The sequence below is a fragment of the Schistocerca nitens genome, chromosome 2 (genome assembly GCF_023898315.1).
Source record: "Schistocerca nitens isolate TAMUIC-IGC-003100 chromosome 2, iqSchNite1.1, whole genome shotgun sequence".
NCBI lineage: Eukaryota > Metazoa > Arthropoda > Insecta > Orthoptera > Acrididae > Schistocerca > Schistocerca nitens.
Genome location: NC_064615.1, coordinates 431,017,906 through 431,162,084, shown reverse-complemented (window position 1 = coordinate 431,162,084; position 144,179 = coordinate 431,017,906). Strand labels below are relative to the sequence as shown.

At 43.8% G+C, this 144,179-nt stretch overlaps 1 protein-coding gene across 2 annotated transcripts; it reads right to left on the bottom strand.

The window, feature by feature from the left end:
* Nucleotides 1-43,802: 43,802 nt before the first annotated feature.
* LOC126234434 (uncharacterized) lies at nucleotides 43,803-130,595 on the bottom strand. 2 transcript variants are annotated; one of them, XM_049943130.1, is made up of 6 exons: nucleotides 130,524-130,595; nucleotides 119,205-119,344; nucleotides 105,286-105,316; nucleotides 87,685-87,924; nucleotides 67,398-67,772; nucleotides 43,803-44,116 (listed from the first exon to the last, which is right to left on the bottom strand). In XM_049943130.1, the coding sequence occupies exons 2-6, from the start codon at nucleotides 119,334-119,336 to the stop codon at nucleotides 43,953-43,955; spliced, it is 942 nt and encodes a 313-aa protein (XP_049799087.1). In that variant the 5' UTR covers nucleotides 119,337-119,344; nucleotides 130,524-130,595; the 3' UTR covers nucleotides 43,803-43,952. The 2 variants fall into 2 exon arrangements, with proteins under 2 accessions (XP_049799087.1, XP_049799086.1); XM_049943129.1 differs by having other exon boundaries at nucleotides 130,415-130,539.
* Nucleotides 130,596-144,179: the final 13,584 nt, after the last annotated feature.

The window sequence follows — 144,179 nt, the reverse complement described above, 5'->3', positions numbered from 1 at the left end:
AAATGGCGGCTCTTGTGCTCGAACACCAGGCGTATCAAAACCGAGGCGATATGAATAAGGGAGAATCAGTCACGGATGATTTCCATAATTTTGCCCTACATTGTGAACAGGAGAAACGTAAATGCCCACGGTTTCCGAGACTGCTCACACCTACGCGAAACGTTCGCCAGACCTACAGTAGGCTGTAGTGGAAATGTTTCAGTTGTTTCAGGCAAAGCCAGATGATTTCATTCGCCACCTGATCACCGTGGACGAAGGCTGGATGTATCACTATGACGAAGGAGCAAACCAGGTTGTGAAAACTTCTGGATTAGGCACTGCCTAAAAAGACTGCCTTGCTCGTAAAGGACCATCCCTCACAGGAGCATACTACCGAAATCTTCTGACGAAGATTCAAGAAGTTGTCGAGACGTAGCGTCATGAGAAGATGTCCAAGGGGTTGATTTTTGCTGCACGACGACTTCCCAGCTCAAACTACAGACATTTCCAGAATAATAACGAGATAATTTTCTATACGGGAGGTTTCCGATGAGTCAAAATGATGACTTCTACAATCGAGGCCTCTTCCGAGGCATGAAACATTGGGAAAAAATGTCACATTGAGGGAGGTCATATGTAGATAAGGAATAACGCTGTCACTGAGGTTCTTGTCCGCAGTTTGATTTTCTCGAGGTAATAACAAAACATTCGATTGCTTTAATTATACGGGCTGTTGTGTTGACTGGTGTTATTCAGAGTGACCCTGCTGATGTGAGATAATTCATCGCTACCCTCCAAAATAGTGAACAACTAGGACGTTATCTTTGAAAGGAAACAAAAGTCATAGTTAACTCAATCGGTTACATTAAAATAGTTCATACGTCGTTAGACATACATTGACAAATCGAAACTAATACCTTGACTAGTTTGGTTGAGGGATTTGGCGCCTGATTCTAGTTAATTCATATGAATATAAAATATTTATATTCGCATATTCGTACCACGATTGACGAAACTTTAGTATTAAAAGGCAGGCAGCATTAGAGAAGGGAGTACGTTTGCATCTGTAACCGGAGTTAAAATTGTGAAATCACCGAGCAAGTCTTCAGTATGAAGCTTAAAATCATTGAAACTCTCTAAAAATGAGATGTTTCTCCATATGGTTCGTCTCACAGTCGCAGCTGGATCTCATAATGATAATCGGCAGATGGAGGCTGAATTGGCTGCAAAATCAGTCATTGGTGTCATTCCAAGAACATGCAACAGTAAGTTCACATCAGCCGGAAAATTTCAGTGACCCTCACTCATTTGTTCACAGAGACGCCTGGCTGCAGAGACGCTCGGCTGATTATGTGTGAAGGAGAAGTGTGGTGGAGATGGATTCTGGCGAAGAAGAAGACTGGCGGAAAGTGACTTAGTACCGTCTCCTTCCTAAAAGGAAGGGTCGTGCACACATGTTTCTCGTCCGTCACATAATTTCTATTGGATAAAGTATGGATATTCCGACCGCCGAACAGGGCCGAATAGTAAAAAGAAATTGTTCCCCTTCCCTGACTTTTATTTGAGGCAGTTAACCAGTAACATGCTCCCTAACATTTGGTGCTGAAAAACTGTGTGCTCCTCTCTTTCTGTCTCTGTCTATGGCCAGTGAGGCTGGACTTCGGTAAAATAGTCGAGTTTCTCTCTCTAACTTCTAAATTATTTATGTTCGCCGGTCCATCGAAGAGATCTCCCAGCCAGCTAACGTTACCTGCTGTACACCAGCTGACTTGCAGTCCAGCTCGACATGCTTACATAATGATCTCTCTTTTGTGTTAACAGTGCAGTTCTATATGAAAATGTAATCTATGTTAGTTAAGTTCTGGTAATCACTGGTAATGATACACATCTGATTTATCACTGAGGTCCAACTATTCTTATTTGATTGCATGTTTGTTTCAACACTGCCTCTTCCATATGTTCAAGATGGTAAGCAGACAGTATGTGATAGCATATGATATTAGTTATCTTTTGGAGATAGGCACAAATATTTTGCGGAGTTAGCGCCATCTTTTGTAATGAACGTACAAAATACAAAGAAAACGTAAAGATGGTGTCTTAATAACATATTTCTACCCTTTTACTCCAACTTTCACACACTTCTACTTGAGTCCACTTCTTTATTTTTCTATACCTGTCATATTCTGTATTTTACGTAACCAATGCGACAGAAAACACCAACAGCAAACATACAGATAAGTCACTTTTATATGTAATTATAACAAAAATGTCAGAGGTATGTAACTGAACAATACAGCTCTATATCTACATCTATATCTGTGACCTGAATATCACTCTGAATTGCATAATAGAAAGTACTTCCCATCTTACTACGAATTACGGCAACTTCCCTTTACATTCACACAAATAAATACCCCACTCATACGGTTATAGTTGGTGGGGACTTCAACCTTCTCTCGATATGTTGGCAAAAATACTTGTTCAAAACCGGTGGTAGGCAGAAAACGTCTTCCGAGACTGTCCTAAATGCTTTCTCCGAAAATTATTTCGAGCAGTTAGTCCACGAACCCACGCGAATTGTAAATGGTTGCGAAAACACACTTGACCTCTTAGCCACAAACAATCCAGAGCTAATAGAGAGCATCATGACTGATACAGGGTTTAGCGATCACAAGGTCGTTGTAGCTAGGCTCAATACCGTTTCTTACAAATCCACCAGAAACAAACGCAAAATAATTTTATTTAAAAAAGCGGATCAAGTGTCACTAGAAGCCTTCCTAAGAGACAATCTTCATTCCTTCCATGCAAATGTAGACGAGATGTGGCTCACATTCAAAGATATAGTAGCAACAGCAATTGAGAGATTCATACCTCATAAATTGGTAAGATATGGAACTGATCCCCCGTGGTACACAAAACAGGTCCGAACGCTGTTGCCGAGGCTACGGAAAAAGCATGCGAAGTTCAGAAGAAATCGAAATCCTGAAGATTGGCTAAAATTTACAGACGCGCGAAATATGGCACGGACTTCAATGCGAGATGCCTTTAATAGGTTCCACAATGAAACATTGTCTCGAAATTTGGTAGAAAATCCGAAGAAATTCTGGTCGTATGTAAAGTACACAAGCGGCAAGACGCAGTCAATACCTTCGCTGCGCAGTGCCGATGGTACTGTTACCGACGACTGTGCCGCTAAAGCGGAGTTATTGAACGAAGTTTTCCGAAATTCCTTCACCAGGGAAGACGAATGGAATATTCCAGAATTTGAAACACGAACAGCTGCTAGCATGAGTTTCTTAGAAGTAGATACCTTAGGGGTTGCGAAGCAACTCAAATCGCTTGATACGGGAAAGTCTTCAGGTCCAGATTGTATACCGATTAGGTTCCTTTCAGATTACGCTGATACAATAGCTCCCTACTTAGCAATCATATGCAACCGCTCGCTCACCGATAGACCTGTACCTACAGATTGAAAAATTGCGCAGGTCGCACAAGTGTTTAAGAAGGGTAGTAGGAGTAATCCATCGAACTACAGACCTATATAATTGACGTCGGTTTGCAGTAGAGTTTTGGAGCACATACTGTATTCAAACATTATGAATCAACTCGAAGGGAACGATCTATTGATGCGTAATCAGCATGGTTTCAGAAAACATCGTTCTTGTGCAACGCAGCTAGCTCTTTATTCGCACGAAGTAATGGCCGCTATAGACAGGGGCTCTCAAGTTGATTCCGTATTTCTAGATTTCCGGAAAGCTTTTGACACTGTTCCTCACAAGCGACTTCTAATCAAGCTGCGGGCCTAGGGGGTATCGTCTCAGTTGTGCGACTGGATTCGTGATTTCCTGTCAGGAAGGTCGCAGTTCGTAGTAATAGACGGCAAATCATCGAGTAAAACTGAAGTGATATCAGGTGTTCCCCAGGGAAGCGTCCTGGGACCTCTGCTGTTCCTGGTCTATATAAATGACCTGGGTGACAATCTGAACAGTTCTCTTAGGTTGTTCGCAGATGATGCTGTAATTTACCGTCTAGTAAGGCCATCCGAAGACCAGTATCAGTTGCAAAGCGATTTAGAAAAGATTGCTGTATGGTGTGGCAGGTGGCAGTTGACGCTAAATAACGAAACGTGTGAGGTGATCCACATGAGTTCCAAAAGAAATCCGTTGGAATTCGATTACTCGATAAGTAGTACAATTCTCAAGGCTGTCAATTCAACTAAGTACCTGGATGTTAAAATTGCGAACAACTTCAGTTGGAAAGACCACATAGATAATATTTTGGGGAAGGCGAGCCAAAGGTTGCGTTTCATTGGCAGGACACTTAGAAGATGCAACAAGTCCACTAAAGAGACAGTTTACACTACACTCGTTCGTCCTCTGTTAGAATATTGCTGCGCGGTGTGGGCTTCTTACCAGGTGGGATTGACGGAGGACATCGAGAGGGTGCAAAAAAGGGCAGCTCGTGTTGTATTATCACGTAATAGGGGAGAGAGTGTGGCAGATATGATACGCGAATTGGGATGGAAGTCATTAAAGCAAAGACGTTTTTCGTCGCGGCGAGATCTATTTACGAAATTTCAGTCACCAACTTTCTCTTCCGAATGCGAAAATATTTTGTTGAGCCCAACCCAGGAATGATCATCAAAATAAAATAAGAGAAATCAGAGCTCGAACAGAAAGGTTTAGGTGTTCGTTTTTCCCGCGCGCTGTTCGGGAGTGTAATGGTAGAGAGATAGTATGATTGTGGTTCGATGAACCCTCTGCCAAGCACTTAAATGTGAATTGCAGAGTAGTCATGTAGATGTAGATGTAGAAGTGTGGGGCAATAATAATTGCCTAATTGTCTCTGTGAGTGACGTGATTAGCCTAATCTTTTCTTAGGTTCGCGCACTGGAGCTATATGTAGAGGATTTTAGTATTTTTCTAGATTTTTCTTTTAATACTGGCTCTTTGTAAGTAGGTTTTTGCGACATATTTGTCGTCTGTCATGAATCTTATGTCATTCCATGTTGTTCATCATCCCCGAGACTCTCTCCAGTGGGTCAGAAAAACCTGTTACCATTTGCGCTGCCTCTTTTCTATACTGCCAATGTTCCCTGTCAGTCCCACTTGGTGTGGGTGGCACACACTTGAGTATTATTTACGCAATGTGTGTGTAACAAATATGATTTTCTCAACTGTAGTTCAGTACCTTACACCGGTCTTCGTGATATGGAGTAAAATGGACCGATATGTGAATTATTTATTTTAGGATCATATACATTAGATTCTGGAAACGTATAATGACATTTGTTTATCAAACTATGCGTGGTAAGACTGTACTGATTTCTTCAAATCATGATAGAACCCCAGTCTGGCTCGAACGATGTACCTTTTAATATTGAAATATTACTAGGGAAATCTCAAATTTCAGCTGAAGACAAGTATGTTGGGTAATTAGTGACCTCAAATTTCACACTTTGTGGAATATTTCATGTTATATTCACTACAGAAAGAAAACCGGATTTGTGAGTCGAATCGCATATTCAAATTATCTTCTTGCTGCTGAAATATTTGTTGTTGCTCTGGTTGTGGTTTAAACCCTAATGTTTTCTTATTACATTGATGCACCGTTTCCTGGGTTGCGATTATCAATCGGGAAAAACGTAAACCTCATAGAAACACATCGTTATCCGTCTCTTCTCCGTCTGGTTTTCTCAGAAGCAGGTAGAGCAATCAAGTTGATATTTACATCAAATGTTAAGATACATGGTCCCTTGGCAGTTTAAAAAATTTAGGCCTCTAAATCAATGCGATCAAAACATACGGCCGTTTATGTCACATATTTTGACACTTGAAAACTCATTTTTCGAAACCTGTAGGGTACTTCCCGTTGACCGAGCATCGTCAAATTCGGAAAGCAGCAAGATTTCACAGTACAAGTAAAGCAATAAAATCCGATCGTTGTTAATATGTAATTATATCGCTTAAGAAAATACTTTTTTGCCTTTTTTGTCCGTCTGCCCGTCCGTTCTTCCATTCTCAGGAAGGTATATAGTTATCAAGTTGATACTTCTGTCAATTACGGAAGTCTTGGTCCCTTACGTCGTAAAAAAAAAATTAAGCTTTCACGTCAAGAGAACGTCCAAGAAACTCATCAGAGGACATCATATCAGTAACTGGAAAATTGCTCGATAACAGTGGCAACAAGGAAACTATCAGTAAGTATGCTGTGGTTAGCAGCGAACAAATCCAGTATCCTTTCACAGGTGACGCGAATGCATCACCAGATACTGTCTGCCGCAATGTTTGGTGTTTGAATGGAGTAGTGCCTGTCATTGAATACGCTCATGGAACATCCGCAGCAATGTGAATCCCTACATCGAAGCAATGAAGTCACTAAAATGCAGATTTAAGTTTATTTGTACAATCCTGGACCATGAGAGGTACAGCAAAGAGCAATTCAGAATTTTCTGTTAGCCGTTGTTTGTGCCATTTTACTTAAATTATCTCGTAATCGGATTTTTTTCTTACCATTAGACCAAGTGCAAGCGATCTTCAGAGGATTTTATGTCTGGACAGCTGTTCACTGGAGAATTTTCTGCTACAAAGGTATTTGTCCGGTTATCCTGTTGTGTTACCCCTACTTCTGCCGCGTGCCTTTCATTGCCGGGATCCGTTTTACAGTTTTAGTTTCAACTTTTCTGATAGCATAGCTTTTCACAACATGTCTGGTTAATCTGACTCCCTTCTTTCAATGTTCGCATTACATTTTAGCGTGCATTGGTTCATACCAGAACAAGTTGAGTTTCCTTATTTGTTCTTAGGTTTCATGTTCCTTCATTAGTGTATTGTGAAGCTAAAATTTCCTTGGTTACTTTTTCTTCTGTCTAGGATTTCTTAATTGTCTCTCTTTCTGATTCATATAACTTTTTCCTCCATAAAACTACACTCCTGGAAATTGAAATAAGAACACCGTGAATTCATTATCCCAGGAAGGGGAAACTTTATTGACACATTCCTGGGGTCAGATACATCACATGATCACACTGACAGAACCACAGGCACATAGACACAGGCAACAGAGCATGCACAATGTCGGCACTAGTACAGTGTATATCCACCTTTCGCAGCAATGCAGGCTGCTATTCTCCCATGGAGACGATCGTAGAGATGCTGGATGTAGTCCTGTGGAACGGCTTGCCATGCCATTTCCACCTGGCGCCTCAGTTGGACCAGCGTTCGTGCTGGACGTGCAGACCGCGTGAGACGACGCTTCATCCAGTCCCAAACATGCTCAATGGGGGACAGAACCGGAGATCTTGCTGGCCAGGGTAGTTGACTTACACCTTCTAGAGCACGTTGCGTGGCACGGGATACATGCGGACGTGCATTGTCCTGTTGGAACAGCAAGTTCCCTTGCCGGTCTAGGAATGGTAGAACGATGGGTTCGATGACGGTTTGGATGTACCGTGCACTATTCAGTGTCCCCTCGACGATCACCAGTGGTGTACGGCCAGTGTAGGAGATCGCTCCCCACACCATGATGCCGGGTGTTGGCCCTGTGTGCCTCGGTCGTATGCAGTCCTGATTGTGGCGCTCACCTGCACGGCGCCAAACACGCATACGACCATCATTGGCACCAAGGCAGAAGCGACTCTCATCGCTGAAGACGACACGTCTCCATTCGTCCCTTCATTCACGTCTGTCGCGACACCACTGGAGGTGGGCTGCACGATGTTGGGGCGTGAGCGGAAGACGGCCTAACGGTGTGCGGGACCGTAGCCCAGCTTCATGGAGACGGTTGCGAATGGTCCTCGCCGATACCCCAGGAGCAACAGTGTCCCTAATTTGCTGGGAAGTGGCGGTGCGGTCCCCTACGGCACTGCGTAGGATCCTACGGTCTTGGCGTGCATCCGTGCGTCGCTGCGGTCCGGTCCCAGGTCGACGGGCACGTGCACCTTCCGCCCACCACTGGCGACAACATCGATGTACTGTGGAGACCTCACGCCCCACGTGTTGAGCAATTCGGCGGTACGTCCACCCGGCCTCCCGCATGCCCACTATACACCCTCGCTCAAAGTCCGTCAACTGCACATACGGTTTACGTCGACGCTGTCGCGGCATGCTACCAGTGTTAAAGACTGCGATGGAGCTCCGTATGCCACGGCAAACTGGCTGACACTGACGGCGGCGGTGCACAAATGCTGCGCAGCTAGCGCCATTCGACGGCCATCACCGCGGTTCCTGGTGTGTCCGCTGTGCCGTGCGTGTGATCATTGCTTGTACAGCTCTCTCTCAGTGTCCGGAGCAAGTATGGTGGGTCTGACACACCGGTGTCAATGTGTTCTTTTTTCCATTTCCAGGAGTGTATATTCTGGTTTGATGACATTCTGGTGGTAGTGTTTTCAGTTGTGTACATTTTGACAATAGGATCTACATTTGTTTTAAAGTTAACTGCTTTACCGATGAAACGGTACGTTAAGTATTTGCACTATAAAGCACAGCAGTAACATCCGTTTCCAACGCAGAAGTACAAGTGTTTGCCGGCATTCTCTTAAAGGCTTTCTGTACATGTTGCTTAACACAACGCCATGAAATTATGTCTACTGAAACGGAAGTTATTGAATATAAATACGAGCCCTATGCTGAACTGCATGTTCATCATAAGTAAAAAAAATGGCTCTGAGCACTGTGGGACTTAACATCTATGGTCATCAGTCCCCTAGAACTTATAACTACTTAAACCTAACTAACCTAAGGACATCACACAACACCCAGTCATCACGAGGCAGAGAAAATCTCTGACCCCGCCGGGAATCGAACCCGGGAACCCGGGCGTGGGAAGCGAGAACGCTACCGCACAACCACGAGCTTTGGACTCATCACAAGTACCATCGAGAAATTGAAAAGGATATTTGGAGAATATAACTTATTATTGAAACACAACTGTGCAGTTAATAACACAATAACCTACATGTATCTGAAACATGAAATTTCGTGCTAGTAAATACTTAGAACGGACCTCTTGAGTGCGAGTTCGCGAAGGCTCGTATTACCTACCATGCAATCACAATATTAGCTGCTAATGGCGGGACTGGAAGTATCTCATGGTGAACACGGAATGATGCTGCGGGTTGCAATTGAACTTCTTAGTCGACAGTGCTAACGGCGTTGATACAAAATAAATTTTTATGCATTATATGAAACTTCGTGGCAGATTAAAACTGTGCCGAACCTAGACTCGAACTCGGAAACTTTGCCTTTCGCGTTCTAGTTCTCTACCATTTGAACTACCCAAGCACGACTCACGACTCCTCCTCACAGTTTCAATTCTGCCAGTACCTCGTCTCCTACCTTCCGAACTTCACAGAAGCTCCCCTGCGAACCTTTCTTCCAGGAGTGTTAGCTCTACAAGGTTCTCAGGAGAGCTTCTGTAAAGTTTGGAAGGTAGGAGACGAGGTACTGGCAGAACTGAAGCTGTGAGGACGGGTCGTGAGTCGTGCTTGGGTAGCTCAGATGGTAGTGCACTTACCAGCAATAGGCAAAATTCCCAAGTTCGAGTCTCGGTCCGGCACACAGTTTTAATCTGCCAGGAAGTTTCATATCAGCGCACACTCCATTGCAGAGTGATAATCTCGTTCTGGATTGCATTATATCTTCAACAACAGTTGCCGAAGTTGACATATCATCAGAAAGGAACCCAAGAAACTTCGCAGAGTGAGAAAGAAGACAGCAGAAAATCTCTAAGCACGTCCACTTTACCTAAATGACATATTCCAGGATGCTGGATTGAAAGAGGAGAAGCAGAAGATGAACGTCATCACCGCTGGCCTGCCAGGTCTCCAGACCTCACGCCCTGTGACTTTTATCTGTGTGGTTACGAAAAAGACCGCCATTTTATGCCCGCCCCCCCTCCCCCCCCCCATTCCTGACGCTCTTGAAAGCCTGGTGAAGCCGTGAATTCAGTAATAAGACACCAGCTGCTTCGTGTGTGCCAGGTAATTAGATACCGTTTTGATATTTGTCGTATAACACATAATGCTCACATTGAATGCATAAAAATTTTTCTCCGTCTATCTTTAATAGTTTGGAAACAATAAACGTTTGAAATCTGTTCCTTCTTTTTGAATAGCCCTGTATTAGCATTTCTGCAAGATGAGTCAGTGGAATTTGTGGTGGCGTATACGCTAGACTGTGCGGACGTTGTACATGAAGAGTACGATGATGACGATACATATTCAACAAATGAAAGCGATAATGAAACAGGAGTCTAGCCATGCAGTTCATCCTGCTTCTAGACGGGTGGCTACACATCCCGCTCCAATGAAACTTAGTAAAGGACAGTCGTTGTCCAAGGGGCAGGTACTAAACATAATTACCTTAATGAAAGAACATCCGCAGTATAGTAAAAAAATAATAATAATGAACTGTGTAGCGGATAAGAAAAGCTATGGATATTCAAGGGAGGACAAGGCGTACTTGTTACAAAACCGGTGTTTGCACGTTTGAAGGGTGCTCGATACAATTTTCAGAATGAGCATGGAAGTTACCTTCTACGTCATGAACATCAAATTGCGCGTGACATAGATTACAGTGATTTCAAGGGAAGCAATGGATAGTTGCACAACTTCAATCGGTACGACCGAATTGGGAGACATAAGATATCGAAATTTTAAACAAATCGTCAACTTGAGGATGCATAGCAAGCTGCGGAATCGGCTAGAAAGTTTGTAGATGAGATAAACCAAATTTATTCCATAGATCAGTAAGAAATTTGTTGTCAACTCCGACTAATGCAGATACGAAGAGGAACCCTGGCAATCACAGGTTCCAAGAGAGTTGTATCAACATCAACTAACATCAGTGCCTGAACACATTCTTATACAGTTACCGCGCCTGTTAATTTGAATGGTAAATTGTGCTGCGAGAAGTTGGAGGTACTCTGCCCCCTACGATTCTTTCATTTGTGCTTCATCTTGCAAAGGCACTAAGAAATATTTACATCACAACAAGCATGAGTGGTAAAAATTAACGCAGGAAAACTACGACTATGGCATCAGCACAGCCTTTTGCCAATAGCTGGTCAAAATAGATGGTTTTGGTTGATTCCTGGTCTGCGTATAAAAATCATACTCCTTTAGAGCAAACTGCATCTCCTGTAAAGTGCGTCATTGCATTTCCTACCACCGGGAAAATGAACAAATTGATCCTCTGGATGTTTCTGTTTTCCATACCTTTTCTTTTTTTTTTTTTTTTGGTCATCAGTCTACTGACTGGTTTGATGCGGCCCGCAACGAATTCCTTTCCTGTGCTAACCTCTTCATCTCAGAGTAGCACTTGCAACCTACGTCCTCAATTATTTGTTTGACGTATTCCAATCTCTGTCTTCCTCTACAGTTTTTGCCCTCTACCGCTCCCTCTAGTACCATGGAAGTCATTCCCTCATGTCTCAGCAGATGTCCTATCATCCTGTCCCGTCTCCTTATCAGTGTTTTCCACATATTCCTTTCCTCTTCGATTCTGCGTAGAACCTCCTCATTCCTTACCTTATCAGTCCACCTAATTTTCAACATTCGTCTGTAGCACCACATCTCAAATGCTTCGATTCTCTTCTGTTCCGGTTTTCCCAGAGTCCATGTTTCACTACCATACAATGCTGTACTCCAGACGTACATCCTCAGAAATTTCTTCCTCAAATTAAGGCCGGTATTTGATATTAGTAGTCTTCTCTTGGCCAGAAATGCCTTTTTTGCCATAGCGAATCTGCTTTTGATGTCCTCCTTGCTCCGTCCGTCATTGGTTATTTTACTGCCTAGGTAGCAGAATTACTTAACTACATTGACTTCGTGACCATCAATCCTGATGTTAAGTTTCTCGCTGTTCTCATTTCTACTACTTCTCATTACCTTCGTCTTTCTCCGATTTACTCTCAAACCATACTGTGTACTCATTAGACTGTTCATTCCGTTCAGCAGATCATTTAATTCTTCTTCACTTTCACTCAGGATAGCAATGTCATCAGCGAATCGTATCATTGATATCCTTTCACCTTGTATTTTAATTCCACTCCTGAACCTTTCTTTTATTTCCATCACTGCTTTCTCGATGTACAGATTGAAGAGTAGGGGCGAAAGGCTACAGCCTTGTCTTACACCCTTCTTAATACGAGCACTTCGTTCTTGATCGTCCACTCTTATTATTCCCTCTTGGTTGTTGTACATATTGTATTTGACCCGTCTCTAGCTATAGCTTACCCCTACTTTTTTCAGAATCCCGAACAGCTTGCACCATTGTATATTGTCGAACGTTTTTTCCAGGTCGACAAATCCTATGAAAGTGTCTTTATTTTTCTTTAGCCTTTCTTCCGTTATTAGCCGTAACGTCAGAATTGCCTCTCTCGTCCCTTTACTTTTCCTAAAGCCAAACTGATCGTCACCTAGCGCATTCTCAATTTTCTTTTTCCATTCTTCTGTATATTATTCTTGTAAGCAGCTTCGATGCATGAGCTGCTAAGCTGATTGTGCGATAATTATCGCACTTATCAGCTCTTGCCGTCTTCGGAATTGTGTGGATGATGCTTTTCCGAAAGTCAGATGGTATATCGCCAGACTCATATTTTCCACACACCAACGTGAATAGTCGATTTGTTGCGACTTCCCCCAATGATTTTAGAAATTCTGATGGAATGTTATCTATCCCTTCTGCCTTATTTGACCGTAATACTAATACTGGATCCCCTATATCTTCTAAATCGACTCCTGTTTCTTCTTCTATCACATCAGACAAATCATCACCCTCATAGAGGCTTTCAATGTATTCTTTCCGCCGGCCGAAGTGGCCGTGCGGTTAAAGGCGCTGCAGTCTGGAACCGCAAGACCGCTACGGTCGCAGGTTCGAATCCTGCCTCGGGAATGGATGTTTGTGATGTCCGTAGGTTAGTTAGGTTTAACTAGTTCTAAGTTCTAGGGGACTAATGACCTCAGCAGTTGGGTCCCATAGTGCTCAGAGCCATTTGAATTTTTTTTGTATTCTTTCCACCTATCTGCTCTCTCCTCTGCATTTAACAGAGGAATTCCCGTTGCACTCTTAATGTTACCACCGTTGCTTTTAATGTCACCAAAGGTTGTTTTGACTTTCCTGTGTGCTGAGTCTGTCCTTCCGACAATCATATCTTTTCGATGTCTTCACATTTTTCCTGCAGCCATTTCGTCTTAGCTTCCCTGCACTTCCTATTTATTTCATTCCTCAGCGACTTGTATTTCTGTATTCCTGATTTTCCCGGAACATGTTTGTACTTCCTCCTTTACATCAATCAACTGAAGTATTTCTTCTGTTACCCATGGTTTCTTCGCAGCTACCTTCTTTGTACCTATGTTTTCCTTCCCAACTTCTGTGATGGCCCGTTTTAGAGATGTCCATTCCTCTTCAACTGTACTGCCTACTGCGCTATTCCTTATTGCTGTATCTATAGCGTTAGAGAACTTCAAACGTATCTCGTCATTCCTTAGTACTTCCGTATCCCACTTTTTTGCATATTGATTCTTCCTGACTAATGTCTTGAACTTCAGCCTACTCTTCATCACTACTATATTGTGATCTGAGTCTATATCTGCTCCTGGATACGCTTTACAGTCCAGTATCTGATTTCGGAATCTCTGTCTGACCATGATGTAATCTACACTCCTGGAAATGGAAAAAAGAACACATTGACACCGGTGTGTCAGACCCACCATACTTGCTCCGGACACTGCGAGAGGGCTGTACAAGCAATGATCACACGCACGGCACAGCGGACACACCAGGACCCGCGGTGTTGGCCGTCGAATGGCGCTAGCTGCGCAGCATTTGTGCACCGCCGCCGTCAGTGTCAGCCAGTTTGCCGTGGCATACGGAGCTCCATCGCAGTCTTTAACACTGGTAGCATGCCGCGACAGCGTGGACGTGAACCGTATGTGCAGTTGACGGACTTTGAGCGAGGGCGTATAGTGGGCATGCGGGAGGCCGGGTGGACGTACCGCCGAATTGCTCCACACGTGGGGCGTGAGTTCTCCACAGTACATCGATGTTGTCGCCAGTGGTGGGCGGAAGGTGCACGTGCCCGTCGACCTGGGACCGGACCGCAGCGACGCACGGATGCACGCCAAGACCGTAGGATCCTACGCAGTGCCGTAGGGGACCGCACCGCCACTTCCCAGCAAATTAGGGACGCTGTTGCTCCTGGGGTATCGGCGAGGACCATTCGCAACCGTCTCCATGAAGCTGGGCTACGGTCCCGCACACCGTTAGGCCGTCTTCCGCTCACGCCCCAACATCGTGCAGCCCGCCTCCAGTGGTGTCGCGACAGGCGTGAATGGAGGGACGAATGGAGACGTGTCGTCTTCAGCGATGAGAGTCGCTTCTGCCTTGGTGCCAATGATGGTCGTATGCGTGTTTGGCGCCGTGCAGGTGAGCGCCACAATCAGGACTGCATACGACCGAGGCACACAGGGCCAACACCCGGCATCATGGTGTGGGGAGCGATCTCCTACACTGGCCGTACACCACTGGTGATCGTATAGGGGACACTGAATAGTGCACGGTACATCCAAACCGTCATCGAACCCATCGTTCTACCATTCCTAGACCGGCAAGGGCACATGCTGTTCCAACAGGACAATGCACGTCCGCATGTATCCTGTGCCACCCAACGTGCTCTAGAAGGTGTAAGTCAACTACCCTCGCCAGCAAGATCTCCGGATCTGTCCCCCATTGAGCATGTTTGGGACTGGATGAAGCGTCGTCTCACGCGGTTTGCACGTCCAGCACGAACGCTGGTCCAACTGAGGCGCCAGGTGGAATGGCATGGCAAGCCGTTCCACAGGACTACATCCAGCATCTCTACGATCGTCTCCATGGGAGAATAGCAGCCTGCATTGCTGCGAAAGGTGGATATACACTGTACTAGTGCCGACATTGTGCATGCTCTGTTGCCTGTGTCTATGTGCCTGTGGTTCTGTCAGTGTGATCATGTGATGTATCTGACCACAGGAATGTGTCAATAAAGTTTCCCCTTCCTGGGACAATGAATTCACGGTGTTCTTATTTGAATTTCCAGGAGTGTAATTGAAATCTGCCCGTATCTCCCGGCCTTTTCCAAGTATACCTCCTCCTCTTGTGATTCTTGAACAGGGTATTCGCTATTAGTAGCTGAAACTTGTTACAGAACTCAATTAGTCCTTCTCGTCTCTCATTCCATGTCCCAAGCCCATATCCTCCTGTAACCTTTTCTTCTACTCCTTCCCCTACAACTGCATTCCAGTCGCCCATGACTATTAGATTTTCGTCCCCCTTTACATACTGCATTACCCTTTCAATATCCTCATACACTTTCTCTGTGTGTTCATCTTCAGCTAGCGACGTCGGCGTGTATACCTGAACTATTGTTGTAGGCGTTGGTCTGCTGTCGATTCTGATTAGAACAACCCGGTCACTGAACTGTTCACAGCAACACACCCTCTGCCCTACCTTCCTATGCATAACGAATCCTACACCTGTTATACCATTTTCTGCTGCTGTTGATATTACCCGATACTCATCTGACCAGAACTCCTTGTCTTCCTTCCACTTCACTTCACTGACCCCTACTATATCTAGATTGAGCCTTTGCATTTCCCTTTTCAGATTTTCTAGTTTCCCTACCACGTTCAAGCTTCTGACATTCCACGCCCCGACTCGTAGAACGTTATCCTTTCGTTGATTATTCATTCCTTTTCTCATGGTAACCTCCCCCTTGGCAGTCCCCTCCCGGAGATCCGAATGGGGGACTGTTCTGGAATCTTTTGCCCATGGAGAGATCATCATGACACTTCTTCAATTACAGGCCACATGGCCTGTGGATACACAGCGGAATTTTAAATCAGAAACTTGCTTATATACATTTGTGAATAGGCTTAATTCTTGTAACGTCTTTTTTTATTTTCGGTAATTTAATTGATATATTCTAGCTAAAGTATTATTTTTGCCATGAGTGAGAAGTGCCTGACTTGCCGTAGAATTGTTAGTTCCGGGGTTTGGTGTGATGGATGTAGTAGTTTTTTTCACTGGGGGGATTGCAGTGGCGTGGGTGCTGGGAAAGTGGATCAGGCTCATCAGTGGTTATGCAGGATTTGCAGCAGAGATAGGAAGATAGTGGAACAGGAGGGGAAAATTGCTGCCCTTCAGGCTGAGCTAGATCAGGCTAGGGAAGATCTGGACAGGTTAAGGAGGGAGAAGGGCAAAGAGAGGTGGGAAGTGGCAACAGGTAGCAGAAGGAACAGGCCTAGAACTAAGTCCTACAGTTTTGTGGTGAATGTCAAAAATAAGTTTGACCTGTTGCTTCAGTTAGAAACTGATGACCCTCAAGCAGAGGTAGGTGTAGAGAGGACACAACAAACTTTCAATAGGAAATTGAAAAAGAATGTAGGAAAGTCATCGAAAAGGAAGAAAGTTTTGTTGTTAGGCAGTTCTCATGCCAGAGGTGTAGGCCAACTTCTGCAGGAGGAATTAGGACCAGAATACCAGGTCACAAATTTTTTCAAACCAAGTGCTAGTCTGGATCAGGTGACAGAGGATTTAGGTTCACTCTGTAAAGGATTTACCAGGGATGACACCGTGGTTATTGTGGGAGGGCCAGGGAACAGCATCGACAGAGATCCTGGGTACAGTATAGAGTGTGACCTGGTAAAGATTGCGTCGGCATCGAGACACACCAATGTTGAATTTGTATCTGTCCTGAGACGCCATGACCGGCCTCATTTGAACTCTTCTGTTGGGAGAGTTAATTTGGAGTTGGAACGGCTGCTTGGGTCGGGTGCGGGGGCTCATATTGGTGTGGTTCCTGTTGATTATCTCAGTAGGTGGGACTATACCAGGCACGGCCTACATCTCAACAGGAAAGGGAAGGGGAAACTGGCTGGGATAATAGCAGGAAATTTAAGGGGGGGAGGCACTGCCATGAATGGTAAAATACCAGTGGTTACAGGTGTTGGAGCAGCACCTTTTTTAGGATAGGTAAGACAGAAAGATGTCAAGTTCTACGAGAGGTCAGGATTGAAACAAATCTTCAGTTTAGGAAAGAAATTAAACAGCACAATTCTAGCACATTGGGTCACCAATCACAGCTATCAATTATAAATTTTCACCAATCACCAGAAATTTTATCTCCACCAAGTTGTATCTCAGTCCTAGGTAATTGCATTGATGAATTAAAGTCACCCAACCCAGTTGACATAATCTGCCTCTCTGAACACCGTGTGACCACTGGTATAGGAACTAGGCCTAAGCACAATGAGAAACTCAGACAGGAGAGTACTGCAAATGTTAGAATAAGGAAAGGTTCTCATAAAAGTATAATTAAAAATAATGTAAGTATATTTCATCAAAATATTGGGAGTTTAAAGAATCAAGTAGATGAGCTTCTGGTTTGTTTAGAAGATTTAGAAGCTGAGAATGAAATTGATATACTATGCTTGTCTGAGCATCACATTGTTACTGATATGGATAAGGTAAATGTAAGTGGATATAAGCTCTCTGCACATGTAATGAGAGAAAATATGGAGAAAGGAGGAGTTGCCATATATGTCAAAAGTTATCATTGTGCAAAAAGTATAGAAACAAAAAAGTTTTGTGCAGAGAAACATATAGAAGCATGTGCCTGTGAGCTTAAATTAAATAAAGGCACATTTATAATTGTAACTGTATATAGGTCCCCATCAGGAAATTTTCATCTATTTCTGAAAAATTTGGACTCCTTGTTGTGCTATCTGTCAGACAGGGGGAAGCAAATTATTATTTGTGGGGACTTCAATGTAGATTCTCTGAAAGAGGGTAATAGGAAAAATGACCTTGAAGTATTACTCGGTTCTTTCAATTTGAAACCCGTTATTGATTTTCCCACTCGGGTGGTAAAGGATAGCAACTCACTGATAGATAACTTCTTTATAGACCAAGATAAGTTTAACCAGATAAATGCTCAGCCTGTTGAGAATGGTCTTTCTGATCATGGTGCACAGCTAGTTACAATATATGACATAGCTCCATTCAGCAATACTAAACAGTCCTCCAAAGTAGTACGTCCAGTCAACGATTTAACAATTGCAAATTTCAGGGAAAGCCTACAGCAGTTAGACTGGGATGAGGTGTACCGTGAACCTGATGCCAATTTAAAATATAATTTATTTCATGACATTTTTGTAAATGCATTTGAAAACTGCTTCCCCAAGAAAATAGTTAAATATACTCGTAAGAAACCTTGTAACAAACCATGGCTTACTAAGGGTATAAAAATATCTTGTAACCGGAAAAGGGAAATGTATCTGACAGCAAGAAAGAGTAGTGACCCAGAAACTATCAAAAATTATAAAAACTACTGTGTTATATTAAGAAAAGTTATTAAAAAATCCAGGAGTATGTGTATCATGTCTGAAATCAGCAACTCTGATAATAAAATTAAAACAATTTGGAATATTATTAAAAGAGAAACAGGTCAACCAAGAGCAGAGGAAGACAGTATTACCATCAAATTGAATGAAAACTTTACGAACAAAAAGTCAGAAGTTGAAAATATTTTTAATAATCATTTTCTAAATGTTGTGGATATAGTAGGATCCAGGTGTTCATTAGAAGATGCTAGGCTGTTAATGGAAGAGGCCATACCTATGCAATTTGATACAATTGAAATCTCACCCACTTCTCCCTCTGAAATTAGGAAAATAATAAACTTGCTTAAAAGCAAAAACTCACATGGAATTGATGGCATTTCCTGCAAAATACTAAAAGCTTGTTCTCAACAGATAAGTAAGATTCTCAGCCACCTGTGTAATAGCTCTCTGGAACAGGGCATTTTCCCTGATAGACTGAAATATGCTATAGTTATACCTTTGCATAAAAAGGGGGATAGATCTGATGTCAACAATTACCGTCCAATCTCCCTTCTAACAGCTTTATCCAAAATTTTTGAGAAAGTAATGTATTCAAGAGTAGCTTCACATATATGTAAAAATGAAGTACTAACAAAATGTCAGTTTGGTTTCCAGAAAGGTTTTTCAACAGAAATTGCGATATATGCTTTCACCAGTCAAATTTTGAATGATCTGAATAACCGAACACCACCCATTGGGATTTTTTGTGATCTCTCAAAGGCTTTTGATTGTGTAAATCATGAAATTCTGCTAGACAAGCTCAAGTATTGTGGCATGAGTGGGACAGTGCACAAATGGTTTAATTCGTACCTAACTGGATGAGTGCAGAAAGTTGAAATAAGTAGTTCTCGTAACATGCAAAGATCAGCACATTCCTCAAACTGGGGAACTATCAAGAATGGGGTTCCACAAGGGTCAGTCTTGGGTCCTTTGTTGTTCTTATTATATATTAATGACTTGCCATTCTATATTCATGAAGAGGCAAAGTTAGTTCTCTTTGCTGATGATACAAGTATAGTAATCACACCTGACAAACAAGAATTAACTGATGAAATTGTCAATACTGTCTTTCAGAAAATTACTAAGTGGTTTCTTGTAAACGGACTCTCACTGAATTTTGATAAGACACAGTACATACAGTTCCGTACATTGAATGGTATGACGCCATTAATAAATATAGACCTTAATCAGAAGCATATAGCTGAGGTAGAATATTGCAAATTTTTAGGTGTGTCCATTGATGAGAGATTAAATTGGAAGAAACACATTGATGATCTGCTGAAACGTTTGAGTTCAGCTACTTATGCAATAAGGGTCATTGCAAATTTTGGTGATAAACATCTTAGTAAATTAGCTTACTACGCCTATTTTCACTCATTGCTTTCATATGGCATCATATTTTGGGGTAATTCATCACTGAGGAATAAAGTATTTATTGCACAAAAGCGTGTAATCAGAATAATAGCTGGAGTCCACCCAAGATCATCCTGCAGACATTTATTTAAGGATCTAGGGATATTCACAGTAGCTTCTCAGTATATATACTCTCATGAAATTTGTTATTAACAACCAAACCCAATTCAAAAGTAATAGCAGTGTGCATAACTACAATACTAGGAGAAAGGATGATCTTCACTATTCGAGATTAAATATAACTTTGGCACAGAAAGGGGTGAATTATACTGGCACTAAAGTCTTTGGTCACTTACCAAATAGTATCAAAAGTCTGACAGATAACCAACAAGTATTTAAGAAGAAATTAAAAGAATTTCTGAATGACAACTCCTTCTACTCCATAGAGGAATTTTTAGATATAAATTAAGAGAAAAAAATTAAAAATAAAGAAAAACAAAAAAAACACAATAAAATAAAGTTGTTATATTAACTTAAGTATGTTGTTAAATTAACCTAATTATGTCATGTATTGGAAAATTCGACTCGTTCCACATCATTACGAAATATCGTATTCATGATCCATGGAACTAGTATTAATCTAGTCTAATCTAATCTCTACACCTTACGTGTCTTTAATGCAGTGGTTTCCATTGCCTTCTGCATCCTCATGTCGTTGATCATTGCTGATTCTTCCGCCTTAAGGGGCAATTTCCCACCCCTAGGACAAGAGAGTGCCCTGAACCTCTATCCGCTCCTCCGCCCTCTTTGACAATGCCGTTGGCAGAATGAGGCTGACTTCTTATGCCGAAAGTCTTCGGCTGCCAATGCTGATTATTTATCAAAATTTAGGCAGTGGCGGGGATCGAACCCGGGACCGAAGACGTTTTGATTATGAATCAAAGACGCTACCCCTAGACCACGGGTCCATACCTATAAAACACACTATTGTATTATCTGCAGCTACCCATTAGGGATAACCAGTTTCACGATAAACTCCACGACAGACAGTATCGCATTCTATCAGTTCTCGTCACCCCGTTATACACTGCATGGTTTGTAGCTCCAAGAAGTTCGCCTTCGATCGCGATGGTAGTAGTAGTAGTAACTTTATTCATCCGTAGATTTCTTTTTACAAGGATATAGGACATGTAAAAGTATTCACAAGTTTAGACCAATTTAAAATAAACTAATTCGTATACACCTACATTTACAGACTTCTAGTTAGAGACAACCATTACATTTACTCCTGGTATACGATACCTTTTTTTACAAATAACTTATTAAATAATGTAATGCCACACTGTTCGCTCATATCTCACTATCAGTCACTGCACACACTATACACATATTGTTTCATAACACTTCACTCAATATACACGCAAACACGCACACACTTGTGACCTCTGGGCCATTTTCTGTACCGCAACTTCCCCTTTGCTACCGTGAAAAAAATTGAGTCAGCATCCCTCTCTAAACAGTGAGATGTTGAGCTCAGCAGGACGAAGAGGTGTTAATATTGTGCTGCTCGTAGCTTGGGGGTAAGTTTTCTCGGTAAGGAAAAAAGAAGGGAAAAAAAAACATGATGTGAAAGTGTTATGTGGAATGTTGGATATTTTTGATCGTTATTATTATTTATTTGCGTTACTTCTTTTTTACCAAACCCCTACTCTCTTTTATCTAAGTAATCCTTCATTGTATAAAATGTACTGCGTAACAGGTATCCTTTTTGCTGCCTTTTTAATTAACTGTATTTTTGCCATTTCTTTAATCTCTTTAGGTAATTTATTGTACAGTTTTATTCCATGGTAGAAAATTGCTGTTTTGAGATTTATGTTTATTTTTTCTTGGTAGATGTTAGTCGAAACTAGCTGTTGTTCTATGGTTATGGACAGAGCTGTTTGTGCAGTAATTACCAATGTTATTTTTTGTGTGTACAACTGACTGATAAATGTATTCACACATTGCAGTAAAAATCCTCAGTGGTTTGCACAGGTCTGTGTGCCTATTCCTTCAAATGATGTACTTTCATACAAGCGAGTTGTATCACGAAAATATCTAGATAAGAAAATTATTTAACCACCAATAGGGCATTTGCCGTTGTTTTATAACATCAAATAGCACCAATAACGACGCGTTTTCGAGAAGTTCTTGGTGTGCTGATGCTTAAAAATATCATATATTCACAGGGTGTACGTAATAACATAAATCATACCAAATACGCGTAGTTGGCTCTGAGCACTATGGGACTTAACATTTTAGGTCATCAGTCCCCTAGAACTTAGAACTACTTAAACCTAACTAACCTAATGACATCACACACATCCATGCCCGAGGCAGGATTCGAACCTGCGACCGTAGCAGTCCCGCGGTTCCGGACTGCAGCGCCTAGAACCGCACGGCCAACGCGGCCGGCTACGCGTAGTCTTCAAATGAGAAGGAGAAACACAATTTGAACTCTCACTAATTCTGCTGGTGACGTTGGTTCAACCTTTCGTAGCACGTTGCCGAAATTTCTAAGAAATTGTTTAGAATTTCACGAGAGGCAATGTCTCCTGAAAGTGAAATAACTGGAAATGACGTCATAAAACTCGTGCAGCTCCACATTAGCGTTAGCTAACTCGTTCCGTATGAGGACGGCTGTAGGAAAGCACGATGTTTCCCGGTCGATGTTACAGTCTAGTGAAGGAGCGCTATAAGGTGTTTCCTATATTATCTACAGTTTATGTTGTTGTAAGACATTAAGTTGTGGAAATTCTTGCTACAATCATCTACTTCAAAAAATATTTGTCGGAATAATATTATTTTGAACAGATATGCTAAAGCGGAAAATATCACCGTAGCCTTATAAGGCTAAGCCCTTTTTTTCTTTTCTGTTGCTTCTTTGACCTTATTCAAGAAATCCTATGTTGTTCTCTGGGCAAGATCAGCGTCGCGTAAACTCCGCCGGTATTCCGCACAAATGCACAGAACCGCAAGCGAAAAAATTGATACCCCGGAAACCGGTTAGGCACAGGACAATGATCCCTGGCAGCAGGATGTGGCTGACGAGTCTCTGTCGAAATCCGACTTACGTCATGCTTAACGTCTCTCTCTACCACATACCATCTTCCGCCACATCTTCCTCTTTTCCGGCCTGTGCGGCCACAGCTGTGCGTCTGTGTGTGTGTGTGTGTGTACGTGTGTGTGTGAACTTCTTTATTGTGGTTCTGCCATCTTAACATATTAAGACTAACCAGAATTTTCCAGTTGCGGAACATTCAGTTTTGTACCGTTCGAGGGCTTGTGATAGAATTCGACATTTTGAAACCGTTATTAGTTTTGTAATTAATATAACAAAGTTTAGACAATGGTTGCTGCTGAAATTAACACTTTTATCAAGACTGAACTTGGCCTCTTATTAATCAAGTAATAAAAACAAAACTTCCTGGCAGATTAAAACTGTGTGTCGGACCGAGACTCGAACTCGGGACCTTTGCCCTTCGCGGGCAAATGATCTACCATCAGAGCTACCCAAGCACGACTCACGCCCTCTCCTCACAGCTGTACTTCTGGCAATAACTCGTCTCCTATCTTCCAAAACTTTACAGAAGCTCTCCTGCAAACCTTGCAGAACTAGCGCTCCTGAAAGAAAGGATAATTACGAGACATGACTTAACCACAGCAGAGGACGGGGCGTGAGTCTCGATCCGGCACACAGTTTTAATCTGCCAGCAAGTTCCATATCAGCGAGCACTGCGCTGCAGAGTGAAAATCTCAATCTGGAATAAGAAAAAAACACACTTTTTCTGCAACGAAGTTATTTCCTTAGATCGTCTAGGAATTCACACAAAACAAAGCAATAGTCCTTAAATATGAATCCCAGCAGTTCCGGTGGAATATGAGCAACGTTTTCGTTCATACTAGCCTTCGGATCAGGTAGAGAATCGACGTTTACCTGTAAACACGTTTTTCAGATATCCTCAGAGTCGCAAGGCACATGTATTCAGATCGGATAATCTCGCAGGTCCATCTGGAAAATCTCTGGAGATATCTCGTTCGTGTTGGGTTGCATTAAGCAGGTCTTTCACTGGGTGAGCGACATGAGGTGTTGTTCCATCTCGCATGAAAACAGTGGTTTCTTACAAAGAGGGAATCGAGTGTTGTGTAAGATGGGCTCGATAACGTGTAGGCGTCATGGTACACTTGACAAGTCCTCTGGGTGCATTCTCTTCAAAGAAGAATGGACCGAGAATAAAGATGGTTGAGAGTTCACACTACACAAACATATACGGCAAGTGCAATGGCTCTTAACGCGCAGCATGCGGTTTAACAGAACCCCAAATTCGGCAGTTTTGTATATTCACAGAAACTGGCAATGTAAAATGTGCTTCATTGCTCCATAGAATATTGCCCGTACCCATGGAATCAACTTCGATCTGTGCCAGAAATCGAAAACCAAATTTAGAACGTTGCTGCGGATCATGAGGTTTCAGTTGGTGCACCGTCTGGATCTTGTACAAGCACCAGTGTAAAATAGCCCGTAATACTTTCCGTATCGTTGACCATTGGATAGATAATTCTCGAGGTACATAATGTACGAGCACAGGCACTGCCTGGAGCTCACGCTGCATGGTTAGTTACAACAACAGCTACCTCATGAATAACTTGCACTGGGATACGTTGCCCTCCTCTTGCTGCTGCCACAGCGACCTCGCTTTTGTCTCCGAATTTCATTATCATCGTCTTTAAACCTGTTAAAAGCATCGGACCCCTCCTCAGATCTTCTAGTCCACTCCATACAGCACTGTTGCCGTTCACATAAAACAGTTTCACGAACAGTTTGCGGTCAGTTTTCTCAGTAGACTCGTCACTCACGTTATCGATTGTCCAATGACAGTGTGAATGTGTACAGCGCCAGATTTGCATCAGGTGGCCACAACTGGAACTAATTTGCTTTCCGGCGTAAATCGATATCGCACCAATGTATTAGAATGTCTATTTAATTTCGCTGCCATACGGTATTTACAGCCCTGACTGGACCGCCGTGAGCATCTGCGCTTTAATTATAGCCACGCGGTATCATCGCAGTCGGAGAAGACTTTAAGAATGAAAGGGTGCAAGTGGTCCGCAAAAAAAATTACGTAGTTCACAGCAGTCATGGTGTCTTGGATTGGTACCAGAGGTCCCATGGAAGGCCTGAAGAATCACACTGCTCTCACCGACCTGTGTCCGTGACGTTGTAGATATTTCGAGCAACTGTTCGCCTGGATGATGGCATTAAGCGATGTAAACTTAAAATGACTGACAACTCTTACAGTTGATGATTATGTTTTTATAAAACAATTAAGAGTGTAATTAAATTTATGTACTGAGCTGCTGTCTCATTAATTTCACATTCGCTTAGCTGTACTCAAACATATTTAGTATTACAGTGCTTATTATGTTCAATGGAATTGCTATAAAAATACAGTCTTTTGCTCCAGTCAAGCTAATTGACACCCATTTAGCCGTACATTGCTCGACGACGTCCTGCTGCTACACTCTGTCCAACTTTTACATAACTAACGCACCACCACAAAAGCTCACGCACTTAACTTACACAGAACGTAAAATAAACCCTAAGGACTTGCAAGGTAGCTAACGTTATTTTACCGTCAGTTTTGGGATGAATGCAATACACGTTAAGCAAGATTTTGTATTGCGATAGATTCTATTAATTAGTATTATATAAAGTTTTAACCACAAAAAGCTTACACTACTACGTAGCCTTCTACATAATATTGGCGGATAGCACGTAACTTGCATGTACATGTACAATTGATTGCTGTGAAGGTATACATTCAGTTATGAATGAAATAGCTTCTTGTCTACTCTGCAACACGTGGACGTATTTAATATTGAAAAAGTGTTCTGTGTTCCAAAGTCTCACTAGTCAGGTAGTTGTCTTGCTTTATTTAATTACTTCGAGATTTTAAAACTTTTTGATTACTTACAGGATGAGTTTATTCGACGACAATACACTGTTTATCGTTACTATTTTTCACCAGCTTCTAGAGATATGTTTTCAAAGATGTCCTACCACGTAATGTAGACGCTCGTGTGTCACAGACAGTCGTCTGTCATTGGCACATACTTCAGCAACTCTATGGACGGCTCTGACGTAGTTGGTCTTAATGGCTGCGATACATGGCGCAGCCTTCACTTTTATTGAGCCAAATTAACTTAAAAATAATTTCTCTTCATAATACTGCTACGAAATTCAAATTGACGAACGTAAAATGTTTTTAATAACCCATGAAATATTTATGGATGGGGTTCGATCCTACCTTTAGACAAAATTCAGATATATTCTTCACAATGCATACACGTCACCTGAGCTTTCATTATGAAGGGATGTGCATGTTTATTTAGCTTCATTTTCAAACACAAACATGTACTCTACCTTTACGAAATTGTTTTAATTTATTTGTATTGTGTACTGGGGTATTGTGTATTGAAAAAAATGGTTCAAATGGCTCTGAGCACTATGGGACTTAACATCTATGGTCATCAGTCCCCTAACTAACCTAAGGACATCACGCAACACCCAGTCATCACGAGGTAGAGAAAATCCCTGACCCCGCCGGGAATCGAACCGGGGAACCCAGAAGTGTATTGTCTATTGAGCCGGGGACCTAGACACGACGGAGAGGCTTTGTCCCCGCCGTAGCCCTCAGGGGTTCAGAAACCCACAACATGCTACAGCAGTCCACTCACCCCACCGCCGCCCCACGCCGAAACCAGGGTTATAGTGCGGTTCGGCTTCCAATGGAGCGCCCCCCCCCCTCCCTTCCCGCACACACGCGCTGGGAACGTCTCATACCAGACGAGGGTAACCCCAAATTTTTGCATGGTAGAGGAATTATGTTGTACCCGTACGTGGAGATAGTGTTTGAGCAGCAATCGCCGACATAGTGTAACTGAGGCGGAGTAAGGGGAACCATCCGCATTCGCCGAGACAGATGGAAAACCGCCTTAAAAAGCATCCACAGGTTGGACGGCAACCCGGACCAACTTATTTGTAGGATGTTGTATGTATGTTGTATGTTAACTGGGGACCTAGAAACGACGGAGAGGCTCCGTCCCCGCCGCGGACGCAGTGGTCCACAACACCACGACGACTACCACAGGAACGTCTCACACCAGACGAGTGTAACCCCTATGTTTGCGAGGTAGAGTAATGGTAGTGAACTCTTATGTGGAGAACTTGTTTGCGCAGCAATCGCCGACATAGTGTAGCTGAGGCGGAATAAGGGGAACCGCATTCGCCGAGGCAGATGGAAAACCGCCTAAAAACCATCCACAAACTGGTCGGCTCACCGGACCTCGACACAAGTCCGCCGGGCGGATTCGTTCTGGGGACCAGGCGTTCCTTCCCGGTCCGAAAAACCGTGCCTTACACCGCTCAGCTAAAAGAGCGGGCGATTTGTAGGGTACCAAAGTTTCGCGTAAAAGCTAATTCGTCCCTCCGTGACACGGTCTACGCCCCTTTTTACACTTCGTACACCTCACCATACTGCACTGACCAATAATATTAATCGTGGGTGCATTTGTTGCTCCAATCTTATTTCTCTCCTTCCGCCCTTACGTCTGCAATCACTGTGCAAACAATTACTGACCTTCTTCACACTTGAAGTAGTTGCTATCCACCAGTAACAACTCTTAATCTCTTTTGTGCACCCTTCTCTCTTACTGATTTCCTTCTGTAACAATTTTTATTCATTCTTCCATTGCCCAGTCCCCTTCTCATGTTTACTGATGCATCCCGTCTCTTTCGCAAAAATTAAAAAGTAATTTGAAAAAAAAAAAAAATCTTAGAAGAGAATCGAAGCGATTGAGATGTGGTGCTACAGATGCGGTGAATACTGAAGTTGAGCTGATACGATGAGAAATGAGGAGGTTCTCAGCAGAAGCGGATCGGAAAGAAACTTATGGAAAACACTGACAACATGGACAAGATGACAAGACTGTAAAGGCATCAAGTAGTAACTTCTATGGAACTAAAGGAAACCGTAGAAGGTAAAAACTGTTGAGGAAGACAGAGATGACAAAACGTCAAGCAAACAATTGAGGTCGTGTCTTGCAAGTGCCACTCTAACATGAAAAGTTTGGCTCAGGAGAGGAATTCTCAGCGTGCAACATGAAATCAGTCAGATCACTGACAACTCTAAAAAATTACATACACCCATCATTCAATGAACTTGAAAAGAAAAATGACAGATAGCAAGACGTTGGAAATAACGCATTAAGCAATAACATGCGCAGACTTCTTCCGTGAATACCAGCTGATTCAGCACGAGAAGTGACAGTGAGTGGGTGACACACAACAACCCCAACCCAATACATCATGGAAGGAAGTAACAGAAGAGAAACAAGAGATGCGTTCAGTCAACAACCGGCTATCACTCCCTTTCACTCCGTGAAGCGTCATAACAAACGTTAGAAGCAAAACAAGAGGCAAGTATCCGTTACAGGCAGCACCGAGCGTTGGCAAGTCGAAATCATGTACGGGATCGTTTGTCGAAGTAAGAACAAAGCACAACAGGATTTTTTTGTCTCCCACAATCAAGCGAAACCGACTTCCGAGAAGGCAGACAAGAAACACAGAAATATACGATATGACATTGTCAGAGTAGGGGCGGAATATGAGCTTTCCGACGACTTCGGTAAGGTACGAAAGCGCCGTGTTAATGAATAAGGTAAAAATACCTCCAAGATGAGAAACTGGGGAACGTATTGCGAAAATTGACAAAGAATTCACTTTCTTATAGCTTAAAAAGAATTTACACGTAACCTCTAGCAATGAAACAGCTATTCGTGACTTACGACAGATCCAAAGAGATAATTCAGTGATGTAGGTGTAGTCTTACAACGATACACATTAATAAAATACAATCAGAATTGAAGTTAGTAGTACACAAACAATTACTGTAGGACTCTAGTACCGATATTGCGAAGTTACGACGACGGAGCGCGTGATACCAGCGTACGATGAAATTGTTAATGTCTAACCCTACAAGAAAAGAAAACTAACAGCGTGGGGGGCAGCGTGGAGGGTAAAAATCGTAGAGGGAGACCAAGAGATGAATACACTAAGCAGATTCTGAAGGATGTAGGGCCGGCCGAAGTAGCCGTGCGGTTAAAGGCGCTGCAGTCTGGAACCGCAAGACCGCTACGGTCGCAGGTTCGAATCCTGCCTCGGGCATGGATGTTTGTGATGTCCTTAGGTTAGTTAGGTTTCACTAGTTCTAAGTTCTAGGGGACTAATGACCTCAGCAGTTGAGTCCCATAGTGCTCAGAGCCATTTGAACCAACCAAGGATGTAGGTTGCAGTAGGTACTGGGGGATGAAGAAGCTAATACAGGATAGAGTAGCATGGAGAGCTGCATCAAACCAGTCTCAGGACTGAAGACCACAACAACAACAACAGCAGTTTTAAGAAGAGAAGGAACTCCTGTGAGTAAAATGAAAAAGTTTTAATCTGGAAAGGCAACAGAAATAAACATCTAAGGTTTATTAATTTGTATTTTCAATAGGGAATTGTAACAGGTTAGACAGAGCAACGTTTTATGTAGAATAAATTATTTATTTATTGTGTAGAAACTCAACTAGCCTTACAATTGTTGGTGATTTCGATTGTATTCTAAGTCGCAAGAATCAGATAACAATCCGCTTCTGTTGTATAGCTTCATAAGTTTATAAGCGTCCCAAACCGGTCGTGGCTGAACCAAAAAAACTATTTACAACTCAAGTGGTTTATTATCTGATACTACCACGAAGCTCACTTGCGAAAGTCCTTTTAAGACAATCTCACGCCAAATCATAAGGATAAGAAACCAAATTCTTCCGGTCAGTGGAACTGAAACATCTATCTAATGACTTAAAGATGCATGGAAAATTCAACATCCTTCCTCTGCTGGGTACATGTTTCTAACGCCCAAACCCTGCTGCAACCTTGACAGAACTGATATTCGCCATAATGTGGAAAGATCTCTACCACAAGCAGAAGTATTACAGTATATTTTAGTGATCATTATAGCTTTCTTTCAGCAGATTAACTGCACAAAACACTAGTATTTGTTTTTAAGTGGAATTTAAATGTTTCTCTGTTGGAACAAAGAAACAGAAGACGAACTAACTCAAGCATGGTCATTGTGCCTGCGATCGGTGGATAAGCACACTGCAGTGCTAGACTAGTGGATTAAGTATGTCAGGTTCTCATTAGCTACAGCGTCCAAAGAAGACGATGGAATTTTTTGACAAAATGCTAAGAGACCTACAAGAATAGGCAAAAGTACCCATCGTAACGTAACAACAAAGAAACCAAAGCGTTATTTCTCGCTATTAAGAGGCAGCAAACCGAAGACCTCAAAATCAAGTCAAAAACAGTCACTGTTAGAAAGGTGAAACAACCTCTTTAAAACAATGTACACCTCCTTATTCCTCTAAACATGCAACGAACGGAAGAGCTTCAGTCTGCGAAATCCAAGAACAGATGCTACAATACTGTTCTCCCCAAGAATAAAGGCAAATAATGTAAATAACTTCCGTTCCTAAACACCCATAAACTCCGATAGTAAATTTGTATGTAGAATTAGAAAAAGATACTTTCGCCGTCATCACCGAACTACACTGCACAACAAAGTTAAATATTCACTTTTTCGAAACACTGTATTTGTTTCCCATTGCGACGCACAAGTCTGAAATTTGGCCCTGTGGTGTCACCTCGGGCTCGTCGACGCTTCAAACAACAAGGCATCAACACTTGCGAAATAAAAAGGCCAGAGTTCAGAAGGTCATTTTAGCTGTAACGTGGGGTAATGGTGTCCCATTGGCACCAAATTTCACCACAGTTCTGCTCAAAGGGACAGGAGATTTGTCACACTTTGGGAAGATCAAAACACCCCGTATTACCCAAATTTAACCCTTCTTTTGATGCTTCTGTAACGGAGGTCAGAACCGCGACGCCCAGGGTTGCAACCACGCGGTTTTCTTATGAGTGGCCGAGGAAGACATTTCAGACACACCGCCGCTCAGGATCTGCACCATATGGCCTCAGAGTGGCCTAAAGGGCGTCAATGAAAACGCCCCTTTCCTTCGGACGTAGATTCCCACACACTTTCTGGTTGACAACGACAGTTTGCGGTGCAATGAACAAGGGGACGTTCTTGACAGTCTTGGTACTGCTGATATCTTCCTAAGGCTTAAACCCTTCTCTTTTTACCTAGTGAGTTAACAAACCCACTGAACGTGATCTCACCCCTTTGGAGTGCAGTACAAGATGGAACCACTAGAAACCGTTCAAAACCATTCGCCGAAATCTGAACGTGATCCAAAGCAGCAAAGGGTCTTACACTTTCTCAGTGCTCTTGTTTCACGCCCTCCTGCGGTGTGATCACGGAGGGGTGAGGCATCGACATTTGTGCGAATAAAGTGGCAAAGGTTCCTTCTAAACCACTCCAGTTCGGCAATCACCACGGTTTGCAGCCGTCTCATTTAGCGAGAATTTTCAAAATGTGCGTTTACAAAGAAAGTCGTCGAATTAAAGCTAGGCGCCTGCACGAAGGCAACTGCTACTGGGGGTGTAATTTCTTATCAGTTCACAGATTTCAGGGGCTTTATAAACCGAAGAAAGAGACTGAATTTGTATGTGGTTACTTGGAAGGTAAACCTGCTATGTGAATGCACGTGTTAGCTTGGAATTTCAAGTTTCGTTATTTGTCTGAGGCAGCTCAAGACAGAGTAAAATATGGAGTCTTGCGGTGTAAAATCTTACTTAATTGTGTTCAACCAAGTGTGCTGTTTTGTTTGAAAATATAATCCTGAAAATCGTAGAGTCTAAACAGTCCTGCTGAGTTAATGCGAAATTTGTTTAATGTAAGTTCCTAGTCGCGATCGGTCTTCTTATATGGGGACTGTAAACATCATTTTGAAGGTTTTTAGAGTCTCTTCCAAAAGTTGGAGTGTAATCGTAATAGAATGGGACAATGTCTAATAGCAGACCACAGGGAAACAGCTATTATGACCGAGGACCGCTTGATTAACATACATACAGATATGGTACCCTCAAAAAAAAATAAATAAATAAAAATGATAGTTATGATTTCACGAGTAGCTGGAGAAGTTGTAATAGTCTGAAGTTCCGAGGGAACAGTGAAATCAGTTACTAGGAAGTTAGTCATTCAGGTCTGCAAATCATTGGAGTGTGATCAGCTGATATGTGAAATACTGTACATGCAAAGAGCTTCCAGCCAAGATAACGGCATTCGCCGTCAGTATCTGGTACAGGTGCTGCAGGGGGGACAGACGAGAGTTCTGAACAACTGAAAACGTTAGGTTTCGAAAAGTCAGGAAATTGTTACTTAATGAGAAACAGCAAAGTGTAAAGTCTCAAACGAGTCCAGTGCTAAGAATAGATATGAATAGAGTTGCATTGTCGTGTTTTGTGCATACAGGTAGCGAGGAGTCTGTTGAGAGAGTCAGTGTTTCAGAGTTGGAAAGGGGTACGTTGATGGCTATTCTTCCTTTAAATGGACCAAGGTAAAAGGGGCAATTTCCTGAAAAAGTGTTGAAACGGGAAGGCAAGTAGGTATTGAATTTCTGTATAATGGTTTTACGTTTTATGTGAGTTTTGCGAGTGTGTTGAGTTTCGCTATTGATGTGATTTTGAACGTAACTTTTTTATCAACGAACCAATTAGTGTTGGAAATGGTTGGCTGTGATGTGCGTTTGGAGAACAGTGAGTCCACGTTCAAGTTGACCATGATGAATGTGCTGTTAACAAAAACGGTTCTAATTATTGTCTAAAGTTTCCCACCAGGTCTGTCTATTGGGCCCAAGCCTGTCGGAAGTGAGAGTTGTGCCCCAGCAATTCTAATGCTAGACTACAAAAGAAAAGTATATACTTTGCAACAGATATGGTATCGGGTTGACTGCGTCGAGGAGGCAGATGAAGTAACAATAGGAGAGTTTTTTAGTGTTCTGAGAGGTAATTATTATTTTTTCAGTGCATCCTGGGACAATCCGAGGTTATTCTTAAAGGTTTCACGTCAAAGAGCACGGTAAGTTCTTTGTCAACTCATCCCATAACATTTATTAATAAAATGAGAGTAGAGGCAGAGATTGAGAAGATTTGCCGCAGGCTATCATTGAGCCCATTGTCAATTCCTCTAATAATCCACTGTTCCAAAGAAAGGTGATGGTATTGCGTTGAAGCTATATTCGTGACAGATAAACGCGTTAATTTATGCTATGTTATAGTGACAGACCATAGCTCCTGGATGAGCTTTTGAAAAAATTTTATGGATTCAGAATTCTGTCCTCAATTTATTTAAGTGCAAGCTATTGGAAAATTGAGTTACATTCCTAGTTGTGGAAATATGCAGCATTTTTGTGTTATGGTTCTTGTTATCAGTTCTACAAGTTTCCTTTCAGACAGACTGCTTTCATAACAGGTTTTTACAGTGTTTTGCCTGATGATCTAAACAAGAGACAAATTACTACGTTGATGATATGTTGATTTCTAAGATAGTTGAGGAAAGCATAATGAGATACGGGACAAATTTGGGGGAAGGGGGTGTTTGAAGATGTAGGTGTGACAGTGAATCTAGAAAAATCATAGCTTGGTAGGAAATACGTCAGATGTCTTGACCATATTGTGACTATATCAGGGGTTCAACCTGATCCATATTAGCCTGGGGCGATTCATGTTATTCTTACTCTTACTACTGTTAACAGTTCACGAACTTGAACATGTCGAATACACCACACCTGGGTGAATTGATGGGGAACTAGAGTGCACAGGCATAAAATGGGTCTCAAATTGTGAAACAGTCTCTTCATGAGGCTCTTCTCCTGTCATATCCTGAGTTAAGTAAGATTTTTTGGGATGGACAGCTCTAAAACTGGTCTTGGAGCAGACATCTTCGAGAAATCTGATGTAAATAGTATTCTGATTCATCAAAAAATTGACTTATTTTAACCGAATACTCACATGGTGTGGATGTAACTATTCTGTTTTTCAGCTGGAAGCTTTGGCTGTCATGTGGGATATTGTCAGTGTTTCTTATTAGTTTGGTCAGGTAGCCAATATACAGACTACCGACCTTTACAATTCTTTATGAATGCAAGATTAACGCACAGGAGTTTAGCCAAATGAGTGGTATGTTTACAAGAATGTAATTTCACTACTGTTTGTATTCCTGATTAAGATAATGTCATTTCTGGCACTCTTTCAGGATCACCTCTAGGGCTGTATAATGGGACTGAGGATGATCATAATGAGAATAATCTCAATGTATTGTGCTTAAAAGGTTTTGCTTTTGGCGGTTTTATCACGTGTTTGCTTGCAGATATTGGCAAGGAACAGGTAAGGACCGACATGGAAGGACATGAAGTTGAAGTGGAAAGACTATACTAATGTTGCAGTTACATAGTATTATGTAATCAAAAATGGGATGGAGGTCAGGAGAAGAACTGTCTATAGCCCACACTGGGTTTCTGAGGAATTGATTAACAAACTGATCTGACATACTCACTTCAGTGATGTGCACTGCTGAGCAAAGAAGTGTTACACAAGCTTTGAGACATCTGTTAATTCTTTAGCAGAAGGAAAATAATTTACAACGTCTTGGCTCCATGCAAAACTGTTCAGAAAGTGGAACCACAGATGGTTTCTCGTCTTACTTCATTACTTCCTCTCATTTGTCCAAAATTAAGTGAACTTTCTGCAGAACATTTATTCTTTCCACTCTCAAGCATCACTCAAAGTTTTTCTATGTCTCTGTGGCATCAAAACTGATGTCTGTGTCCCTCATGCTACTGAGGAGAGTCACCAATGAATCTGTTACGCTCACTTCCATTAAAGGTTTATGCCACAGCTGATCATGACGAAAATATTATCATTTGACACTGAGCCACAGTTTAACTCCAAATTTTGGGAGCGTGCACTGAAGTGCTGAAGAATTTATTGCTATCGTTTTCATTGATCTCGGGATTTATACACTCCTGGAAATTGAAATAAGAACACCGTGAATTCATTGTCCCAGGAAGGGGAAACTTTATTGACACATTCCTGGGGTCAGATACATCACATGATTACACTGACAGAACCACAGGCACATAGACACAGGCAACAGAGCATGCACAATGTCGGCACTAGTACAGTGTATATCCACCTTTCGCAGCAATGCAGGCTGCTATTCTCCCATGGAGACGATCGTAGATATGCTGGATGTAGTCCTGTGGAACGGCTTGCCATGCCATTTCCACCTGGCGCCTCAGTTGGACCAGCGTTCGTGCTGGACGTGCAGACCGCGTGAGACGACGCTTCATCCAGTCCCAAACATGCTCAATGGGGGACAGATCCGGAGATCTTGCTGGCCAGGGTAGTTGACTTACACCTTCTAGAGCACGTTGGGTGGCACGGGATACATGCGGACGTGCATTGTCCTGTTGGAAAAGCAAGTTCCCTTGCCGGTCTAGGAATGGTAGAACGATGGGTTCGATGACGGTTTGGATGTACCGTGCACTATTCAGTGTCCCCTCGACGATCACCAGTGGTGTACGGCCAGTGTAGGAGATCGCTCCCCACACCATGATGCCGGGTGTTGGCCCTGTGTGCCTCGGTCGTATGCAGTCCTGATTGTGGCGCTCACCTGCACGGCGCCAAACACGCATACGACCATCATTGGCACCAAGGCAGAAGCGACTCTCATCGCTGAAGACGACACGTCTCCATTCGTCCCTCCATTCACGCCTGTCGCGACACCACTGGAGGCGGGCTGCACGATGTTGGGGCGTGAGCGGAAGACGGCCTAACGGTGTGCGGGACCGTAGCCCAGCTTCATGGAGACGGTTGCGAATGGTCCTCGCCGATACCCCAGGAGCAACAGTGTCCCTAATTTGCTGGGAAGTGGCGGTGCGGTCCCCTACGGCACTGCGTAGGATCCTACGGTCTTGGCGTGCATCCGTGCGTCGCTGCGGTCCGGTCCCAGGTCGACGGGCACGTGCACCTTCCGCCGACCACGATGGAGACCTCACGCCCCACGTGTGGAGCAATTCGGCGGTACGTCCACCCGGCCTCCCGCATGCCCACTATACGCCCTCGCTCAAAGTCCGTCAACTGCACATACGGTTCACGTCCACGCTGTCGCGGCATGCTACCAGTGTTAAAGACTGCGATGGAGCTCCGTATGCCACGGCAAACTGGCTGACACTGACGGCGGCGATGCACAAATGCTGCGCAGCTAGCGCCATTCGACGGCCAACACCGCGGTTCCTGGTGTGTCCGCTGTGCCGTGCGTGTGATCATTGCTTGTACAGCCCTCTCGCAGTGTCCGGAGCAAGTATGGTGGATCTGACACACCGGTGTCAATGTGTTCTTTTTTCCATTTCCAGGAGTGTATATTCAACAGTCCGAACAAATCATAAACGATATTATGAATGACTCTGTAACGGACAGTCAAACGAAAAGAAGATAGATGGAAAAAAGTAAGGAAAATATTTATAATTACAAAATGGTCACCATATCTGTTAGTACATACAGCTACCGTGAGACTGGTGAATGTCTTCATGGAGAAACGTACCCTTCAGTAGTCGAAACAAACTTGGCAATATATGGGTCTACATGTTGCCAAGGTTGTTTCAAGTACGGTGCAGAAGTTTTGCTGGGAAGCCCTTACACATCCTCCATAAAGTCCAAATCTCTCATCATGGGATTTCCTTATTTTTCGACCCATGAGGAAAGCCTTTGATAGCCGTCACTGTGCTGCAGCTGAAGTGACGCATGCCTAGATACAATCATGATTCTGTAGGCAACCACCATGAGGGCACTGACAATCTTGCCTTACGGAATGATGAATGTATTAACAGTTATGGTAACCACTTCAGAAATAATACTTACTTTCTGTCTATCTGTCTCGTTTTCACTTGGCTGCTCTTCTACTTCGCTACTATCTGGTCTTGAGAAATCGGGTTCCTCAAGACAAAGACATGTAGACTGCTCCATAGCCTGCTTTATCCACACTGGGGCATATTAACGTGGTAAAGTTAGCTCCGGTAATGTTTTTAAGACGGCTTCGCTGAGAAGCGAAGTCGTCAAGGTTATTCACCATGGGATAACAAGTATTGGTGAAGTTGCACAAGTTACCAGGCGAACACAACTCCTTAATTCAAAAGTTCTTTTTCGTCTACGTGGACCATTCAGAGTGAAGCAAGAGGTGCATCAGAGTCCCATCAAAATAGAGACCCTTAGAAGAAAGAGATATCGTAAAAATTATTTCATGCAATGTAATATCTTAAGTGGAAACGGTAACCTGTGTCATGAATTTACTGGAAATGTTGTTGTAATTAAATATGGATATGTGTGTAATTATGTTTCCTCTGCTATGTATTACGACTGCAAGTTGTTTATGACTTTGAGTACTTATATGACTATGTACATTATGTTTGTGGTAGGTGAGTCAATTGTGCCAGCACAAGGGCTTAATGGATGATATGAATTAGTTGACATCATTAGGAGGATGTTAATGAGTATTTCAGAAGCCATCTCTTGGTAACGTGTCAGCAATAATTTCAAATTAATAAGGGGAGAGGATTAGATGTCATTCTATTTCTAATTCAGTTCATGATATTTCTGTGTTTATGTATTAGATTCTTTTTAGTTGTACAGTACGATCCAAATGTGTTACCTCTGCTATATAATCCTTTGATTATAAAAGCATTGTGATTGAAGAGATGGGTGGAGAATTGTGTCACGTAAGTGTTGTTTAGCCTTTTGTGATGCAGGAGAGGAGTGTGTGGTGTGGCAGACTGTTTCAACTAATGAGTAATGTAAACAAAACGTAATGCAATGTTTTGCACTGAACGATTTTTTGCTTCGACAAAAATAAGGCTTAATACACATGTTGTTGCAGTGGTATGTATACGTCTGCATGGTGTTATTTTGATTACATTTTATTTAATTATGCTCTTTTGTAATCTATATGTTCCTACAGGCTGTAATGACCCTGTGTGCAGGAAATCGACCACAGAATGAGGAGTATATAGAAAGCGGAATGGTGATGTAGACATACTGTAGTGTTGTCAGTAATTAATTATGAGATGAATGGTGGTTATACATAGTAGCAAACTGAAGACTAATATAGTAATGAGTGCTAAAATTCGTGATCTTCGGGTGCAAGAGAAAAGACTGGTCTCGTAAATATTCATAAATCACTACTGGTAACGTAAAGCCTTTAAGAACAAACACATTTTGTTGTTCAAATGGCTCTGAGCGCTATGGGAACCAACATCCGAGGTCACCAGTCCCCTAGAACTTAGAACTACTTAAATCTAACTAATCTACGGACATCACACACATCCATGCCCGAGGCAGGATTAGAACCTGCGACCGTAGCAGTCGTACGGTTCCAGAACCGCTCGGCTACTGCGGCCGGCCACATTTTGTTAAACATGGAGCCATGTCATGCGCTGACGACTTATACTAGACTTTTGACTAACGTCCTTGGAAGCCATTATTTTGTAGGAAATGTTTGTTACTGAATTGCGATTGAGAGTTACTCTCACTTCATCTAGAGACGAAAATTTATCTTACAAGTCTTACATTCTACCATATTGATGTATACTCGCCTTGCAGTATAATTACTTAGTAATTCGTGTCATAGACGTCTGTCATTGGTACTGAAACATCTTTAATTACAGGAAGAAATATCTCTACTCAAGCTTGAGCAAGTCTCCAGCTCTTAGACGCCACTCAGATCCCGTGAGAGCGATCTGTGGATGGCATTCTCGTGCCACGTGCCGGCTGTTGTGACATTCGAAGAATGCGTGATACTTACTCCAATGAATGCAGGTGTAAACTGTGTGCTGGTTTGTGCAAATGTACTGCTTGGCGCACAGAAAGTGATAAGAAGGAGAATGCTGTGTGTGATAATATAATAGAAAAGTATTACATGATTACACTATGCTACAGTGTCTTGAGTTGTCCTGCATGCTACCGATAAACCTAGCATTTGGAGGAGTCAACTACACATTGCCACCGAACGCTAAAGGCTACGCTTACTTCTAGTTTTACCTTTTTGGTGCAAGTAAATATGTTTTATGTTACTAAGAATAGTTGTGGATGAATTTTCGGAAGGTGCTGTGACATTTATGTGTGTGCTTCTAGTAGTGTATGTTTTATGTGTAATGTTATAATTGTGAATGCAGTGTAACATTTGGACTGCAGTTCCTGTGAAATGTTCTATGCTGCAACTTTGTAATTACAATGTGACTACGCAGCATTCCAAAAATGGAGTGGCACTTATCATGTAAATGTGAAATTTTTCACAGTGAAACGATACTGAACTATCTAAGTACAGTCCTCTGAATGTAATTGTATTAGCTTGAACGTTGTTGCTAATAATTAATACTCTTACTGCGCCATTGAAAACTGTTAGTTCAGCTTCAACATATGAATTAAGGGTTCAAACTAAAAGAAGCTAAATAGGCAAATCTATTTGGCAAACTATACCGAAATGTCTGTTATCATTTAGTTTGTTATCCTTCACTTACCTCTCCTTCTGCAGCTACAGGTTGTGTAAACATCAGTCGCCTCTAAATGTTAAGTAGTCACATTACTGTAATAATTATATTAAAGACAAAAATAAATTTCCCTGCGCTTTTTGCGAAGTATTTGTGACAATACGTGTAGCAAACAGCGAAGAATAATTATCATGTGATTCTAGATACAGTACAGTTGTATAACATACCTGTAGTAGTTGCAAAAAGCTACGTAGCAGTATCTCAATAACAGAGGACATTTATTTATGTGTATTACCATCAGTGGCAAGAATACTAGGTTGTCGTCGTTATTTTTCGTTAATCAGTCGCTAATGTTTCAAGATTTTCGTGTTGGTGAAAAGCACTTAAGTCATTAGTGTTAAGCGATCAGTTCTTCTAGATTAATTAGCAACCTGCGGCTAACTTATTCTACGGATAAGTGAATGAAATAATTTTATAGCGCTGTGTCATTCAATACCGTCTTTAACGTTATTACTTTAGTAATATTAGACGGATATCTTTAATACTTGTAAGTATATGTATGAGATTCAAAGTCTCTGATGTTACTCGTAGTATTGCGATTTCACCTATGATGTCGGCGGAAACACATTTCTCAAGTTACGAATTTCTGCACTATAGTGCATAAAATAAGGACTGAATGGACAGAGGGCGTGACGTTTAATATTAAAAATTACGGAAGTGATAAACCAATAATTTGACCCCGCCACCACGTTTCTTTATGGCTTCATACATTAGTGAAGAGTGACAGTTTATTCATGAAATGATAATAAATGCAAAATGTACTAAGTTCAAAGATGGTTCGGTTATATTCATTTGCTGGAGCAATATTACTAATGTGGCGGCAATTAGACAGGGCTATTTTTTTATGGACATGAAAACTGTGGTGTCACCGCCAGACACCACACTTGCTAGGTGGTAGCTTTAAATCGGCCGCGGTCCATTAGTACATGTCGGACCCGCGTGTCGCCCCTGTCAGTGATCGCAGACCGAGCGCCACCACACGGCAGGTCTCGAGAGACTTACTAGCACTCGCCCCAGTTGTACGGACGACTTAGCTAGCGATGCACACTGACGAAGCCTCGCTCATTTGCAGAGCAGATAGTTAGAATAGCCTTCAGCTTAGTCAATGGCTACGACCTAGCAAGGCGCCATTAGCATTACATTGCATGTATCTACAGAGTCTCACTTGTATCGTCAAGAGCGATGTACCGCAAGGATGGATTAAAGTTAAATATTCCAGCAGCTACGTACTTTTCTTTATAGCATTCATTACGTATCCTGTTTCAGACCTCACGCCAGCCTGCGTGTGTTAACGAGTGCATTCGGCCTCCTCAACCAAGTAGTGTGCGTAGTGTTGGCTAACTGCTAATACTACAAAAACCGTAGTAATAAGCAACAAACAGCAGTTGTCAGGTGATACCCATCTTTAGAGTAAATCCCGCTGCTTTAATCATCAGCAAGCGGAAAACCAGTCATGGTAACATTAATCTTGCTATCTTAATACCGGAATGCAGAAAAATATGAAATTTGTAATCATTTACGAAATTCAGAGGTAAATATTACAATGACAACACACAAGAAATCTTTTCGTGTAATCTATTACTCTCGACATATTTCACACGCACGCTAAATAACAATACAATGCGCGTTCTAGACTTCCCATTAGGCCGCTCTTTGAGGGACTGACTCCCTCTTTGGCTAAACCGCAATTCGAAAAATTAGATATGTATGGTTCAAATGGTTCAAATGGCTCTGAGCACTATGGGACTCAACTGATGTGGTTATCAGTCCCCTAGAACTTAGAACTACTTAAACCTAACTAACCTAAGGACATCACACACATCCATGCCCGAGGCAGGATTCGAACCTGCGACCGTAGCAGTCGCACGGTTCCGGACTGCGCGCCTAGAACCGCGAGACCACCGCGGCCGGCTTAGATATGTATACTGTACTGTATATTCTACAAAACTGCCTGCGCAGCACTTTTCGAAGGCCTCTTTCGAAGGCTTTGAAGCCTACCGGCGCGTCGTGTTAGTTAGTTTCATATCCCACGGATCATTTTGCACGATAAAACGTCGTGATTTCGAACGAGTTGGTTCAAATGGCTCTGAGCACTATGGGATTTAACATCTGAGGTCATCAGTCCCCTAGAACTTAGAACTACTTAAACCTAACTAACCTAAGGACATCACACACATCCATGCCCGAGGCAGGATTCGAACTTGGGCCCGTAGTGGTCGCGCGGTTCCAGACTGTAGCGCCTAGAACCGCTCGGACACTCCGGCCGGCCATACGAGTTGGTTCATATTGTAAATTAATTTGTACAATTATTTGTGCTCTAAACATCACCGTATTTTTTTCCCGAAATGAAAAGAAGATGTACAGATTGAGTTAGCAATTCCTACCCACCACCCTTTACACGCTAAAAACATAGAAATTCGTCTACGGAATAGAAGGAGTTCTCTAGGAAAAAATTTTTTCAATTTATTTTCAAATTTTACCTTACTTTCTATTACATATTTTATATCACTGGGTAAGTGGTCAAAATTTTTTGTTGCAGCATTGTGCACCCCTTTCTGTGCTAAAGAGAAAATTTATGTTGAATAATGAATGTCATTTTTTCTTCAAGTATTGTGATTATGTACCTCCTTGTTCCTTTTGAACTGTAATGGATTATTTACAAAAACTTTAATGAGGGAAAAAATATTGTGTGAAGCAGTAGTCAGAATGCCCAACTCCTTAAGCAGATGTCTACAATATGATCGCGGATGAGCACCACATATTATTCGTACTCGACGTTTTTGGGCAACGAAGACCATCTTTCTTGAATATGAGTTATCCCAGAACATTAATACATATGATATTACTCAATAAAAAATAAGCAAAATATGTCAACTTACTGATTTCTCTCTCCCCAAAGTTTACCATGATCCTAAGTGCAAATGTGGCCGAACTAAGTTGATTTAGGAGTTCCAAAATGTGTTTTTTCCTATTTAAACTCTCATCAATATGGACACCTAAGAATTTTGAAGTTTCCACCCTACGTATTGAGTGACTGTAGGAGGATACAAGATGACTTGGACAGGATTTGTGATTGGTGTGAAGAATGGCAGCTAACTCTAAATATAGATAAAAGTAAATGAATGTAGATGAATAGGAAAAAATTATCTCGTAATGTTTGAATACACCATTAGTAGTGTAGCGCTTGACACAGTCACGTCGATTAAATATTTGGGTGTAACATTGCAGAGCGATATGAAGTGGGGCAAGCATGTAATGGCAGTTGTGGGGAAGGCGGATAGTCGTCTTCGGTTCATTGGTAGAATTTTGGGAATATGTGGTTCATCTGTAAAGGAGACGGCTTATAAAACACTAATACGACCTATTCTTGAGTACTGTTCGAGCGTTTGGGATCCCTATCAGGTCGGATTGAGGGAGGACATAGAAGCACTTCAGAGGCGGGCTGCTAGATTTGTTACTGGTAGGTTTGATCATCACGCGAGTGTTACGGAAATGCTTCAGGAACTCGGGTGTGAGTCTCTAGAGGAAAGGAGGCGTTCTTTTCGTGAATCGCTACTGAGGAAATTTAGAGAACCAGCATTTGAGGCTGACTGCAGTACAACTTATATTTCGCGGAAAGACCACGAAGATAAGATAAGAGAGATTAGGACTCGTACAGAGGCATATAGGCTGTCATTTTTCCCTCGTTCTGTTTGGAAGTGGAACAGGGAGGGAAGATGCTAGTTGTGGTACGAGGTACCCTCCGCCACGCACCGTATGGTGGATTGCGGAGTATGTATGTATATGTAGATGTAGAATCCATTCGCATATGAAGCTACAGTTGGGACTTTTAGGAAGCAAAATTTGGTGCTACTTCATCCACTAAAGTAAGTACTTAGCGCCTATAGATGAGAAGAGACACAGACCAGAAAAAAAATAATTCTAATACGAATATGTTGGTGCAAATTTTAGGGTTTAGAAATAATCTGTTCCAGGGCAACCACGGTCGACCGACGCAGCCAATATGGTCCATGTCAGTACGTTATACATACAAACACATCTTACCATAGTCTTAAGTATGTGACCTTAATACCAGCCAATAAATAAAATACAAAATAATAAACGGAAAACTTCCGTCATTTCCATAACCAGTATTTATTTACTGTCAAGCACCGACGAAAAATTCATGTATTGACTTAAATGGATCCAAGATTTTAAATTCCACAATATTTGTCTTGAAAGACTACATTTGCTATTGTACATATTCAGCGAACTTTCTTCTGAACACAGAGCCTTAAGTCTGTAACACACGGCAGTATTGTCAATAGACGCCATATTCTGATTAAATGTGACCGACACAGCAAGACGTTATCTGATGTCCACTATCTCAGTTTAAGGTTAGTATTTTAAAACTCAGAAACTAAGATAATAAAGACGTAATAAGGTGTATTCTTCTCTACACTGAACATTTCATTCTCACAAATATTTCTGTCGCGTTACATAGATCAACGACGTGGTCCACTGCGTTATACGGCAAATGTGCCTGCACAGAGCTACGATCTACCTTGGGACATACGGATCACTCGGGCAGTATTTCACAAACGAAGAGCAGCTTCAGATCGCAGCGAACGTCGCTGTAGCCTTTCACAGACAGAGCCAAGCAGTTCTCTTCTGCGCCACCGTCGTCGTTATTCGGCTGATCCGGCGCCCACAGCTGGAACTCCATGTCACTTAGGTGCCTTCCTGTAAACAGAGCGCAAGATTCATAGTCTGGGTCACGTTTAACATGGTAATATGAATTGTGCACTTTACTGATGAAATTTTATAGCTTCTCGGAGAGTTGAAGTCGATGGAAGGCATAAACCATCATCTGAAATCATGCTAAATGCTTTCTCCGAAAATTATGGTTCAAAATGGTTCAAATGGCTCTTAGCACTATGGGACTTAACATCTATGGTCTTCAGTCCCCTAGAACTTAGAACTACTTAAACCTAACTAACCTAGGGACATCACACAACACCCAGTCATCACGAGGCAGAGAAAATCCCTAACCCCGCTGGGAACCGAACCCGGGAACCCGGGCGCGAGAAGCGAGAACGCTACCGCACGACCACGAGCTGCGGACTCCGAAAATTATTTTGAACAATTAATTCAGGAGCCCACTAGAAGCGTGTATCGTTGCGAAAAGGTGCTTACCCTCTGAGCAATAAATAATCTTGAGCAAATAGGGACCACCATGACTGCCGGCCGTGGTGACCGAGCGGTTCTAGGCGCTACAGCCTGGAACCGCGCGACCGCTACGGTCACAGGTTCGAATCCTGCCTCGGGCATGGATGTGTGTTATGTCCTTAGGTTAGTTAGGTTTCAGTAATTCTACGTTCTAGGGGACTGATGACCTCAGGAGTTAAGTCCCATAGTGCTCAGAGCCATTTGAACCATCATGACGGATATATGGATTAGCCGTGACCACAAGGTCGTTGTATCGATACTGAACACCGTAACATCCAAATCCACCAAAAATAAACGTAAAATGTACGTGTTTTAAAAATTCGATAAAAATTCGCTTGACTCCTTCCTGACTGACAGTATCCACTTCTTCCAAACTACTGTATGTAAGTGTAGGTCAGATACGGTTTACATTCAGGGAAATAGTATTGGCGGCAATTTGGAAATTTTTAACAAGTAATTAGAAGATCTTCCATGGTACACAAAACAGGTCAGAACACTGTTGCAGAAGCAACGAAAAAACGCATGTCAAAGAAGTACACAAAAATCTACTATTGGAAATACCATACTGACCCCGGAATGTAGTACGGACTTCAATGCGAGATGTTTTCAGTAGCTTCCACAACGAAGCACTGTGTCGAAATCTGACATAAAATCAAGAAATTTCGGTCATGTGTAAAGTACACTAAGACACGATCAACAGATTCATTGTGGTGTACTAATGGTAATACTACCGACGACGGGGCCACTAAATTACTAACCCGGTTTTCGGAAATTCTTTCATCATAGAAGACGAACTAGATATTCCAGGAACCTAATGAAGATCAGCAGCGAAGAAGAGTAGCTTAGATGAAGACATCATCGGTGTAGTCAAGCAGCTTAAATCGCTTAACAAAGGTAACTCTCCTGGCCCAGATCCTATACCAACTAAGCCTCATTATAAGGGTATGCTGACACAACTTATCCAAAGTTAGCTATTATTTACTCGTACAGCCCCTCGCTCGACGAAAGATCCGTACCTGAAGTCAGGAAAGTTGCACAGATGACACCAATACCCAAGTAGGAGTAATCCGATGAATTACAGATCAATATCTCAGACGTTGATTTGCAGTAAGATTTTCGAACATATACTGTATACAAACATATGAATTATCTGCAAGAAAACGATCAATTGACATATAGCACGTACGGATTCAGAAAGAAACAGTAACGTGAAACGCAACTAGCTCTTTATTCACACGAAGTAATAAGTGTTATCAACATGGGATCTCAAGCAGATTCCTTATTTTTGGATCTCCAGAAGGCTTTTGATGCTGTTCCTCACAAGAGGCTTGTAAGCAAATTGCGTTCGTATGGAGTGTAGCGTCAGCTGTGTGACTGCATTCGTGATTTCCTGCCAGGGAGGTCAGAGTTCGAAGTAATTGACGGGAAGTCAGCAAGTGAAACAGAAGTGCTTCCTGCCGCCGTTGGATAAGCAGCTGCCAGCAGCAAGTCGTATTCTCTTAGCTCACTTATTTTTTACATAGTTTAATTCTTAATTTATTTGCTTTTTTTTGGGTTCTTGCAGTGTTTAATTCGCAAAATTCGGGCGTATTTTAGTATTTGAGAGTTGTAGCATCGCGTTTTAGTAATTGAATAGTGTAAAATCGCGTAGTCTCCCTCTGTCGCTGAGGAGTGCGTCAGTAGTGCGCAAGTCGCAGCATTACTGCATTTACTAGGCAATCTTGTATCTTAATAACCGTTTAAATTTTGTGTAAATTTGTTTGTGCTCTCTGTACATTAGTTCAGACGTTCTTTGCACAACAGTATTTAGCATGGATAGGGACTGCGTCTGCTGTGTTCGGATGCGGACTGAGTTGGCATCCCCTTGCTACCAGCTTCAAGCAGTGCTGGCTTTGGTCACACAGCTTGAGGCTGTTTTAAATGGGCATCACTGTGGGGGTCCGGACGGGGGTTTGTTGGGGACGGCCAGTTCGTCCCACACATCCCCCGATTGGACTTCGGCTGTGGCTGCCCGGGATACTGACACATTGAGGCTGACCCCTCACCCGTGGTATAGTGGGAGGTCGTCTCGAGGTGTGGCAGGGGGCGAAAGACATTCCAGAGGGCTGTACGGAAGGCCTCTCCAGTTTGTCTGACGAACCGGTTTCAGGCTCTGTCTCCGGCTGGCACTGATCTTCGGCCGGACATGGCTGCTTGTCCTGTTCCAGAGGTTGCCCTTCAGTCTGCAAGATCCGGGCGGTCGCAGAGGGTGGGCTTACTGGTAGTTGAGAGCTCCAACGTCAGGTGCGTAATGGGGCCCCTTAGGGACGTGGCTGCAAGGGAGGGGAAGAAAACCGATGTGCACTCCGTGTGCATACCGGGGAGAGTCATTCCAGGTGTGGAAAGGGTCCTTCCGCATGCCATGAAGGGTACAGGGTGCACCCATCTGCAGGTGATCGCTCATGTCGGCACCAGTGATGTGTGTCGCTATGGATCGGAGGAAATCCTCTCTGGCTTCCGGCGGCTATCTGATTTGGTGAAGACTGTCAGTCTCGCTAGCGGGATGAAAGCAGAGCTCACCATCTGCAGCATCGACGACAGGACTAACTGCGGACCTTTGGTATAGAGCCGAGTGGAGGGTCTGAATCAGAGGCTGAGACGGTTGTGCGACCGTGTGGGTTGCAGATTCCTCGACTTGCGCCATAGTGTGGTGGGATTTCGGGTTCCGCTGGATAGGACAGGAGTCCACTATATCCAACAAGCGGCTACACGGGTAGTAGGGGTTGTGTGGCGTGGACTGGGCGGTTATTTTAGGTTAGATGGCCTCGGGAAAGTACAGAAAGGGCAACAGCCTCAAAGGGTGCGGGGCAAAGTCAGGACATGCGGGGACCAAGCAGCAATCGGAATTGTAATTGTAAACTGTCGAAGCTGCGTTGGTAAAGTACCGGAACTTCAAGCGCTGATAGAAAGCATCGAAGCTGAAATCGTTATAGGTACGGAAAGCTGGCTGAAGCTAAAGATAAATACTGCCGAAATTTTTACAAAGGCACAGACGGTGTTTAGAAAGGATAGATTGCATGCAACCGGTTCAAAATGGTTCAAATGGCTCTGAGCACTATGGAACTTAACATCTGTGGTCATCAGTCCCCTAGAACTCAGAACTACTTAAACCTAACTAACCTAAGAACATCACACATATCCATTCCCGAGGCAGGATTCGAACCTGCGACCGTAGCAGTCGCACGTTTCCGGACTGAGCGCCTAGAACCGCTAGACCGCCGCGGCCGGCCATGCAACCGGTGGTGGCGTGTTTGTCGGTGTTAGTAGTAGTTTATCCTGTAGTGAAAAAGAAATGGATAGTTCCTGTGAATTATTATGGGTGGAGGTTACACTCAACAACCGAGCTAGGTTAATAATTGGCTCCTTTTACCGACCTCCCGACTCAGCAGTATTAGTGGCAGAACAACTGAGAGAAAATCTGGAATACATTTCACATAAATTTCCTCAGCATGTTCTAGTCTTAGGTGGAGATTTCAAATTGCCAAATATAGACTGGGACACACAGATATTTAGGACGGGTGGTAGGGACAGAGCATCGAGTGACATTATACTGAGTGCACTATCCGAAAATTACCTCGAGCAATTAAACAGGGAACCGACTCGTGGAGACAACATCTTGGACCTACTGATAACAAACAGACCCGAACTTTTCGACTCTGTAAGCGCAGAACAGGGAATCAGTGATCATAAGGCCGTTGTAGCATGCATGAATATGGAAGTAAATGGGATTATAAAAGAAGGGAGGAAGGTTTATCTATTTAGCAAGAGTAATATGAGGCAGATGTCAGACTACCTAACAGATCAAAACGAAAATTTCTGTTCCAACACTGACAATGTTGAGTGTTTATCGAAAAAGTTCAAGGCAATCGTGAAATGCGTTTTAGACAGGTAGGTGCCGAGTAAAACTGTGAGGGACGGGAAAAACCCACCGTGGTTCAACAACAAAGTTAGGAAACTACTGCGAAAGCAAAGAGAGCTTCATTGCAAATTTAAACGCAGACAAAACCTCTCAGACAAACAGAAGCTAAAGGATGTCAAAGTTAGCGTAAGGAGGGCTATGCGTGATGCATTCAGTGAATTCGAAAGTAAAATTCTATGTACCGACTTGACAGAAAATCCTAGGAAGTTCTGGTCTTACGTTAAATCAGTAAGTGGATCGAAACAGCAAATCCAGACACTCTGGGATGATGATGGCATTTTTCCAGAGCTGTTTCACAGAGGAAGACCGCACTGCAGTTCCTTCTCTGAATCAACGCACGAACGAAAAAATGGCTGACGTCGAAATAAGTGTCCAAGGAATAGAAAAGCAACTGAAATCACTCAATAGTGGAAAGTCCACTGGACCTGACGGGATACCAATTCGATTCTACACAGAGTACGCGAAAGAACTTGCCCCCCTTCTAACAGCCGTGTACTGCAAGTCTCTAGAGTAACGGAAGGTTCCAAACGATTGGAAAAGAGCACAGGTAATCCCAGTTTTCAAGAAGGGTCGTCGAGCAGATGCGCAAAACTATAGGCGAATATCTGTGACATCGATGTGTTGTAGAATTTAAGAACATGTTTTTTGCTCGCGTATCATGTTATTTCTGGAAACTCAGAATATACTCTGTAGGAATCAACATGGATTCCGGGAACTGCGATCGTGTGAGACCCAACTCGCTTTATTTGTTCATGAGACCCAGAAAATATTACATACAGGCTCCCAGGTAGATGCTATTTTCCTTGACTTCCGGAAGGCGTTCGATACAGTTCCGCACTATCGCCTGATAAAAATATTAGACCCTACGAAATATCAGACCAGCTGTGTGGCTGGATTGAAGAGTTTTTAGCAAACAGAACACAGCATGTTGTTCTCAATGGAAAGACGTCTACATGCGTTAAATTAACCTCTGGCGTGCCACAGGGGAGTGTTATGGGACCATTTCTTTTCACAATATATATAAATGACTAGTAAATAGTGTCAGAAGTTCCATGCGCCTTTTCGAGGATGATGCTGTAGTATACAGAGAAGTTGCAGCATTACAAAATTGCAGCAAAATGCAGGAAGATCAGCAGCGGATTGGCGCTTGGTGCAGGGAGTGGCAACTTACCCTTAACATAGACAAATGTAATGTATTGCGAATACATAGAAAGAAGGATTCTTTATTGTATGATTATATGATAGCGGAACAAACAGTGTTACCAGTTACTTCTGTAAAATATCTGGGAGTATGCGTGCGGAACGATTTGAAGTGGAATGATCATATAAAATTAATTGTTGGTAAGGTGGGTGCCAGGTTGAGATTCATTGGGAGAGTCCTTAGAAAATGTAGTCCATCAACAAATGTGGTGGCTTACAAAACACTCGTTCAACCTATAGTTGAGTATTGTTCATCAGTGTGAGATCCGTACCACGTCGGGTTGACGGAGGTTTAGCAAACTCAAATGGCAGACTCTGCAAGAAAGGCGCTCTGCATCGCGGTGTAGCTTGCTGTCCAGGTTTCGAGAGGGTACGTTTCTGAATGAGGTATCGAATATATTGCTTCCGCCTACTTATACCTCCAGAGGAGATCACGAATGTAAAATTAGAGAGATTCGAGCGCGCACGGAGGCTTTCCGGCAGTCGTTCTTCCCGCGAACCATACGCGACTGAAACAGGAAAGGGAGGTAATGACAGTGGTACGTAAAGTGCCCTCCGCCACACGCCGTTGGGTGGCTTGCGGAGTATAAATGTAGATGTAGAAGTGACGTCTAGCGTTCTTCGAGGAAGTGTTAGAGGCTCTGCTGTTCCTAATCTAACGATTTAAGAGACTATCTGAACACTCTTATATTGTGTGCGGCTGATACTGACGTTTAGTTTCTAGTAAAGTCATTAGAATTGAAAAGAACAGACTGGAAATGTTGTGGGGAAGGCGAATCAAGCCTGCGTTTTATTGGCAAAACACTTGGAAAATGCAACAGACCTACTAAAGAGACTGTCTACACTAAACTTGTCTGTCCTCTCACAGGAGAGCTTCTGTAATGTTTGGAAGGTAGGAGGCGAGGTACTGGTAGAAGTAAGGCTGTGAGGACGCGGCGTGAGTCGTGCTTGGGTAGCTCAGATGGTAGACCACTGTCTCGCGAAAGGCAAACGTCCCGAGTTCGAGTCTCAGTCTGGCACACAGTTTTATTCTCCACGGAAGTTTCACAATTAGTATATCTTACACCACACAAGAATCTCTGATTGTGAAAGGTTAAAAATATTCTTTCCTGATTGTTCCCCAAGTTGTTCACTGTTTGTTTCTACATCTACATTTAAATCTACATCATACTCCGCAAGCCACCTAATGGTGTGTGGTGGAGGGTACTTTCGGTATCACTATCAGATCCCTCCAACCCTGTTCCACACGCGAATAGTGCGTGGGAAGAACGATTGTCAGCAAGCCTCTGTATTGGCTCTAATTTCTCGAATTTTCTCCTCGTAGTCAATACGCGAGATGTATGTGGGGGGAAGTAATATGTTGCGTGACTCTCCTGAAAAGTGCTGTCCCGAAATTTCAATAGTAAATCTCTCTGTGATGCACAACGTCCAACATCTCTCTTGTAACGTCTGCCAGTGGAGTTCGTTTAGCATCTCCGTAACGCTCTCTCGCCAGCTAAACGATCCCGCGACAAAACGCGCCGCTCGTCGTTGGATCTTCTCTATCAGTCCCACCTGACAGAGATCCCAGATAGATGAACAATATTCAAGAATCGGGCGAACAAGCGCCTTATAAGCCACTTCTTTCGTGGATGAGTTACACTTCCTTAAGATTCTTCCAATGAATCTGAGTCTACTTTTCCCACTATCTGTTTTATATGGTCATTCCACTTAAGGTCGCTCTGTATAGTTACGCATAGACATTTCACAGCAGACGCTATCTCCAGCTGTTTGTCATCAGTAGTGTAGCTGTACAGAATGGATTTCTTTTCCTATGTATGAGCAATACGTTACATTTATTTAAGTTCAGGGTCAACTGCCAGAGTCTGCACCATACATTAGTTCTCCGCAGATTGTTCTGCAAATTCTTACAATCTTCTGGCGTTGCTACTTTGTTAAAAACGCTTTCTACTCGATTTACATATATTGTGAACAGCAACGGTCCTATCACACTTCCCTGTGGTCCTCTGGATATTACCTTCACATCTGTAGATTTAGTTCCGTTAAGAGCGACGTATTGAGTTCTGTCTGCAAGAAAATCTTGAATCCTATCGCAGGTCTGTTCCGATACTCCGTAAGCTCGTATTTTTTTCATCAAACGGCAATGCGGGACGGTGTCAAATGCCTTACTGAAATCAAGGAACACGGCATCAGCCTGAGCGCTGAGGATTTCATGGAGGCACAGAGCCAGCTGAGTTTCGCAGGATCTCTGTTAGCGGAGTCAGTGTTGATTTTTATAGAGGAGCTGGTCACTTTCCAAGTACGTCATAATTATTGAACATAAAACATGTTTCATAATTCTTCATCAGATTGACGTCAACGATACAGGTCTGTAATTGTGTGGATCGGTCTTATGGCGTTTCTTGAAAACGGGAATGACCTGCGCTTTTTTCCAGTCAGGCAACTTCCGTTGCTCAAGCGTTCTACGATATATTACTGCTAGAAGGAGAGCAAGTTCTTTTGCATAATCTTATTGGTATCTCATCTGGTCCTGAAGCCTTTCCACTACTAAGCGATTGTAGCTGCTCTTCAATTCCGCCATCGGTTATATCAATATCTGCCAGTTCGACGTTCGCACGACGATTGAAAGGAGGGACAGTGTTACGATCTTCCGCAGTGAAACAACTTTGGAAGACCGAATTCAGTATTTCGGCCTTCTATCTGTTATCTTCCGTTTCGGTGCCGGTGTGGTCACTGACAGAATGAATAGATGATTTTGACTTCTTACTGATTTTACATACGAACAAATTCTATTACGGTTTTTACTTAAGTCAGTTGACAATGTCTTACTTTCAAAATCGTTAAACGCTTCTCTCATTGCTCTCATTCCGCTCATTTTCGCTTCTTTCAGCTTTTGTTTGTCAGCTAGGTTTTTACTTCTCTTGAATCTGAGACTAAGTTTGTTTACGTAGCGCTTTTCCGCCATGGCTATTAAACCATCGTGGATCTTTCCCATACCTTAAAACGTTACTCGGAGTATACTTGTCTAGGGCATTTTGAACGATGCCTTTGAATTTTTTCCATTTGTTCTCCACATATTCGTCCTCATCACCGAATATTTTATGCTGACTGCTGAGATGTTCTGAAATTTGTATCCTGTCATCCTTGCTGAGCAAATATATCTTCCTACCTTTCGTAACATTTCTTGTAGGACCCGTCGTCATAGATGCTATCACAGCCTTATTATCACTGATACCTTCCTCCACGTTAACCGATTCGATAAGTGCAGGTCTGTTTGTTGCCATGAGGTCTAAGACGTTAAACTCACGAGTTGGTTCTCTAAGTATCTGCTCAAGGTAATTATCGGACAAGACATCCAGAACAATGTCACATGATTCCTTGTCTCTGGCACCAGTTTTGATGGCATAACATTCCCAATCTGTACCTGGCAGGCTGAAGTCACCCTCTATTACAACGGCATGATCAGGAAAATTACAAATGATATTCTGCAATTTCTGTCTGAAGCGCTCACAACTACAGGTCCTAACCCAAGTGGTCTATAAAAGCATCCGATCACCAATTTTGACCGTTCTTTGATACTCAATTTCATCCAGATTAATTCACATACGGAATTCGTGATAACATCACTAGATTTTTATCGATTTTTTACTGCAATAAACACACCGCCACTATTTGGTGACTAACCTATCCAGTGTGAACTCAGGATTTCGTTGTCATTGACTTCTAGTTTCAACCAGCTTTCTGTTCCCAATACTACCTGTGCATTACACGCGATACTAATTCTGGGACCTTTCCTTGGATGCTCCTGCAGTTTACGAAAATCATATTAATCTTTTCTATCTCTGATTTGCGACGACCAAGATTCTCTGAGGTAGATGTCGCTGATTTCACAGGTAAATCGTGTTTGCTTCCAATGGCGGGGTCCTCTAACCTAAAAAAGCCCCATGTGCACGTCACACGTACTCCGCTACTCCAGTAGCCGCTTCCTGTGTGTACTGCACGCCTGACCTATTAAGGGGAACCCGATAGCGGAGGTCGAGAAATTCGCATCCGATAGCGTCTCAGAGCCGTCTGAGGCTCCGGTTTAGACCTTCCACTCTGCTCCAAACCAGAGGACCGCGATCAACCCGGGGTACGGGATGCTACAAATAGACAACTTAGCCTACACCCCACGTGCGTTGCTAGTGGACTCCACCATGTCAGCTAGCCGCCGAAAGAAGCCGAGGATGGTCTCCGAACCCAAGCGGCAGACGTTATTAGTGCCGGAATTTGCCACTACATGCAACCGGTTGCACCCAGTGCCCTCGATAGCTTCCGACAGGGCCTCCTCCATATGACGGATGAGACCTCCTGGCAAACATACCGAACGCACACTGGAATTCTTTCTCGCCTTGCCCGCTATCTCCCTGCAGGGCTCCATCACCCGCCTAACATTGGACCTCCCAATGACTAGCATACCCACCCTCTGTACTTGTCTGGACTGGGCAGGAAAATCGACCGCTGACCCAACAGGAGAGGCAACCCGTCCTGGCTCAAAGTTAACATCAATTCTGGGAAGCAGCTCTTACCTGTTGCTAAGACTCAGGGAACCAGCCGCACAGCCTGCTTCGTCTTCCGCCTTCCGCCCAGTGACACGCGAGCCCACCACTGTCTGCCACCCACTCTGTAGTGAGGACGGACTGGTCAGAGGTTGCGTGTAGGAAGCCGCAGTGACGTCTGGGCCACCTGGGGATTCCAGTGACACCAAAGGCGTCGTTGTAGGTCTCGTCACTGTCGCCCCGACGTCACCGCAACTTCGAGCATTAGCTAGAAGCTTGTCGACGGTAGCCAACGCAGTTTCCAGCTGTTTACGGACAGCAGCCAACTCTCCTTGTGTCCGCTGACAACAAGCACAGTCCCTAGCCATATCGTACTGTGTATAAAATAGATACAAGGTCTCAAATGGCGCTACTTAGTTTGAAAATATACGAAATTTTAGTGTGCAAATTTCTCACTGATCTCTGAGGCCGCAAGCTGTTCAACAGAAATAAATTTCTCTACGCGGTAAGTTTACACTAGGAAGTCGTCCTTCACAAAGATATTCACAAGACTTACGCAAAAACAAAAACTACGATTAATTTTCTAATCACTAATCTACACAGTACATTACACATGTACAGTTCATTTCTTTTCAGAAGCACGTTAACAGAAAACAAAGACTAATTTAATTTACAGTATACCACACAAGTGCTGCTGCTGCTCCGCTCAGCTTCTCATCTTATTTTAACGAGTTTATTCGCCAAATACAAAATACAACAGGAACATACATTTCACCTTATTTAAAAGCAGAACTAAAGTCTGATCAGAAGTATCCGGGAAACCCCAGAAACATACGTTTTTCATATTAGGTGCATTGTGCTGCCACCTACTGCCAGGTAATCCATTTCAGCGACGTCATTAGTCATTAGACATAGTAAGACATCAGAATGGGACGCTCCGCGGAACTCACGGACTTCGAAAGTGGTCAGGTGATTGGGTGTCACTTGTTTCATACGTCTGTATCCGAGATTTCCACACTCCTAAACATCCCTAGGTCCACTGTTTTCGATGTGATAGTGAAGTGGAAACGTGAAGGGACACCTACAGCACTAAAGCGTACAGTCCGACTTCGTCCGTTGACTGATAGAGACCGTCGAAGTTGAAGGGAGTCGTAACGAAGAATAGACAGACATCTATCCAGACCATCACACAGGAATTCCTAACTGCATCAGGATCCACTGCAAGTACTATGACAGTTAGGCGAGAGGTGAGAAAACTTGGATTTCATGGTCGATCGGCTGCTCATAAGCCACGCATCAGGCCGGTAAATGCCAAACGACGCCTCGCTTGGTGTAAAGGGCGTAAATATTGGACGATTGAACAATGGAAAACCGTTGTGTGGAGTGACGAATCAAAGTACACAGTGTGGCGATCCGATGTCAGGATGTGGGTATGGTGAATTCCCGTTGAACGTCATCTGCCAACGTGTGTAGTGCTAACAGTAAAATTCGGAGGTGGTTGTGTTAGGGTGTGGTCGTGGTTTTCATGGAGGGGGCTTGCATCTCTTGTTGTTTTGCGTGACACAATCACAGCACAGACCTACATTGATGTTTTAAGCACGTTCTAGCTTCCCACTGTTGAAGAGCAATTCGGGAATGCCGATTGCATCTTTCAACAGGATCGAGCATCTATTCATAATGCACGGCTTGTGGTGGTGTGGTTACACGACAATAACATCCCTGTAATGGACTGGGCTGCACATAATCCTGGCCTGAATCCTACAGAACACCTCTGGGATGTTTCGGAACGCCGACATCGTGCCAAGCCTCACCGACCGACATCGATACCTCTCTTCAGTGCAGCACTCCGTGAAGAATTGGCTGCCATTCCCAAAGATACCTCCAGCACCTGATTGAACGCACGCCTGTGAGAGCGGAAGCTATCATCAAGGTTAAGGGTGGGCCAACACCATAGTGAATCCCAGCACTACCGATGGAAGGAGGCACGAACTTGTAAGTAATTTTCAGCCAGGTGTCCGGATACTTTTGGTCACATGGTGTATTAAGGCGATCTGCACATAAAGATGGATCCATAGGGTCCGAAATGCAACGTGTAATTAAATAAAATGCAAAAGTAAATTATGTTAAAGGTTTTTTTTATTCTTACTTCCTATGCACTGAGTAAGTCACGTTTCACAGCTGCAAAAAAACGATAGTTTTTTACAAAAAACATCACATATGCGTTTCACAACTGACTAAACCAGAGGTTGTACAGAGTTTCAGGGACAGCATAAGGGAACAGTCGACAGGAATGGGGGAAAGAAATACAGTTGAAGAAGAATGGGTAGCTTTGAGGGATGAAGTAGTGAAGGCAGCAGATGATCAAGTAGGTAAAAAGACGAGGGCTAGTAGAAATCCTTCGGTAACAGTAGAAATATTGAATTTAATTGATGAAAGGAGAAAATATAAAAATGCAGTAAATGAAGCAGGCAAAAAGGAATACAAAAGTCTCAAAAATGAGATCGACAGGGAGTGCAGAATGGCAAAGTAGGGATGGCTAGAGGACAAATGTAAGGATGTAGAGGCTTATCTCACTAGGGGTAAGATAGATACTGCCTACAGGAAAATTAAAGAGACCTTTGGAGAAAAGAGAACCACTTGCATGAATATCAAGAGCTGAGATGGAAACCCAGTTCTAAGCAAAGAAGGGAAAGCAGAAAGGTGGAAGGAGTATATAGAGGGTCTATACAAGGGCGATGAACTTGAGGAAAATATTATGGAAATGAAAAAGGATGTAGATGAAGATGAAATGGGAGATATGATACTGCGTGAAGAGTTTGACAGAGCACTGAATGACCTGAGTCCAAACTAGGCCCCGGGAGTAGATTAGAACTACTGACAGCCTTGGGAGAGCCAGTCCTGACAAAACTCTACCATCTGGTGAGCAAGATGTGTGAGACAGGCGAAATACCCTCAGACTTCAAGAAGAATATAATAACTCCAATCCCAAAGAAAGCAGGGGTTGACAGATGTGATCAGTTTAATAAGTAGCAGCTGAAAAATACTAAGCGAGTTCTTTACAGGCGAATGGAAAAACTGGTAGAAGCCGACCTTGGGGAAGATCAGTTTGGATTCCGCAGAAATATTGGAACACGTGAGGCAATACCGACCTTAAGACCCACCTTAGAAGAAAGATGACGGAACGGCAAACCTACGTTCCTAGCATTTGTAGACTTAGAGAAAGCTTTTGACAATGTTGACTAGAACACTCTCTTTCAAATTCTGAAGGTGGCAGGGGTCAAATACAGGGAGCGAAAGGGTATTTACAATTTGTACAGAAACCAGTTGGCAGGTAAAAGAGTAGAGGGACATGAAAGGGAAGCAGTGGTTGGGAAGGGAGCGAGACAGGGTTGTAGCCTCTCCCCGATGCTATTCAATCTGTATATTGAGCAAGCAGTGAAGGAAACAATAGAAAAATTTTGGAGTAGGTATTAAAATCCATAGAGAAGAAATAAAAACTTTGAGGTTCGCCGATAACATTGTAATTCTCTCAGAGACAGCAAAGGACTCGGAAGAGCAGTTGAACGGAATGGATAGTGTCTTGAAAGGAGGATATAAGATGAACATCAACAAAAGCAAAACGAGGATAAAGGAATGTAGTCGAATTAAGTCGGGTAGTAAAGAAGTTTTGCTATTTAAGGAGATAAGTAACTGATGATGGTCGAAGTAGAGAGGATATAAAATGTAGACTGGCAATGGCAAGGAAAGCGTTTCTGAAGAAGAGATATTTGTTAACATCGAGTATAGATTTAAGTGTCAGGAAGTCGTTTGTGAAAGTATTTGTGTGGAGTGTAGCCATGTATGGAAGTGAAACATGGACGATAACTAGTTTGGACAAGAAGAGAATAGAAGCTTTCGAAATGTGGTGCTACAGAAGAATGCTGAAGATTAGGTGGGTAGATCGCATAACTAACGAGGAGGTATTGGAGAGGATTGGGGAGAGGAGAAGTTTGTGGCACAACCTGACTAGAAGAAGGGATCGGTTGGTAGGACATGTTCTGAGGCATCAAGGGATCACCAATTTAGTATTGGAGGGCAGCGTGGAGGTTGAAAATTGTAGAGGGGGACCAAGACATGAATACACAATGCAGATTCAGAGGGATGTAGGTTGCAGTAGGTACTGGGAGATGAAGCAGCTTGCACAGGATAGAGTAGCATGGAGAGCTGCATCAAATCAGTCTCAGGACTAAAGACCACAACAACAACAACATGCGTTTCACGCCACATCCCGCTTTATTCTTAACGGTCATCTTTAGGCGACATCGAAAATTGACCGACGGTAAGTAGAAGCGTGCAGCCGTCCAATTCAAAAACGTCTAATAGCCAGAGATGACGCTAAAAGGCACATCTTGGACCACGACTAACATGCTAAGTCCCTTCACCGACCACCTGTTACAAGCATAGGCAACACTATGTAAAAGGAACTTTACACCGTGTTGCCCAATTACTATCTGTTTTCTGTTTTTCAATGTACGTAACTCATTCCATTATAGCACAAAGATATTTCACACGCTCAACATTCTAGCTGTTCAGCAAGTCTAGATTCGTTCTTCACTTATATTTCCCATTCACTCCACACATGTTAAAGTAGTAAGCAAACTATTACATGTTTTTAACTATTGAAAATTAGGTGTTTTCAGAAAATACTGTATCTTCAAAACAATAAAATACATTGAATTGAAACTTTATGGCACAATTATTTCTGTAGATAACTGCACATTACAAGTTTTTATTATTGTTGTTTCACGGAAACGGATAAAATTAAAATCACAGTGGAATATGTGCTTTAGCTTCTCGCTACATGCCTGCATGCTGCAGCAAGCAAGATGAGGCATTGTCCAGTGTGGGAACCAGCCACCTGCGCCCTCTCCATACAGCGTACATAGGGCCTCCAAACTGCCTAGGACTGTACTTTGCTACGCTGCAGAGGATGTGGTGGGGGTGCAAAGTGTTCCACGTTACTATGGCCCAGGAAGCCGACATTCGTAAATCCCACTCTAGCGAAGGACAAATTACAGCTGCCATGCTTCCAATGAAAGACATTTTTTTCGTCAGTCTGACTGGTTTGATAAATCTTGCCAACTTCAGAGTAGCACATACATCCTCCATCCTGATTTACTTGTCGGACACAATCCAGTCTTTGTTTTCCCCTACAGTTTTACCGTCTACCACGGGAGTTATTCCTTGACGTCTTAATACATGTGCTGTCATCCTGTACTTTGTTCTAGTCGAAACGTTTCTCTCTCCACCAACTCTGCAGAAAACATTTCTTGTCATTCCGCCTAATTTTTAACATCCTTCCACATCCACATTAACATCACAAAAACTACTATTCTCCTCTTCTCGGTTTATACAGCACAAAAACACTTCCCTACAACGCTGGGCTGGAAATGCAAACTCTCGGATACTTATTCCTCTAATTCAGACAAAAAGACTTCTTTCGGCCATATGTCTCCTCTTTGCCAGTGCTTTTCCGCTTTTTATGTTCTCCTTGCTTCGTCTGTCATCTGCTATTTTGCTTTCAATGGAACAGAATTCATTAAATTTGTCTACTTCGCGTTCACCGGTTTTGATTTCAAGTTTATCGCTGGTCTCATTTGTGCTTCACCTCGTTACTGTCATCTTTTTTCGGCTTGCTCACAGTCCATATTTTGTGATCATTAACTGTTAATTCCATTCAATAGTGCAACTGTTCTTTACTTTCACTGAGGTAGCAATGACGTCAGGGAATCTTATTATTGACATCCTCTCAACCTAAATTTTAATCACACTCATTTCGTGGCTTTGGTGACTCTTCGACGCTCAGCAGATGTTCGTCGTAGGCCAGTACAAGATTGATCAAGGGAACCACCCAACACCAGGTCCGCAGCTGCCCGACGAAATCGGAGTACATCTGCAAGAAAATTGTCTGCACTGCTTGCAGCTGCCCCGGGAATTGCTGTTGCTGTGTATCGGAGACTCAGAACAGCAGGGATGTTCGCCAGACGTCCGGAAATGTGCATCCCGATCACTACAGCATAGAGACTGGCCCTTGTATTGTGGCGTCGGCAACACCAACACTGGACCATAAGTGAACGGAGGAATGTTTTCAAAATGATTCTCGTTGTAAATTACTCTGGAGAGAGCCTGGTAGCCGACACAATCCCTGGAACGCCGTGTAAAGAGATTGGTTTGGTGGTGATATAGACATGGTGTGAGGACGCGTCATGTTGATGCTCGGAGGAACATTGTAAACTCTGTCAGAGTACAGAGGTGAGGTACTGCTACCACGCGTTCCCTGTTTCAGAGGTGCAGTTGGTTCAGACTTCCTATTTGTGGACGATAGCGTCCATCTGTATGAAGTTGATATGGTGGATCAATTTCTTGGAGGAGAAGATATAAGTCGCACTGACTGGCCGAGAAAATACTTGGGATGCTTTAGGAAGGCGAATTGCATCACATCAACCAACACCAACGAATGGACGCTTTGAGACGTCTGTACCACTCTTGGCGAGGAATGGGATCGATTACCGAGAGAGCGTTTGAACCATTTCATACAGAGCATGCCACCTCACTGTGGAGAACGTGTGGCTGCTAGCGGTACCCATACCCCTATTAACAGCTTATTTTGTTGTAGAAGAGATTTCTCAGCTGTTTAAGTTTCTTGTCAATATGTATCTTAGCTATCAGAACTTTTCAAATCAATATCTTTGAGGCACTGCTGTACGCCAAGCAGCGGCTTGCTAAGTAATCCTTTCGACATCCTGATGAGGGAATGTGACATCTTTCCTTCATTACGCTTAACTTTTGGAAACTGTTGTAGATAACTGCCTTTCAACGGAACTTATTTGAACATTCAAAAATTCAGAATTATTTAAAGAGAAAATATTTTTAGGTGTCATTTGGCTTTTTCATAATAAAACAGAAAACAAAGGATAAAATAAATGGACGTTATTTACTGCTTTCTAAATAGTGTTTGATGCGTTTTCAAGTTTACATGGTGATACAGCTGCCCCTACCGAAGGGTTTTATGCAGCCCACAATACCTTCTAAAACCACACGCAAGATTTTCGTATTCCCCGCGCCCCTTAGTCCAACAGAAAACATGAAAACGCCTTTTTTATAAGAAATTTAATGTAGTTAAAGTTTTTACTGCAATACGATTTCGCTAGAGACCGTAGATTTCCAATTATTCAAGAAAAACATACAAAATTAACCTTATCACGCCTTTTTTATTGAATAACTCGAAAACTGTTAGCTCTAGTCGAAATTTATCCCAGCGCAAAATTTAACTACATCACATTTTGTACAAAAAGATCCTGTTCTTTTTTCCTGTAGTACTGATAGTTTGTACTTAGTGACTGAAAAATTATGAAAAATTCATGTGTGGTTTTCGAAGGGGTTGTGGGTCCCATAAAACCCATTGGTCAGGGCAGATGATTCATCCTGTATATTTTCTGGTGTTCATGTATATCTTTTGAAATGTCTGAAGACCGTTTTCCTAGTCTTTCATTTCGCAGGAGTGCAGTACATGACATTTGGCAAAGAACAATCACTATGAAATTTCCTTCGGTCATTAGTAAACTCCTTTGTCATTGCTCGTTCTTAGAGGTAGTGTCTTTGATTTATAATCAAAACGTCTTCGGTCCCGGGTTCGATCCCCGCCACTGCCTAAATTTTCATAAATAATCAGCATTGGCGGCCGAAGACTTCCGGCACAAGAAGTCAGCCTCATTCCCCCAACGGCCTTGTCAAAGAGGGCGGAGGAGCGGACAGAGGTTCAGGACACTCTCTTGTCCTAGGGGTGGGAAATTGCCCCTAAAGGCGGAAGAATCAGCAATGATCAACGACATGAGGATGCAGAAGGCAATGGAAACCACTGCATTAAAGACACGTAACGTGTATCCACAGGACATGTGGCCTGTAATTGAAGAAGTGTCGTGATGATCTCTCCATTGACAAAAGATCCCGGAATAGTCCCACATTCGGATCTCCGGGAGGGGACTGCCAAGGGGGAGGTTACCATGAGAAAAAGGTTGAATAATCAACGAAAGGATAACGTTCTACGAGTCGGGGCGTGGAATGTCAGAATCTTGAAGGTGGTAGGGAAACTAGAAAATCTGAAAAGAGAAATGCAAAGGCTCAATCTAGATATAGTAGGGGTCAGTGAAGTGAAGTAGAAGGAAGACAAGGATTTCAGGTCACATGAGTATCGGGTAATATCAACAGCAGCAGAAAATGGTATAACAGGTGTAGGATTCGTTATGAATAGGAAGGTAGGGCAGAGGGTGTGTTACTGTGAACAGTTCAGTGACCGGATCAGAATCGACAGCAGACCAACACCGACAACGATAGTTCAGGTATACATGCCGACGTCGCAAACTGAAGATGAACAGATAGAGAAAGTGTATGAGGATATTGAAAGGGTATTGCAGTATGTAAAGGGGGACGAAAATCTAATAGTCATGGGCGACTGGAATGCAGTTGTAGGGGAAGGAGTAAAAGAAAAGGTTACAGGAGAATATGGGCTTGGGACGAGGAATGAAAGAGGAGAAAGACTAATTGCGTTCTGTAACAAGTTTCAGCTAGTAATAGCGAATAACCCTGTTCAAGAATGACAAGAGGAGGAGGTATACTTGGAAAAGGCCGGGAGATACGCGAAGATTTCAATTAGATTACATCATGGTCAGACAGAGATTCCGAAATCAGATACTGGATTGTAAGGCGTACCCAGGAGCAGATATAGACTCAGATCACAACATAGTAGTGATGAAGAGTAGGCTGAAGACATTAGTGAGGAAGAATCAACACTCAAAGAAGTGGGATACGAAAGTACTAAGGAATGACGAGATACGTTTCAAGTTCTCTAACGCTATAGATACAGCAATAAGGAATAGCGCAGTAGGCAGAACATTTGAAGAGGAATGGACATCTCTAAAAAGGGCCATCACAGAAGTTGGGAAGGAAAACATAGGCACAAAGAAGGTAGCTGCGAAGAAACCATGGGTAACAGAAGAAATACTTCAGTTGATTGATAAAAGGAGGAAGTACATACATGTTCCGGGAAAATCAGGAATACAGAAATACAAGTCCCTGAGGAATGAAATAAATAGGAAGTGTAGGGAAGCTAAGACGAAATGGCTGCAGGAAAAATGTGAAGACATCGAAAAAGATATGATTGTCGGAAGGACAGACTCAGCATACAGGAAAGTCAAAACAACCTTTGGTGACATTAAAAGCAACGGTGGTAACATTAAGAGTGCAACGGGAATTCCACAAATGCAGAGGAGAGAGCAGATAGGTGGAAAGAATACATTGAAATCCTCTATGAGGGTGAAGATTTGTCTGGTGTGATAGAAGAAGAAACAAGAGTCGATTTAGAAGAGATAGGGGATCCAGTATTAGAATCGGAATTTAAAAGAGCTTTGGAGGACTTACGCTCAAATAAGGCAGAAGGGATAGATAACATTCCATCAGAATTTCTAAAATCATTGGGGGAAGTCGCAACCAAACGACTATTCACGTTGGTGTGTAGAATATATGAGTCTGGCGACATACCATCTGACTTTCGGAAAAGCATCACCACACACTTCCGAAGACGGCAAGAGCTGGCAAGTGCGAGAATTATCGCACAATCAGCTTAACAGCTCACGCATCGAAGCTGCTTCCAAGAATAATATACAGAAGAATGGAAAAGAAATTTGAGAATGCGCTAGGTGACGATCAGTTTGGCTTTAGGAAAAGTAAAAGGACGAGAGAGACAATTCTGACGTTACGGTTAATAATGGAAGCAAGGCTAAAGAAAAATCAAGAGACTTTCATGGGATTTGTCGACCTGGAAAAAGCGTTCGACAATATACAATGGTGCAAGCTGTTCGAGATTCTGAGAAAATTAGGGGTAAGCTATAGGGAGAGACGGGTCATATACAATATCTACAATAACCAAGAGGGAATAATAAGAGTGGATGATCAAGAACGAAGTGCTCGTATTAAGAAGGGTGTAAGACAAGGCTGTAGCCTTTCGCCCCTACTCTTCAATCTGTACATCGAGGAAGCAATGATGGAAATAAAAGAAAGGTTCAGGAGTGGAATTAAAATACAAGGTGAAAGGATATCAATGATGCGATTCGCTGATGACATTGCTATCCTGAGTGAAAGCGAAGAAGAATTAAATGATCTGCTGAACGGAATGAACAGTCTAAAGATTACACAATATGGTTTGTGAGTAAATCGGAGAAAGACGAAGGTAATGAGAAGTAGTAGAAATGAGAACAGCGAGAAACTTAACATCAGGACTGACGGTCACGAAGTCAATGAAGTTAAGGAGATCTGCTACTTAGGCAGTAAAATAACCAATGACGGACGGAGCTAGGAGGCCATCAAAAGCAGACTCGCTATGGCAAAAAAGGCATTTCTGGCCAAGAGAAGTCTACTAATATCAAATACCGGCCTTAATTTGAGGAAGAAATTTCTGAGGATGTACGTCTGGAGTACAGCATTGTATGGTAGTGAAACTTGGACTGTGGGAAAACCGGAACAGAAGAGAATCGAAGCATTTGAGATGTGGTGCTATAGACGAATGTTGAAAATTAGGTGGACTGATAAGGTAAGGAATGAGGAGGTTCTACGCAGAATCGGAGAGGAAAGGAATATATGGAAAACACTGATAAGGAGAAGGGACAGGATTATAGGACATCTGCTAAGACATGAGGGAATGACTTCCATGGCACCAGAGGGAGCTGTAGAGGGCAAAAACTGTAGAGGAAGACAGAGATTGGAATACGTCAAGCAAATAATTGAGGACGTAGGTTGCAAGTGCCACTCTGAGATGAAGAGGTTAGCACAGGATAGGAATTCGCGGCGGGCCGCATCAAACCAGTCAGTAGACTGATGACAAAAAAAAAAAAAAAAAAAAAAAAAATAGTTTTGCATCACGTCGGTCCGAGGGTTCCGGAACCTGTAGAGAAAATTGGAATAGAGATCAACATAAACATTTTCTCCGCCCTTTTTATTGCTCATCAAAACCACACATCGCAAGTTGTACCAACATACAGCGAGACCTTCAGAGCTGGTGGTCCAGATTAATGTAGACACCGGTGCCTCTAATACCCACTGGCACGTCCTCTTACATTGATGCATGCATATATTCGTCGTGCCATACTATCCACAAGTTCATCAAGGCACTGTTGGTCCAAATTTATCCAGTCCTGAACGGCGATTCGGCTTAGATCCCTCAAAGTGGTTTGTGGGTCACATAATAAACTGCCCTTTTCAATCTATCCCAGGCATGTTCGATAGGGTTCATGTCTGGAGAACACGCTAGCCACTCTAGTCAAGCGATGTCGTTATCCTGAAGGATGTCATTTACAAGATGTGCACGATGGGTGCGCAAATTGTCGTCCATGAAGACAAATGCCTCGCCAAAATGCTCCCGATATGGTTGCACTATCGGTCGTAGGATGTCATTCGCAAATAGTACAGCCGTTACGCCGCCTTCCATGACCACATAATGCCACCCCAAACCATCAGGGAACCTCGACCTTGCAGCATTCGCTGGACAGTGTGTCTAAGGCAATCAGCCTGACCAGGTTGCCTTCAAACATGTCTCCGACGATTGTCTGGTTGAAGGCATATGCGACACTCATCGGTGAAGAGAACGTGATGCCAATCCTGAGCGGTCTACATGGCATGTTGTTGGTCCCATCTGTACCGCGCTGCATGGTGTCGTGGACCTCGTCATGGACGTCTGGGGTGAGGTTGCGCATCATGCAGCCTATTGCACACAGTTTGAGTCGTAACACGACTTCCTGTAGCTGCACGAAAGGCATTACTCAACGTGTGGGTGTTGCTGTCAGGATTCCTGCGAGCGATAATCCGTAGCTGTCATCCACTGCAATAGTAGCCCTTGGACGGCCTTAGCGAGGCATGTCACCGATAGCTCCTGTTTTTCTGTATCTCCTCCATATCCGAACAACATCGCACTGGTTCACTCGGAGACGCCTGGACCCTTCCCTTGTTGAGAGCCCTTCCTGGTACAAAGTAACAATTCGGATGCTATCGAACCGCGGTATTGACCGTCTAGTCATGTTTGAACTACAGACAACAAGAGCCGTGTACCTCCTTCCTGATGGAATGACTGGAACTGATCGGCTGTCGCATCCTCTCCGTCTAGTAAAATGGTTCAAATGGCTCTGAGCACTATGGGACTTCTGAGGTCTTCAGTCCCCTAGCACTTAGAACTACTTAAACCTAACTAACATAAGGACGTCACAGACATCCATGCCCGAGGCAGGATTCGAACCTTCGACCGTAGCGGTCGCTCGGTTCCAGACTGTAGCGCCTAGAATCGCTTGGCCATCCCGGACGGCTCCGTCTAGTAGGTGCTGCTTATGAGTGGTTTCTTACATCTTTGGGCGAATTTACTGACATCTCTGAACAGTCAATGGGAGTGTGTCTGTGATACAATATCCACAGTCAACGTCTATCTTCAGGAGTTCTGGTAACCGCGGTGATACATAACTTTTTTTTTATGTTTGTATTTCGAACTTTCTTCTAAGAAAGAATAGTACTTCATAACCTCACTTTTACAGTTCAGGTGCCAAACTGCATAGCAGACAGCTGCCAGAACAAACGCAGTTTTGTGCTGGCGGATACACGGAAACGTCCCGTCGGTGCAGACTAGACTCTGTACAGGACTAAAACTCCATGGGTGCTGCAGTAGAGTTACTTGTGTAGAGTAGTCAACTGATATAAGGCAGAGCCGCGCGGAATAGCCTAGTGGTCTAGGGCACCTTGTGACGGTCCGTGCGACTCCGCCTCCACCCTCCCCCCCCCCCCCCCCCCATCCCCCACCCGCGGCAGATGTTCGAGTGTCATCCGTAGGGCATGTGTGTGTGTGTTGTCCATAGCGTAAGATGGGTTAGTTAGTGTGTAGGCTTAGGCACCGCTGACCTAAGTAGTTTGGTCCCTTAAGACCTTACTACAAAAAGAAAGAAAGAAAAAAAGTCACAAGGGGCTAAATATCTCCTAAAACGAAACTGACCGTCATAGTGACCATAATGTAGCGCTCAGGGCAGCGTACCTGCGTCCGTGACGAAGTCGCCCTCGTGCTCGTGGTCGGTGAAGCCGACGAAGTAGAGATCTGCGCTGGGCTCGAGCAGGCGCAGCAGCACGGCGGCGCGCACCCACGTGTCGGGGACGGCGAGCGTCGCGTTCTCGCGCCGGCACTCCTCGGCGGCGCGCGCCCGCGGCAGGCTCCGCGCGTGCGTCTTGTAGAAGCGGCCCGCGTCCTCCTCCCACTTGTAGGTGCCCGGCACGCCCAGCGACAGAGGCCGCTCGCACAGGAACGGCGACATGCTGTCGCACCGCGCCTCGCCCATTACCCCGTCACTGCGCAGGATGCTGCAATTCTCCCGCGTCTCATTAGGCTTCAGCGTCAGATTCGCATCCAGACTACCTATAAAATTGCAAGTACAGGTGAAGCAAAATACGCCACATTCAACGGACACGGGCAGCAGAGAATTCCCCGACAGTTGGTAAATCTGTAGTGAAATCCCATATGACCGCCATTAATCCTCAAAAGAACAACTCCGAACAGGCCTTGAAGCGCCACCGGTACCGACCGGCCGCCGTGTTATCATCAGCCCTTAGGCGTCACTTGGGGCAACGGCCTTGCCGCAGTGGATACACCGGTCCCCGTGAGATCACCGAAGTTGAGCGCTGTTGGGCGTGGCCGGCACTTGGATGGGTGACCATCCAGCCGCCATGCGCTCTTACCGTTTATTGGGGTGCACTCAATCTCGTGATGCCAATTGAGGAGCTACTCGACCGAATAGTGGCGGCTTCGGTCAAGAATACCATCATAACGACCGGGAGTGCGGTGTGCTGACTCCACGTCCCTCCTATCCGCATCCTCCTCTGAGGATGACACGGCGGTCGGATGGTCCCGGTAGGTCAATCGTGGCCTGAAGATGGAGTGCTTAGGCGTCACTGGATGGGGATTCAGCACTCTGCTCTCCCGACCGTTGTCAATTTTCGCGACAGGTGCTTCTACTCAGTCACGTAGCTCCTCAATTCGCCTCACAAGGTCTGAGTGCACCCCACTTGCCAACAGCAGTTAGCAGCCCCGAACAGTGACCAATCCAAGTGCTAGCCAAGCACGACACCACGTAACTTCCGTGATCTGTCGGGAACTTCAAATGGTTCAAATGCCTCTGAGCACTATGGAAGTTAACATCTGTGGTCATCAGTCCCCTAGAATTTAGAACTACTTAAACCTAACTAACCTAAGGACATCACACACATCCATGCCCGAGGCAGGATTCGAACCTGCGACCGTAGCAGTCGCACGGTTCCGGACTGAGCGCCTAGAACCGCTAGACCACCGCGTTCGGCTGTCGGGAACTGCTGTTACCACTGTGGCATCGTGTGTCGAGTAATCGTAAATCCATCATAAAAATATATGGAGTGAGGAACAGTTGACAAATTTATACCATCAGCGATATTTCTGGACACATTACGTCAAATGGAAACAAGTAAATAAATATGAACTAAAAATAATATGAACAACAGTATTTCATAGACGAAACGTATGAGTGATTTGTAATTTGATGTATGAAGAGGGCGTCCATACCTAAAACACAAATTAGAAGGTGGCTATTATTGAAAACATCTAATGAAGGAATAAATATCACGGGAGAGCTATAAGAGGAATTGTTACTAACAAAAATTTAAAAACGAAATATAACGTTATTAAACAATGTCCATGACACAACTATACAAATGAAGTATTGTACATTTGGTAGCCAAATAAATGAAAGAGGCTATGTAAATTCAATGCAGGGGGTAGGTAAGTGTGTGCCTAAACGTACTGTTATAAGCAACAACAGTTGATAACCATGCGTGGTTTAGAATGGCTCAAATGGCTCTAAGCACTATGTGACTTAAGATCCGAGATCATCAGTCCCCTAGACTTAGAACTATTTAAACCTAACTAACCATCACACACATCCATGCCGTAGGCAGGATTCGAAACTGCGACCATAGCAGCAGCTCGGTTCTGGACTGAAGCGCCTAGAACCGCTCGGCCACAGCGGAGGCGTGGTTTAGAAAATGAAAGGATAATCTACATGAACCATTTGTCGATATAGATTGAAGAAACATATCATAAATATAAACTATCTTTAATTTTCAGATCATTACTGACCAGTCGTCTTACTCTAATTAGGATACACTTCTGTATTAAAACTGCAAACTGACACTTCCTATTGAAATATATTCCTGCTGTTGTTTCCATGAGTTGCATTTTACTGTTCAGAAATTTTCGGTCTTCTCCTAGTACCCGGTACGATACATTAAGTTGTGGCAAATCCATTATAAAAATATATGGAGTGAGGAACAATGGCAGATCGCACTGTTGTAGAAATATACACCATCAGCCGTATTTTTTGAAACTTTATTTATGCTACTAATTTCAACGCCTCACTAGCGTCTGCAGACCCCTATATGCTACCTCGTTCCGATGGAGTGTCCTTGCAACTCAGTGGCCGCTGCCTCTTACACCCCGTTTACATGTTTTCACCCTATATTGCACGTGTACATACATACAATTCGTGTAAGATAACATACGAGAAATTACGGCTCATAGTGAGGCTTGAAGGCAATCGTTTTTCCCTTGATCTGTTGGCGAGTGAAACAGGAAAGGAAATAACTAGTAGTGGTACAGAGTACCGTCCGCTACGCACCGTACGGTGGCTTCCGGTGTACGTATGTAGATGTAGACGTACAGGTACATGTAGGTGTACCTACTTGTATGGTTCTCACGATATAGCTTGGAATATTTTTGTGCATGGCATGATCCAATCCCATATTTCTTTCATCCTAAGAAATAATTCATTTCGCTGCTGCATACACATTATACACATTCCTACGTTAAACTGCTTTACATTATGATTAATTATTTTCTTCTACTACTTTTCATATGTTTATCATACACAATCACTCTTTTACACTATCCATATTACAACTTCTTTATAAAAATTTATTATTTTTGATTTCTTACTAAATGTGTTTCATATTTTCGACGTTGAAGTTTAGGTTTGCTACATATCATTACAATGACACCATTGCGCTCTATAGTTGACTTAATAGACCAGATGCACACAGATATTACGTATGTGAACTGCTATTGTTCGTATTAGTTGTAGTTCATAACTATTTACTTCTGTGTATTTGATCTCACAGATTTATTGTATTATTCAGCTTATTTTATACTGTATTGTTTTAGTATTTTTAGTAATCATACATGTGCCTGAAGAAGACACTACTGAGTCACTGAAACTCGTAGCCGAAATAAAGTTTCCAAGAGCAACGACTGATGGACATTACGCCTCGAGTATCTTAATTTGTCGTCTCAATGAGCAATATGTTGAACAAACTGTATAGCCGCTGTGAGGAATATGGAATAAGGATAAATGTGGAGATGACTGAGGCGATGATTTTTACAAAGGAATTAATGAAGATAAAAGCGATGATCTGTAATGAGTTACTGAAACATGCTGATAAATTCATGTACCTTGGATGTAAAAAGGCACTAAAATGGCGAGAAGAGGCTGCATATTAATGTATGCACTAGAAGGGATCGTGACCAGGAAGACGAGGAATAACTAGATACCAGTTCATTTACATCCGGATGAATGCCTCATATGCATCTAAGAAGAGTATGGAGGAACTTCAGAAGGACTTGAGGATCTTGAACTGCTAGTGATATACCTTCAAACCGGGCAGAGCCCACCAACATCTCACAAACGTGAACTCGGGAGTCACCTCCTCGCAGAGAGGGAAAGAGATTGGGAAGCTTGGAGGCGTTGAGGCTTGCTTTCGTGATTTGATAATAAAACAAAGTTTTCGTCTTTGGTAAGGGTAGAAGCTGAATTAATGAACCAAATTTTGTGCCAAAGCAGGGACTTGAACCCAAGTCTCCTGCTTGCCAAGTAGATGTGCTATCGACCACAGCCCCTGGCAGAGTGGTTACCGAAGCTGCATGGCTGGTGTGCTAAACAGAAGACCTATTTAGGGACAGGGATACCTATGGTCAAGTCCTGGCCTTGCCACAAATTTTACTTCGGGTTTTATCTTTTCGAAGATAAAAATGAGACTCAGTATGTCTGCAGGAAAATGTAATTATATGAAAGTTTTCATCAAACAAGGATTCTTCTACCACGACAAAATATATTTAGCATAATATTCATTTGTTCTGACTATGTCTTTTTTTTTTAAGTCATTGCCTATAATACGGAGGAGTGCTACTTTTCCACCGATATTTACACGAAACAGTGTATTCCTTAATCGATTCCCAACTTCTTTGTTATTGTAAAGCGTGCATTCTATCTTTGCACCAGTTTCATCTGCTGTTTGATTTACTCGATATTTTGTTACAAATAAAATCCAAAACAGTGTTGTTACGACCTAATTAAATACATGGCTACGATTCATATAGTAGGCCGTGAATTGTTTAACTCTGTGTGTACAAGGAGATACTAATTTAAACTAGAAGATACCTTCCATAATGAAATTTTCACTATGCAGCGAAGTATCCGCTGCTATGAATCATTCTGGCGGATTAAAACTGTGGGCCGTACCGAGACTCGAACTCGGAGAATTTGATGTTGCCGGGGAACTGTTCTACGACTTGAGCTACCGCAGCACGACACTCAATCCGTCCTCACAGCTTTACTTCCGCATTACCTCCTCTTCTATCTTCCAAACTTCACAGACCTCCTCCTGTGAAACTTGCAGAACACCTGCAAGTTTCGAAGCAGAACTTCCATGAAATCGTGAATCATGCATGGGTAGCTCACTCGGCGGTAGGTCCGCGGTGTGGAGCCGTCCACGCTGCTGCGCACGGGTAGTGTTTGTTTACTATCGCATCACTGCGCTTCCAAGCCGAACAAACTATGATGGCCAACTCTTACAAGGAGTACACTCGTAAATTCACCTTTCCGGATGCATACGCATAACCCAAAGCACCGGCCTTCCAGCACATCTTACGTGATGATGTCGAGATGCCCTGCGACGGATCGCTGGCATTCAGCTATCAATCGTCACCAACGTCGTTTATGTTAAGAGGATTTCCGACACTACTTGTAACGAGATTATCCAACGGACGCCATAGTGACTGAAATTTCGACACTCCGACGGCAACATCAGGCCATTGGAAGTGGGCAACTCCGAACCTTGTAGAAAAAATCTACATGAATGAATTCTAATTTCAACACATTAATCTGTCAAAATAGTAATCAATTAATGTTAATCAATAATATAAAACATTTTAACCAACCTTTGAACCATCCGTGATTTCGAACTGACTTTCGACGTACAGGTAGACGAAGTCATCTTGGCGCTAAGCCCGTATACGGAAGTCTACAGCTATTTAGCCGAAACATGGGCACCATTCACAATGTACCCGATACACAGCGGTGTGAGACAGGTCGGAATAGATCTCAAAAGTCATGTCTCATCGTACATTTTTGAAGGCGGGTGCCGAGCATTGGTGATTTATAATGGACAACATCAGGTATGTTCTGATTGTGGCTAAGATGGTCATATCCGTAAAGTATACCTGCAACGCCGTATCACACAAATGCAACACGATGACACGAACACCGCCCGAACTGCAACCTCTTTCTCCATTCACATACACGGCGGCACTGCCCGTCCAGCCCTCACACGACATGGCGGCATGGCACACCAAGACCTCGCAAGACGCAGTTCATTACCATCTCCCAGGACCAACACCCGACGTCACCGAAGTGGTTGAGCGGACTTGGCCAGCACCGTCACCCCACTGTGTTGAAACTAGCTGACCGTTTCCACGAACAGATCACGGGGATTTCCCGTCTCCACTCGACTCGGTAAAGGGGTGTGCTCGTACGCTAAACCAACACTAAAATTGGGGGTCTTCCCATGCCTACCCCAGCGACCGATATGGACTTCTATTATCTTCACGACATCCCTCGTAAACTATGAGTATACCGGCTGCACGGATATCCCACTAGGCATACCGAATAGCTACTTTCGACACCGGTAGTTAAACTTGATTCCTCCGCAACTTGCTACGAGTAGCGGACGTCGACGCCACCCACGTACAAGAACTGAAGACGGGGACTGGTTCCAGGTCTTATGGATATGAGATTTACTAGGAGGGATTTTCCGATTTATCTGCCAACGGAACGAGGTGTGGCCCTGAAAACTGAGGGAACCATAAACATAAATCTGTACACATCATCGGGCACAGATAAATGGAGGGACAAGTCCTACTTCTATTCAGAAGAGATCACGCCTTTATTTCTCGGAAAATATGATCACCTCATCGTAGGTAGAGATTTCAGCTGCGTTCATGAGAAGCAGACCAGTACCCACATTTCACCACATTCCCGGAGCTCTGCTTCCTGGTCAGCCGCCTGTGACTCGTCGCACTTTGAGAGCGGTATATGGCGACCACTCGGGGAATACACGCATCATAAGCCACACGATCCTATATATATATCGCTGATGCTCTGTGTGTCAGAGCATCGGCGATATATATTGGAGCGCGGATCTTTTTGACACAGAACGTTCGCTGTCTGCCTTTACGGATCTTGACATCTACATCTGTACCATCTACTTTCGTATACAATGTACGATGACGAAAAAAGTCGCAATACCGAAAAATTATTAATATAGAGTAATGAAATTTCGGGACTACATTTTTCTAGTTAACACATTTAAGTGATTAACATTGCAGGATCACTGGTTAATGTAAGCACGAGAGAAGCCATTGAAAACGTGAAATGCTAGTATACTAATAACCGGTGTAACCGCCATAAAGTTAAATGCAAGCATTAAAACGTGCAAGCATTGTGTTGTGCAGTCTCTCTATGTCCATTTTTTAAGAGATGGTTGCGGGACTCGGCTGTTCGATACAGGATGTCAAATCAAAGACCTTACAGCCGTCTTATTTCCAAACTTATTTTATTTGGTTCCCAATTTCGGCCTTTTACTACGTCATCTTCAGGCTCATGACCAACTTGCCGGAAGATTCCACCTCGGTTCTGGTCAAAACAGGGGCCAGCATTCGAATACTAGTATCTGTAGATATCTGTTTGCTATAGCGATCACTGCAACCATCATCTGCCGGCAAATCACCGAAACTGACAGCCAAATAAAATAAGTTTCGAAATTAGAGGACTGAAAGGTATTTGATTCAACATCGTTGTTTTGTATAGATGCCGTATGTCAGTTTGTGGGATGGAGTTCCATTTCTGTTGCACTTGGACGCCCATACAGGAATGGTTAATGCTCGTTGTCTATAACTCTGGCGTTGTCGTCCGACGATGTCCCATATGTCCTCTACTGGACACATCTGGTGATCCAGCTGGCCAAGGCAACATGTCACGTTCTGTAGAGCATGTTGGGTTACAACAGCGGTAAGTGGAGAGCGTTATCTTGTTGAGAAACACCCCCTCGAATGATAGTCATGAGTGGCAACACTACAGGTCGAATCACCAGGGTCAGTGGAAAGCACGCGACAGGTAGTGTGGTCTAGAGCTGTTCTTGAAGTACCCGATTTCAAACAGTTCGGTGTGTCACTACGGTGCCACCTGCTCCTTGAATTGCTACTGCAGATGCATTACGGTACACAGAGCCAAATGCTGAACACGACTGCTCTCCCTCTTGGTTGTGCCACGTGGCCGGCTGGAGCCCGTTCTTACTGCAAGCGTACCTTCCTGTGACCACCGCTGCCAGCAATCATGCACAGCGGGTTCATTCCGGCAAAGTTTTTTTGCAAGATCGCAGTCTAATTCTGCGTAGCCCTACTACACGACCTCTCTCAAATTCAGTGACGTGTTGAGTGACGTCTTTGTCGTCTTATAGGTATTCTTGACTAACAACGACTCACCACATCCGATCTCTAAGGTAGCTGACGCTTCCGACCGTTACAGCGCGTATTTAAAGCAAACCTGATCTGCATCCTAGTAGTGGCGCTACTAGAGCCATTCTTATGCGAACGGCGTGACATTTCGTTTACATCGCACAACTCCTTCTTGGTGCTGCGATTTTTTTCCCGTCCTTGTATAGGGCTTAATGCTCGATCCTGTAAACGCAACAACGTTCTATTATGAGAAGCCGAATTTCGACAACAGGTCACGGCCACGTGTTAAACGTACCATGCGATACAGGACCACACTGCAGTCGTGGATACTGTGCGCCAAACAGGCCACCCGCTACACCCTGGCACATTATGGTAAAGTCAAAGCCAAGTGGAATCACCGAACAACAGACTTTAACCGTAGCGCTCTGGGCAATCTCACAGACCTTCGCCCGTCACCAGATCGTCAAAAAGAAGCTGAGCGTAGGAAAGCAAAAATTTTAACCTTGATCAGGTACTACTTGGAGGGAGCCGCTATACGAGCGTGCATCCAAGTCACGATTAGCGGTGAAGAACTTTTATGCATCACATAGCTCAAAATTTTCGATGAAGTCGGCAAGCCTTAATATCAGCCTTAGAAATACCTGACGGACAATGGATAAAATCGCAAGCTCCAATCGAGGATGCCTTCACAACGCACTACAGACTCCTCCAACAAGATACACCGGCCGATCCGGTGGCTATTGGCAAACTTCGCCAGGAGATCCACGACAGCAATCCTCCTCACCGCAGAAGTGACTACTGACGAGTCCTTGCAGCTGTGGCAAAGGATTACGAAATGGCCGGCCGGAGTGGCTGAGCGGCTCTAGGCGCTTCAGTCTGGAACCGCGCGACCGCTACGGTCGCAGGTTCGAATCCTGCTTCGGGCATGGATGTGTGTGATGTTCGTAGGTTAGTTAGGTTTAAGTAGTTCTAAGTTCTAGGGGACTGATGACCTCAGAAGTTAAGTCCCATAGTGCTCAGAGCCATTTGAACCATTTGATAACGAAATCGGTCGACTGGCCCGAATGGCTTACCGATCGAGTTTTACTCAACCTCAACATCTGATGTTCCTGCGATGGAGAGACATGTACCGGGAACATTGGTTCGCCATGGTGCTCCCGCCACCAATTTTCATGGAAGGCTTAATTTCACCAGCCACGAAATGCGAGGCAGATCACATTACTTCAAGATCTTCACGTGCCTTCTAGCTGTGCGACTCAAACATGGGTTATAACTAATTGTGTCCCATGAACTAACCTCCTTAGGTTGCGATAACAACATCCATACTGCCATCAAATGGTTCAAATGGCTCTGAGCACTATGGGACTCAACTGCTGTGGTCATTAGTCCCCTAGAACTTAGAACTACTTAAACCTAACTAACCTAAGGACATCACACACATCCATGCACGAGGCAGGATTCGAACCTGCGACCGTAGCAGTCGCACGTTCCGGACTGCGCGCCTAGAACCGCGAGACCACCGCGGCCGGCCATACTGCCATCAGTGAATATCGAGATACGATCGTCGTGGCAACACACCCGACTGTCAGACGTTTTAATCTCCACCGTCTTCAACAAAGCGTTCAACTGCGTCTGCCATGCATTACTCAACGCAGTGATGGATCTGATGGCGGATCCCCCGCAGTTCACGCAGGCGATCATGCGCCTCTTTCGAGAGACAATGTTCAGGCTTCTCATCAGCGAAAGACTCACAGAACCTACACTGATCGAACGGCCAGTACAGCAGGATTTTCTGGTATCGACCGTCGTTGACGCCACAGCGATGGAACCACTCATTTGCGGACCACGGCGACGGGTATTCCACACTGGTTGCACGTTTCCCGCTGTCGCGCCTATGCAGAGGACTTGGCTCTCCTCGTACGTTCAGCGGCCGAAATGCAAGCCACGATGCAATGGCTTACCCATTACAGCACACGGGCAGGAAGCGCTACCAAAGTCGCAAAATAAGGCGCCATGAAGATCGGCCGATGCATTCCCACAGATAGCGTTGCCCCCTGTCATCCGGTAGACACCCTCCGCTGTCTCGGGTTGGTGTACGTGCGAGACATTCGCCGTACCTAGGCAATCAATTTTCGGGAGAAGATACAGAGCCATCTGATACGCCCGCTGAATATGTGACAGAGGGTCACTTTTCCCAACACACATGTGGCTGTCCGGATACCCCATATCAAACAGATTCTGCCCATCATTACGGCAATGGTAGACAGAATGCAGACAGCTGTCGGGTATTTTATACGTTCCAGACACGTCTTCAAAGTCCAGTATGATGCTAACTTTTTCGAAGTGGGGTGTTGGCCTAGTTCTGTTTAATGTTAAGAGTTAGGACATCGGCACTTTATACCAATACCATGTTCCGGTAGTGAAAAATCCAGAATAATAGTTTCGCTGGAATGTTGACCGTTGGTTTCGCACCCATTTTGAGACGCCTTACTGACTTCATTGGCATATATCCCACCAGTTTCACACGTTGGCCGTTTCTTTCAGGTAAACAGCTACAAACGCGCCGAGCTCGCTTCGACCAGGAAGACGACCAATCGTGACATCTACCATCCCCGCCCCACAACCCCTTTGAAGCACGTCGCCTCCAGGTTTCTTGGCCTGTAGTTCGGTAAACAATCCATTAACTGTATTACAACACTCCACTAACACCACTACGACCTGGTATCTTCTCGTCAAAACAGTTATACTATAAGACAGAAACTGCACCGCATTGTGCTGGTGGACTCACCTTTGTGCCTCAAGTGAAATGTCGAAGACACGAATTTACACACTTTCGAGTGTAAGGAACCAGCGGCCTCTGGATCCTTGTAAAGAAGATGTTGGCTGTCGGTCTCCAAGTACCCGCACATAACGTCTCTCCAACCACGCTGATACATCCTGACGCGACCTATCTCCCTTCATTTAAGTGGTACGCCGTCACATGGATTAGTGGCATGCCTATCAACTACAGCTTCAGTGACGACACCGTCAATCCAGCGGACTTCTGGACACATTTCCAAGTACAACATCACAATCTGCGCCGACATCGACGCTATCGGGCCACTGTGGCGAACTGTTCACAGAATACTTTCGCCAACCAGCCCAGGAGCTGGAATCTCGAAGAACACTGCAGCAAAGACAAAACGACGCCTCTCCCATTCCTCTACCGACAGAACGGACATCTTTCTGACAGCGAGACACCATGGAACATGGCGCTGGAAGTCTTCTTAATATCCTTAACTTTCTCCTCCCTTTTCTTCTCTTCATTTTCTAAACACTTTCCCTTATACATGTTTTTGCATTCGTGGCCTTATTGGTTTTTCTTTTTCATGTGCACTGCCATTGGGGCCATTTACTAATCACATAAATATACAAAAAACTAAATTCTGCGTTCCTACACATCCCAGAGTCATCTGCCCCCGGTAGCTGAGTGGTCAGCGCGACAGAATGTCAATCCTAAGGGTCCGGGTTCGATTCACGGCTGGGTCGGAGATCTTCTCCGCTGGGTATTCTGTTGTCCTAATCATCATCATTTCATCCTCATCGCCGAAGTGGCGCCAAATCGAAAGAACAGGCGAACGTCTACCCGACGAGAGGCCCTAGTCACACGACATCTGATACAGCGGGGAGAAATTACTGTGCAGGCAGTGCTCCAAATACAAAAAAAGAAACACTCAGTAGAGCACTTGCCCCGTGAAATGCAGCAGTTCGAAGTTCGAGCCTCGGCCCGGCACACAGTTTTAATCTGCCAAGAGGTTTCAAGTAGCAGAGTTATTCGACAGCTTATTATAAAGAGAGACAATAATACCACTTACTTGTAATATGCATTGGTGATGTTTACTCGACTTTTAACAAAGAGATAATGTAGTTTAGCGGAGCCTTACGGTAGATCCTATTTTACCACTACTGAAGAGGAACTAGGCTTCCATTGGAAATTTCCATAAATACTGGTGTATAAATTGTTTCGTATCAGCACTTGAAACTTGATTTCGCCTCTGAAGAGAAATACTCTACCAATAGAGCCGCACAAGCACTTTTGTTCCATCAGAGGAGCAGACTGACGCTACGTGACAGCTTTTAAAATTAATAACCAGAAGGAGAAAAACTATTATAATCCAGTTCACTTTCACGACGAAGATTGTTATGCCCCACATTGATGGCACGTAGTAGTTTGACGACACTACTACTGCTCACCACATATGGGGTTCAACTGTGCCGCCAGCCAATCCGGTTTAGATTTTTCGTAATTTCCCAAAATAAAACTAAACTCCATCCGAATGGGCCTAGGAAGACACAAAAGTACCGACCGACCGCTGCGTCATCCTCAACCGATAGGCGTAAATGGAGGGGCATGTGGTCAGCGCACCACTCTCCCAGCCGTTGTCCGTTTTCGTAACCCGAGCCGCTAATTTTTAATCAAGAAGTTCTACAGTTGGTCTCGAAAGGGTTGAATGCACCCTGTTTGTCAATAGCGCTCAGAGACTCGTACAGTGACCCATCGAAGTGCTAGCCAAGCTCAGCAGCACTTAACTTCGGCGATCTGGCGGGAAACGTGTTTACCATTGTGGGAAGGTGGTTGGCAGTTTCCTGAAATGAACTGAAATGAAGTTCAAGATGCTGCCTTAGGCTAAGGCCTAACAATTCTTCATTCTTCTCTTAATGGTTCGTTGGTAAAATAGTTGTGGTAAACGAGCCACCAAAGTGCGAGTTTTCACACAGCTTCGAGTTTTCACACAGCTTCGAGTTTTCACACAGCTTCTACAGCAGCATCGCCATATACGCTCCGACTGCAGCATTCACTAAACAGGACCCCGCGCTTATCGCCGCATCCCGTATATCTGGCGCCAAATGACTCGATCTCGCCATTCTTCTTCATCCTCTTCTATTTCTCTTCTTGGGTTTCCCTTAGCCACCATTTATGTTGTCTCCCTCGTCCTATTTTTACAGGTGGTTTCCATGAAAGTGTTCTCTTTGGCCATCTGCATGCAGAGTGGCGCCAGATAAACCTGCCAGTTAAACTTTGCAACTTGCGGGATATCATCGCAGGAAGTGGAAAGATTTGTGCAATAAAATAAGCCTTACTTAACACATACGTTTCCATTACCCGAACCTTATGAACAAGTGAGAAGGAGTGACGCTCGTGTTCAATGATTGCACCCTGAATCTTATCCGTGACAGACCTCTAGTTTATCGTAGTCATCTTTAGCGAACTGCTGTCAATTATAACACCCAACGATCGATATCCAGTGACCTTCGAAGCCCATGGAATTTCAACAGCGTCAAATCCCCGCAAACCGAGTAAACGACATTTCTGGTAAGTAACCCGCGCTCCCGTTTTATTTCTTTTTTTTCTTTTTTTTTTGGTCATCAATCTACTGACTGGTTTGATGCGGCCCGCCACGAGTTCCTTTCCTGTGCTAACCTCTTCATCACAGAGTAGCACTTGCAACCTACGTCCTCAATTATTTGCTTGACGTATTCCAATCTCTATCTTCCTCTACAGTTTTTGACCTCTACAGATCCCTCTACTACCATGGAAGTCATTCCCTCATGTCTTAGCAGATGTCCTATCATCCTGTCCCTTCTCCTTATCAGTGTTTTCCACATATTCCTTTCCTCTCCGATTCTGCGTAGAACCTCCTCATTCCTTACCTTATCAGTCCACCTAATTTTCAACATTCGTCTATAGCACCACATCTCAAATGCTTCGATTCTCTTCTCTTCCGGTTTTCCCACAGTCCATGTTTCACTACCATACAATGCTGTACTCCAGACGTACATCCTCAGAAATTTCTTCTTCAAATTAAGGTCGGTTTCTGATATCAGTAGACTTCTCTTGGCCAGAAATGCCTTTTTTGCCATAGCGAGTCGGCTTTTGATGTCCTCCTTGCTCCGTCCGTCATTGGTTATTTTACTGCCTAGGTAGCAGAATTCCTTAAATTCATTGACTTCGTGACCATCAATCCTTATGTTAAGTTTCTCGCTGTTCTCATTTCTACTACTTCTCATTACCTTCGTCTTTCTCCGATTTACTCTCAAACCATACTGTGTACTCATTAGACTGTTCATTCCGTTCAGCAGATCATTTAATTCTTCTTCACTTTCACTCAGGATAGCAATGTCATCAGCGAATCGTATCATAGATATGCTTCCACCCTGTATTTTAATTCCACTCCTGAACCTTTCTTTTATTTCCATCATTGCTTCCTCGATGTACAGATTGAAGAGTAGGGGCGAAAGGCTACAGTCTTGTCTTACACCCTTCTTAATACGAGCACTTCGTTCTTGATCGTCCACTCTTATTATTCCTTCTTGGTTGTTGTACATATTGTATATGACCCGTCTCTGCCTCTAGCTTAACCCTACTTTTCTCAGAATCTCGAACAGCTTGCACCATTTTATATTGTCGAACGCTTTTTCCAGGTCGACAAATCCTATGAAAGTTGCTTGATTTTTCTTTAGCCTTGCTTCCATTATTAGCCGTACTGTCAGAATTGTCTCTCTCGTCCCTTTACTTTTCCTAAACCCAAACTGATCGTCACCTAGCGCATTCTCAATTTTCTTTTCCATTCTTCTGTATATTATTCTTGTAAGCAGCTTCGATGCATGAGCTGTTAAGCTGATTGTGCGATAATTCTCGCACTTGTCAGCTCTTGCCGTATTCGGAAGTGTGTGGATGATGCTTTTCCGAAAGTCAGATGGTATGTCGCCAGACTCATATATTCTACACACCAACGTGAATAGTCGTTTTGTTGCACTTCCCCCAATGATTTTAGAAATTCTGATAGAATGTTATCCATCCGTTCTGCCTCATTTGACCGTAAGTCCTCCAAAGCTCTTTTAAATTCCGATTCTAATACTGGATCCCCTATCTCTTCTAAATCGACTCCTGTTTCTTCTTCTATCACATAAGACAAATCTTCACCCTCATAGAGGCTTTCAATGTATTCTTTCCACCTGTCTGCTCTCTCCTCTGCATTTAACAGTGGAATTCCCGTTGCACTCTTAATGTTATCACCGTTCCTTTTAATGTCACCAAAGGTTGTTTTGACTTTCCTGTATGCTGAGTCTGTCCTTCCGACAATCATATCTTTTTCGATGTCTTCACATTTTTCCTGCAGCCATTTCGTCTTAGCTTCCCTGCACTTCCTATTTTTTCATTCCTCAGCGACTTGTATTTCTGTATTCCTGATTTTCCCGGAACATGTTTGTACATCCTCTTTTCATCAATCAACTGAAGTATTTCTTCTGTTACCCATGGTTTCTTCGCAGCTACCTTCTTTTTACCTATGTTTTCCTTCCCAACTTCTTGATGGCCCTTTTTAGAGATGTCCATTCCTCTTCAAATGTACTGCCAACTGCGCTATTCCTTATTGCTGTATCTATAGCGTTAGAGAACTTCAAACGTATCTCGTCATTCCTTAGTACTTTCGTATCCCACTTCTTTGCGTGTTGATTCTTCCTCACTAATGTCTTCAGCCTACTCTTCATCACTACTATATTGTGATCTGAGTCTATATCTGCTCCTGGGTACGCCTTACAATCCAGTATCTGGTTTCGGAATCTTTGTCTGACCATGATGTAATCTAATTGAAATCTTCCCGTATCTCCCGGCCTTTTCCAAGTATACCTCCTCCTCTTGTGATTCTTGAACAGGGTATTCGCTATTACTAGCTGAAACTTGTTACAGAACTCAATTAGTCTTTCTCCTCTTTCATTCCTCGTCCCAAGCCCATATTCTCCTGTAACCTTTTCTTTTACTCGTTCCCCTACAACTGCATTCCAGTCCCCCATGACCATTAGATTTTCGTCCCCCTTTACATACTGCATTACCCTTTCAATATCCTCATACACTTTCTCTATCTGTTCATCTTCAGCTCGCGACGTCGGCATGTATACCTGAACTATCGTTGTCGATGTTGGTCTGCTGTCGATTCTGATTAGAACAACCCGGTCACTGAACTGTTCACAGTAACACACCCTCTGCCCTACCTTCCTATTCATAACGAATCCTACACCTGTTACACCATTTTCTGCTGCTGTTGATATTACCCGATACTCATCTGACCAGAAATCCTTGTCTTCCTTCCACTTCACTTCACTGACCCCTACTATATCTAGATTGAGCCTTTGCATTTCCCTTTTCAGATTTTCTAGTTTCCCTACCACATTCAAGTTTCTGACATTCTACGCCCCGACTCGTAGAACGTTATCCTTTCGTTGATTATTCATTCTTTTTCTCATGGTAACCTCCCCCTTGGCAGTCCCCTCCCGGAGATCCGAATGGGGGACTATTCCGGAATCTTTTGCCAATGGAGAGATCATCATGACACTTCTTCAATTACAGGCCACATGTCCTGTGGATACACGTTACGTGTCTTTAATGCAGTGGTTTCCATTGCCTTCTGCATCCTCGTCTCGTTGATCATTGCTGATTCTTCCGCCTTTAGGGGCAATTTCCCACCCCTAGGACAAGAGAGTGCCCTGAACCTCTATCCGCTCCTCCGCCCTCTTTTGACAAGGCCGTTGGCAGAATGAGGCTGACTTCTTATGCCGGAAGTCTTCAGCCGCCAATGCTATTTATCAAAATTTAGGCAGTGGCGAGGATCGAACCCCTGACCGAAGACGTTTTGATTATGAATCAAAGACGCTACCTCCCGTAAGTCGACAAAAGGCATCCAAAACTTCCTTTAGCAGTGGTATATCATCATGGGTACGGAGAAGAACCATAACGTCATCAGAATATGCACGAACGGTAAACCTTTCTCCCAGCAGGGACCAGCCACTCAAACGAGCAGCTATAGTTCGCAATAATGGTTCCAGAAACAGCATGTACAGCGACATTGATAATGGACTCCCTTGAAGGACGCCCTGACACACCGCCAGGGGGGAAGTAAGACGGCCATTTACGTCAATGGACGCCCGAATACCAGTGATTAGAGATCTAAGCAGCCGTCCTGCAGCATCGTTAAAACCAACACTCGTCAACACTCGCATAAGAAATCCATCATTGACGCGGTCGAAAGCTTGGTGAAAATCAATGAAAAGCAAAGCGGTTGGCACGGGAATGGTGGAAGCAATCGAAATTAAATCTCGACATTCAGCAACGGGAGTCAGGAGAGTACGACCCGGAAAACAACTTTGGTGGCTCGCGATGATGTTAGTCAACAATACCGATAGTCGGCTAATGACCGCTCGCGCCACTATTTTATAATCATAATTGAAGAGGGTTATCGGGCGGACCTGATCCACACGCAAACATCCCGGCTTTTTTGGGATCAGGACTATTTAGCAACCTTAAAGCTGGGTGGGAGAAGGCCTCCGTGGAACACTTCATTCACGATGGAAGTTATCGTCTCTCCTATTAGGGGCCAAAATCGAATATAAAATTCTTTGGGAAGGCCATCGGGGCCAGGTGATTTATGGGAGGGAGAACTAGCCACAATATCAAGTATATCATCGCGATGGAATACAGAGAAAAACTCTTCCTGAAGTGCTGGTGTAACAACACGATCAAGCAGGGAGGTGAAAACAACAGACGGCGCGTTTCGTCACAGGGTTATTTGGTAAGCGTGATAGTGTTACGGAGATGTTTAGCAAACTCAAGTGGCAGACTCTGCAAGAGAGGCGCTCTGCATCGCTGTGTAGCTTGCTCGCCAGGTTTCGAGAGGGTGCGTTTCTGGAAGAGGTATCGAATATATTGCTTCCCCCTACTTATACCTCCCGAGGAGATCACTAATGTAAAATTAGAGAGATTCGAGCGCGCACGGAGGCTTTCAGACAGTCGTTCTTCCCGCGAACCATACGCGACTGGAACAGAAAAGGGAGGTAATGACAGTGGCACGTAAAGTGCCCTCCGCCACACACCGTTGGGTGGCTTGCGGAGTATAAATGTAGATGTAGATGTAGATGTGAATCCAGGTCAGCATAAAGCTCGGAAAAGTAAGTTCACGCATGATATCAAATTAGGAGGACCTCTCACGCCCATCTAGAGAACGTATGGCAGAAAGACACGTCCTTTGAGATTGCTTGTGAAGCCGGAGAAGATGATAGAGGTCAACTCATCCTGTACGATTCAACGAGGCTGGGAACGCAGTTGGACCCCATCCATTTGCTTATGTTTGAATTGGAGAAGTTTTGCCTTCATAAGGTGGACGTCGACGACCTTCAAGGGGGCATCACGAGCATTATCGTAAAGATCGCGAAGGACTGCATAATAAAATTCCCTAGTGTGCCTTATTTCAGCCGCTTTTTCAGCGCTAAAATGCTTGAGTGTATTTCGAATCCGGAGTTTAGCAAAGGTAACCCACCATTCTAGAAGTGAGGAATAACGCGTCTGGGACTGGGTTGTCCCCCGCCATACGTCTGCGATGATGCCTTCCAGAGAGGAGTCCGTGTGACGTAGTGTTTAGCTTCCATAAAGGGCGCGAAAGATGGACCCGCTGCGGGACGTGGTTAAAAGTCATTGCGTTTGATGTGCGCTGCAGGAGTCGTCGTCCCCTCATGGACAGAGGCCGCACTGGTACGCGTCGGTAACGGTGGAAAATCGCGAAGAGTAGGCGGTAATGTTGCCCCTAAATCGCTTAAAGCTGGAGACTGACTGACAGCTGACTTCAAAGTTACAATGTCTGCTAATGTTAAAGGAAGACGTCTTTGAAAAGAAGACGTCAGAATACTAGTACGGCGCGGGCAATCAGAGATGACCGCTTGCGTTAGAGGAAACAAGTTCCTTCTTGCCCTGGATTCGGTAACCACAAACATTTGGAAGGAATATTCTTTTTAACGCACATGTCCACAGTCCGGATACTATTATAACACTGGAAGCGATGTTGTGCTGACCAGCGTTCCCATCGGATATGCCGTATGACTCAAAACGGAAACAATGCTGTTCTAAGAAATGAATCGTCCACTTCAGGAGGAAGGTTATGGATTCTAGCCGGAATATACTCGAGTGCCGCATTTTCTAGGAGGACTTGACTAACGGAACCATCGCGATGTGTAAACAAGACTTTAGGACCAACCCGGGAGAGAAGTCTTTCTACTTGAACGGTATCATAAAACTTCACAAAGAATGCATACAAATCAGAATCAAAGTAAGCAGTATCTACCTGATCAGGTGTAACACGGATATCAGCCAACCAATCGTGAATTTCTAAGGAGCCAAGTTGAACACGACGCGTACACGTGTCAAAACTGAAACGAACAGTAGCTCGACGAGGAAGAGATTTAGGCGACTCGACAGACACCATGGCGCGGGCAGAAAACACCGCCGCCAAGAGGAAAACGACAACAAACTCCGCTTCGCAACTACGATGTGACTCCGGCCGACACCAACAGGACTGAGTAGCTTCGACACAAGCGGCGCTGCGGCACAGGCGGAAGTTGACTACGACCTGCTCGCTCGACGCGCAAAGCGACACTGGCAATCAGCCATCTGGGACACATCGTTATCGCAGCTGCGCACAACTCTCGGCACGCCGATCCACATTCTAACCGAGCGCCACCTATCCGCAGTCCCTGTCCATTATACTCCATATTCTCTTTCTGACGGACGTATTCGTGCATCTGCACTGCAGTGAAGAAGGTGGATCCATTACCCAGCTAGGCCACTAAGATTATATGAACGCGTGGTGTATGTTCTTTCGGGTATGTGACTTGCTCTTTATCCTACTCAAGCCAACTCAAGTTACGCCTTGCCTCCTCCAGTGACTTTTTCCTCGTTCCTGAAAAAAAGAGAACTAATGGGGAAGGCAAACTGGATTCACTAAGCATAATAGCTGGAGAAGTTTTATAACCAATATCCTTCAGTTCGTAAAAAACTGAGATTAGCGCGTCACCTCCGATGTATCCTATGTTAAAGTTGATGTAGTTTTATAGATCTTCTGTGAAGTACAGAATGTTAACTAAATTATTCTTTTTACTTTTGGATGTGCCTTCGTACTAGCATGTAACACAACCAGCAGTATCCAAACTTGTGATCATTTTCTAATAGTTACTAGTACTTTTAAATTTTACCTAACATCAAGTAGTAATAACAATAATTTCGTGTGGCTCAATGGCCGGATGTAAATTATTTCAACTCGACACCACCTTACCGACATGCGTGTCCACTATCTGCCCCAGTCATCCATCTAGGGAAAAAGAACCACGTGTCGTTGCAGCCAGCTCCTCACACCGTTGAGCAGTTTAACAAATTCACCGTTTAATGTCTTATCATGTTACGAATTAGAACATTCAAGTAAAACCTGTGATAAGCGTTTTCAATGCCATTTACAACTAATTGTCTTCCGGTGTATATCAACATATAAATGCCCCAATCTGCCATGACCTGATAGGAAATCAAAGACCATATATATCAACAATTAACTGAATACGTTAAGTGTTCTATAGGTTATTTCACCGGTGAGTGTGGACCTACCCTGCTGTTTATCATCTGAGAAGCCGAGGAAAGCGTACCAGATGCCCTTCTCCTGGCCGAACACCGACTTCAGCCCATCCAGAGCGTAGCGGTCCGGTGGAACAGCGAGTCTCGAGCCATCGGCCTCGCAGCTCTCCTTGGCGGCCGACCAGTTCTTGAAAGTGCGGTACAGCTTGACCACCGAGTAGCCCGAGACGAACTTGTAGCCTCGCGGGACGTCCGGCACCGCTGCCGCAGCAACTATTGACGCGAGACAGACACACGTATCAGTCGCGATTGGTAAGTAGGTGTAAAATCGATCTAAAGCGAGATCTTGAACAAAATTACGTTGCGTGTATTTTTTTTTTTTTGGGGGGGGGGTGGGAGGGGGGCGGGGGGGGGGACGTAATTGGATTGGAGAATGGGGGCGGGGTAGGTGGGTTGTTGCATGGGTGGGTCGGTTGGAGTGTGTCTGTGTGTGAAAGCCATAAACAGTGAAGTAGATAGGAGAACAACGACCAAAAGAATGAGAAATAGATAGCTGAGATGCAGCAACTGCAGTGACAATGGATAGCGGAAATACGTACTACAATTATGTAATTCCAAGTCGAATAACTGCTTGCATAAGGGTCAGACATTGACCAACATGTTACTGGATTTCTTAATTTGTGAAGCGCTTTCCCCTAAATAGATAATCCATTTTTACTGAAAATTTAATCGTTTGTCTCTACATGTACACCACATCTACATATTTCCCTCCCATTCGGATAATTTCTTCGTGGTACGTCATTTTTTTGTCTTAAAGTGTATTGTGAACAGTTTTAATTTTTACTCTGTAATGCATAAAAGTACAACGTGAAGAATTACGTACATTCAACTTAATTTGTGAAAGAGTTTGTAAAACTGAGGTTATGTTTCACTCAAGGACTTGATGTCTAAATAACTGATGACGAAATAACCATTAGTGAACCCACATTCATTTATGGAAAAAGTATTCTATTCGTTTGTATGACTAGTTCTGCCAATCATCCGTAATTACACAGGATTTTTTACGATCAAGTATAATACTTTTCATATCTTTAGTACGACGTTCTTTCTTGTTCACTTAGAATCGACATTCAGAACTTTATTTGCAGCTTGGGTGGCTGCACAAGCTGTGTGAAGGAAAAACGTTAGCACTAAGACTGCAAGGAACAAATAAGAAGGGTGCTACACAGGTATTGCGTGTTCTTTTTCATGTAACTGAACTATAGGGGAACCTGCGTAAAGAAGCATAACCAAATATATCCCAGATGAGTGCCTATTTGCCATGATTTTATGGGATCACCTACTTCATTAATAAATGAGATACGTAATACAACAAAACGAAGTCGTAGCAGCTTTGCAGTAGTCCTATAAGCGTCCAACTCAACTGTCTGCGACATCCTAGTGAAATGAAATTGTCCCTCTTGGCAACAAAGATGCACTGGAAGTCGGCGTGATGTATGTCATCGTAACAGAATATAATATTATACAGCATTTTTTGTTACGAATGAATCTAGGAAATAAATTTATCATTAATGGCTCCATTCGATCGGGCTACAGTTCTCAGAAGGTTCTCCCAATCTTGTAGTCGAAGGAACGGATTCTTTCGCGAAAAGGGTTGATGAGAGTGATATTCATTAAGAAATAATAACAGAGGCAGGGTGTGGTAGAAAAGTGTACTTGGTGGTACCTAAAAGTTCCCGAACTTTGCGCGCAAACTGTTACGTGTGCATTGTAATGTAGCTAGATGTCACCCGACACATCCTTCTTGAATAATTGTAGCAAGCGTCTACAAACCGAGCGACTCGGTTAGTTGCTGGCGAGTGTATTTCTATTGTCATGCATCAGACAGCTTGCAATATTGCGATGGCTGAGCACAGAGAGCAACGCATTTGTATAAAGTTGTATAAAGTTCCAGAAAAGCACCAAATGTTGATGCAAGCTTTCGGAGAAACGCTTTAGGCCAAACATACGCCTATGACTGGTATAAGCGTTCAAAAACTGGCGAACTTTGACTCATGATGACGACTCACCAGGAAACGTTCAGTAAGTGAGGGATTGTGCACGATTGTAAACAATCCATCCAAGAGCACTAAAACTGTTTGGAAATATATTATCAAACATGTGAATGCATTATGAGAAGTTTGTACCGCGACTTCTTTAAGACGATCAGAAACAACATCGCGTGAAAGTCTGCAGGGAGAAATCAACTGCACCAATACCACCCAAGCTTCCTTTCAAGGTTTCAGTCGTAACAAAATTTGTGTTTAAGGTTATGATCCTGAAACTAAGCAGCAGTCGTCGTAATGGCAGAGTCCTCCTTCAGATCACCTAATGTAAGCTCTGCATGTTAGTAGTAACATTAAGTCCTTGTTAACTGACGATCGTGTTCATACACAGTTCGTCCCTCCAGGTGAAACTGTATAGTAAATAAAGAATTCTATCGTCACGTTCTAAGACGTCTGAAAGAGAATAAGAAGTCCACCGCAGTGGGGTATGGAAGACTATATTCTTAACCGCGTCAGTACACGACCGCAGACCCCAAATCATTCAGACGTTTGGCACTACAAACAAGGGGACAATATTGTTCCTCACCCCGCCGTACTCACCAGACTTGGTTCCGTGTGACTCCATCCTGTTTCGAAAGATGAAACTCAAGTTGAAGAGGCGAAAGTGAGACGCAGTGGAGCAGATTCAAGTTGAATCGCAGAGCTTGCTGAAAACCATAACAAAGAAAGGTTTCCTGGATCCATTTCGAAAATGACAGAAACATGGGGATTTGTGTACTCCCTCTCAAGAGGACTGATGATAGATGCTTACGTGAGGATTTAAGGACATTTTAGCCAACGTAATAGTAATTTTAGGCTTTCGATAGAACAAAATCCACAGAAAAACAGCTAAACCACGGATTTAGATCGTGAAACGTCTATTCATCAGGAAGGTTTACATGAGCAAATAAACGTACGAGGGGCGTTCAACAAGTGACGCATCACTTTTCTTTCCTAACCCAATTTGGCTTAAAAATATGTGGAATTTCTTGTGGGACATCGTAGAATGTTTCCACTTCAACCCCTACAATTTCGTAAAGTTGCAATAGGTGCGGAACTATTCGTAGCTTTCAAAATGTTGTCTCTGGCGGAGGTGCGTTGCAACCAAATAGCTGTCACTGAGTTTCCTTTCGCGGAAAACCAGAGCACTGCAGATAATCATAGACGCTTGTAGAACGTCTATGGAGACCTGACAGCGACCAAAAGCACGGTGAGCCGTTGGACGAGGCGTCTGTCAAAACCTATCCGATCTCTTGCGTGTCGGCCGGCCGCACACAGCTGTGACCCTGGCGAAGTGGGAACGTGCGGACACTCTCGTTTGAAGTGAGCGACGGTCCATAGTCAAACACCTATCTGCGCAGCTGCACGTCTCTGTCGGTAATGCTAACACACTCGTCCACCAGTTGGTTTACTCACAGGTGTGTGCACGCTGAGTTGTTCGCCGCATAACAAAAGACCGTAAGGAACAACGAAGAACCATCTGTGCGAAATTGCTTGCGCGTTACGAGGCTGATCGTGGCAGTTTTTCTGTCGAACGTTGTCCCAGGTGGTGAAACTTGGATCCATCATCTCGAACCGGAAAGAAAACGTCAATCCACGGAGTAGCGCCGCGCCACCTGTCCTCCGAGGAAAGCTGCATCCCCAGCCGGTAGAGTTATGGCGAAGGTCTTGTGTGAGTCTTAAGAGATTTTCCTGTTTGACGTCCTCCCTCGTGTTGCAACGATCAACTTTGTAGTGTGCTACCCTCAGGAAACTGAAAAAACTACTTCAGCACGTTCATCGCCTTAAAAATGCAAACGAACTTCTCCTTCTCCATGACAATGCAAGGCCACACATAAGTCTGCGCACCCGAGAGGAGCTCACAAAACTTCACTGGATTCTTCTTCTCCATCCAACATGTCGCACCCTGACTGGCCCAATGAAGGATGCACTCCACGGGAGGCAGTATGTGGATGATGAGCAACTTGTTGATGCAGCGAGACGCTGACTCCGACGTCGAGCAGTAGAGTGGTGCCATGCGGGCATATAGGCCCTCCCAGTAGAGCATCGTATGGCAGTCGCTCTGAATAGAAGTTATGTTCAAAAATAGCGTTTTGCAGCCATTAGGGCGGGGAAAATATGTGTGTTTGAATCTTGGATAAATTCAACGTCCTTTCAGAGAGAAGATTTGTTGCATTACCCACTCAACGCTCCTCGTATGTAAGAAATACTACTTTGGCACCCCACGGAAGCAAAGCGAACATATTTGCTATCTGAAATTTAAGGTTCATGAGCTGGTTCTAGAGTTCTGTCCGGGGCTACCACGTTATACCTTTCTTTTATTGGTTCACATTATAAAGACCTATTGATAATTCCAAAGGAGACAAATGTAATCTCCTATGCGAAACTGGGAAACCCAATCGTCAGCTAATAACACTCTTGAAGGTATTTACGTACAGATTTTAGCTTTCGCACTGTTACTGCTCAAAACAAATGCACTGCTCACAGTATCTGGTAACCCTGCCGTGCATCGCCGTTCCAGAACTGGTTCAAATGGCTCTGAGCACTATGGGACTTAACTTCTCAGGTCATCATTCCCCTAGAACTTAAAACTACTCAAACCTAACTAACCTAAGGACATCACACACATCCATGCCCGAGACAGGATTCGAACCCGCGACCGTAGCGGTCGCGCGGTTCCAGGCTGTAGCGCCTAGAACCCCTCGGCCACCCCGGCCGGCGTTCCAGAACTGGGCGCCATATTTAGAAAGTGGGTGATTACGATACAGCTAACGTCCGCCACCGTTTCCGATTACCTTTTTTCCGAATAGGTTGAAGGTCGGATGATGCGCCGGTTCTTCTCATTCTGCAATTTGCATTCTTGACTTATTCGTGACATCGTCCTCATTATATTGGGCTCAAACTGAAAAACATTTTTATTTTAGCTGCTGGTAAACCTTTCGGGATGCGAGGTGGTGGTCCAATAAACTCTTCTGAGCCTGATGTCTGATCCAGTACTGCACTGGACATCTTCAGAGGCGTTCCACCGCTGAGTCTTGCCGACTAGTCTGTGGTTTTCACTCAGGGTCAACACCACAAATTACTTTCCAAAGGTCCATGGTGTTTGCATACAACTCTTTTAAGGCTGTTTGCAACGTTTTAATCGTCACTCATTCTATGATTTCTTTCATAAATATTTCGTGTAGAAAAATTCCTGTCACAACGCTGATTCCGTAAAGATTTACGGCAGGTTTTACAGTTTCGTTGATTATTCGAAGTGTGAAAAGTTTTAGCGTATTAGCATGAACGCCTTCCTAAATTTTTGTGCTCGGCAACGGTTCAGTTGCACTCTCTTGGAACGTTACTGATAATGCGTCTGCGTCTCACGGCTGTTAGTATACAGACCTGTATATCGTTGCTACTTGTTTAAAAGGAAACTTTTGGTCCGTGAAAGCTCGTGTTTGAGATCATCAGAACTTTAGAAGAAGAGAAAAATTTATATCCTTCTACAGGGAGTGGACAATAATATGAAAACACTACAGTCAGATTACCATGGTTAATACGGTGTAAAAAAACTGTTGGCCTTCAAAGCAGCCTATAATCGTCTCGGAATGGAAAAAATTGGTCCTGTATAGTTTTAAAGTGTATCTTATAACACTCTTCCTGCAACATAGTGACAATTTCAAATCACAACATTGGAGGAAGGTAGCGATGACGCACCCTTCTCTCCACAGTAGCCGTTAATGGCTCGCCAGGGTCACTTTATCTTTCTGCTCGCAAACCAATCCTGGACGATGCGAGCTGTGTAAACAGGTACCCTGTCGTCTTGGAAGACAGCGTCACCGTTGGGAAGCAAACATTGTAACATGGTAGGGACCGGATCAGCCAAAATGGTCATTTAATCCTTGGCATAAAAGCAACCTTGGAGAACAACCACGGGACCCAACGACTACAACGATTTCATTGTGTCATCAATCTTTTCACTGCACTTTGTAAGTAGGGTGTTTATGTTTTCTTATTGGCAACGTTACGTAGCGCTCTGTATGAAAATCACTGGCTGTGCTGTGTGCAGTCTGTGGCTAGTTTGCATTGTTGTCTGCCATTGTAGTGTTGGGCAGCGGCAGCTGGATGTAAACAGCGCGTAGCGTTGCGCAGTTGGAGGTGAGCCGCCAGCAGTGGTGGATGTGGGGAGAGAGATGGCGCAGTTTTGAAATTTGTAATACTGGATATCATGAAGTGCTATATATATTATGACTATTAAGGTAAATACATTATTTGTTCTCTATCAAAATCTTTCATTTGCTAACTATGGCTATCAGTAGTTAGTGCCTTCAGTAGTTTGAATCTTTTATTTAGCTGGCAGTAGTGGCGCTCGCTGTGTTGCAGTAGTTGGAGTAACGAAGATTTTTGGTGAGGTAAGTGATTTGTGAAAGGTATAGGTTAATGTTAGTCAGGGCCATTCTTTTGTAGGGATTTTTGAAAGTCAGAGTGCGTTGCGCTAAAAATATTTTGTGTCAGTTTAAGCATAGTCTTGTATAATTGTTCAAAGGGGACGTTTTATATGGCGACCCTTAGCCGAGGATACCTCACTGGAATCTTCTGATTTTTTTCTTGTAGTTTGTGTAATTAGTGTAGCTATTGTTTATTGCTAGCGCGTAATTGTAGAGAGAATCTCCTTTGTAGTTGCAGTCTTTCATTGTTGTTGTGGCATGCATGTAGATTTGCACCAAGTATTTCGCAGCTGCGCTTTCAATTAAACTAGAAATTATTTTCAGTGCTATGTTAATGTGTTTTCTTATTTTGCTCTTCAAATTGTGCTTTTCTGTGTTATCGTGTGAAATATTGTGACAACAATGGCGTGTGAAAAACGTAACACTAGGCTCCAAAGTAAACTGAGAAATAATAGTGACGACGAGCGTAGCTTATCAGCACCACTGTGTAATGAATTAACAGACATTCAAAGTAGTAATTTGGTAATTGTGCATAGGGAAATGGAGCGGGCGGCAAATAATGGTGTAGACAGTGAAACAGGTAGTGAACAGGGAAGCATTATCGATCGATCGGTCGGCAACAGCTCGCCTCAGGAATCCGAAATGACAGGACACAGTTTCGCAAATACTGTAGATTCAGGTTTTGGGTCCTCACCGTTTTCTCAAATAAGTCAAGACACATTTTCTGCTTGTCGAAATGTGAATGTTGCCGGTGCAAATTCACTGCCGAAAAGCACTGAGGAACATGTTTCAGACACCAGTACACTGTTGTTACAGTTAATGCAACAAATGGGACAAAGGCTTCAAAAGTTAGATACAATGGAACAACACCAGAGACAAACACAGCAACAGTTAGACACAATGGAACAAAATCTTTAAAAGTTATACACAGTGGAACAAAATCTTAAAAAGTTAGACACAATGGAACAAAATCTTCAAAAGTTAGGCACCACGCTTGAACAAACACGTGAAGATTTAACTACTGAGTTACATAACATCGAATCGAAATGTCAAAAAGTCTGTAATGTAAAAACACAAATTTGTGAGCATTTCCAACCTATTTTTTCGCGTCATGAAAATGCAATACAGAATCACGAAGCAGCCATAAAAGAACTGCAAACTATTGTTCATGAAAATCACGACACCATGCAAGCTAAAATTGACTCATCTACCGATTCGGTTACGCAACTTGCAAAAACTCAAGAAAACTTAAAGGACACAGTAGATACGATTTCAACACAAATGGACACTCTGAAACTTGGTTCAGAAAAACACACTGAGGAAAAAAGTACACTATCAGAGAAAGTAGTTGAACTTTCGGATCAGTTCACTAACTTATCTGCAAATATAGATGATGATCTGAATGACACAAGACCTGTAGCCATCACTGACACAGAAGAGTATGAACAAATTAAGAAATTCAAACAAAATCAGAATCAAATTAATACGCAACACCAAAGAGAAATCCGGGAAGTACAAGATCAGCTGACACAAGTGATACAAAAATTACATATTTCAGAGGACACTCGCGCTCCAACACGGGAAGAGGGACTTAGAAATACGGAAAAGCTACAAAATCATAACACAGCGCATTTCGGAAATTATGAAAGAAATTGGCAAGGTGCACCGAATTTTGAGATGGAACCGCCGACACGACGTAACAATGACCGATATGCTACTCGCCGACACGATGATTTTGACTATAAGCTGTTCATTACTACACGTAAATTCAAAACGTTTAAGAATTCTGCCAACGACATTCATCCACAAGCGTGGCTCCATCAATTCTCTCATTGTTTTCCTCCCAACTGGTCATTGGAGCACAGGTTAGAATTTATGTGTGGCTACTTGGAGAATGAACCAGCTGTAAGAATGCGATCGGTCATTCACGATTGTCACAGTGAAGGAGATTTTTATCATGCCTTACTCTCAGCATATTGGTCTCAAGCTACACAAGACCGAGTAAAACATAGCATCATAATGATGAAACATTTCGAACAATCTGAATTTTCCAGTCTTGTGAAATATTTTGAAGACATGTTGCACAAGAATCAGTACCTGTCAAACCCATACAGCCCATCTGAACTCATCCGCATTTGCTTAATCAAACTGCCTGAACATTTACGACATATTATTTTAGCAGGACGTTGCAAAGACGACATTGAAGCTTTTCTGGGACTGTTACAAGAACTGGAAATTGACACTGACAATCACGGAATGCGAAAACAGGAGCACAACAAATACAGATCACATCCGTCACAATTCCGCAATGACAGAAATAATACACGACAAGGCTATTCTTTCAGCGTAAATCGTGACCACAACAGACAACACCTGTATGACAACCGTTGGCAGAGTAGTAATAATTACAGGGAAAGTTCACCTCTCCGCGGTAATGACTATCACAGAAACAATCAGAGAAACAGACAATATGGGAACCAAAATAATTATTATCAAGGGAGACAGAATAACTTCAGATGCAACGGTCCAGCGCGCAGTTACGATTCAGGGAGAAATTCTCCACCACGTGACCGACAAGAAAGAAACTATGGAATCTACCGACATGACGACAGACGATATGATCGTAACGACAGACCTGAATTGCATCAGAACTGGCGGGATTCAAACAGAGCAGGGCCCTCTCGACAAGGTGAATTTGTAGAAGCTAGGTCTCCATATCCCAATAACGACGGGCGCCAACAAAGAAACAGACAATGACTCGCACCGCAGGCAGCCACGTGCGCCCGCTGGCTCAGGGAAAAATAACATAGACGCTAACCTTGAGAAAAATTCCAGTATTCTTTACTGACGTATACCACATGATAATTGCGTTAAAGTTGAAACTCTGCGTACTAGGAAGAGCAAAGGGTTACACCACATTTCACATGTAAAACCATTTACTGAGAGATAATCTGCTTTTTAACTTAGTCTTTGCTATAAAATTTTTTCACTTCATGTTACTAGTACTCTTTGTCGCACTTAGAAACTTCACATGCAACTATGTTTTAAAATTAACTATCCAGTCAAGAACCTAGGGAACTTAGACAAGTAATTACAAATGCATTGTTATAGTGAACAGATGACACAGTGTTGTATTTGTACATTCTTGCTTGTTAGTTGCACGATTACATAACGACTATCAGGCTTATATACTTAGGACATATACTGGTACTGCTAATGAGATTTTAATGCAACATTTTGGTTTACTTGAAAATACATTCTGGATTTAAAGTACTTTCTGTGAAATATCAGATGACACAGTGGTTAGTTTATGTGACAGTTACACGATTTTATCACGACGCTACTAATGAGTGACAATTTACAACGTTGCTTTTGCGGTGTATCTGTTTTATATCTGCACAGTTTTTTCTGAATTATTCTGGAAAGTAAAACATGTTTTAGTAGTAACTTTTGTGGTATAGCTACAATGAGACAGCCTTTTCTGTAGCACAACAATACGTTACAGCACAGTACCTTCTTCATCATGGCAATAAGCGTAATAACTAAGATATCTATACGCAAAGCATTTCACTTTTGTTTATCGTGATGTAAGTACATTGACTTCTGTAGAACTTAGCTTTCGGAGGACGATAACTACGACACTTCCACAGGGATTATGTTGCAACAAGACGCACATTTAGCGCTACAGGACACGTATATGAGTGATTAATTTTGCACTTAAATCATTTATTTTTAAAGATATTTGAAGTACAATGATACAAAGGTTTTCCGTGATACATTTCATTCCACTGCTGTAATCTGTAACACCTGAGGGTATAATTACATTAATCCTCAGGAGGGTACACGCCTACTTTGTGTACCATGTGTTTGGCAAGCACAAGGAGCCCTAGCTAATATGGTATTTGCTTATACAACTTTACACATCGGTACCATATTTCTCTAACACAGAACTACACAGCTATCTGATCACTTAACTGAGAGAGGCAAACTTTTTTACTACGGCAGTGACAGATGTTTACGTAATTACACCGTTGGATAACTTCACACTTACGAAATTGTATTTTGTCTGTACTTTGTGAACTGTTTATATTTTTTCGGAACCATTGTGATACTATGAGAGCTTTGAATGATGTATTTGGAAAAGGAGCATGATTTTAAAGTACATTTGAGGTAGATGACACTTTTGACATGAGCAGAGAATTTTTTTTAGGTTTTTAAATTATTGGAGGAAGCTACGACGATTTTGAGAGTTGACTGAGGTGTTATGATGTTATTATTACGATGACTATATGTATTATGCTGTTGCGGTATGTTTATGATGAATAAGCTGATGCTATATGAGTTATTTGAGTATGCTAGTTATCTGTTATGATGAAATATTGAAGAGGTGTCGACGAATAAGGTAAGGAATAATGAGTAGTGGTTAGGGACTCTGGTTTGTGAAAAAGGTTGTTGGAAACCAAGAATCGTATTTTAAGAGTTATGAAATGTGTGTACATGTGTGAATGTATCACAATGCCACTGAAAATTTTTTGGACACTGTTACATTCATAAGATTTTGATTCTACACATTTGCAACGCAAATTGCGACCTGTTAAATTTTTATATGAGACTGCCACTGTAGCGGAAACTGCTGTCGTAAATATTTCCGTAAGAAAGTTAAGTGACCACCTGCACGTAATGCGTCGTGGGCAGCCTGCTGTGTCAGACACCTGGAGAAAAAGCCATTAGTGTGTGCCTTTTCAGAGGCACAGGTAGAAAAAAAAAGGGAGGCCATTATCCTCGCTATTGATTTCCTTTGTAGAAAGCATCACAAATACGACACGCTCAAACCTGAAAACATATTATTATACTGTGGAGCTCTTAATTTATGATATTTACTAAAATGCATAATGAAACGCTGAGAAACATTTCACAGCTATTGTCTTGCTAGTTGAGAGAAATGCCATATGGCTTGCTTTATGTATTTATTTACTAATTTTGTTTAATATCTAGTTTCTAGCTGCACTGCAGCATTGGTTAAAATAAAATTTAATAGATGTACTAATATAAACATTTTATGCCTACAGATCCAGTAAATAATTTTATGATCTATTAAAAAAAACGAAGGAGCATAAAAAAGACATTTCCCTTCACAGGAATTGCATACGGAATTTTCTTTTCAACTACTTGGTAATGTTTTTGGTAGAATAACTTCTTGTGGTGCACCACTATAATTACATAGACATTAAGATGTGAATGTACATTTCCCTTGTCTGCATTGTTGTCTTTAATGTAATATTTTTTCTGCTTAAGCTATGTCATGTTTAGATATAAGTTATTTCATCTGCTGCTGCTGTTTGCCAGGCATAGTGTTACTGAATTTGACTTTGTGTTACTCTGCTAAGCCAGTTTACTACTGATTTATTTTTCTTGTTTGCTGCTCATTGCCTTATATTAGTTTGTGTTAATTTGTTATGTGCTGCTGCATTGCCTTGTCCCTTGGTATATATATCTGAGCTCAGTAGATTTAAGTTAGCTTAAGAGGGGGTAGACTATATAAGAAACTAACTATGATGAATCGGAAGAAATGCATTGAGAAGCTATAAGAAAATGGTTCGGCCAAAAAAGTAGTGCACAGTGGAGAAAAACTATTTTTGAAAGAGGATGTGAACAGAATACAGAAAGCATGCTTGGATAGATTTTTTTTTTTTTTTTTTTTTTTTTTTTTGCTGGAGCAAATGTTGAAATAAGAGGGACGATATATGGAATGAAGTTTTGGGTTGGACTGTAGTACCAAATGTTACACTGAAAACGAACCCTGTCCTTTCCATTGTGTTATCCCTCTATGTGTTTGTGTACCCTTGTTTATTTGTGTTTTTCCTGTCTTTATGTGTTTATCTGATAAGAGATATGTTGTAGAATTTTTCTAATACTATGTTATTTACTTTGTAAAGATGTTTAGACATTATTTATTCTGTTTTGTTGCTCATGTGTGAAGTTGATGTTTCAAAAGTTATTCTGATCTTTTATGTATGTACTTATGTCATAATTCTTGTAACACTGATGTACATGTTTGTTTCTATTCTTTTGTAAAGCCTGTTTTACTAAAAATGTTATCTGTATTGTTATGTTCTTTAATGATGTATTTTGTACCTTTGTTATTGTATTCTTATGTTATAAAATTGTAATTGACACCAGTTCATCAAATTAAGTAACTTGTAAGTTACATTCCACTACACACATTTCTGTTGGTCATAGTATATGGACAATATGTGAGAAGTAGGGACTGTTAGTGTTTGCACGTGTGTTAATAATTCAGAAAGGGACTGGATAACAGCATTGCTGGTTCTAAGGACAATTCCAAAAACTGTGTGAGTGCACAAGTGGTGGTTTATGGACTTGCTATATTCTCTGCAAGACTCTTCGATGGTGATTGTGCACCTGCACAGTAGCAGCATATGGCTGCTGGCCATCTCTACAAGGACTACAGTGGGTCTGCATCTTTGATGACCCACCAATACCATTATTTCCACAAGGACTACAGTGGATCTACACCTTTGATGACTCACCAATACCATTATTTCTACAAGAACTACAGTGGGTCTGCACCTCTGGTGGCCCACCAATACCATACTCTCTACCAGGACTACAGTGGGTCTACTCTGTGATGACCTACCTACCAATATTCTTCAAAACGTCGAATGACTCTGCTGTGGGTTTGCTCTGTTGTAGCCCATTACCTGTCAGCATGTCAAGAGTCAGCATTGTCTTTCTGTTGGAAGGACAACACTACTTCTTCAAGACTGCATGGAAATCCACTACTTCCGTGCGCATTTTCTTTGACTGCTCAGACTTTGAGAAAAACAGTGCAATTTTACTGTGATGAACAATCTGGACTGTCTTTATGGACTGAGAAAATTTTAGCTTTTGACCAACATTTTATCAATAAGTCTGTGCATTTGATATCTTTGTTATTGTAATTATGAAAAATTTTATCAAATCATTACTGGCCACTGCCCAAAACAATTTGTAAAATTTTTTGTGGGGAGCATGGGGGCTATGTAAGTAGGGTGTTTATGTTTTCTTATTGGCAACGTTACGTAGCGCTCTGTATGAAAATCACTGGCTGTGCTGTGTGCAGTCTGTGGCTAGTTTGCATTGTTGTCTGCCATTGTAGTGTTGGGCAGCGGCAGCTGGATGTGAACAGCGCGTAGCGTTGCGCAGTTGGAGGTGAGCCGCCAGCAGTGGTGGATGTGGGGAGAGAGATGGCGGAGTTTTGAAATTTGTAATACTGGATATCATGAAGTGCTATATATATTATGACTATTAAGGTATATACATTGTTTGTTCTCTATCAAAATCTTTCATTTGCTAACTATGCCTATCAGTAGTTAGTGCCTTCAGTAGTTTGAATCTTTTATTTAGCTGGCAGTAGTGGCGCTCGCTGTATTGCAGGAGTTCGAGTAACGAAGATTTTTGATGAGGTAAGTGATTTTTGAAAGGTATAGGTTAATGTTAGTCAGGGCTATTCTTTTGTAGGGATTTTTGAAAGTCAGATTGCGTTGCGCTAAAAATATTGTGTGTCAGTTTAAGCATAGTCTTTTATAATTGTTCAAAGGGGACGTTTTAACTTTCAACCTACGTCGTCAGCGTTTTGCTGGATACATCCCAATCTCTCTGTTCCTCTACAGCTTTAACCCTCTACAGCTGCCTCTACTGCCATGGAAGTTATTCCTTGACGTCTCAACAAATGTCTTTATCTTCTTGCCCCTTATTCTTGTCAGTCTTTACGTCGCCTCACCGATCCTACGGAGAACCTTCTCATTCGTTATCTTAAAAGTCCACCTAATGTTCTACATCCTTCTGTAGCGCGACATATTAATTGCTTCGATTCTCTTCGGTTCTGGTTTTCCCATAGTCCATGTCTCACTGCCATACAACGCTGTGCTCCAAACGTACATTCTTCGAAATTGCTTCCTCAAATTAAGACCTTTCCAGCGGAGTGTGCGCTGATATGAAACTTTCCTGGCAGACCTTTGTTTGATACTACTAGACTTCTCTTTTCCAGGGATGTCCTTTTTGTGGTTGCTAGTCTGCATTTTATGTCCTCCTTGCTCCGCCTGTCTTGATTTATTTTGCTGCCTAGGTAGTAGAATTCATATCTACTTCGTGATCACCATTTGTGGTGTTAGGTTTCTCGCAGTTCTCATTTCTGCTATTCCTCATTAATTTCGTCATTCTTCTATTTAGTCTCAATATACATTCTGTACTCTTTAGACTGTTCACTCCATTAAACATATATCGTAATTCTTCTTCAATTTCACTGAGAATAGCTATGCCTTCAACGAATCATAACAATGATATCTTTTCACCTTGAATTTTAATGCCACTCTTTCTTTTATTTCCGTCACTCCTTCTTCGACATATAAATTCAATAGCAGGGGTGAGAGACTACATCCCTGAATTATACTCTTTTTAATCCTTATACTTCTTTCTTGGTGTTCCACTCTTATTATTCCCTCTTGATTGTCTATTACCCACCTTTCCGTATAGATTACAGCTATTCTTCTCAGAATTTACAACATTTTACACCGTTTTACATTGTCGAACGCATTCTCCACGCGACAAATCCTATGAACGTATCTTGATTTTTCTTCAGTCTCGCATTCATTATTAACCGTACCTCGGTTCTCTAGTGCCTTTAACTTTCCCAAAACTAACTGTTCGTCACCGAAAACATGCTCAATTGTACTTTTCATTTATCTGTATATTATTCTTGAAAACAACTTGGATACATGAGCTTTTAATCTGAGTGTGCGGTAATTCTCGCACTTTTCGTCTCTTGCTATCATGCGAATTGTGTGGATGGGGTTCATCCAAAACTCTGATGGTATATCGCCAGTCTCATACATGCTACACATCAACGCTAACAGTTGTTTTGTTGACAATGGAATACCCATTGCATTCTTAATGTTACCGCCCTTGCTTTTTATTTAAACGAAGGATTTTTTGACTTTCCTATGTGCTGAGTCAGTCCTTCTGACTATCATTTCGTTTCCGATTTCTTCACATTTTTCATGCAATCATTTCGCATTAGCTTCCCTGCACTTAAAATTTATTTCATTCCTAAGTGAGTTGTATTTCTGTATTTCTTAATTTCCCTCAAAATTTTTGTCCTTCCTTCTTTCGTCAATCAAATGAAGTATTTATTCTGGTAGCCACGGTTTCTTCGCTGTTGCCTTTCTTGTACCTACGTTTTTCTTTCCGATATCTGTGATTGCCCTTTTTAGATACATCCATTCCTTTTCAACTTAATTATCTACTGAGCTATTCACTATCCCAGTATCTATAGCCTTAGAGAAGTTTATTCCTTAGTACTTCCGTACCCCACTTCTTTCACTGCCCAAATCATCAACGAATTCCAACCATGTTTCCTTCATGATGCGTAAACTCGACCAGAAGATGCAAGCAGTGTGATACAAAACACATCCGACCAGACGACTTTCTTCCATTGCTCCTTATCCACGCTGCATGGCCCCGGGACCTCGTTTTCCTGTTCGGGAATTTTCATCACTGTTAAGTGGTTTTGGAATTACAGCTGATCCTGCATTTCCCTCCTTATTAAGCTTCCTTTGTGCTACTTTGGTACTGACGTGGTTCGTGAGTGCAATGTCCATTTTTCAGTGGCTTCCACAGTTGTCATCCTCTTATTTTTCGTCATAGTCTTCTTCAATGACAGTTCGTCGCCACCACTAAACACAAGCTTTCGTCTTCATTTCGACTTAGGGGATGATGTTTTTCCGCTTTCCTTGTATGCTGTGTTTATTGAGAAAATTTAAAGAAGCGGCATTTGAAGCTGACTGCAGAACGATTTTACCGCCCTGAAGGCAGATTTCGCATAACGATCACGAAAATAAGATGTTAGATCTTAGGGCTCATAGGAACTATGTACAAAGTCTTTTTTCGCTCGCTCTGTTTGTGAGTGGAACAGGAAAGAAAATGCCTAGTAATGGTACGAGTACCTTCCGCCACGCACCTTACAGTGGCTTGCCGAGAACGTATGTAGATGCAGATGTAGACATGTTCAGTATGCTCCCTCTTGAAACATCAAACATTTCGACTACCTGTTTTACTGAAGCACCCGCCATACGAGCACCAATAATTTGCCCAGCTCGGTTTCACTTCGCTCAAACGCAGTGCAGTCACAGCTATACGGTACAGTGTTCTGACCACGACTGACATTTGCAACGTATTGAAGACACTGCGCAGGTGCCGTTCGTTGTCAAATACAACAGCGCATCCTGCGGGCTTGGCAAGCTCCTGCATTCATGTTCACGCAAGTATTTCTCGTGGTGCTTCGATTTGTTATTTCTCGTGGTGCTTCGATTTGTACAACCCATACACATGAAGCAAATTTGGACACGAAATGCTACACAAGTACCAGGGGCAAGGCTGCCAAACGACACAACGTTCACGCAAAAGACCCGAAGTTAAGCGCATATAGTAAGGCGATGTGTAACGTGATAGATCGCCTGACGCGGAAAGAGGGCTCGGAACGCCTGTTTTAGCTAACGAAGTCACGCACTTTGCATAATGTAATGCTTGTTTTGTGACTAATTTCGACATTATACAAATCGCAACTTTCCTTGTATGTCACAAGCAGCAGTTTTTAAGAACAGTATTCAGTGGCGATAAAGGGGACTAGCAGCGAATAACTGAACTGTCTCAGAGTCTTATGAAGAGGTGAGGTGAAGGACCCACACTAGGAGTTAAGTTCGCCAAGTGCGTTAGTTCTGTATGTAAGATGGCCATTTTGTAGTTTCAATAGAACAATTTTCCTGTTTCTCAGATATTGTTTTCCGAAAATATTTGTTTTTCTCAATTTTCAACGACTACCAAAGTGTCAAAGCGGAAGTTCATCTTATGTCCAAATGAATCAGGGTTTTAGCAGAACGCATTTTTGAAGTTAACATTACAATACTTAATTTTTTTACAGCACTTACCTTGAACCAAAATAGTTGAACAGTGAAACTTACTCAATGCTTTTTAATTAGTGAAAGCATGATTTACGCTATGTATAAAACCTTCTCAGTTAGAGCTTACATTTCCTTACCGTAGTAGTTGGAAGATTTACTTGCCTTTATGGCAGGTCACATTGCTGTTCCCGGCCTGAAAAATAGTAAAAGGAGTAGATTATACGAGAACAGATTGCAGGGCAAAAAAATTCTCTGTATATGTAGCCACAAAAAATAGGCCAATTACTTTCCCATATAACAACTGAGAAAAATATGATGCTCCTTTATAAGGAATGAAACAGCCTATCTGAACAAAGAACTGGTTGCTGAATGGTAACAAAATGCTTGGAGCAGAATGAAAAACAGTTCCACCTCAGCTTGTCATCGAGAGCAAAGTCATTAGAGATGAAGCACAGCGAATAAGACGAGGGACGGAGGATGGGATCCGATACTGACTTTATCCCAAGGACCACTCCGGTTGTACGGTAACTAAACAAGTCGGGGAAACCACGGGAAACATAAATCAAGCCGGACGCGGTTTTATCTCTTTTCCAGCCCCCATCCCATCCCCCACTTTGTCTTCATTACTGGACAAATTCGAAATTCTCGGTACAAAATGAATAATGGATTTCTGCGAAGAGAATTCTTCCCTAAACTCCATAAGTGCACTTGTCAATAGATATGCAAACTTCTAATTCGAAATAACTGTTATAAAATATTAAATAGAATGCTTTCGTTTAGGTGTATCACTTAACACGACTTTTTTTTACTTGTGTTCATATGATTAAAAAAGCTGGAAAGACCTTTCCGGGCCTAGTAAGAGAAATATATCGCCCAGTATAGCGCTGGATGTGGGTCGTAGTAGTACGAGCAGTAGCGCGCTTAATGAATAGCAGACTATCATAGGAAAAACGAAGTATAACCGCAACTGAACATGCCGTTATTAATACTGTGGTTTCGTGTTTCTAGTGACGTTTTAATGTCATGAAGCAATGTAACTATTTTGTGAGACTTAGGCGCATGCAGATCTCTTGTTTTAAGATTAATAATTGAGTAAACCCCTATCACAACATTCAGTGACCCGGATGAGATACTCGTAGGGGATCAGAGTTAGTGGTATGAAAGTGACAAATCAGCTGGCTGAAAGAGTAGAAGGCCTGATATTTTAAAACAGGCGTTACTGGACTAGTTACGTTCGTTTAACGATATGTTATCCCAGTATATCATTATCGAAGTCATGTACAGAATGAGAAACACGCTGCAAGGCCTTTTATCCGTTAAAAAATGGAAAAGGTTCCCCGTAATTGAGTATTTTGCTTTCCTGACTATTGTAAGAAAAAGACATAATATGCTTTTCGCTACTGCTAAATAGAAGTATGGGAGAGTAAGTATATTTCATGTATGATTTACCAACGTGCTATTCTTGAAACTGCTTCTGTCTTTCTATGTCGTACAGACAACTGAAATGGTACAATACTAATTTATTTGATTTCGTTTCATGATTATGGTAATACGACAAAGCTGCTGATTCTTAGCATCTCTTCATGAACGTAAACAATTAACCTCTCAACTGAACTTGGCTGTAAGTTCAAGACACCTGGCAAAGGGACATCGTCGTCAGATCTGTTTTTTTTGTTTTTTTTTTGTTTTTTTTTTTTCTGTTTTGTGGTAGGTTGAGGTACAGCGGCACTGGTGGATATCGGTCTTACTGCCTTGGTGTAAGGGTAAATTTGTTCTATCCTGCACATTGAAGATGCGTCGGAGGAACCTACAGTCCCATACCACCCTCCGACGATGAAAGTTCAAGGTAGCAAGCAATAGGTATCACAACTACGTAGGTACTGATATTGGTGGTCGTATGATGGTCGACACGTATCGAGTGGTCGTATCAAGGCTAACACTTTAATAGCGGCGATAACAGGGCTATCGTTAGCCATGTTCTGAATCTGAGTCTTCAAGGACAGTGAGAGGAACAGGGTGGCGGTGCCAGTGCTGGGGAGTCGTCGTGCCAATGTTCTGTAGGCCGGTGATCATGTCATGCAGGGCATCCACTTTGTCAGGAGACACCTCGTCTTCTCTCGAATGGACGTCTTCAGAGTTACCATGTTTCTAACATGGTAACTACTCTCGTGATGGGAGGGGCATGCAGGCACCACCGAAGCACCTTATTCTGCAGGTGCTGGAGGTCTGCATCCGGGAGGCACTAATCGTGGCCCATGCAGTGGAGCCATAGGTGAGGGTAGGGTGGACAACCAGCTGGTGAAATCGGAGCTTGGTTTCTAGGTTTATTGCCGGCCGCGGTGGTCTTGCGGTTCTAGGCGCTGCAGCCCGGAACCGCGGGACTGCTACGGTCGCAGGTTCGAATCCTGCCTCGGGCATGGATGTGTGTGATGTCCTTAGGTTAGTTAGGTTTAAGTAGTTCTAAGTTCTAAGGGACTGATGACCTAAGATGTTAAGTCCCTTAGTGCTCAGAGCCATTTGAACCATTTTTCTAGGTTTATTTGCCTGGTGTCAGTTTTGGGTGACGTATTCTGCGCTTCGATGGAAAAGCAACTTTTTATCCATCCAGACACCTAAATATTGGGTATCAGGGGACCATGGGACCTGAACGCCTGCAATAGTGACGTTTTGGCGGAGGATTGGGCGCCGTTTGGTGAAGTAGGCTGCCGTAGTTTTGGCGGCATTGAGGGCAATCTTGTTTGAACGACACCAGGTCACTGTCGCATCCACCTGCCACTGGAGACGACCAATGAGCTGGTCTGTGTTCCGGCCGGTCGTACAGAGCGCCATATCGTCGGCGTATAGTGCCAGGTGGCAATGTGGGATGACTGGCAAATTATTAACATAAATGATAAAGAAGATGGGAGACAACACGTAAGCTTGAGCATTTTTCTTGCTGAGTAACTAAGAAGCTTCTATTGTGGAGAAAATTATCTATGATCTTGACATAGATGTCTGGGATGGGCATCTGTGTCAGCATTTTGTACACAAGGTTGTTCTGCCAAATCGTGTCGTACACGTTTTGTAGGTCAAGGAAAACCGCCGGCGTCGATATGGAGGAGTTAAAGCCCTTTCTGACACGTTCTGTGATCCTAAGAACTTGGAGTTCAGCCGAGAGGTAGGAAGCGAATCAGAACTGTTCCAGACAGATTGTCCCAACCACCGCTAAAGGCTGGTACATGGGGTGGAGGATCAAAAATTCTAGAACCTTTCCCATGATATTCAGAAGGCTAATGGGCCTGTCATTAGTAGGGACCATAGGATCCTTTGAGGGCTTGGGGATTACAATCAGTTGGGCCTGCTTCCACTGTGGGAGGAAGGGGGGGGGGGGAGGTCGGTTGTTAGACCACCTGTTGTTCAGCATGCTGCTAAATAAGCCCAGTAGTTTTCACAGTAGTCAGTGGAGGTGTTTAAGATGCCATCCAAACATAGAGCCGACTGCCCACACTTCCGCCAGACGATTCGTTGGATTTCCGCTGGGGACATAAGGTGAGAGCTAGTCAGAGGTGATCTTAGTCTGAAAGCGCCAACGGCCGCCAGAATATCGTGGTCATCCTGATTAGGCTTAAGGTCCTGGATGAGCAATTGGTTCTGGTCCTGAAACGCATCAGCCAGAATTTCTACCATATGCAGGGCATGATAAGTTAAGCCATCCACTGTGCGAAAGGGATGGTTGATCTTCACTACAGAGCACAGTAGGGCTCAAGCAACAGGCCATTCTGGTTCATGTTGGAGGAGGAAGGTGGACCTCTTCTCCTCCCATTGTTCAGTTTTCCAATTGGCGAAGCAGTGGCAAAATTCACGTTGGAGACACTTCATGCAATGCTTATCCTGAGGGTCATGAAACTGTTTTCTCCACCTGCAGTAGCGGTGTTTCTGGATTTTGAGTTCACACAATAGGGGAGGCAAGTCATTCAGTGGGGTTAAAGCTCTTGGGAGAATGGAAGTCAATATCTTGCTGGATTTTCATGGTTAAGTAATCAACAGCACCAACGAGATTGGAAGGCATTGTCAGGTCAAGGTGTTTCGAAAATTTGTCCCAATCTATGATGGTCAAGGCAGAACGGACGTCTAAAGACAGAGTGACGTCGGTAAGGTGTAGGAGCGTGGGTCGTGGTCAGAGGCCAATTCGTGGAGCGTTTCCAACGAAAACTGCACCAAAATGTTGTTGAAAATGGCCACATCCAGAACCTCCGGCTGCTGTTGGAGGGGACTGTTATTTGGGTAGGAGTGTATGAACCACAGACTGACAGCGTCAGAGGATCCTCCAGGTCAAGGTGTAGTGTGCCCTTTGGATTAGCAATGTGAGAATGCCAAGCTAGATGCTTGGCGCTGAGATCTGCTCCAACAATGAGTTTGTGAAATGATGTCAAGGTTCAGAGGTCCGCTTCAAAAAGTGGTAGGTTAGGGCTCAAATACGCCTTAGCAAATGTAATGGCATCAAGGCAAGTAGAAACAGTGACCGCTGTAGCGTCTAGATGTTCTAGTGGTTGGAGAGCCTCGTGATTATAGATGAATGTCTTATGTAGGAACACAGCCAGGCCCCCACCTTGGCGATAGTCAGTGTGATACCAGACCAAGTTGCAGAGACGAAAATAGTTGGTGCGTTTCGGATTGGTTTCTGAGACTAGTAAAATCATACGGTGGTCTTAAAGGAAGGTGTTCATTTCAGTCTTTTACATTTAATGCCGTTAGCATTAAAAATACAGCTTCATCCCAAAAGGGCTGATGGTTGTGTAGTGGGCGATTCGTCATTACAAAAAAATCTGTCCGAGCCCATCAACAAGAACGATGGGTCTTTTGAGGTGTTTCATGGAAGACAGCCCAGATGTCGGGCTTCGTGAACAGAGAGATGACATGGAGGATTTCTCTCGTGTCATCCTGGAAAGAAGCTTCTACCTGCACCACTGGGGATGGTGACTGGTGGAGAAGGTGCCGCAGTGGACGACTGTAGCACTTCAATAGGTGGGCGTGAGTAGGCTGCAGGCAGTCTTTCAGTTTAGTAGGCGTTGGTATTCGTCACAGAAGATGGATGAACAGGAGGAGGCTGAGCTACAGCAGCGAATGTGGTCGTAGGTGACGGAGTCGCAGGGGACTACTGTGTCACAGATGCGTCAGGTGCCTGAGCATCAGTGGTGGAATGGTCGTCGGGTTTACTTCTTACGGAGAAACTGGTGCTGTCCCGCGATGGCGGGGGTGGCCGATTGGTCCTTGGTTTCCTTCTTGGAGAGCGGGAAGACTTCGTAGCCTTCTGGTGTATAGATCAACCCTTCCAGGAGGCCAGATGGTGGGGATCGTGAGAGGCCCATAAGGGAGGGCACACGTGGGTTTTTCTGAGACCAAGAGTATGCAGCACACAGACGCGTGTGAGCTGTCGCACTTGACACACCGAAGGGGCACTGAGCAGTAATTCCTGAGCGTGTTCCAAGCGTTGACACTGCGGCAGAGATCAACCCTTCCAGGAGGCCAGATGGTGGGGATCGTGAGAGGCTCATAAGGGAGGGCATACGTGGGTTTTTCTGAGACCAAGAGTATGCAGCACACCGACGCGTGTGAGCTGTCGCACTTGACCAAGAGTATGCAGCATACCGACGCGTGTGAGCTGTCGCACTTGACACACCTAAGGGGCGCTGAGCAGTAATTCCTGAGCGTGTTCCAAGCGTTGACACTGCGGCAGATGTTCATGTGATCGAATACGCAACATAGTACACAGGAAATAGCTGCTCTCAACACATATCATACCTGTCCGACTACAATAACGGCTGCGAGAAACAGGTCTGTTGGCGACTACAGGGTTGACTGTGGTGCTCCACGGCTCCACGGACATGCCACAGTCTTGACTTTGAAGACGTGCCCCTCAAATTCGAGAGTGTGGCATGTCCGTGGAGAACAAGAGTCAACGTCCTTCATCATGCAGAAGACAAACCAACGGCGTGTATTCGAAATGTTGCAAGTGCCATGGGCTTCTGTAGAGCATACAGGTCAGAGGTCATTGTCTCTGTTGTGGGCGATCTGTGAAGCGGGAGATTTGAAAGTTATTTCATCCTCAAGCGTATCAGCCAAATCGTGCTCGATACTTGGCAGGAAAATGGTTTTGAGGAAGCTGACCGTCCAGAAAAGGCACACAAAGAGTTGTGGAAGATCTTAGTCACAAATTAATATATTGACATGTTTCGATACATCGTCATCATAGCTATGATACAAACAAAAGTAAAACAGTATAAGAAGGTGCCTCAGGAAAAATACACTCCTGGAAATTGAAATAAGAACACCGTGAATTCATTGTCCCAGGAAGGGGAAACTTTATTGACACATTCCTGGGGTCAGATACATCACATGATCACACTGACAGAACCACAGGCACATAGACACGGGCAACAGAGCATGCACAATGTCGGCACTAGTACAGTGTATATCCACCTTTCGCAGCAATGCAGGCTGCTATTCTCCCATGGAGACGATCGTAGAGATGCTGGATGTAGTCCTGTGGAACGGCTTGCCATGCCATTTCCACCTGGCGCCTCAGTTGGACCAGCGTTCGTGCTGGACGTGCAGACCGCGTGAGACGACGCTTCATCCAGTCCCAAACATGCTCAATGGTTGACAGATCCGGAGATCTTGCTGGCCAGGGTAGTTGACTTACACCTTCTAGAGCACGTTGGGTGGCACGGGATACATGCGGACGTGCATTGTCCTGTTGGAACAGCAAGTTCCCTTGCCGGTCTAGGAATGGTAGAACGATGGGTTCGATGACGGTTTGGATGTACCGTGCACTATTCAGTGTCCCCTCGACGATCACCAGTGGTGTACGGCCAGTGTAGGAGATCGCTCCCCACACCATGATGCCGGGTGTTGGCCCTGTGTGCCTCGGTCGTATGCAGTCCTGATTGTGGCGCTCACCTGCACGGCGCCAAACACGCATACGACCATCATTGGCACCAAGGCAGAAGCGACTCTCATCGCTGAAGACGACACGTCTCCATTCGTCCCTCCATTCACGCCTGTCGCGACACCACTGGAGGCGGGCTGCACGATGTTGGGGCGTGAGCGGAAGACGGCCTAACGGTGTGCGGGACCGTAGCCCAGCTTCATGGAGACGGTTGCGAATGGTCCTCGCCGATACCCCAGGAGCAACAGTGTCCCTAATTTGCTGGAAAGTGGCGGTGCGGTCCCCTACGGCACTGCGTAGGATCCTACGGTCTTGGCGTGCATCCGTGCGTCGCTGCGGTCCGGTCCCAGGTCGACGGGCACGTGCACCTTCCGCCGACCACTGGCGACAACATCGATGTACTGTGGAGACCTCACGCCCCACGTGTTGAGCAATTCGGCGGTACGTCCACCCGGCCTCCAGCATGCCCACTATACGCCCTCGCTCAAAGTCCGTCAACTACACATACGGTTCACGTCCACGCTGTCGCGGCATGCTACCAGTGTTAAAGACTGCGATGGAGCTCCGTATGCCACGGCAAACTGGCTGACACTGACGGCGGCGGTGCACAAATGCTGCGCAGCTAGCGCCATTCGACGGCCAACACCGCGGTTCCTGGTGTGTCCGCTGTGCCGTGCGTGTGATCATTGCTTGTACAGCCCTCTCGCAGTGTCCAGAGCAAGTATGGTGGGTCTGACACACCGGTGTCAATGTGTTCTTTTTTCCATTTCCAGGAGTGTATATACAAAATGGACAGCAGTTTCCATCAATAACTGCAAGTATGTACAAAAACAAACGACATAAAGGTGGGTACATAAAGCACTGAAACTACTGCTCTCATATAGCTGAGGTCTGATGCCAAACAGACCTACACTGAAAAACATAGTGGTAAGGAGGAGCTTCAGTCTGGAACCGAGCGACCGCTACGGTCGCATATTCGAATCATGCCTCGGGCATTGATGTGCGTGATGTCCTTAGGTTAGTTAGGTTTAAGTAGTTCTAAGTTCTAGGGGACTGATGACCTCAGATGTTACGTCCCATAGTGCTCAGAGCCATTTGAACCATAGTGGTAAGGAAGTTAACTGCCAATATCAGATGGTGATACCAACCACACAGACAAAAGTTGGTTATCAAAGAACGTAACCACTTATTTTTGGAAAGTGTGTCTGGTTTGATGTTGCTCGTCAAAACGAATTTCTTCCTGTCCCAACATGTTCATCTCGAAGTAGCAATTGCAACCTACGTCCACGATTATTTGCTTGGTGTATTCCAGTTTCTTCCTTCCTCTACGGTTTTTACCACCAGGAAAGCAAATACACTGGACAAAAGTCATGAGGGACCCCCTTTTGCCTATCGTAGTGCAGCATTGCGATGTGAAATGGACACGACAACTCGTACAAGTGGTTAGACGTCCCCTGCAAAAATACTGAGCCATGCTGCCTCTGCAGCCGTCCATATGTTCATCAAACAAATCACGAATAACTGAGGCCCAGTGACATGACATTGTTGTTTGGGAAAATGAAGCCCATGAATGGTCCAGGTGGTCTCCATGTAGTCGAACATAACTATGATCGGTTCAGTTGGTCCAGCAGACCCTCTCTATTCCATGCAAATGCAGTCCACACCATTGTCGAGTCGCCATCACCTTACACACTGCCTTGCTGACCACTTGCGTCAATGGCTTCCTAGGGTCTAGGCCATACTGAAACCTTACCATCAGCCCTTACTAACCGAAATCGCGACTCATCTGACCAGTTACGGTTTTCCCATAGTCTAGATTCCAACAGATACGGTCACGAGCCCAGGAGAGACACTGCAGACGATGTCGCGCTGTTAGCAAAGGCACCAGCGTCGGTCGTCTGCTGCCAAAGCCCATTAACGCAAAAGTTCGCCACACTCTTCTAGCGGATACGTCAAATATTGATTTGTGCGGTCATTTCACACAGTGTTGGTTTTCTGTTAGCACTGACAACTCTAAGCAAACGTCGCTGCTTTAGGTCGTTAAGTGAAGGCCGTCAGTGGTGAGAGGTAATGACTGGAATTTGGTGACCGTACAGGCTATTGACACTGAAAGCGTTAAAAGTCTATTTGTTTCGTCGTGCGACTATACTTATATCGGAAACCTTTTCACATGAATTACCTGACAGAAAATGACAGCTCCGCCAAAGCGCTGTCCTTTTATACCTTGTGTACGTGATACTATCGCCATCTGTACACATGCATATCGCTATCCCATGACGATTTTCACCTCAGTGTAATTTAAAATTTTACAGTGCCTTATGTCAGGGCCAGTATTTACACAGTTGGTAATTTTCGTTACTTGGACATTATGTAGTCGTCTAAGGCACATTTCTGTGCCTGTTTCATTGCCGCATTATATATACGGAATTTCACAATTCCTACTACAGTTTTCTAGGAGCTGTGGAGGTGGCTTAACAGATGATGTTTTGATACGGAATCCATGTCAAAACTAATCCATGTCAAAACTAATTTATCGACGTGTTTCGATGTATCATCATCAGACATAGCTTTGGTAACAATAAAGAAAAACCGCCTAAGTATCTGCCTCAGGACAAATAAATACGTAAACGGATTGCAGTTTCCATCAGTATTAACAATGAAGTACAGAAACAAACCGCACAAAAATGGGCACTTAAGATATATATAGCTCTCATATAAGCGGAGCCTGGTGCCAAACTGACCGTAAATCGAGAACTGTAGTGGTAAGGAAAACAAGTGCCGTCAACTGATGGGGTTAGCAACTATACAAACAACAGCTATCAAATAACCTCATACCTATAAAAGCATAAGCTGCATAAATCGTTTGAGTGCCATACGAACTATGGTTATGGCCGCACTACATGAATCAACAGACTTTGAACGCAGAATGGTATTTGGAACTAGACACATCACAAAAGTTGGGAAGTATCAAATGTTGAATCGTAAACTGAAGAACAATAAATAGATAAAATATGAAAAACATAGAAACAAGCAGTGATACATCAGTAAAATATGCAGGTATGCCGAACCTCACATTCAGAACTGGAAGTATTGTGTATCATGGCCAAGTATAGCCAATAAAATCATCCTGCCATAAAATTACAAACACATCATGTCATCCGTAAAGTAAGGAAAAAATAATCTGAACAGCGTACAAATCGATGTATTCATTACACTGAGTCATGGGCTAGTGGGATATAAATGCACAGTTGGGGGTAGTATCGCGTATCCCTTGTACTCGGGTGATTCATATGAAAAGGTTTTCGACTTGGTTATGGCCCCACAACAGGAATCAGAGACTTTGGCTGGCCGAGCGGTTCTGGGCGCTTCAGTTCGGAACCGTGCGACCGCTACGGTCGCAGGTTCCAATCCTGTCTTGGGCATGGATGTGTGTGATGACCTTAGGTTAGTTAGGTTTCAGTAGTTCTAAGTTCTAGGGGACTGATGACCTCAGATGTTAAGTCCCATAGCGCTTAGAGCCATTTTTGAGAGACTTTGAACGTAGAATGGAGGTAGACGCGTGGAACATTTCGGAAACCATTAGGGAATGCAGTATTCCGAGATCGACAGCGTCGAGAATGTGCCGAGAATAGCAGATATCAGACATCACGTCTCATCACCGGCAACGCAGTGGTAAATGGCCTTCCCTGAACGACCGAGAGCAGCTACAATAACGTAACGTTGCATGTGCTAACGGAAAAGCCACATTGCATGAAATAACCGCAGAAATCAATGTGGGACGAACCACTAACGTATCCGTTAGGACAGTGCCGCGAAATTTTTGGTTAAGGTCTCGCGAAATATGGCGTTAAAGGGCTACGGCACCCGACGATCGACGTGTGTGCCTTTCCTTGCAACACGATGTCGCCCACAGAGGCAGTCCTGGGCTCGTGACCATATCGGTTGTACCATAGACGACTGGCAAACCGTGTCCTGTTCAGATACATTGGTGAGAGCTGTTGATAGGATTAGAGTGAGACGCAGAAAACAGGAAGCCGTGGGCCCAGGTTTCCAGCAAGGTACGGTGAAGGTGATTTGGCTTCATAATGGCGTGGACTGTTTTACATGGAATGGAGAGGGTCCTCTGATCGAACTGAAACGATCATTGACTGGAAATGGTTATGTTCGCCTACTTGGAGACCATTAGCAATCATGCATGTACTTCATGAACCCAAACAACGATGAAATTTTTATGGATGATTAAGTGCCATTTTTGCCGGCCCAAAACGGTCTGCGATTTATGTGAGAAACATTCTGAACAATTTGAGGGAGTAGATTGGCCACCCAGATCGTCCGACAAGAATTCCAGCCAAAATTTACGTGACATTATCGAGCGGTCAGATAGTGCACAAAATCGTGCACAGGCAACATTTTTACACTTATAGATGGCTGCAGATGGAGCATAGCTCATGATTTCTGCAGGGTAGTTCCAACATCTTGTTCAGTCCGTCCCACGTCGGTTTGCTGCACCACGCCGGGCAAAAGGTGGTCCGACGCGGTATTACGAGGTATCGCTTGACATTTGTCAGCTCACTGTATACGAATAGCCATGTTAGCCTTTAAAAATACACGGGAAAAGGTGTTGTTGTGGTCTTCAGTCCAGAGACTGGTTTGATGCAGCTCTCCATGCTACTCTATCCTGTGCAAGCTTCTTCATCTCCCAGTACCTACTGCAACCTACATCCTTCTGAATCTGCTTAGTGTATTGATCTCTTGGTCTCCCTCTACGATTTTTACCCTCCACGCTGCCCTCCAATGCTAAATTTGTGATCCCTTGATGCCTCAAAACATGTCCTACCAACCGATCCCTTCTTCTAGTCAAGTTGTGCCACAAACTTCTCTTCTCCCCAATCCTATTCAATACCTCCTCATTAGTTACGTGATCTACCCACCTTATCTTCAGCATTCTTCTGTAGCACCACATTTCGAAAGCTTCTATTCTCTTCTTGTCCAAACTGGTTATCGTCCATGTTTCACTTCCATACATGGCTACACTCCATACAAATACTTTCAGAAACGACTTCCTGACACTTAAATCTATACTCGATGTTAACAAATTTCTCTTCTTCAGAAACGCTTTCCTTGCCATTGCCAGTCTACATTTTATATCCTCTCTACTTCGACCATCATCAGTTATTTTACTCCCTAAATAGCAAAACTCCTTTACTACTTTAAGTGTCTCACTTCCTAATCTAATCCCCTCAGCATCACCCGATTTAATTTGACTACATTCCATTATCCTCGTTTTGTTTTTGTTGATGTTCATCTTATATCCTCCTTTCAAGACACTGTCCATTCCGTTCAACTGCTCTTCCAAGTCCTTTGCTGTCTCTGACAGAATTACAATGTCATCGGCGAACCTCAAAGTTTTTACTTCTTCTCCATGAATTTTAATACCTACTCCGAATTTTTCTTTTGTTTCCTTTACTGCTTGCTCAATATACAGATTGAATAACATCGGGGAGAGGCTACAACCCTGTCTCACTCCTTTCCCAACCACTGCTTCCCTTTCATGCCCCTCGACTCTTATAACTGCCGTCTGGTTTCTGTACAAATTGTAAATAGCCTTTCGCTCCCTGTATTTTACCCCTGCCACCTTCAGAATTTGAAAGAGAGTATTCCAGTTAACGTTGTCAAAAGCTTTCTCTAAGTCTACAAATGCTAGAAACGTAGGTTTGCCTTTTCTTAATCTTTCTTCTAAGATAAGTCGTACGGTTAGTATTGCCTCACGTGTTCCGACATTTCTACGGAATCCCAACTGATCTTCCCCGAGGTCCGCTTCTACCAGTTTTTCCATTCGTCTGTAAAGAATTCGCGTTAGTATTTTGCAGCTGTGACTTATTAAACTGATAGTTCTGTAATTTTCACATCTGTCAACACCTGCTTTCTTTGGTATTGGAATTATTATATTCTTCTTGAAGTCTGTGGGTATTTCGCCTGTCTCATACATCTTGCTCACCAGATGGTAGAGTTTTGTCATGACTGGCTCTCCCAAGGCCATCAGTAGTTCTAATGGAATGTTGTCTACTCCCGGGGCCTTGTTTCGACTCAGGTCTTTCAGTGCTCTGTCAAACTCTTCACGCAGTATCTTATCTCCTATTTCATCTTCATCTACATCCTCTTCCATTTCCATAATACTGTCCTCAAGTACATCGCCCTTGTATAAACCCTCTATATACTCCTTCCACCTTTCTGCCTTCCCTTCTTTGCTTAGAACTGGGTTGCCATCTGAGCTCTTGATATTCATACAAGTGGTTCTCTTCTCTCCAAAGGTCTCTTTAATTTTCCTGTAGGCAGTATCTATCTTACCCCTAGTGAGACAAGCCTCTACATCCTTACATTTGTCCTCTAGCCATCCCTGCTTAGCCATTTTGCACTTTCTGTCGATCTCATTTTTGAGACGTTTGTATTCCCTTTTGCCTGCTTCATTTACTGCATTTTTATATTTTCTCCTTTCATCAATTAAATTCAATATTTCTTCTGTTACCCAAGGATTTCTATTAGCCCTCGTCTTTTTACCTACTTGATCCTCTGCTGCCTTCACTACTTCATCCCTCAGAGCTACCCATTCTTCTTCTACTGTATTTCTTTCCCCCATTCCTGTCAATTGTTCCCTTATGCTCTCCCTGAAACTCTCTACAACCTCTGGTTCTTTCAGTTTATCCAGGTCCCATCTCCTTAAATTCCCACCTTTTTGCAGTTTCTTCAGTTTCAATCTGCAGTTCATAACCAATAGATTGTGGTCAGAATCCACATCTGCCCCTGGAAATGTCTTACAATTTAAAACCTGGTTCCTAAATCTCTGTCTTACCATTATATAATCTATCTGATACCTATTAGTATCTCCAGGATACGGGAAAAGGCGACCATAATATTCTAAAGCATCAGCGAATACCTTTCATTACAGGTTTTTAGTCATTTGTCACATATTAAACTGTCACATCCCTCGAATAAACGAGAGCAGTACATATCTTCTTTCATTAGCAAGCATTTTAGACAAGTGATGCAAATGTGGAAGCACAGTGTCCTAGCAATTGTGAACGATATTACTTAATCACGAAGCACACCAGGCTACGAAGGGTGATGCTGCGCCATGAAGGCCTCGTAGGCGTACCTGAGCTTCGTCGCAGTGCAGGGCCTCGGTGGGGCCTCGGCGGTGAGCGCAGTCGCAGAACAGGTCGACACCCGCCACCATTCTGAGACCCGCCATTGTTACCGCCAGCAGCCACACCGCCTGCAGTCCCATGCTGGTTACTGGAGCATCACAAAAACACAACATTCATTCTGATTTCTTCAGTTAACCACGAGCATTGGAAAGTGGATCAACTAGCGTCGGATCTATAAAATTTGTTTGGTGCTACGCCGTTTAGGATCATCTGTAATATTCTTGGTTTTTATTGATATAATAAAAATCCTCCTCAATTGCTAGTAATTTTCTTAAATTTTTCCGTGACTGGTTTAGAACCTTAGACCTTCATTTTCAGGTGGCAAAAAATAATTACGAAAACATGAATGTTTGGCGCTCGGGCCAATCAGTCGTTTGACGTCCAAACCACGGCAAACAAACGCATGGGAGCATAGGTCCTGCAGTCAAAGCCCACGTCTGGATAGCCAGTCATTTTCATGTCGTGCTGTCCGGGTGTGCGCTGTGGTTGCTAGTCCTACGCTAACATACGTTTGTTCGACGCGGGTATGATCCACAATGACAGTCTGTTCCGATCCCCACACATTGATGGTTTCGTAGTTATTACGTGCTACCTGAAGATGAAGCTTCAAGGTTCGAAACCGGTCGTGGAACAATTTAAGAAGCTTCCTAGCAACCGAAGTTAATTTTTGTTCTATAAAAATGTTCCTCAGTTGCAGTTGCTCACCCGATCAAATATTTTTCTAGAACTCTAACCTAAGAACAATCGCGTATGTCATTTTGATCTTCCTGAAGTGGCCTGTTTAATTCGTTAACCAGTGAGAAAGCTATAAATTTTACTCCATCCCAAGATCATACTAATCGATCTGCAAAGGCAAGCATCGGATTTCCATTGTCAATCTCAAATTTTGGTATCCTAAAACGCAAGAGACACATACTGTTGCGACCACTATCATCTGCAAAAGAAACTGGAACACTAAAAATTATTTTTTAAGGATTTTGGATACTTGACGAAATATGTCTGCTACACTTTACGATATGAACCTTAAAATCAGTTACAGGTGGTGAATGATAGCAACGACGAATATATCCGCTTCTTTTCTTTCCTGTTTGCGAAGTATTGCCTCAGGATAGGGTAGATTCCAGAGGAATCACCTCATAAAAGCGTTTTTCTTCCTTGTGCGTTTACTGCCGTGCCATCTTACAAAATACCGAGTATGCCAGCTACAATTTACCGAAACGCCCGTTTATTGTAGTTGGTGATGGTCGCAGCAACCCAGTGCTTAAATCCGACCCTGGGTGTGTTTAAATAAATATCTTACAGTGATGTAGTATTGCATTAAAGCAAACGGTGCAGTCACATTAACCTGACCACTGCGAATGTTCGCCGTCGACGTCCAATAACCACTCACAGATGGCATGTGAGCACTAGCTGTGGAGGGTATATGGACCGGTTTGGGGTTGGGACAGGGGGGGGGGGGGGGAGGAAAACAGTGTAGTCGGTGCCGTAATGTGGAAATGAGTGATTTGTCTGACGTCCAAAAGAGCCTGTTTATTGGCTTTCTGCTCAAGAATGGAAGCATTTCTGAAAAGATTCAGTCTGTAAGCCGTTAGAGCGCCGCCTTCATTAAGTATATCGTGCATGACAAAGTGGCGCTATACAAAACCAGCGCCGAGGCAACTGTGTTAAACGATGGGCCGTAGATGATATGGGTGTACGACGGCTGTGGAGATGTGTACGGGCGAATAGTCGCGAAACTGTTGAGCGACTGTCCACCAAGATGAACCGGAGGGCTACCAACAGTATCTCCTGAACGACGGTTAAGCGAACGTTGCTGCCTGTGCGCCTCCGCAGCAGGCGTCTGGTTCAGCCATGTGTGCTGACTGCGATTTATCGTCGGCAAAGGTTGAAATTTGCACGCCAGTACTGCAATTGAACGTGCTCTGAGAAGCGACAGGTGGACTTTTCGGATAAATCACGTTTTATGCTCCATCGGACACATGGCCGTTAGGGTGCTTGGTCCTTTAACAATCGTCGTAAGGGTCCACGCTGGAGAAGGGAGAGCTATGGTCTGGGGAATGTATTCTTTGGTTAATCTCGTCGTGGTGAAAGACAAAAAGAAGCTACAGCAGTATGCATGTGTCCTTGAGGACAATTCCCACCCCTACATGCTGTTGGTTTTCCCCTCGGCACAGTGGCATCTACCAGCAGCGTACAACGTGTCACACAGCTCACAGTGCACGTCCGTGGTTCGAAGAGCACCATGATGAGCTTACTGTACTCCCCTAGCAACCCAACCTTTCCCGATTTAAACCGAATCGAGAATCTGTGGGGCCACCTCGCTCGGCTGTTCGTGCCATGGATCCTCAATCGAGGAACTTAGTGCGACTGGCCATGGGATTGGATTCGGCGTGGCTCCACAGTTCTATCATACAATGTAAACTTTCACGGCCGGTATTGTCTTCACTTAAAACTTCCGGGCTGATAGGCCGTGGTCGAAGTATAAAACTGTCTCCTAACGTTTCGTCTCCGACTGCGGGAGACATCCTCGTAGGTAAAGCGGCGAACTGCCTCCGAAGATGTCTCCCGCAGTCGGAGACGAAACGTTAGGAGACAGTTTTATACTTCGACCACGGCCTATCAGCCCGGAAGTTTTAAGTGAAGACTCCACAGTTCTGTTAGCACCTTCCAGAACGTCATTGACTCTCTTCCTGTCCGTCCGCACTGCGAAGGGTGATTATTCAGGCTTTTGGCAGGCGGTCATATTAACCTGACTGGACAGTGTGTGACACGAATGAGATTTGCCTCGACAGATGCAGCTGTTAGCACGCAGCTTCCGAGATTCAGGGAGGCGTGCCGGACACGTATCAAATGCGTATAACTAACTATGGACGATGGCCGGTGTATCTGCCACGGTCGATGTCACTGTTTTCCACATCCGGCTGGGTGAATACTGGCTGGTAAGGTTCCGCCTCAGTTACGAGATCCGGAAACAATGCGAAGAACGTCTCACTCCTTCACGTGGGACAACACTACGTTCAAACACATGAGGTAAAAAATTTCCGTTCTGTGGAAAGAGGAGGGGGGGGGGGGTTGGGGCGCTTTAAGGGCCAGACTGAGAGGGGTGCCAGAGGCGCCTAAGTGCAAAATCTGTACAGACTACAGAGTGTATCATAACTAGTACCGACAACTAACACGTGTGAAAGTATACGATAACAGAAAGAAAGGAAAGTTCCAGTAAACATGGTACCGCTAAAGAGCCATTGGCGAGATAATTGCGGATGTCTTAAGAACTGCTGCTGTCTTCACTATATAATGTCGTCGTAATTAGCATAGCATCTGAAACGTAAACTCTTCATCTTGGGTACTAATAACCGCTTCAGCTGTATTTGGTCCTTTATCACTGTATCACTACCGGGTTTGTACCCCTAAAAGCCACATCTTCAGGTGAACATGCGATTAAAAGATAAGAGTGGAAAAGCTCGGAATCTTTTTTCTCACCATTCGTTGTCCGTCAAAACCAAACACCGCTAAAAGACGGTATGTCATGGATACAGTGGATAGGTCCAAAACAAATCGTACTGTAGTGATCGTTTCTCCGATCTATATGGAACGGCGTACAGGGGACGCGGCCGCGTCCAGAGTAACATGCCACTGATGATTCGGGATAACCCCAAGAAAAAGCACAACTATATCATGAATATCGCTCAGTGGCCAGGTATGTGTCAAACTACAAAGTTTCCGTGACCAATTCTCAGTAGAAGGCAGCAATTTTTCTCTCACGGCTTGTTTTTTCACCTCCTGCAACGACTTGCTGCGTAAAAAATGTCACGTTGTATTAACGTTCAAACTCTGTGTGCCATATAACGAGACGGATAAGTAAGTTCAAAGACCCGAATACGGCAAGAACACGCCACCTCTGGAAGGGTCATGCCTACTATTATACTGTTGATTGAGGTGACAAATGTCGTTAGGTAGTATTATGCACATACACGGATGGCGTTAATATTGCGTACAAAAGTTATAAACGCCAGTGCACTGCCGGAGCTGTGATCTGTATTCAGGTGATTTATGTGAAAAGGTTTGCGACGGGATTATGGTCGCACCACGGGAATTAACACACTTTGAACGCGTAATGATGTTCGAGCTGGACACAAGGTACATTCCATTTCGGAAATCGTTACGGAATTAGAAATTGCGAGATCCACAGTTTCAACAATGTGCCGAGAGTATAAAATTTCAGGCATTACCTCTCACCACGACGGTCTTCACTTAACGACCGAGAGTAGCGGCCATTGCATAGTGTTGTCAGTGCTAAAAGATGAGCACACTGTGTGAAATAATCAAAGAAATCACTGTAAGACGTACGACGAACGTATCTGTTAGGACAGCATAGCAAATTATGGCATTAATTGGCTACGACAGTAGGCGACCGGCACAAGTACCTTTGCTAGCAGCACGACATCGCCTGCAGCGCCTCTCCTGGACTCGGGACCATATCGGTTGGCCCCTAGACAGCTGGAAAACAGTGGCCTGGTCGGGTGAGTCCGATTTCAGTTGGTACGAGCTGACAGTAAGGTTCGAGTGTGGTGGAGGCCCCACTAGGCCGTGGACCCAAGTTGTCAACAAGGCGCTGTGCAAACTGGTGGTGGATTCATAATAGTTTGGGCCGGGTTTACATGGAATGGACTGGGTCCTCTGGTCCAACTGAACCGATCATTTACTGGAAACCGTTATGTTCGGCTACTTGGAGACCATCTGCAGGCATTCATGGACTTTATGCTCCCAAACAAGATGGAATTCTTAGTGAAGACCATGAGGCATATCACCGGGCCTCAGTTGTTCGCGATTGGTTTAAAAACAATCTGGATAGTTCGAATGAATATTTTTGCCAACCATATCGCCCGACATGAGTCCCATCGAACATTTATTTAGATAATCGAAAGCTAAGTTCGTGCAGTAAATTCTGTACCGGCAACACTTTCGCAGTTGGTAAGGACGGCTGTAGAGGTAGCGTGGGTCAATGTATCTGAAGGGGATTTCCAATGACTTGTTGAATCCATGCCACGTCGAGTTGCTGCATTATGCCTCCCTAAAGGAAGTCCGACAGGATATTAGGAGGTATCCGATGACTTTCACAGCTTGTAGGCACGTCAGTAAACACCGACGCTGCAGCCTCGTTTCCCAGCATTGTCGGAGTGGCACACTAACAGTGAGATGTCTGCTGTTTCCCGGTAGGAGTTGGCGACTTCCAATTCGCTTGCGTACAGAGCACTTTGTGTTTCATCGTGCGCTCCCACCCCAACCCCCCCCCCCCCCCTCCTCATTTACCGCTTTTCTAACAGCGGACATCTCGACCCGCGGCCGTAGTAGTAAAGGACAAAGATGATCAAACCAACCTTTAAGCTGAGAATATAAAAGCAGATGAGACTTTGAAAGCAAGTAATGTTACAGGCATGACATTCGGAATGCTTGGCTGAACGACTGTCCATCGCCAGGGTGCGCTCCCCTGTCACTAGACAGACGAGTTGTCATGAAGGGTAAGTCACGGGACCTAAAGCGGCGATCAAAAGCCACAATTATTTTCTGTCAATATATGGCGCGGAAGTGTGAGAAAAAGAACAGCAGATAATACTGCGAAATATTAACGTCCGGGGAGCTTCAGTTAGAGATCTGCCGTTATAACGAACGCGTCGGTGTTCGACGATGTGGAACTCACGTGTATTGTGACTGAATCGCTTGCTTTGAAAAATATAAGCAGGAGTTATGCATAACAGGTGACAAAAGTCTGAAAAGCTTTCTCTGATCATATCGATAGTATGTCTCTTTCCGAAATGGCTTCCTCGTCGATGAACATCCTCTTTCCAGCAATACAGAATTGTTTTGTGTTTCTGCCGTGAGATGCTGCGCCACAGCAAACGCTTTCGATTCCTCTTTAGATGAGCTGCTGCCAGAGTGACTGCTTTTTATGTTTTTATACGATATCGGCATATAATCCGCAGGTTCCGGTGCGAATTCTTTGGCAACAAAGTCGTCACCCGCCTCTACTCCCGTGCACTGGTTTTTTACTTTTACTTTTTGTCCGCAAAACAAAATAATAATCACACGAAGATAAAACTTATGGCTTCATGTTCTTGCAGCTCATCTCTTTCATTCATGATTCTATGAAATCATTCGAATGATGATTCGTTCAAAAAATGGCTCTGAGCACTATGGAACTCAACTGCTGTGGTCAGCACACAACACCCAGCCATCACGAGGCAGAGAAAATCCCTGACTCCGCCGGGAATCGAACCCGGGAACCCGGGCGTGGGAAGCGAGAACGCTACCGCACGACCACGAGATGCGGAATGATGATTCGTCTTTCAATCAGCAGATCTTGTATTGAAATGGATGTCACATCCCCTATTGCAATGGAATTAGCAGAAATCGTGCTCGGATATGTTTTCCTAAGAAGGTTCAAATCACGGATCAGTCTTTCGGTGTATCTGATGGCGTTATTGAGTGCGATTGCTCATCACACTCCCTACTCCGGATGGATCTTGTTTTGTCTGTCCTTCTGTAGAAAGGCTTGCTTCTTTCATTTCACTGAACTCTTCTGTCACAAATTTCACTGACGGCGCATCGCGTACAGCTGATGGGGGCGACATATGCCGGCTGGCCATTTACAGGGCCTGGGAATTCAGTAACGGTCCGCGAGGGAGAAGGTAGAATAGGCGGCGTCACATGCATGAAAGGCAGGAAGTGAAAGCTACCCAAATATGTGGAATTTTAACCACCAACCACAAACGGAGTACGCATTCGAAGAAAGTTTGCTGTAATGATTGATTTATTAGAAAATTACTTCGGCGTAAAAGCCTACTTTCGAATAATTTAGCATGACACATAATACACTGCTTAAAAGACTTAGGGAACATGAACTTTCGCGTGTGCTACTCTCCACTAATAATTGATGACTGGGTATGTTATCAGATTATGCTTCTACCTTTTCCAAGTGAATCACAGAACAAAGCTTCATTTCCTCCTCGATAGTTTACATGAAAATAAATGAAATGTTCGACTGGTGTCGATAACCAAGTGAAAACAGTCATTCATCGCATCATCCTCAGTGCATTTCATTGAACTTGAGATCTTCAATAACGTGTATGCCATCCGAGAACGTTTATCAATGTCTGACACCTACGTCGCATGCTCCTTGTAAGTCTGCCGGAGATCATGCTGTGGTATCCTTTCCCATTCTTTAGAGAGAGCCCATGAGAGTTCTTGGACGACAACAAACTCTTCTGTCAAGCATGTCCGACATATTTACGATAGAGTTTGGGTTGGGACTCAAGGTCAGCCGTTCCATTACTTCAATGTGCAGGCCTCACAAGACATACCCGCTGACACCTGCCACATTCAACGCAGCATTAGAAGGAATTCAGGCCACCACCGTATGCAGCAGCTAGCACATGGCCCGACAGAACCTGTTCGATGGACGGTGTCCGCAGCTCGTGGTCGTGCGGTAGCGTTCTCGCTTCCCACGCCCGGGTTCCCGGGTTCGATTCCCGGCGGGGTCAGGGATTTTCTCTGCCTCGTGATGACTGGGTGTTGTGTACTGTCCTTAGGTTAGTTAGGTTTAAGTAGTTCTAAGTTCTAGGGGACTGATGACCATAGCTGTTAAGTCCCATAGTGCTCAGAGTCATTTGCACCATTTTTTCGATGGACAGCCTGGGGGTAAGGCGACCATGGACAATAACAAGATCCGTATGGCTGTCAACACATCAATGAACACTGAGAATCTGTCAACTTAGTGGACAATACGGATCTCCGCACACGAATGTGGACATCGCCTTGCATCAGAGACTATCTGGACTCGTCTATGAATAACACGTTCCGCCAGTGACGAAGATGCCAAATGACAAGGGAACGGCAGAACTGGAAGCGAACTGCAAGTTGTAATCGCCAGCGTCATAAGGTCCACTCTCGTAGCCCTTTCATTGCAGTATAATTTGACTCAGCGGCTCCAGTGGCCCTTATGAGATTGTCTTGCAAGTATATGGCGGTAACCGTGCGATCCCGCAGCACAGAGATGGACAGGTGTCGTTCACGTGGGTCTGTAACATATCGATGACCGTGTCCGACCTACCTTGTATACTCACCTGACTCCAGTAGTGTATCCACAACCTATGAACGAGAGGTTTGGCATCTGCAGGAACACGACCGAAAGTCCATCCTTTTTTGATCAAACAGACTTAACAATGTACAGTGTACAGTTTATTCAGTGCGATTACGATTGAAAATGGAGAAAAACTAAGTTTCCTGCAGATATTAAACGTTGTCATTTGAAGACTGCCACCACAAATCAGAGCAGAAATGCATGAAGTTCACGGGGACTCTGCAGCTTCATTGAAGACCATTTACTTTTGGATTAATGAATTTAGACATCGTCCGACAAAGCGCTCTCCGGCCTTCCAACTGAGGTCACCACAAAGGGAACCACCGCCAAAATCCATGACATGGTAACCAAGACTGCCGAATAGAAAGTCGTGATTGCTAAGACTGTAGGCATCTTTACTGAGCGAGAGCATAATGTCTTGCACGAAGAATTGGTTGCGATGAAACTGTGTGCGAAGTGGGTGCCGCGATTGCTCACAGTCGACCAATAGCGCATCCGGCATAACATTTCAATACAACGTCTGGCGATGTTTAATCCCAATTCACTTTTTGAGCCGATTTGTGACTGGTGATGAAACGTGGATCCATCGTGACAGAGTCAAAAGGCTAGTCAAAACACTGAACAAAAGTGCACCGAAGAAGGCAAAGACCATTTTGTCAGCTGGTAAGGTTCAAAATGGCTCTGAGCACTATGAGACTTAACTTCTGTGGTCATCAGTCCCCTAGAACTTAGAACTACTTAAACCTAACCAACCTAACGACTTCACACACATCCATGCCCGAGGCAGGATTCGAACCTGCGACCGTAGCGGTGACACGGTTGCAAACTGAAGCGCTTAGAACCGCGCGGCCACACCGGCCGGCGCACCTGGTAAGGTGATGGCAACTGTTTTTCGTGATTCCCAAGAAATAACCCTCACAGACTACTTGACAAAAGGCAGAGCCATGACTTTACCCTAGTATACTTCCTCGTAGGGTCGTTCGAAACTAACGTTGGCTGAAAAAAGACCATGGTTGGAACGCCAAAAGTACTCTTTCACCAGGGTAATGCACCATCGCACACAACAGCGATAACAATGGCGTGAACTGGGCTTAGATGAGGATCCGCCGTATTCGTCACACAGAAGTGACTTCTTCCTCTTCGCTAACATGAAACTTTGGCTTGCTGGAAAGAAATTTTCATCAAATGAGGATGCGATAGTTGCAGAGTTTGACAGAACCTATATTTCAGATTGGGTGATAAGGATGCAGGAACGCCGGAAAGAGTGTATATCTCTCAAAGGAGACTATGTCGAGTATTGAGATTAGCTGTTTGCGATACAAACAATTTTCCTTGCTTTTTTCTCAGAGTTACTATACCTCCCTTATATTATACACTCCTGGAAATGGAAAAAAGAACACATTGACACCGGTGTGTCAGACCCACCATACTTGCTCCGGACACTGCGAGAGGGCTGTACAAGCAATGATCACACGCACGGCACAGCGGACACACCAGGAACCGCGGTGTTGGCCGTCGAATGGCGCTAGCTGCGCAACATTTGTGCACCGCCGCCGTCAGTGTCAGCCAGTTTGCCGTGGCATACGGAGCTCCATCGCAGTCTTTAACACTGGTAGCATGCCGCGACAGCGTGGACGTGAACCGTATGTGCAGTTGACGGACTTTGAGCTAGGGCGTATAGTGGGCATGCGGGAGGCCGGGTGGACGTACCGCCGAATTGCTCAACACGTGGGGCGTGAGGTCTCCACAGTACATCGATGTTGTCGCCAGTGGTCGGCGGAAGGTGCACGTGCCCGTCGACCTGGGACCGGACCGCAGCGACGCACGGATGCACGCCAAGACCGTAGGATCCTACGCGGTGCCGTAGGGGACCGCACCGCCACTTCCCAGCAAATTAGGGACACTGTTGCTCCTGGGGTATCGGCGAGGACCATTCGCAACCGTCTCCATGAAGCTGGGCTACGGTCCCGCACACCGTTAGGCCGTCTTCCGCTCACGCCCCAACATCGTGCAGCCCGCCTCCAGTGGTGTCGCGACAGGCGTGAATGGAGGGACGAATGGAGACGTGTCGTCTTCAGCGATGAGAGTCGCTTCTGCCTTGGTGCCAATGATGGTCGTATGCGTGTTTGGCGCCGTGCAGGTGAGCGCCACAATCAGGACTGCATACGACCGAGGCACACAGGGCCAACACCCGGCATCATGGTGTGGGGAGCGATCTCCTACACTGGCCGTACACCACTGGTGATCGTCGAGGGGACACTGAATAGTGCACGGTACATCCAAACCGTCTTCGAACCTATCGTTCTACCATTCCTAGACCGGCAAGGGAACTTGCTGTTCCAACAGGACAATGCACGTCCGCATGTATCCCGTGCCACCCAACGTGCTCTAGATGGTGTAAGTCAACTACCCTGGCCAGCAAGATCTCCGGATCTGTCCCCCATTGAGCATGTTTGGGACTGGATGAAGCGTCGTCTCACGCGGTCTGCACGTCCAGCACGAACGCTGGTCCAGCTGAGGCGCCAGGTGGAAATGGCATGGCAAACCATTCCACAGGACTACGTCCAGCATCTCTACGATCGTCTCCATGGGAGAATAGCAGCCTGCATTGCTGCGAAAGGTGGATATACACTGTACTAGTGCCGACATTGTGCATGCTCTGTTGCCTGTGTCTATGTGCCTGTGGTTCTGTCAGTGTGATCATGTGATGTATCTGACCCCAGGAATGTGTCAATAAAGTTTCCCCTTCCTGGGACAATGAATTCACGGTGTTCTTATTTCAATTTCCAGGAGTGTATATGATGACTTTAAAAAACAAGTACACGGACAGAGACTGAACTCTTAGCTCCAGCGCTGTAGCTGTAAGTATTAATAGCTGCAGTACGCTCGCGTAGTCTAAACATATAACGTGACAAGTATAGGAACACACATAAAACTTCATCATCGGTTTCCTCGGGTATTGGGGGCCGTGGCTAGTCAGGTGCTCAGCTGAAAGTCCCTCTACAACATACCCAGACTCACCAAGAAACAAGTATGTTGGTCCCCTTGTCAGACAGCCACTATTGCTGCGCATTACTCAGTACTGAGCGTGTGAGGGCCCCTTTTGTTAGCTGGTGCCTGCGGTACTCACGTGCCGGCACCGCCGATGACCGCGAGCGTTGCCTGTCCACCGCCGTCTGCAGCTCCGGTCATCCCGCTGACGGGGAGCGCTCTCCCCTCCACCGATCTGATTATCTCGTCGCGACTTCCGGAGCTGTCTTCTGCTTAGTCTTCCCTTGACGCAACCACCTTGGGAGACGAGCGGTCTACTACCGCTACCATAATCGTCATCCTGAGTACTTCCTTGGTTTCCGCGAACACCAGATACGCGGTAAATGGGTGACGTACAGTGCAAGCACAATGTTACGACAACTATCTTTCATTCGTGCCCCTAAGGCAATTTTCAATTATTTTTTAAGTGTTAGTACAATAAGTTCTCGAACTTTCAACGATAATATCACATCGGAAGTGTTTAAAAGATGACTGAATGAGTGATGCGATCTTTTTGCCACGCCAATTTTCTGAAGCAACACTTCAGTACTAGGTCTGTGAACGACGATTCCGTGGATTACGTTCAAGAAAACGTACAAGGTGTACATCTAGCAGACTGTGGTCACATCCTGAAGAGAACGGGCAGCAGACTGAGGAAACTTGTCAGTGATACGAAGGGCAAAAGTTGGAAGACGAAAAGGGCATTGGTGAACACAACAGACTCACAGAGCAGATGATAGCCTTGAAGTGTATTACGGCAAAGCTATCAGATAGTCTATCCAGCGTAAGTGATAAGAAAAGTGCAGTATGGACTATATATTTCCACATGCTGTCAACTGATGAATATACCATTCATCATCTGTGCCACATTAGTTGGTGCAAAACCTGCAGGTCAGAAGGTAGTAACTATACATTCGGAAGTGGACGGCTAAATGGTTGGTTCAAATGGCTCCTAGCACTATGGGACTTAACTTCTAAGGTCATCAGTCCCCTAGAACTCAGAACTACGTAAACCTAACTAACCTAAGGATATCACACACATCAATCCCCGAGGCAGGATTCGAACCTGCGACCGTAGCGGTCGCGTGGTTCCAGATGTAGCGCCTAGAACCGCTCGGTCACACCGGCCGGCGGATGTGGACGCTTCCAAATTGTATCCTGGTTGTTGTCAAGCCCGCCTACAGGCTTCTGCCCTATAATCAAGTTCTAAAATCGTATTCATGGCAAAGCCCAGAGTTCACATGGGTAAATTCACTCATACAGAAACCATGCCCTAACAGCAAATTTTCATCTTCCACTGTTGTCAGAGTTGCAACTTATGATGCAAGATACCTTGAAAGAAATAGATTTACAGTTGTAAAGTCAGTTGAAGACGTGATAAAGGAAAAAAGGCAGAGAACAAGAAATCAGAAGAGAACCGTTGAAGGGAAAGAGAACTGTAAGTTCAAATGTGGGTCTTCTGAAGAGACGGCATAAGAAAAAAGAGTCAAGTTGTACTTTAAATTTAATTTCCTGAAAATAATATTTGTGTGGATTTTTTTCAGAATCTATGAAGCTAGAACCAGGAAATTTTGTACACTTATTTATATAAACGCAATAAATGTTATCTCAAGACTAAATGATGAAATTCTGAATGTAAGCTGAGATATGGGGCTAAGTGCATGGAATTTTGCATGAATTTCGTATTATGCTGACAGAATTATAATTTAAAAAATATTATAATTCTGTTATTTGATGTATTCAAGAAACCTCATGAGAGAAGCTTACTATAAGCAAAGACATCAAACAATAAAATGTTTGTAGAGATTGCTTGAATAGTTTCTTAGAAAACAGTTTATACACTCCTGGAAATTGAAATAAGAACACCGTGAATTCATTGTCCCAGGAAGGGGAAACTTTATTGACACATTCCTGGGGTCAGATACATCACATGATCACACTGACAGAACCACAGGCACATAGACACAGGCAACAGAGCATGCACAATGTCGGCACTAGTACAGTGTATATCCACCTTTCGCAGCAATACAGGCTGCTATTCTCCCATGGAGACGATCGTAGAGATGCTGGATGTAGTCCTGTGGAACGGCTTGCCATGCCATTTCCACCTGGCGCCTCAGTTGGACCAGCGTTCGTGCTGGACGTGCAGACCGCGTGAGACGACGCTTCATCCAGTCCCAACCATTCTCAATGGGGGACAGATCCGGAGATCTTGCTGGCCAGGGTAGCTGACTTACACCTTCTAGAGCACGTTGGGTGGCACGGGTTACATGCGGACGTGCATTGTCCTGTTGGAACAGCAAGTTCCCTTACCGGTCTAGGAATGGTAGAACGATGGGTTCGATGACGGTTTGGATGTACCGTGCACTATTCAGTGTCCCCTCGACGATCACCAGTGGTGTACGGCCAGTGTAGGAGATCGCTCCCCACACCATGATGCCGGGTGTTGGCCCTGTGTGCCTCGGTCGTATGCAGTCCTGATTGTGGCGCTCACCTGCACGGCGCCAAACACGCATACGACCATCATTGGCACCAAGGCAGAAGCGACTCTCATCGCTGAAAACGACACGTCTCCATTCGTCCCTCCATTCACGCCTGTCGCGACACCACTGGAGGCGGGCTGCACGATGTTGGGGCGTGAGCGGAGGACGGCCTAACGGTGTGCGGGACCGTAGCCCAGCTTCATGGAGACGGTTGCGAATGGTCCTCGCCGATACCCCAGGAGCAACAGTGTCCCTAATTTGCTGGGAAGAGGCGGTGCGGTCCCCTACGGCACTGCGTAGGATCCTACGGTCTTGGCGTGCATCCGTGCGTCGCTGCGGTCCGGTCCCAGGTCGACGGGCACGTGCACCTTCCGCCGACCACTGGCGACAACATCGATGTACTGTGGAGACCTCACGCCCCACGTGTTGAGCAATTCGGCGGTACGTCCACCCGGCCTCCCGCATGCCCACTATACGCCCTCGCTCAAAGTCCGTCAACTGCACATACGGTTCACGTCCACGCTGTCGCGGCATGCTACCAGTGTTAAAGACTGCGATGGAACTCCGTATGCCACGGCAAACTGGCTGACACTGACGGCGGCGGTGCACAAATGCTGCGCAGCTAGCGCCATTCGACGGCCAACACCGCGGGTCCTGGTGTGTCCGCTGTGCCGTGCGTGTGATCATTGCTTGTACAGCCCTCTCGCAGTGTCCGGAGCAAGTATGGTGGGTCTGACACACCGGTGTCAATGTGTTCTTTTTTCCATTTCCAGGAGTGTATATTATTTTTTGAAAATAAAATTTTTAAAAATGAAATTTTTTAAGTATATGTAATCCAACGAACTTGGAAAGCACGATGCAAGATTTCACTTCCGTGTTTTCAGAATTGTTTTGGTGCATCTTTTAAACTGTGTATATTTAACTTTATAAGTATCTGAGAAGGCGAGGCCCTTCGGGGTTAGTGCATTGTTTAGTCTGGCAAACATCAACGCTTGACGTCAACGCTGAAACAGATCATCATTTTCACTTCATAGGAAACCCACAGTTATTACAGATATAATCAATCTTATAAAGTCATGAAGCACCTTCCTTGCTCTTCTTATATGTTTTTTTGTAATATTTGAAACAACAACCACAATTTTATTCTAGTATACCTTGATGGGTTTAAGAGAACTGGTTTTCAGGATTCGCCTACCAAACGAGTTTACGGTCAACAATTCTGAATTGCAGGCGAGTCCGAAGAAAATAGGATAGGATATCCTCACGTGCTCCCTCGGCGGCCTCCTAGTGATTTCACAGATGTACAGAGCAGACAAAATGCTTCCCAATGGTCGTAGATCCCCGTTGCGTCTCCATATCGTCGAAATTGCCGCAATATTCCGCTGGTAGCCAGGGCACGTCAGAATCCAGGGAAATGATGAAAGTGAGCTTGCAGCCATGGAGAGTTGTCAAGCCCACACTGCAGGGAAATCTGTTGTTCCCTTCCGATCCGTTTCCTTGTTGTTGAGCGAGAAAGTCGTTAACCATTGGGAGGCAGCATGTCTGAAAGTATCGGATGACAAGCCCCATTCTGCGAAGCAAACTTTCAGGCCGTGATGATCCTCCTTCCAGCTACGGAACCGGGACGAAGTGCCATTCAGCTGTCTCCATTTAGTTCATGGTCCTCCAACCCATGCCCGTATTGCTCATGCGAGAGGACCCGCTAGTCCGTCCAGCTCGTGAAGCATACGTCACATTTAACGGTGCGTGTTTTATAATCTGATTAAAGGACAGGTGGAAATATAAGAGGAGAACTGTCATTTGTTTTTTCTTTTTATTGTTGACACAAATGTGGTATGCCTCTTAAAATTTTGCAAATTCTCCAAACAGCTAGTTCCGAGATTTTATTGTCTTGCAGACTGAGTGCCGCATTCAGTTAATGCTGAGCTATAAGCTCGCGATATGCGGCAAATCCGGCTTCGAGTCCAAGTCCAGCACAAATTTTCACTGTCGTTATTCCTTTCTACAACTGATGGTAGTTCCTTATTCGCAATTGCGAATTCATTTTTTATGTTTCGTAACGGCTGTGGTCGCCGCAGTGGCTGTTTCTTTGAGCATGCATGCATGCCCAAAGGAACTTTGCATCGTAATCAGAAAAACACAGGCATATCGTATAGCATCAAGATGTCGATTTTGGTACCGGCAGATCTCAACTTCCTTTGCCATTTAATTTCTTCGTATTGGATTTTGTCTACCAGTTACAACATTAGTGCAATATAGAATGCACGACCAACACAAAATAAAAAGGAACTGAAGGCATTTTTAGGATTAGCTTCAGTTTACCGTCGTTTTATTCCAAATAAAATCCTAAATTCAGATCCCTTGTTAAATATATTAAAGAAGAATGTGTCATGGCAATGGACTCATGAGTGCCAGATACCATTTGACAATAGAAAAAACACTCTAGTCAACGCACTAATACACTACTGGGCATTAAAATTGCTACACCATGAAGATGTGCTACAGACGTGAAATTTAACCGACAGCAAGAAGATGCTGTGATGTGCAAATGATTAGCTTCTCAGAGCATTCACACGAGGTTGGCGCCGGTGACGCCTCCCACAACGTGCTGACGTGAAGAAAGTTTCCAACACAAACAGCAGTTGACCGGCGTTGCCTGGTGAAATGTTGTTATGCCTCGTGTAAGAAGGAGAAATGCGTACCATCACGTTTCCGACTATGATAAAGATCGGATTGTAGCCTATCGCGATTGCGATTTATTGTATCGCGGCATTGCTTCTCGCGTTGGTCGAGATCCAGTGACTGTTAGCAGAATATGGCATCGGTCAGTTCAGGAGGATAATACGGAACGCCGTGATGGATCCCAACGGCCTCGTATCACTAGCAGTCGAGATGACAGGCATCTTATCCGCATGGCTGTAACGGATCATGCAGCCACGTCTCGATCCCTTAGTCAACAGATGGGGACGTTTTCAAGACAACAGCCACCTGCACGAACAGTTCGACGAAATTTGCAACAACATGGACTATCAGCTCGGAGACCATGGCTGCGGTTACCCTTGACGCTGCATCACAGACAGGAGCGCCTGCGATGGTGTACTCAACAACGAACCTGGGTGCACGAATGGCAAAAAGTCATTTTTTCGGATGAATCCAGGTTCTGTTTACAGCATCATGATGGCCGCATCCGTGTTTGGCGACATCGCGGTGGACGCACATTGGAAGCGTGTGTTCGTCATCGCCATACTGGCGTATCACACGGCATGATGGTATGGGGTGCCATTGGTTACACGTTTCGGTCACCTCTTGTTCGCACTGACGGCACTTTGAACAGTGGACGTTACATTTCAGATTTGATACGACCCGTTGCTCTACCCTTCATTCGATCCCTGCGAAACCCTTCATTTCATCAGGATAATGCACGACCACATGTTGCAGGTCCTGTACGTGCCTTTCTGGATACAGAAAATGTTCGACTGCTACCCTGTCCAGCACATTCTCCAGATCTCTCACCAATTGAAAACGTCTGGCCAATGGTGGCCGAGCAACTGGCTCGTCACAATACGCCAGTCACTACTCTTGATGAACTGTCATAACGTGTTAAAGCTGCATGGGCAGCTGTACCTGTACACGCCATCCAAGCTCTGTTTGACTCAATGTCCAGCAGTATCAAGGCCGTTATTACGGCCAGAGGTGGTTGTTCTGGGTACTGATATCTCAGGATCTATGCACCCAAATTGCGTGAAAATGTAATTACATGTCAGTTCTAGTATAATATATTTGTCCAATGAATACCCGCTTATCATCTGCAATTCTTTTCGGTATAGTTATTTTAATGGCTAGTAGTGTAGTATTACATCATCCAGACTTGACGATAGAGTTTGGGTTGCTGACAGTTGCATCGTCTTCTTGATTAGAAACTTGTCTATGTTCACTTCAGTTAGTCGATGGATTACCTACATTTTGCGCCATAGCTTGCGCAAGTCGAACGCTTACGAACTTGAACTGGCGTACACGCTTACAATATTGGAATCATTGTGCAATGACATCGGCGGTTAACAAATTTCATTCTTATCTGACTGGAGTAGATATACTGGAGCAGCTATATCGCGATCATCAAGCACCGACCTTTTTGAACAACTACATCTTTTACGTCCACGATTAGCTCGACGACGCTCATTATACAGGAATACCGTTTTGAGATTATTTATGTGCACGTCAAAGAAAATATTATTGCAGATGCCTTGTCAAGACTTCCAGAAGCACTATTAGACGCTATTGAAGTAGAAAAACAAACACCAGAGTTTTAAGTTTAACGTATGGAGGATATAGAAAATCGTCGAGGCCATCTTATAATGTGTAGAAAGATGGCACATCTGAGGCGAACTGATCCTCCTTGGCATTATGTTATCCACCAGATTCAAGTGGGGAGTTCACCAAAGACAAGAGAGAGATTTATCATTTACATGATAATGTTGTATTTCACAGAAGACATCCTGAGGCAAAAAAATGGTGTGTTTCCATTCCGAAAGGCTGTGTAGAAAAATTAATCTGGTACGCACATTAGTATAAGGGCACTGTGGAATTTATAGATGCTCGTAAAAGATTGTAAGATACTGTCATTTTCCTAATCTAAGAAAAGTGTCTTGCAAATAATAAGGATATGTTAAATACGTCAAAAGGCAAAAGCTTCAAACAACAGTGGTTGAAGAGTTTTACATCCCATCATCTTAGTAAGATCACTTTGGGTTTGAGTGTTGATGTAATGGGACCCCTATCTCGTGCGAGAGGAAATGTTAAATATATTGTAGGATTTTACCACCTATTTTCCAAATACGTAAACTTGTATCCTATCAAGACGTGTACCGCACAGTCAATCATCAACAGATTCGAAAATTGTTATAATCCACATGTTGACAAGCCACACATATTATTGTCAGACAATGCTGCAGATATTTACTAAGCAAGAGGATTAGGCAAATTCTGATCTCCAGGTTCCATCCGGAAGCCAACGCAACAGGGAAGTAGTTTCACGAATGGGACAGATTTATCCGCACATATTGCCCCCTTAAACAAAAATTGTGGGTGAACTGTTTACAGTCATTTGAAGAAGTATACAATAATCTAAATCATCAACTGACGCTACGCCAACAATCTTCTGTTGAATAAAAAGGAAAACAATTGGTGGGCCGGCCGGAGTGGCTGTGCGGTTCTGGGCGCTACAGTCTGGAACCGAACGACCGCTAAGGTCGCAGGTTCGAATCCTGCCTCGGCATGGATATTGTGTGATGTCCTTAGGTTAGTTAGGTTTAATTAGTTCTAAGTTCTAGGCGACTGAAACCCTCAGAAGTTAAGTCGCATAGTGCTCAGAGCCAACCACACAATCAGTGGATTAATTGTTTACCGATGATGACGGTTATAGTAGAATCTGTTGAGGCCAGTATTCGTCGGGCATTAGATACGGTGAAGTCAATAGCACAACAAAGGAAGATGTACTATGACCAGTAGTTGAATAGGATGCAACTATACCCAGTGACTACAGAGTCACCCACAGGCGTCATCACTTAAGAAGAAACACAGAAAATGGCCTCTTGTGTGCTTACAACCGTATCGAATTATACCAATGTCGAACCCATGTGTATACGTCTCATGTTATCCCACTAGTAACAAGGTGAAGGGGATGTACCCTCATCGTGATCTAGACCCATGCTACTCTAAAGACTGATGTAACCAGTGACAGTGTATAGTGATAAGTTTTGGGTTAGGTATGTATTTTGTTGTTTATATTTCATTCATTTTAACATTATGTGTATGTGACATTCATGTAACAATTTTAATATGTAACCTTGTTTTCTTTTTCGTATTATTACGTTAGTAGTGACAGGTTTTAATTTTCACTGAAGAGAATGCAGGTGATCTGTTCCTGCATTACACACTCAGAAAACACACTCAACTACATCTCCACATACCTTAATCAGAGACTGTCTATCTGTTACTAATACAGAGATCCAGGTAATGTATTTTCGACTCCTTTGATATTTTTTGGCCTTTAGTCATTTTTTCGTAGCCAGAAAACATACATATTAAGATATAGCCGCAGTCCATGTAAGTATCCTTTGCAATTTTCCATACTTTAGCTTACTTGTAATAAAGAGTAAGAACATACTGACTTTTGCAGACACATAATGATGTGCATGAACTTTGTGCAGTGATTAACATCAACTTTGTATTGAAACTGCTGTTAGTTAGTTACGTGTTCCATTGATCAATAGCACTGAAAAACCGTTATGATGTGGAAAGTGTGAAATGTACAAGAAATGCGCACAGGAAAAAAGTTTTTTTTTGTCTCGATACGACAGTCCAGCTTACAAGATTTTGATAAGTTGTCCAGCTTGTGATGAAATGTGATCGTCATGGATTGTGATGAAGACTAACTGCACGATTTGCAACGAACTGTCGTGTCGTACATATCGTTACATTTTCACGGGTTGGTGATACAATTAGTAAATGAAGCGGTCACTAAAGGCAATCTGCGTTCTCATGATAATCGAAAGAATATTGTGCTTTGAAGTTTTCACTAATTTATCCGGACGAGAGGCTACATATTAGTAGTGTTAATAATTCGTAGGACTCTCGGGGGTAAACCTGAATCCGAATCTCTAAGGACCACAGATTCGTCGTGTGAGAATGGATTATATATGTCATCTATTTCTTACAGGCACAGTTTACAGAAATTCCATGTCGGATTGCTAATACCGTATTATGATGACAGTTCCATGGCACAAAAATCTAGCCGTTTCCTGTACCAACCAAGGGAATATTAGGGTCCATCTCCAACGTCCATCCTGGAAACGTCTTCTTCCGATCCAGTTTCTGGCCGACTGATGTATCAATTTCATCATCATCTATCACCGACACGACGACAAAAGACTAGAAATGTATATTCAGGAGAATGTAAAGTTCAATGGTTGTGGTGTCAGACATGTATCCCAATAATTTGACTAAGACTAGGACACTGAAAAGTTATTCAGAAAAAATAATTAGTTCAATCAATATACACAGACACATATTGCAGTTCCCAATGCTGAAGGCCAGATTCGTTTTTTCTGGTTTTCCCGTTGATCCATGCTCCCGTCTACCGAGGGAGATGGTGCAGTGGTTAGAGCATTTGATTCGCATTCGCGAAGATGACGATCCACAAATCACAAAAATCAATAAGTAGCCATATGTGCATCTCTGTTGGCTCGTCATCAGCTGGCTCGTGAATAACACCGACCATTCCTACCCTCTATCGTTTCTGGTGACGACAATTGAGGAAGGAGGGCTGAGCGTAAACAAAGCGGAAGCTACCCATACAATGACATGAGCGCATGCTCAAAAGGTAATGTCATGCATCAGGTGGAACAGCGATGGTGTGGTGCACTATGATTTGCTTTCTCGAGGTGTAACAATCACTGCTGACAATTATTGTCAACAACTGAGATGTCTTGCAGACTCATTCCAAGAACAACGACCAGAAAGACTGCGTGGAAGGACGCTACTCCAGAATAATGCCCGCCCACATCTGCTAGACAGACTAAAACGCTACGCAGGAGTTGGGTGGGGAAGTCATCCCACACCCACCTTATTCACCATATCTTGGGAACAGATTTTTACCTTTTTCGTTCTCTATCGAACAGTCATATGGAACTTCCTTTCCAATGCGCTCCGATGATGGCTCGATGGGTTCTTCGCCTCAGATTCGGAATCGGAAAGTTACCCAGGAGATGGCAGGCAAAGTGTTGTAAATAGTGAAGGAGCATATATTATTCATGACTGAAGTCACTGTTATGTGTATGTTATGGGAAACGCTACGGGCTTATGCACCAACCTTATTTTTCATTTTTTGTTTTTAAAGATTTCCAGGTGCTTTATCATATCGGATGAGCTATTTTTGTCAGAAGTACCCAACAAGACAGAGTCTAAATATAAAGAATGCGAAATGTACATAGATACATCAATCAATTGGGAATTTATGTACAAAGAAATTAAAGCAGAATGATGTAAATTACTACAGACCACATAACTGAACTTAATTAAATGGTTCAAATGGCTCTGAGGTCATCAGTCCCCTAAAACTTAGAACTACTTAAGCCTAACTAACCTAAGGACATCACACACATCCATGCCCGAGGCAGGATTCGAACCTGCGACCGTAGCGGTCGCGCGGTTCCAGACGGAAGCGCCTAGAACCGCTCGGCCACCAGGGGCCGGTGAACTTAATGAAATATTTGTACTACATACTATGTCTATACAAGCTGTGACCAGTATTTTGCTACACTGAAGACACAGCTTTCAGCCGATGCTAGTTCCAACATTGTACACGAATTCCAAAAGAGGCGGTACTTCAGGAGATGACTAGAAGTTTTTTCCTCCCTTCATTCGCAAAGTGAGTACTCATCTTACACGATGCCCCATTTCTTGGCGATATCCTTGGATCCTGCAACGGCCGGTGCACAGTCTGTTTAAGAAATTCGAAGTACAACCTCCTTCTTCGTGACCAAGTTTTGATAAGTACCGTATTATCAAGGTACCTCTGTTCCCATAGTCCAACAACCCTGGATGTTCTTGGAGATGACTAAAGAGCAGAAAACTGTAAGAAACTCATCCTGGACTTCAGACGAACTGGTGGTGGCTGATTTTCCTGGTGAGGATGGTCTGAGATGTTACAGATCTTCCGTATCTCTATATGAGCAACCACTTCACGTCTGAAATCGGGCGGGGTTATGCCTGCAGCCTTTGATTAGTCTGCGGATTTCATTCAGGGCAACATCGACTTTTTACGCGAGAAGACTTGTACCACGCATGATTAGTATCTACAGCAGAAGAGTAGCATAGTGCCCTTACTGTTTGTGACTGTCATGGTAGCTTTAAGACAAGCTGCAACATCAGCTTAGAAAACACGAACCGTCAAACGGTCTACATCTGGATAATTGAATACTTCACAGTGAACGTGCGTTAACCTCAAAAATTCATGTTACTTCTGTCTGTGGAGACGAGGAGTTTTCGTCAATAGATTCCCGGTTTTCCGAGATAAACTGAAGATATTTGCTAATACGAAATTTGTTCACCACTTTCTGATACTCTGAATCTGTTGCGTAACGCAATGTATGTATCTCAATATTTGTCTTTATGAATGGGAAAACATAAAGCACTGGTGTAATATCCTACCATATTTACTACATCGCAAAGTGATTTTAGGATGTTATATCATCGTCAGGTATAAAGAAAATTATATGTTTCTGTGAAAGTATTGTGGCAGCAACGTTTTTAAAATAGTGCAACTGAACGGTATCGAAGCTGGCTTCCAAAGGTGACAAGTGTCAATGTTTAATTTAGGCCTACAATTAGAGGTCTTACATCAGCAAACATGCGATATAAAAATATATAGATTAGATTAAATAATTCACACATCAAATTCCAAACTCCCTGACAAATTACAATTACTCAAAGGGAAAATAACTTGAACAATGTATAGCAAAATTTGGTTATATGTTCTAATGGGGTGACTGAATAACATGCTCTTGTCCTTTAAAGGTCAACTATTACAAACACGTACAGTATAAATAACAAATGGGACTAAACAGGTAAATAAGACATGTGCAATAACACAAAGCAAGGGTATGTGAAATTACAGTAGGGGAAATAAAAGAACAATTGGGGCATGGATGTAGGGTGGCTAATTTACGAAATGGTCTGTAAGGGATTATTAGCAGTATCTACAGCTGGAAGCGCCGAGTAAGAGCTCTGTGTCTTACTATTCATTACTAATCTCGAGCAAGTGGACATACTCTATTAATTTCCGTCATTTCAGAGGAGGCCCTAAGACTTTGATAAGAATATATAATAAATCCAGTTCGAAAGGAAGCAAGTGCTAACAGGTTGTTTATTACCGAACATCCGTTTAATAAGTCATAGTAGCAAAACACTAACACGAGCTGTTTACAGAAGAAGCCAATCTCGCGTAGGATCATTATGGATTCCTGAGGTATGTGGGCAAACCACACCCTCGACTTATCTTAGAACATTAAGGAAAGACCACCCTAAGTCTGTAGATTTGCAGACTTAGAGAAAACTTTTGACAGCGTTGGCTTAGAATTCTCTTTGAAATTCTGAAGGTAGCGGGGTAAAATACAGGGAGCGAAAAGCTATTTACAGCTTCTACAGGAACAAGATGGCAGTTAAAAGAGTCTAGAGGCATGAAAGGGAAGCAGTAGTTGAGAATGGCTAATGTGGGACAGGGATGTAGCCTATCACTGACGTTAGTCAACATTTACATTGAACAAGCAGTAAAGAACCCCAAGGAAAATTTGGAGTAGAAATTAAAATTCAGGGAGAAAAATAAAAACTTGGAGGTTAGCCGTTGACATGACATTGTAATTGTGTCAGAAACAGCAAAGGACTTGGAAGAGCTGGTGAACAGAATGTACGGTGTCTTGAAAAAAGGATACAAATGAACATCAAAAAAAGCAAAACTATACGTGTAATGTAGATAGATCACTTCAGTTCATATTGAGGTAGTTAAATTAGAAAACGAGGCACCTAATGTAGTAGATGACTTTGCTTGTTTTGGCAGCCGAGGTAGAGAGGATATAAAACGTAGACGGGCCTTGACATGAAAAGCGTTTCTGAAGAAGAGAAATTTCTTAACATCGAATATACATTTAAGTCTTGAGGAAGTATTTTCAGCAAGTATTTGTGTAGAAATTAAATGGACGATAAATAGCTTCAGACAAGAAGAGAAAAGAAGCTTTTGAAATGTGGTGCTGAAGACTAGGTGACATTTATGGCGCAACCTGACTAGAGGAAGGGATCTGTTGGTAGACGCATCTGAGACATCAAGGGATCACCAAATTAGTACTGTAGGGAAAAATGGCGTGGAGGGAGTAAAATTCTTAGAGAGAGACCAAGAGACGAATATAGTAAGCAGATTCAGAAGAAAGTAGGTTGCAGTAGTTATTCGGAGATGAAGAGGCTTGCACAGGCTAGAGTAGCATGCGTAGTTGCATCAAAACAATCTTCGGACTGAAGACCTTAACAACAAGAACAACAACAACACAAAAAGAGTCCTTCTTCCTTCCTTTCTGAATGTTAAATAAGAGTATTGTACCTAGTTACTGTGGCATTCTTTAAGCAGATCCTCTGCAAAAGTAGAGTCTCGTTTTCTAAGTCTCTAAATTCTGTGGTATTCCTTCAAGTAGACTGACCAGTATAGAAACTGCCACAATTACAAA

What these genes read in the sequence shown, in the direction of transcription:
- LOC126234434 (XM_049943129.1), bottom strand. Translation starts at nt 130,466, where the DNA reads ATGCGCAGCAATAGTGGCTGTCTGACAAGGGGACCAACATACTTGTTT. An exon ending in CAATGTGACCTGCCATAAAG is followed by an intron (nt 87,925 to 105,285) that starts GCAAGTAAATCT and finishes TCGCGTCAATAG; the next exon opens with TTGCTGCGGCAGCGGTGCCG. An exon ending in CTCAGATGATAAACAGCAGG is followed by an intron (nt 67,773 to 87,684) that starts GTAGGTCCACAC and finishes GCAATTTTATAG; the next exon opens with GTAGTCTGGATGCGAATCTG.